The 144,179-nt window shown below is 42.8% G+C and overlaps 3 protein-coding genes across 4 annotated transcripts; all 3 read right to left on the bottom strand.

The window, feature by feature from the left end:
• Nucleotides 1-71,745: 71,745 nt before the first annotated feature.
• On the bottom strand, nucleotides 71,746-106,681 carry LOC120313891 (intermediate conductance calcium-activated potassium channel protein 4-like). Of its 2 annotated transcripts, XM_039356279.1 has the most exons (5): nucleotides 105,976-106,674; nucleotides 83,932-84,027; nucleotides 73,859-74,268; nucleotides 72,832-72,967; nucleotides 71,752-72,345 (listed from the first exon to the last, which is right to left on the bottom strand). In XM_039356279.1, exons 1-5 carry the CDS (start codon nucleotides 106,174-106,176, stop codon nucleotides 72,043-72,045), a joined length of 1,146 nt encoding a protein of 381 aa, XP_039212213.1. In that variant the 5' UTR covers nucleotides 106,177-106,674; the 3' UTR covers nucleotides 71,752-72,042. The 2 variants fall into 2 exon arrangements, with proteins under 2 accessions (XP_039212214.1, XP_039212213.1); XM_039356280.1 differs by lacking the exon at nucleotides 83,932-84,027 and having other exon boundaries at nucleotides 71,746-72,345; nucleotides 105,976-106,681.
• A 21,080-nt stretch (nucleotides 106,682-127,761) lies between these two features.
• Nucleotides 127,762-132,571, bottom strand: LOC120313890. The gene is made up of 2 exons (XM_039356278.1): nucleotides 131,754-132,571; nucleotides 127,762-129,194 (listed from the first exon to the last, which is right to left on the bottom strand). The coding sequence occupies exons 1-2, from the start codon at nucleotides 132,563-132,565 to the stop codon at nucleotides 127,808-127,810; spliced, it is 2,199 nt and encodes a 732-aa protein (XP_039212212.1). The 5' UTR covers nucleotides 132,566-132,571; the 3' UTR covers nucleotides 127,762-127,807.
• A 5,791-nt stretch (nucleotides 132,572-138,362) lies between these two features.
• Nucleotides 138,363-142,588, bottom strand: LOC120313892 (protein BTG3-like; the record flags this gene model as incomplete). The annotated part of the gene is made up of 3 exons (XM_039356281.1): nucleotides 138,363-140,005; nucleotides 140,998-141,193; nucleotides 142,425-142,588. Coding segments are annotated over 3 exons (546 nt in total), but the record flags the coding sequence as incomplete, so codon positions are not given.
• Nucleotides 142,589-144,179: the final 1,591 nt, after the last annotated feature.

Below are 144,179 nucleotides of genomic sequence, written 5' to 3'. Positions count from 1 at the left end.
TGACTTTTATATTACAGTTGTGTTCCACATACTATGCGCAGAAAATTTGATAGAATATCACATTAGATGTCACAGTGATATCAAGCCGAAAGGTCTGAATTATTCTGTCTCTTCTAGTGTTCTATTAGTCTTATCAATTTTTTATGATTTCTTCAAAGCTGTGCAGACAACATTTATATAATGAGGTTACTTATGTGATGTGGCAGATGGCTTATTGAATATGTGATTGAACCCATAAGCATCTTGACTTTTCCCTCAAACTGAAGGTATTACATTCTATAATATACTTTGATATAGTTCATTCATATAGTTCATGAACTACAGAAATTCAAATTCTGAACCTGGCAGAAATGCATTCAATGTCTATTTCTTTGTGTCAAACTTGATTTGACTCCCTAGTTGTCCACACCTGCTTTCTCTCGCTGTTTGGCAAACTGTGATGGGAGGAGGGTGGTGAACTCCTAAGGCAGGGGAGGCTATGGAATGCAAGAGAGCCTTCTGTTGCTGGAGAGATGTTTCTACTATGAAGAATGTTTGATTGGTGCAGACAGTTTTTCCCTAAACAAAGAACTGAACTCAGTTGGTGAAATATGAACTCTCTCCCATCACCATCAGCTAGAACAGACCATTTGGGATGATGTGAACCATTGGAGCACAGTACTGCTCACTTTTAACCACCACAACCAGTCCAGAATGATAATGTGATTAACAGTGTCAATAGCCATTAAGAGACCAAGGAGCACTAGCTTGGATATAATACCCTCAGTCCAGTTCTGCCAAAAGTCATCAGCAACCATAGAACCAGATTGAAACCGGTCTATATACATGCCTGACAGCATTGATATTCCCAGGGCTTTTTAACTCATAGAACACCCAGAACGGAGTTCTGGCACCTTTTTTGGATGGAACCTTGTAGGGTAGGCAAGGCGGGTTATATGAAGTGTGTGAGTTCCGGCACTTTTTTTTTTTTTTACAAAAAAAGTACTGGATATTCCTCACCACAGTCCTGCAGACGATCCTCTAGCACAGTTCCCCTAATAGGGAGCAGGTCACCCTAAACAGGGTTGGTGGATCACTATTGTCACATGCAATAAGAGCAGAAAAATAGCTCTGTTTTGTTGTCCTTATTGCCATGACATAGGCCCAAATATTGGCTCTTATTTGTGTTTAGTCAGATACATTTGTCTTTCTTCCTTTTCGCCGCTTTTTCAGAAGTGAGGGAAAATCCCTCCTCCCCTCTTGTGGGCATTCAAAATCTTCAAGTTTCTCTCAAAATCCTCCAGAGCATTCTTACACTGGATCCCTTCTGTCCAGCTGTCAGGATCATTGTTCAGATTACATTTGACTGAAGCTGTCACATCTCCATCGAGCTATGCCACCGCTACACTTTGGCCAGCTGGCAGCTGTCATTTCTTCATGGCTGCCATTGACAGCCGGCTTCTTCCTCTGCTCAATTTACCAAGGCTTCTCCTAAGTTTGTCAGTCCCAATTGACATCAGGGACCACTCCCCAGGACACCTTATTGTTCCTGGTCCCCCTCCAATGAACCAGGGACCTCAAAAGGTCTGTCAAGCAGTCGGAAACGAGGGCACACGCTCCAGAAAGTCATCCACCATACCCGTTCTTCTTGACAGTTGGCCCCCGCTTCCCATCTCAGTGAATCTTAAGGTAAGCAAAAAGTGATCTGTCAATGGCAATAGACTGATGGCAATATCCTCCAATGCCAGATTACAATTCAACTGCCCCAAATAAAAAAGACCTAACATACAACCTCCAAGGTCCCTTCAAACTTTATTATTATTATAATATTAGTTTTCACTCTCTAAAGCAGCATTTTTTAATCTCTACACAGAAGATTAGTGAATTTCAGAGAAGGGCATTCATGCAAGTCCTGAAGCACTTATTTGGGGTCATTTAGAAGAGTGCACAGTCCTATTTTCAACATTTGTAATGGTTCCTAAAAAAGAAACTTAAAAATGGAAGAACTTAAAGGTGATTTAAAAAAAGTTTCTCTCAAACACTATGAAGCTCTTATTATTATTTAATCTATATAGATTTAGTTTAGTTGAGAACTCTAGATAGAATGGATATATGACAATGTCTTCTCCCAAAAGTTAACTGCAGCATTAGAATTGGGCAAGAGTACAAGGTTTCTGTTGTTAAAAGGTAGATATTTATTTCCATTAAACAACTTTGTGATAATGAATTGCTCTAATAAAGGGGAACCAAGGAATTTACAAATAGTTTTCATCGCAATTCAGAATGGAACAATGATTTTTTTTTGCTCCAAAAAATAGTTGTTTGCATCAATGAATATCACCTGTTAATGGTAAATGAAAACCAAGCGAAGAAAAACAAAATGCAAAATAACTTCAAACCTACTCAAGTTTGTCTGTCTATCTGAATGGTGAGGAAATATATATTTGCACTAATAATTAGCTTCAAAAGGTGAGAGAGGGTGAAGAATGTTAAAGGTTGTAATCTGTAACATGCTTATTCAGGAGTAAGTTTTGATGGAAACCAGTGCCAGCTAACTTGCAAAGTAATAGTTACATTAATGCATTTTTGCTACTTCTTATACTGTAATACTTTATATAAATTATTTAAGAAAATCTTACATTATGCAGACTAAGAACACATTTTAATTTTTTTTCCTTTTGTTGCAATTTTTTCTTCCTAAAGCACATATCCTTTAAAAACAAATTGTTTTTCCATATTCAACAGTGGTGCAGAAACACAAGACTAGATGTCAAATATACAGCACTGTTTCCTTTATCTTTCTGCTTATCTCTTTTTATTATTTGCTAGATTTATGCCCCTTCGTTTCTTTAGAAGCAAGTTGCCAAGAGATGTCCCTACATTTTATCCAGTGGTTGTTCAATATGTGAACAACCGATTCTCTGTGTGGATGCTGCTTCCGGAAGTCCATTCTGGGCCTGGGCAATAAAAAGTTAGCTACTGATTCTGCTGAAGTGGTGCAAACTGGGTGAATCCCACTACTGATTTTATCTTATGAGGTTAGGCTAAATGATAGTTAGCAGCCCAAAGTCACCCACAGAATTTTCTTGGCAGATGATGGTTTTAAATGTGGAACTTCAATGTTGTAATCCAACATCTTAAACACCACATTGCCTTTATTTTAGTTTTCTAAAAAGGAGGAAAGTTATCAATTTTCCATGCAGATCACTCTTGACTGTACTGTTAATTTCCATTTTTATTTATATATGTATCATGATACATATTTATATATGTATCATGCTGGCAGAAACTAGCTAAATGACCCAAATTCTAAAATGTGAACATGATTATCTTTGCTAAAATGTACTTATTTTTTTCCTCCTTTGATTCATTCCTCTTTGGGCACAATAGAATATAGAATAGAATATTATTTGTTGACCAAGTGGGATTGGACACACAAGAAATATGTCTCCAGTGCTTAAGCATCTCAATGTATATACAAACAACAAAGTAATATAATCATACAATACCATTAATAGAAAGTAATAGGAAAAAATGAGAACAATAGTAATAGAGCCCTACTGCATGGTAGACATAAGACAATGCTGTGGGAATTAGCTGTTCAGCAGAATGATGGCATGGGGGGGAAATTGTTTCTGTGTCTAGATGTTTTGGCATACAATGCTCTGTAGCATCATCCTGAGGGGAGGAGTTGAAACAGTTTAGGTTAAGGTTGTAAGAGGTCTGTACTTATTTTCTCAGTACTCTTTCTGGCTCGTGCTGTATACAGGTCTTCAATGGAAGGCAGCCTTGTTGCAACTGTTTTTTTCTCTGTTTTACTACATACCTATCCTGTTTAGTTGCTGTACTCGGAAAATTGGAAATATTCTGCATGTTCACCATCCTGTTTTTTTTTTCTTTTTATGACCTGCAGTCTGTTAATTTGGGGTACAGACAGAGCAACTGGATGAAGCTGACCATTTACTGCCCAGATGCCATTCCTGACATCCATTTGGAGTTCTCAGCAGGTATTCTTTGTACCCTAAGAGAGAAACATCTGCCACTACCTAGAATTGAACTTTCAACCTTCCAAGTGGGAGGCAAGCATCTTCACAACTAGGCTATCATCTGCTGGTGACCCTGATATTTAGAAAGGTAGAAAAAGAGTGAAGTTTAATTAGGGTAAAACAAATAACAAATAAATAAAAATAAATACATATCCCCTGATTACATGCAAGAATGGTGAGAAAGTTAGAAATTTTGAAAAGAAAAAATATAATAACATTATGGCAGTCATCAGATTTAATTATATGAAAACACAGTCAACCAGTATTGGAAATAATGCTTTTTGGGGCTTAGTCATATGGATTACATCATATGCCATCTCAAAGCAAGATTGCTGATCAGATTGTGCAATAAAGCAATTTGCCAATAAATGCAAATTAACTAAAGTCAGAAGGCATTCTATTAGGTTTAAATAGCTAACATATTTTCTTTCAATGTAACATTTCTCACACCCAAAAATGATAGATGCATCAATACCTCTGAAGTTGTTCCTAGAAAGGTTTGTTTCCTTCATCCATTATTCTGGCTCAACTGCAAACTATTGTGACTATGTGTATTCACACACCTACACCCAGAATGTAACCCTGCCACTTAAAATAAATTGTTGAAGAAACAACATTTATTTTCTTTGTAGGTGAGATTAATAACACAAAAATGCTGACAGTTTCCAAAACATAATTTGCATCAAAAGAAATCATGTATGGATCCTTGCAATATTAGATTCATTTTACTAAGCAATTTTAGAAGATGCTTGTTCTATAAAATAATTATTTAATACATTTTATTATTTTTACACTATCATAATCATTTCTATAAGATCACAATTTTAATAACAATAATAATAATAATGATGTTGGAAGGAACCTTGGAGGTCATCGAATCCACCCTCCTTCTCAGGCAGGAAACTCTACACCATTTCGGACCAATGGCTGTCCAGTCTCTTCTTAAAAACTTCCAGTGTTGGAGCATTCACCGCTTCTGGAGGCAGGTTGTTCCACTGGTTAATTGTTCTCACTGTCAGGAAGTTTCTCCTTAGTTCTAGGTTGCTTCTCTCCTTGATTAGTTTCCACCCATTGCTTCTTCTCCTGCCTTCAGGTGCTTTGGAAAATAGCTTAATTCCCTCTTCTTTATGGCAGCCCCTGAGATATTGGAATACTGCTATCATGTCCCCCCTTGTCCTTCTCTTCGTTAAACTAGACATACCCAATTCTAGCAACCGTTCCTTATATGTTTTAGCCTCCAGTCCCCTAATCATCTTTGTTGCTCTTCTCTGTAACTCTTTTTAGAGTCTCAACATCTTTTTTTACATCGTGGTGACCAAAACTGGATGCAGTATTCCAAGTGTGGCCTTACCAAGGCATTGAAGAGTGGTATTAATACTTCAAGTGATCTTGATTCTATCTCTCTGTTAATGCAGCCCAGCACTGTGTTGACTTTTTTGGCAGCTGCAGCACACTGCTGGCTCATATTTAAGTGATTGTCCACTAGGACTCCGAGATCCCTCTCACAGTTACTACTATTGAGCAAGGTATCCCCTATACTATACCTGTATATTTGGTTTTTCTTGCCTAAATGTAGAACCTTACTTTTTCACCATTGAATTTCATTTTGTTAGATAGTGCCCAGTGTTCAGGTCTGTCCAGGTCCTCTGTATCTTAAGCCTGTCTTCTGGAGTGTTGGCTATTCCTGCCAGCTTGGTGTCATCCGCAAATTTGATGAGTTCCCCATCTATCCCCTCGTCCAAATAGTTGATGAAGATGTTGAAGAGGACTGGGCCCAGAACAGAGCCCTGCAGCACCCCACTACACACTTCATTTAAAAATGAAAGCATTACTTTTTGTGGAGAATATTTATCTTTTGTATAATATAAGTAATATATAACTTATATTACTTTTAAACAAAAACTTTAACTTTCCAACCTGAATGCCTTACTTCATGAGACTTTGATTAGTACTAATTGTTTCTTTTTGTTAGAATAAAAACTGAGTGTTATGAGGAGAATGTGAAATAATTTATTGCTGAACAATGAAAATGCCCTTGATTTGTGATAGCCACTGAGCTTTAAAGTTACTCTTCTATGCAAGTAAGAAAAGGTAGCTAGTCAGATAAGCAAAATGCAATACTTCTTGATTAGATGGGACATTTTTCTTGTTGACATCTGATGTTTGTTCTTTTCTGTTGTGTAACTATATAATAATATGTCTACTGTAAGCCAGTATTTGGCTTCGTAGTTTAAAAAAATAAAAAAAAATAAAGAGGACATATTGTCTAAGTTACTAATTCCCAATGCCTAAGGACACATAAAGTGCTAGTATAAAGCTTGTTCTCAAATCCTAGATAGTGGAATAAATCCAATAGAATGTTTGTAAATAGGAATATAACCTTAGATCAACAGAAACAGTAATGCTGAATGAAGGGCTTGCTGATGATAAAATATTACAGGATCTTGATCAAACTAATGAACTATGTGGCAATTAAATATTAATTCATTACAGATAAATTAGTCTCTGATCAAGAGATTTTTATAGTAATATAAAATAAATATGATCTAAAGCCTAGGTTAATAACAAATGAAAAACTTTCCTGCCACAAGGTATTTTTCAACATTTCCCCATATATTATTTCAATAGTTTTATTGCTATTTAAGTAACACTATTCTGTGGCCTAATTTTATGTCAATGACTTTGTTTTTAAGCACATATATTTGAATTGCTAGCAACCTATCTTTATTGCATTGATGAAGAGCTGCACAGCAAGTGCAAGGCAGGAAGATTTTATTATGTACATCTCCACGTTAGCAAAAGAAGCATCTGCTATTTTTTCCTGTCATGCAACCACTAAAACAGATCTGGCAATGAATATTTATTCCTAGTAACTTAAAACAGTTTACTGTAAATTATGTTTTATTCAAATATAAACTCTTTAAAAAAAACTATCTATAAACATCAGTTAATCCAAAATTACTCTTCCATGTTGCTGAAGGAAACAGAGTAAATGGAATAAAAAATTACAGCCTTATTTGATTGTCACTATTTTATCAATCCATTTCCAAGCTGATTTCCATGAATTGATTTATGAATCTTCTTCTTCTACTTCCTTCTATTTACCATCTCAGAAGCTGCTTTCAAGAGATCTGTTACTTATTTTTGAGATGGATTGGGGAATATCACATTGGTTATGTGGTCCTTATGTTACCCAGGGCTATACCATATAGGTCTTTATAAATAACACTATAATTTGAGCCTGGGAGCCTACTAGTACCTAGTGCAGTATCTCCAAAATAAGTCTTATTCTGTAGTAGTAGATTTCCCCTAGTAGCAATTTGTACTTCCAGTGCTAGACCTTTACAGGAAGTCTAAAAAGATGGTTAGTGGTACTAATTACTGCCAAGGCTAAGAGTAGCACATTCCCCCGAGTCAATAAAAGTTATTCATCACAGTAATAAATTTATTTGAGATGCAATCCTAATTGAAAAGAACCAGATATTTTAGGATCATATGTGGCTGACTCCCCATAATCTTCTCAACAATATTTCTCAGAAAGAAAAGATTGGAAACCTGACACAATTTCCCTAGTAGATTGAGAACTGTCATCTATGAGACATAAGCAAGTAGCTTTTCGCTGCTCTTCAGTGATGATTGAACTATCTGAACCCAGCTCCATACATCTGGCCAAAAGAACCAGCTAAGGCTCTTATCTAGAAGGATAAATTATCTTCAAGGATCCTATCTACTTTCTCAAGTCCCTTATGGACCATATCCATTTTCTCAAGCTCAAAACAATCTGAATTAACACTGCAAGATTGTGCATCATATCTCTACATCTAACCCACTTGGCGTTCAGAATTCTGTTACTCATGGTACCCGGAAGGCACAAGGCTTTCTTGCCCATGACAGTTTCTTTTCAAAAAACTGGGAAGATGGCTTCAAATGGCCAGAAGCTGTCTTGCAAAGGAACCGAGTAGGCATGTCTCATTATTGGCAGGAGTAAGAAAATGGCAAATGGCAAGTGAGATGGCAGGGAGCTCAGAGTGCAGGGTGCTGAGAGTGACCATGGCTGAGATTGATTAGGTTGCTATGGCTTCACAAAGCAGCTGTGGATTTGTGATATGCTGCTGGGGCTGAGTTTTACACTGTGAAGGGCTTTGCAATTTGTTATGACTCAGGGGTTTCTTGCAATCCCAGAGCTGCAGTGTGCCAAACAGTCCTAGACACCTGTGGTTCTGGTGCAGCTTGCTGCTCTGCAAGGCAGGATGCATGATATTCAAAAGAGCAGAGATGGGGGAGAAGGGAGCGATAGGCAAGGGGGAGTTGAGGAGGAGGCAGTACCTTTCCTTACAAAGAACGGCTTGGATTCGGGTGAATCTTTAGCTAATGAGGAGTGGAATTTGATTAATGATAGAGATTCTGTTGCTAAGTGATTCAGTCACATGACATCATGCTTTATGACAACATCACTTAGCAACAGAAATTCCGGTCGCAATTTTGGTCATGAGTTGAGGATTTTCATTAACTGTAGAGCCATGGCTGGAGTTTTACACTGACCTCTTCAGGTAGTTGGTAAAGACACTCTTATTTGTACATGCAATATTTTTTAATAATTTGTAATACACTCTGAGATATTATGAATAAAAATGCAACTAAAATATTGCAGTAAAAATGTCACATTCTTTCATGTTATTCTTGAATGAAAACTGGATTTCTGAAAGAATACTTTGGGGGGAGGGATTTTTGGCCATAAGGGTGACTGTTGTTCTCTTTTCAAAAAACTGCAGTGAAAAATTGGGTGTATTTGCCTGAGATTTTGGGGTAATTCTAATTCTACTGTTACTGGGTTTATGATTCTTTTAATTGGAAAAGGTCCTATATATTGTGGTCCAAGTTTTTTACAGGGTTGTAGGGATTTTAGGTATTTTGTAGATAAATATACCATTTCTCCTACAATGAATGGTGTTGGTTCAACTCTCTTTTTATTTGCTTGTGCTTTCTATGCTTGCCTAGCTTCATCTAAGGCTTTTCTAACTATTGGGCAGGTGTTTTGTAATTGTTCTATCCATTCTTTCAGTGATTGCTGGTTCATTTGGGATTAGTTCTGGCATAGGGTTGAAACTTTGACCGGAGGCTATTTGAAAAGAAGTATAGCCTGTGCTGGAGTGAACTGCATTATTGTAGGCAACTTCTGTGAAAAGGAGTAGGTCCATCCAATTTGTTTGCTGGAAATTATAAAGCATCTTAAGTATTGCTCAAGTACTGAGTTCGAGCATTCTGATTGACTGTTACACTGAGGATGATGACTAGATGACAGTCCCATGAGTTTCTTGGACGTATATGTGCACAGTTGCAATACCCCTTCATTGTTTTCTTGTAATAGTGCAATCTCCACTACCACATCACTTGCATCCACCTGTATTACAAAGGGCTTATCCATGTCTGGATGCCTCAGTATAGGTTCAGCAGAAAAGAATCTCTTTAATCTCTCAAATGCCGCTTGGCATTCCATTGTCCATTTTAGTGGCTGGCTAGGTTTCACTGAGGATTCTCCCTTCATTTTTAGTAAGTTCGTGAGGGGCAGGGCTATCTGAGCAAATGAGGGAATGAATTGGTGGTAAAAGTTTGCAAAACCAGGAAACTTTGCAGCTGCTTCCTTGTGTGAGGTGGTGCCCATTCTAATACTGCTCTGACCTTCTCTGGGTCCATTTCAATGCCCTGTGGGGATATGTGATAACCCAGATAATCTATTCTTCCCTGGTGAAATTCGCATTTTGATAATTTGGCATATAGGTGGGCAGCTTGCAGTTTCTTTAAAACCTCTCTGACTAGATTGACATGTTCCTCTTTGGATATGGTGAAGATAAGGATGTTGTCTAAATAAACCAGGACCCCCTTAAATAGGTGCTCCCTTAGTACCTCATTGATTAATTGCATAAATACTGTGGGGGGCCCTTGTAATCCAAATGGCAAAATTTTGAATTGGTAGCACCCCATTGGGCAATTAAATGCGGTTTTCCATTCATCACTTCCTTAATTCTAATGCGGCAATATGCTTCCCTTAGATCTAGGTACCTGGTCCCCTTATTGCGGAGGGGGAAACTCATTATGAAGTAAAACAAATCCTTGATTCAAGGTTGTCCAAGGGAAAGTTACAGTAACTGGTGCAGTAGTCACTCTCTATCAGAGCCCACTTGGGTAAAAAGTGTTGATGTAAAAGCTGATAGATTAATACAAAAAGTTTATGGTAAACATCTGAATAAGTCTAGGAGTGATTCCTGACTCTAACTCCTTTTTTGTCTTCTGTAGAGAATCCGACTGTCAACTTTAAAACGATCTTGGCTGCAGCCATCTTCACTTCATTTTCGATTGCCACAGCAATTGGAGGGAGGAGATGAATTCTTTTAGTTTAGACATAATAATAACTTTCCTGTGGGAACCAAGGTCAAGCTATCTAAGTTTTGGAGGGCTAGAGTTTCTGTTAGAAAGCCCACCAAAGTAGTTAATTTGGGATTGTGATTTATGACATATTGCAGGGGTGGGAAGTTTAACTTGTTATATTGTAACCTTGGGAGGGGGGAACATTCAGTCTTGGTTTCACCTTTGTTCATGCTGATACTATCTAGCCATTAAATGTGTTCTTTGAGGAAAGCAATTGCCTCGGAGTTCTTATTTCTACTGGTCTCATCTATTGGAACCATGACATTAAACCAAGACTCCAAAATTCAGTAACCAATGGGGTCCTGAGCCCGGGTCACCTACCTAGACTCTGGGAAGATGACAAAGACTGAGAGAAGATGGATAAATGGAAAAGAAAGGGGGATCAATCTTGACCCTCAGAGCGGCAGCAGCAGATGAGGCGCAGCCTGCTGCTCTGGTGGAGAGTGTGGTCCTTGCAGCCAGAGCAAGACCAAAGATCTGCAAAGTCCCATTGGAGAAGCTGAGTTAGAGGGAGGAAGTGATCATCCTCAGGGGGATCTGGTGGTCAGACACTGCCCTACTGATCAAGAGCATGTTGAAAACTGCAGATGTCAAGTTCCCTCTGATCTCACCACAGGGTTTCCATTCACCTGTGATAATGAAAGCAACACAACCAGCCACTTGAGATGAATCCAAAGAGTGGAAGTACCTGACTGTAATCCATAGCCACTCAATTGAACGTCTGAGGGAGAAGTTTGACAGGCTGGATACGGGCGAAGAAGGGTAGGCCATGCACTAAGTGATCTCAGGTGAGCAAGAAGACAGGTGGTCCCATGAGCTTCCACTGCCCCTGTGAAGTCCCAGCCCCATAGCAGTGGCACAGGCCACCTACCCACTGCTGAAGCCAGACCTAAACTGAGCCCAGTGCACTGGCAGAGCCCTGACTGCTACCGATGCCACGCCAGTCCAGATTGACCCCAATGACAGGTTAGTCCCGAATATTACCAGCATTCTACCAGCCCCGACTAATGCCAATGCCCTGCTAGCCCAGACCGGTGCTGTCATTCTTCTAGCCCTGACCACTAACAATGCCCAATAAGCCCTGACCACTATTGGTGTCCTGCTGGTCCAGGGACACTGCCAAGGTCTTCTATCGAGGGGGTTTTCAGCAGCCCTAACTCAATTGCCTGGCTTACTGCAGGCTGTCTGGGATCACTGTCCTGAAGATCCATATCTCCCCTCAAGCCCATTTTTGATGAAGACCTCAAGAAGGTGACTATTTTCCTGAACCAGACTTACAACCGGATTTATTGAAATGAAGTTGAAATGATTGATTCTGTAGCTACAAATTTGGAAGGGGAGGCTGTAGAGTGTATGGCTGCATGAGGAGCAGGCATCAGAGCTATTCAGTTTTGATCTATTCATGCATGGGCTGAGAACTGGGTTTGAAGTTGGTACAAGCAGAAAAGGACATCCACAATATGAAGCAGAGGGGTTAGCCTGCAAGAGAGTATGTAAGAGAATTTTGAACGGTGGCAGGATGGATCAGGCAGTGGCTTGAATAGTCATTGATCCACTACTTCAAAGCGGGGCTGGACCGCGATCTGTTTCAGACATGCATCTGCAGGGGGAATCCTGATCAACTCCATGATTGGTACCATTTGGCTATGAATTTGGATATCAAACTGAGCTGATACCACAAGCCTGCTGTTTCAGGGCCTCAAACAAGATGAGAGCTGGTATGATGCACTCTGTTGCAGCGCCCCCACCTGCCACTATGAGTGGATCCATTAGAGCTCTCACTGGATCTCATACCAAGTGCTTCAGGTATGGGCAACTTGGGCATCGAGCTGTAGACTGCCCAGTTCCTTTCCCTCCACCAAAAAGTGCAACCGCAGCTCCCACAAAGCCAAAGAAACAACCTCAGCCAGCATGAGAGAAGTTGAATTGGGTCAGTCAGGGACAAGTTGTACAAGTCATCTCTCCTCCCCAGGAGAAGCAAGAGGAATTGGCTGAACACCTGCCTGCACCTGATCCATACGACAGCGATGGCGCAGGGGAAAAACAACACGATTGTGATTCAGCCTATCCCACCTTTTGCCCTTTCTGCCAAACTATTGGAGCCAAAATCAGGAACTCAGATGGATTTGAATATTTTAGTTGGTTCAGGATGCACCCGATGCTTGATCAATCTCCCTATCATATTAAAATTGCATATTAAGGCAAAACTGAGCAGGCTGATGGATCTCTCATAGGAGAAGCCCTAACCACTCACTTAACTGAATTAGTGTGCCTAGAGATAGGGGAGCATTGAGAATAATTTTGTTTTGTGGTGATCCCAAAAATGACAGAAGCAGTGATTCTGAAGTTGGCTTAGCTTAATAAATGGTGCCCTATATTCTGGTGGGAGAACGAAGTGAGGACTTTAAGATTAGCAACTGGATCTTCACCTCCTCCCCCAATCAGTGGCTCATGTGAGAGTCAAGGGCAACCCATGGAGACCTTGAAATCTGCTGTGAGTTCCCTGCCGGGAGAGCCAATCATCCCAAGTGAATATAGAGACCTAGCAGAAGCATTCAGCAAGGCAGATTGTGATGTCCTGACCCCCCCCACCGAACCACTGACTGTGCTATTGAGATTTTACTAGGAGCCAAATTACCTAAGCAAACAATGTATTTGATGACCCCCCCCAAACTGAAAAAAACTGAGAGAATACATTGATAAAAACATAGCCAGAGGATGCAGCCAGCCAGCATAATCCCGGGTAGCCACCCCAGTGCTTTTCAAGGAAAAGAAAGATGAGTCCATGAGGCTGTGTACGGACTATAAGAGGTTAAACTGTGTCAGCGTGGAGAATATGTACCCCCTCCCCTTGATGAAGGACATGCTAGTCCATTTAGCAAAAGAAAAAGGTTTTACCAATTAGACCTAAGAGAGGTATATTACCGAGTAAGAATCAAGGTGTCATGGTTCCAATAGACGAAACCAATTAAAAAAACTTCAAGGCAAAGATTTCTTCCTTAAAGAACATTTTATTCATGAAACAAAGTATCTGTCAGAGGTTCCGACTAATGAAGCACTTCAAAGAACTTTCAGGCATGTTTCCTAAAGTCTTTATTACAGAGCTACAAATTGCCGGTCACCATCATGGATGTTGTGATGCCAGAATCTGACTTCCTCTCGCTGGCATCAATCTTTTCTTGTTAAACCCCTCCCTTATCTTGCAGTCACAAGTCACATTATCCAATTAGTGTGAAGGTCAAAAGTTTACTTCCTCTTTCTTTCCCGGGCTTTTTTCCGCCCCACTCTAAGCTATGTATTAACCCAGTAAATACCAGACAGTCTTGCATATTGTCAAAGCAAGAATATACAGTATTTGCAGCATTGACAGTATCAGCACTTACATAGTTGAACCCAAGACTAAATTTCCCTCTCCCTGATACAAAGTAACAAGTTGCAATTCCCATCCCAGAAAGGCCATCATAAATCACATTCACCAATTAATCTAAAATCCTCCCCACTTTATAGCCCACCAAAATTTTATCTAGAATTGACATTGAAGCTCACCCAGCTGCAATTGTTTAGGCTAACTTTAAAAGCTCAAGCATTCCTCCCTTCCCCCTTCTACATCTGAAAATCCCAAGCAACAGAAAAAGCACAAGTAAAGTAAAAGGTAAAATGGCTGCAATTTCTTAATTGTCACAGCGGTGACATCCCCCCCCTTAAGAGAAAGGAGAAGTCCTGCAAATCAAACAAAAGCATATGTCAGAGATTTCCCCTCGGTTTGTTCAGATGTTCATCATAAAATTTATGATTAAGCTTTTACATCAGTACACTTTACCCAAGTGGCCTCTGATAATGGGTAGCCTTTCCATTGCACCAAGTATTGCAATCTTCCATTGTACAATCTAGCATCAAGAATACATTTCACTTTGTAATGAGTCTCTCCAGCCACCACAAGAGGTCCAGTAGCTCTCTTGGGAGGGGGTCTTAGAGTTGATTTCCTGAAAGATTTTAACAAGCTGCAGTGAAACACAGGGTGAATTTTCCCTAAAAGCCAAGGAAGCTTCAATTCTACAGTAACTGGGTTTAGAACTTGCACTATGGGAAAAGGACCCAGGAATTTCAGTCCCATTTTTTTGCTAGGCAATTTGAGTCGTAAGTACTTCGTGGACAGATAAACCTTTTCCCCCACTCAAAATGACCACTGGGGAGCTCTTTTCTTATCAGCTTGTTTTTTATATGTTTCTGAAGCTTTTTTCAGTGCTTTATTGGCATTGTCCCACACTCCCTTCCAAGCTGACACCCATTGGTCTAATATCGGAAAGGCAGGTCTTGGAGGTATTCAGGCATAGAGATAAAATTCCTTCCAGTGGCAATCTTCAAAGGCGTGAAACCAGTACTACTGTAGACTGTGGTATTGTAGGCTACTTCAGTGAATGGGAGGAGGTCAGTCCAGTTCATCTGTCAGTAATCCACATAGTCAGAGATTATCCGCTTTGACACACCGTGTAGTTGGCGAGCCTGGGATAGGGGTCATTCCTCTATCCTGGTGCTTCTTGACCTCTCAGCGGCTTTTGATACCATCGACCATGGTATCCTTCTGCGTCGTCTCGGAGAGGTGGGGGTGGGCGGCACCATATTGCGGTGGTTCTCCTCCTACCTCTCTGACAGGTCACAGTCAGTGTTGGCGGGTGGACAGAGATCGACCCCTAGGCGCCTCGATCATGGGGTGCCTCAGGGCTTGGTCCTGTCCCCCCTCCTTTTTAACATCTACATGAAACCGCTGGGTGAGATCATTCGGCGACACGGGGTGAAGTATCATCAGTACGCGGATGATACCCAATTATATATCTCCACCCCGTGTCCTTTCAGTGAAGCAGTTGATGTGATGTGCCGGTGCCTGGAAGATGTGAGGGTCTGGATGGGGGTGAACAGGCTTAGACTCAATCCTGACAAGACCGAGTGGCTCTGGGTCTTGCCTCTCAAAGGCCAACTGGATGGTCCATCTTTAGTCCTGGGGGGGCAAATTTACCTCCCTCAGTGCAGGCACGCAACTTGGGTGTCCTCCTGGACTCACAGCTAAATCTGGAACAACATCTATCAGCTGTGGCCAGGGGGACCTTTGCACAGGTTCGCCTAGTGCACCAGTTGCGGCCTTATTTGGACCGGAAGGCTTTACTCACAGTCACTCATGCCCTTGTCACCTCAAGACTGGATTACTGTAACGCGCTCTACATGGGGCTACCCTTGAAGAGCGTTCGCAGGCTGCAGTTGGTTCAGAACGCAGCCGCGAGAGTGATTGTGGGTGCGCCAAGGTACGCCCACATGTCACCTATCCTCCGCGAGCTGCACTGGCTTCCTGTGGGTCTCCGGACGCAATTCAAGGTGTTGGTTATCACCTTTAAAGCCCTTCATGGCATAGGGCCAGGTTACTTACAGGACCGCATTCTGCCGCACAGCTCCCAGAGACCGGTGAGGTCCCATAGATTGGGCCTCCTTCAGGTCCCGTCGGCCAGACAATGTTGTCTGGCGGGCCCTCGGGGAAGGGTCTTTTCTGTGGTGGCTCCGACCTGGTGGAATCAACTTCCCCCCAAGGTCGAACTACTCCCACCCTGCCGGCCTTGAAGAAGGCCGTTAAAACCCTCCTGTTCCGGCAGGCCTGAGGCTGATGTCCCCGGGGGGCCGGGATATGATCGGACTCGTGGTATGACTGCTTTATTTTATTGTTTTATCATTGTTTTAACTTTGTACGCCGCCCTGAGTCCTTTGGGATTGGGCAGCATATAAACACTGAAAATAAATAAATAAAATAAATGTGTTTAAGGAACATCTTAGCCAATTTCTGGGCTGACACAAGGCTGGAGCAGGTGATGAAATGAGCCTGCTTTGAAAAAAGATCAATCACAGTCTGAGTGACTCAGGCAGATATAATTTTCCCCTCTTGTAAGCCAACCCATCCCTATGGGTCAAGATGCTTTGATTGTCCTTAAACCACTAATCATTAATTAAGTCTTGCTTTAACTTCTTTGTCATAGGATTGTCAGGGTCAGGAGTTTTTGCAGATTGAAAGTTCTGCGGGTAAATTTGAGAAATAACCTCTGGTGCAGACATAATAAGATAATGTAATAACATAACATAACATAACATAACATAACATAACATAACATAACATAACATAACATAACATAACATAACATAACATAAATATAATAGTACTGGCTCTTATACCAAGACAGTCTAGATAGGGCATCGGCCAAAAAATTCTTTCCACCTGTTATGTATCTTAGGGCGAAGTTAAAACAATTAAAATACTATGCCCAACATACCTGTTTGGGAGATAGTTTATGGGGAGTTTTCAATGCCTCTAAGTTTTTATGATCAGTCTATACTTCAAAAGGCACCTTGTTCCCCTCTAGGTAGTCATGCCACATTAACAAAGCCCATTGAATCGCAAAGGCTTCTTTCTCCCAAACAGCCCATCTTCGCTCAGCATTGGTGATCTTTTTTGAAGTATAAGCACAGGATTGTAAAATCCCATCATGATTTTTCTGCTAACATTTAGCTCCTACAGTCACATCACTGGCATCGGCTTGAATAACAAATGGCTCCTCTGGGTAGGGGTGCTTTAAGACTGGTTCAGCAACAAATAGTCTTTTTAAGTTCTTAAAGGCAGTTTGGCATTCCATAGTCTATTGTAGTGGCTGACCAGGTTGTGGTTTACCCCCATCTTTGCTTATTTTTAACAGTTCTGTCAGGGGTAAACCAATCTCAGCAAATGATGGGATGAACTGATGGTAGAAATTGGAAAACCCCAGGAAGCTTTGCAGCTGTTTTTCAGTTTTTGAAAGTTGCCATTTAATTACAGTCTTCACTTTGGCAGGATCCATCTCAATACTGTCATTGGAAATCTTATAGCCCAAATAGTCCAAACGTGTCTGATGAAATTCACACTTTGACAGTTTGACATGGAGTTAGTGCTTAGCAGTTTTTCAACATCTCTTGGTCTGCCATATTCTCGGTATAGATTAAGATGTCATCAAGATACACTAAAACACCCTTGTGTAAATGATCATGTAGCACCTGGTTAATCTACTGCATAAATACAGCAGGAGTTCCTTGTAATCCAAATGGCATAAGTTTAAAATGATAGCTGCCCAAAGGGCTGTTAAAAGCAATTTTCCATTTATCGCTTTCTCTTATTTTCACACGGTAATATGCCTCTCTCAGGTCCAATTTAGTAAAAAATCACCCCTTTGCTAGATGGGTTAATAAATCCTTCAGTAGAGGGAGGGGGTATATATTTTCCACCCCTCACACAGTTGAGCCCCTTATAATCAATGCAAAGGCAAAGTGACCCTTCTTTCTTTTCTTTGAATAATACTGGGGCTGCCACTTGGGATTTTGCCAGCTCAATGAATCCTGTGGCCAAATTCCTGTCAATGTATTGCTGCAAATCCTCCACCTCAGGGGGGGGGGGTGTGTGTCATTGCATTCAATTTTGGCTTTGGCAACTTTGCTCCCGGTAAAATCTCAATGGCACAGTCATTCGGTCTGTGGGGTGGCAGGACATTCCATTCCTTTTCACTAAACACTTCTGCCAAGTCTTGATATTCGCTGGGGATGAGTGGTTCTCCAGGCAGTAGGATGGTGGCAATTTTTATTGTGTTAGTCGGCGGCTCTGTCTCTCCGCTAACGTCAAAGGAGGAACTGACAGGGGATGGCCCTATGGGCAATCTCAGGGTTCTCATCCCCTTTTCCCACCAGATAAAGGGTTTCCACTTGTCTAGCCTTCAGTCATTTTTGGAGCCACCACAAAATGGATGAGCTCCCAATGTTCACCTATTTCTACCATACTGGCTCAGTTAGGTGAGTGACTAGGTTTCCTTCCATTAAACACCCATCTGCCTGTTCAAACATCATGGGTTTGGAGAGCAATCTTGCCCAAATTTTAATTTGAGAGCAATTGGCAAGCTGATAATGCATTGTGAGCATCCCAAGTCCACCAGTACCCATAAGACCATTTGAGCTCCTATCTTAGGAACTATAAGTTTGGCAGAAAGGGAAAAGGGTGGAATAGGTCGACTCACCATTAGGTCATTCTCTCTCTCGTCATCGCTGTCATAGGGAGCCAGTATGGTGCCTGAATCAGCTGGGATTTTGACTCTTGAATGGGCGAGGTGACTTGGGCAACCGGTTCCTGCGTGATCCAATTTGACTTCTCCTTGGCTGAGGGTTGGGTTACTTTTCTTTTCTCTGTTGGGGCTGAGCCACCTCTCTGCTGTGGAAACAGGACAATTTTATTTCTTTTTTGTAATTAAAACCAAAGTCTTCAGTAAAGATAAGAAATCTTTTGGTTCCCAAATTTTAGAAGCATATAAATCCAGTTAGATTAAGGTTTTTCTTTCAGTGTTTTAACTCCCCTGGATAGTCAATCGCCATTATTCTTAGAGGGTGGGATAGAAGTTCCCTTCCCTCTCACAGGGGGGGGAAATGCTTTGGGCAGCTTTTATAGAAAAAAAAAATACTTGGAATTGAAGAGGGGTTCAGATCTCATCCTCCTGTGACCAAACAGGGGTCCCCTCCTTGCTTGTTGACCCTACAGAGTGACTCTTGACCCTTCCCATGGTCCCCCAATGAGTGAAACCGAACGCGGAAGATGGAGCTTGCCTTCCAGTGTCCATGGTGGCTACAATGGCAAACTGGAAGTCAGCAAGGATTTCTTCTGTAAAGAACATTTTATTCAGGAAACAAAGTATCAGCACTTACATATTTGAACCCAAGACTAAAGTTCCCTCTCCCTGATATAAGTTGCAATTCCCAACCCAGAAAAGCCATCATAAATCACATTCACCAATTAATCTAAAACCTCCCCACTTTACAGCCCACCAAAATTTTATCTAGAATTGACCTTGAAGCTCACCCAGCTGCAATTGTTTAGGCTAACTTTAAAAGCTCAAGCTTTCCTCCCTTCCCCTCTTCTACATCTGAAAATCCCAAGCAACAGAAAAAGCACAAGTAAAGTAAAAGGTAGAATGGTTGCAATTTCTTGCAACACAAGGAAGAAGATGAGTGGAAACAGCTTTTAACAGCCCCTTGAGGAATTTCCAGTTCAATGTTATGCCTTTTGGCCTGCAGGGGGCTCCTGCTGTGTTCATGCAATTGATAAATCAAGTACTGCATAATTACCTGTATAAGGGGTATTTAGTTTATCTTGACAACATCCTCATCTACACAGAACCATGGCGGAGCATGTCAAATTAGTATGTGAAGTTCTCAGAAAACTGCTGAGCACTAAACTTTACACTAAGCTCTCAAAATGTGAGTTCCATCAGACACACCTGGATTACCTAGATATAGGATCTCCAGTGAAGGTGTTGAGATGGATCCAGCTAAAGTGAAAGCTGTACTAGAATGGCAGCCCCCATGGATCATAAGCAACCCCAGAGTTATTTGGGATTGGCAAACTTCTACCAGCAATTCATCCCCTTCTTTGCTAAGATTGCTTTGCCAATTACTGAACTGTTAAAAATTGGGGAAAATGGGGGGGAAACTGAAAGCCACTGCCATGGTCCATAGAATGCCAAACTGCTTTTCAGAACTTAAAGAGACTGTATGCAGCAGAACCCATTCTCAAATATCCCAGTCCTGAGAAACAATTCATCATCCAAGCCAATGCCAGTGATGTAGCTGTGAGGGTCATTCTTTTGCAAAGGAAGGAGAATGGAGATTTGCAGCCCTGTGCCTACAATTCCAAAAAGTTAATGGACACTGAATGGTGGCCAGTCTGGGAGAAAGAGATTTTCACAATGAGGTGGGCTCTGCTTACTTGGTGTCATTTCTATGAACTGATCACAAAAATCAATGGTGAAAAAATTAAGGTTCTACCTTTAGGCAAGAAAAACCAAATGTACAGGTATAGTATAGGGGGTACCTTGCTCAATAGTAGTAACTGTGAGAGGGACCTCAGAATCCTAGTGGACAATCACTTAAATATGAGCCAGCAGTGTGCTGCAGCTGCCAAAAAGACCAACACACTGCTGGGCTGCATTAACAGAGGGATAGAATCAAGATCACGTGAAATATTAATACCACTTTACAATGCCTTGGTAAGGCCACACTTGGAATACTGCATCCAATTTTGGTCACCACAATGTAAAAAAGATGTTGAGACTCTAGAACGAGTACAGAGAAGACCAACAAAGATGATTAGGGGACTGGAGGAAAGGAAGGAAAAGCTGCTGGAATTGGGTATGTCTAGTTTAATGAAGAGAAGGATGAAGGGGGACATGATAGCAGTATTCCAATATCTCAGGGGCTGCCACAAAGAAAAGGGAGTCAAGCTATTTTCCAAGGCACCTGAAGGCAGGACAAGAAGCAACAGATGGAAACTAATCAAGGAGAGAAGCAACCTAGAACTAAGGAGAAACTTCCTGACAGTTAGAAGAATTAATCAGTGGAACAACCTGCCTCCAGAAGCGGTGAATGCTCCAACACTGGAAGTTTTTAAGAAGAGACTGGACAGCCATTTGCCTGAAATGGTATAGGGTTTCCTACCTGAGCAGGGGGTTGGACTAGATGACCTCCAAGGTCCCTTCCAACTTTATTGTTATTATTACTATCTAGAGCAGTGGTTCTCAACCTTTCTAATGCCGTGACCCCATAATACAGTTCCCCATGTTGTGGTGACCCCAAAGTGGGTGTGGCCACCAATAAGAGGGAGTAGGACAGCTAGGGAAAAGGGAAAAAATGGTGGACAGCATGGTTTGGCGACCCCCGTGAAATGGTCATTCGACCCCAAATGGGGTCCCGACCCACAGCTTGAGAACCACTGATCTAGAGTCACTGAAATCCTCCTGTAAATTATCTCCTAAACAGGTCCAATGGATGCAGTATTTTAACCATTTCAATTCCACACTAAAATACATCCTGGGAGGAAAAAATTTCCTAGCTGACACCCTGTCCAGAATGCCCCAATACAAAAGCTGTTAGAGTAGATTGTGAACTCCATCATTCTGTAACCAGAGTCAATCTCTCAAGTAACAACAGGGGGGCCATCACAGGCAAAGTCAACTGAACCTGACAGCCCATTAATGAAGAGGCTACAGGAGGAGTTGAAAATCTGGCTAATAAAACCATACTGACTTGTTGGGATGGGTTGGCTTAGAAGGGGTCAAAATTGTATCTACCAGAAATCCTCAGAGTTCAGGCCCTCCAACGCAGCCACAATAGCAAACAAGCAGGCCACTTTGGATACCTAAAATCTTTACATTTAATTTGACGGCAGTTTGATGATCAGAGCTAAAGAAAGATATTGAGAATTATGTGAAAAGCTGTGCAACTTGTGAAAAAACATTCAGGTAATCCCCCTGGATTATTGCAGCAAATCGCAGACCCTTCCCAATGCTGGGAATAGATTGCCATGGATTTTATTGTGGAATTTCCTGAAAGTAGGGGAAATATGGTAATATGGACTGTGATTGACCTTTTTTCTAAGCAAACTCACTTCATTGCCTGCAATCTTCCCTCCACAAAGAAGCTGGCAAGGATGTTTCTAAAACATATCTACCATTCTATGGAGCTCCAAAGTGGATTATTTCAGATAGGGAAGTGCAATTCACTGCCAAGTTCTGGAGAGACTTTCTGAAACTTATTGGGTCCACGCAGGGACTGTTATCAGGTTTTCATCAGCCTATTAATAGGGCTGCTGAAAAAGCTAATTCTATGGTGGAACAATAATTAGGTGCTATGTTGACTACCAACAGACATGGGCTGATCACCTCCTCTTTCCTGAGGTGGCTTATAATAATACAGTGCATAGCAGCATTGGACTCACTCCTCTTAAAATAGTTACTTGTAGGGAATTAATTCCCATGCCTGAACTCCCTTAGGACTGCTTCTCAAACTTTAGATCAATGGGTAACTTCTTGGAAGACCGTTTGGGACAATGCAAAAGCGGCTCTAACAAAAGCCTCAAAAATTTACAAAGAGCAGGCAGACAAGAAAAGGCCCCCTCCGAGGCCATTTCATGTGGGTGAAAGGGTTTACCTCTCTACAAAGTATCTAAGACTCAAGCTGCCTAGTAAAAAAATTGGGACCAAAATTCCCTGGACCTCCCTGTAGTGTGAATTATAAACCCAGTCACTGTGGAATTAAAGCTCCCTGCTCTTTTTGGGAAAGTTCACCCTGTATTTCAGGGCAGTTTATTAAAGCCATACAAAGGGTCTTCATTGAGACCTCCTCCAAAGTAGGTACCTGGTCCCCTTAATGTGGAGGGGGAAACTCATTATGAAGTAAAACAAATCCTTGATTCAAGGTTGTCCAAGGGAAAGTTACAGTATCTGATGCAGTGGAAAGGTTACCCACTATCAGAAGCCACCTGGGTAAAAAGTGCTGATGTAAAAGCTGATAGATTAATACAAAAAAAATATGATAAACATCTGAATAAGTCTAGGAGTGATTCCTGACTCTAACTCCTTTTTTGCCTTCTGTAGAGAATCCAACTGTCAACTTTAAAACAATCTTGGCTGCAGCCACCTTCACTTCATTTTCGGTTGCCACAGCAATGGGAGGGAGGAGATATATTCTTTTAGTTTAGACATAATAATAACTTTCCAAGATCAAGCTATCTAAGTTTTGGAGGGCTGGAGTTTCCGTTAGAAAGCCCGCCAAAGTAGTTAATTTGGGATTGTGATTTATGACATATTGCAGGGATGGGAAGTTTAATGTTACATTGTAACCTTGGGAGGGGGGAACTTTCATTCTTGGTTTCACTTTAGTTTGTGCCGATACTTGTAACCATTAAATGTGTTCTTTGAGGAAAGCAATTTCCTCAGAGTCCTTATTTCTACTGGTCTCATCTATTTGAACCATGACATCATGCCAAACCAATCATTACATTCTTCAACAAAGTGACTATATTAATAGACCAATAAAATATTATGGACATGGTATTCTTAGACCTCAGTAAGGCATTTGATAAAGTAGACCACAACCTACTCCTTCGTAAGCTAGAAAAAGATGGAATAGACAACATCACTATCAGATGGATGTGTAGCTGTTGGCAAACTGTACTCAATGAGTAGTCCTCAATGGCACTACATCCACATGGAGAGAAGTAAGCAGTGGGGTACCATAAAGTTCTGTCTTAGGTCCAGTATTCTTCAACATCTTCATCAACAACTTATATGAAGGGGACTCATCAAATTCACCAATGACACCAAATTGGCAGGAGTAGCCAACAACCCAGAAGACAAACTCAGGATCCAAAAAGATTTTGACAAACTTAAACAATGGACCCTATCCAACAAAATGAGTTTCAGTGTAGAGAAAAGCAAAGTTTTATATTTAGGCAGGAAAAATCAAAGATACAAGTACAGATTGGGCAAGACCTGGCTTAAAAACAGTAACTGTGAGAAGGACTTTGGAGTCCTAGTGGACCATCACTTAATTGTGAACTAGCAGTGTGCAGCAGCAGTCAAAAAAGCTAATACAATCCTGGGTTGTATAAACAGAGGCATAGAATCAAGATCACATGAGGTATTAGTACTGCTTTATAAAACCCTAGTAAGACCACACCTAGAATACTGCAGACAATTTTGGTCACCATATCACAAAAAAGATGTTGAGAATTTGGAAAAAATTCAGAGAAGAGCAAGATGATCAAAGGCCTGGAGACTAAAGCATATGAAGAATGGCTGCAGGACTTGGGTTTGGCTAGTCTAAAGAAAAGAAGAAATAGGGGAGACATGATAGCAGTATTCCAGTATTTGAAGGCCTGCCACCAAGAAGAGGGTGTCATGTTATTCACCAAAGCACCAGAGGGCAGGACAAGAAACAATGTTTGGAAACTGATCAAAGAGAGAAGCAACATGGAATTAAGGAGAAACTTCCTAACAGTGAGGACAGTTAACCAGTGGAACAGCTTATCCCCAGAAATTGTGGGTGCTTGATCAGTGGAGATTTTTAAAAAGAGGCTAGAAAAGTCACTTGTCTGAGATGGTATAGGTTGTCCTGTTTGAGCAGGGGGCTGGGCTAGAAGACCTCAATGTCACTTCCAGCTCTATTCTATTTTAACTTAGAAATGTGCTGGCTGCATATTAAATTAGAAATTACAATGGTTTTCCATTACTTCTGACACTTCTATCTCATGCAAGATTAAAATGTCCAAAGAGATATTTTACTTAAGATAGAAAGATAGTTTATTATATTTCCAAATAATGTTGTGGAATAAAATATAAACTAAACTGGTAGTGATTCTCATCTAGAATAAAACAGTTTCTCAGTAATAGGAGCCAGGATGATCCAGTAGAACTGAATGTTAAAGAAAAAGTTAGTGTAATGCAATGCAATGCAATGCAGTGCAATACAATACAAATGCAAAACTGATTCCCTTAAGGTTCATGACACTTCTGACAGGTATCTATTGATCAAATCAGTAAATCTTCCCAAACATATGCCAAAAATTAGGTTGATCAGTATTTTCAGATTTAGCCTGAAACATACAGCTTTCAGAAGGCATATTAAAGTATTTCATATAAAGAAATCAAGCAAGCCTTGTATAATAAAGATTTTTAAAGCATCTACATAAAACATTAAACTATGTAAGTAGAAGGGACAGGGACCTATGTTATCCATCTGTAGTGTTGCATGTGTTCCTGAGACAAAATCAAAGTCAGGAACAAGCGGGATCAAAAAAGAAGAATATAAGATACTTCCTCATGTAGAATTTTGTAACCACTCTGTTACCTACTAAAAAGGCAAAGAAAATCAAGACCTATATGTTTTCTACTCTTGATTAAAGGTGCAGAAAAGAATTGTCTTTGTAAAACAATGGAGGAGGGAAGTAACTGGACAGCAATAGGCATGGAGAAGCCCTTTTTGGGTGCTAACCCATAATTGTGCATGGGCATTGTTAAGTTTGCTGTTCATTGCGGCATTGAAGAGGCAGCAGGTGAAACACAACTCTCTTTATTGCAAAGGCAAAAGCGAAACTGAAAAGCACATGCTCCACCCCTATTTATACATTCAGCTTAGATGCGGCAACCAATCAGATCACAATATTCTCCCACTTAAATGCATAACAAGTAGTCTCCAGACAGAAAGTCTGGCTTGTTAACTACGTGGTCTGCTAACCATTACTACACAGTTTAAACACCCAATTTCTTAATTTTAACTCAATACATTACAGGCATACAACTGCATCCTTCATTATATGTAATAGTGATATTATATGCAGGATTAAAAAGCCAACTGAAGACAAGATGGTCATGAAATAAGCATGATACAAAAATTCAAAGTAGTTACTGAAGGCAACTCTAAAAAAATTGTGGCCATTATGTTCTGTACTATATAGTTCTGTTTGTTAGAAGGACCATGTAGTTCTGTATTTTAGAAGGTTGGCATGTATTGGGTTAAGTGCTGTCTCCTTAAGAGATGGCTTATGGGAAATGTAGCTTAGCTAGTCAGTTATTTCATGCTATCAGGTAGTGGGAGAAGTTACTGAGTTCATCACAGGATTTTCTGGACACAAACCAGTTTGGAATGCTTTGTCTCAGAAAGCATGGTGTCATCAGCATGTCTCCGATGACTCCAATTCACAACATAGAAGTGGTATGGAGGAAGCATTAATTTCTCACCTATGGGAATGAACAGAGATGTATTGTCCAGAAGCAACCAACACAAATGCAAGTATTTCCTCTGAATAAATATATTTCTGTTTTAAAATAATTTCTATTGAGTTTATCTGTCTGACCCAGTTTTACAACGCAATTTAATTCTGGTTGTCAGAACACATTAGGTCAATGACTGAATGATTTAAGATCATCAGAAACTATTCACTGAGGCTCAACATACTTCCACAGAAATGCTTTTATCTCAAATCAAACATTGAGCAAACAGGAAGTGTTTGTGTGAAGTAACTAAGCAACTAGACAACATTATTTAAATGTCCATAGATAAGCTATCTGGTTAAACCAATGAGTTGCTGAGCAGGAATACTCTTTAGATCAGGGGTGTCACACTGCCAGCCTGTGGGCCAGTTTCATCATACTGAAGCCATGCCCACCCCATTGCTGGCAATGCAAAAAGAGTCTCGATACGTCATGACACGTCATGTGACAAGTTTGACACCCATGCTTTAGATACTTGCAAAGACATCTTTTATATTTTCCAACCATTATGGCCAATGTCCCCTCAGCCTTGAATTATGACCACAAGTAGCTGCAGCGTACAGACTAGAAGGCAACATGAATGAACTGGAATCAATGGTACAATGCATTGCATGAGAAAGCCCTCAAAATTCTGAGCCCCAAAACTTGTTGTACTGTATGTTAGATATGACTACCCTCTATTAACACTAAATCAGAATGGCAGTGGGTCCTTGCTAATGTAATCTTTGTCAGTTCCTGTGCTTTTCAGTCCAGATGGTTCATATGTTCCTCTAATAAAACTTCAGTAGAGAGATGCTTCCTCTGAAAACAACAATGATTCAGAGCCCTGTGCTCTATTGAGCACTACAATAGCTTATGTGAAGGAAAAAAAAAATAGTTCCTTTGTCTGTAATAAATGCTTCCTGATTCCTTGAATGCTGAATATGCACTGCATACCAATACATCTTACAGAAAACAATTGTAGGTTTTATAAATAAGTCTTACAATGATAAGCCCCAATATATAACTATTCCCTTAAAATAAAAGTTTAGCAGCTTATTCAAGAATATGTGGAATTTCTCTGGGTTATACTGACATTGTTCCATGTTGCTATTTTCTGTCTAGAGTGCCAAGTTGTGCCCCATTTTTAATGGAATAAAACATCCTGAATTAACAAATGTCTAAAACAGAAATTTTAAATTTCTTATCTTTGGATATTCTTTCCTATAACAAGTCATAGAAGTATAAGGAGCAAACTTATAACAAATTGACAATTTCATTCAGCATTGGTCATAATGAAATGGATTTTTCTGGGCTTTCAGAGAGGATTTTTGCCAACTATACCTGGTGATACCAGAGATCAAATATGAAATCTTCATATAAATATTAGCTGCCATGAAAGCCATGTTTTCTTTTAAGTACCAAGAAAAAAAAGAGCGGTAAAATTAAAACCAAATGTACTCTTTTAGCAAGTGTTTTTCCTCCTACTTATTTCACTTAATTTAATTATATCAGTGTAATATCTATATGTTTTAACTGCTTTTCCTCTCCAAGGATTGTCTAATATTGATTGGTATTTAATATTAATAGCATGCAAGCTTTTTCTGGGCTACAAAATAGAAAATGACATAAAATCTTTACTGCTTTCCAATGTTTGCTTATATTTTTGCAGTACAGATATTGAAAACTTAATTAATACCCTCTTAACTCATACTTACAGTATTGCCTATTCTAATTTTTTCAATAGTAAATAAATTCTACTTATGCATTTCTATTATTTGGGGAATAAGGGCTTAATTACTTTCAAGTAATGCATACAATAATTAATAAAACATTATGTAATGCATTGCTTAATACAGAATAACCCTAGCAAATTTTATATATACATTAATAAAAACAATCTAAATGAAATATATAAATTAATATTATAAGAACTCTTTAAGAAGACTAAATTTCTATCATGATTTTTTTTACTTAAGATGTAGTAACTATCATGAACTAGATTAGAAATAGCAACCCCTATAACTTCAGTAAATTAGTGATGATCATTCTATATTTTTCAGTGGTTAGGTCATAACATTAGAATGCTTCTCATAGCTTATTGCTTTTGTGGGTTAGGGCAATAGGTTTTCTGGAAGGAAAAAAAGCAGAAGCAATGACATGTTTATGGGAAGAAAAATGCTTTTACTTCCTATTCAATATGTGCTTAAGGCTGTAAATTATATGATGTGAGATAAGGAACACAAATCTATTAAAAAGAAAAAAATAAAAGAAATATGGCATGTTGATTTCTCTGTTGCAGCAGAATTTGGAAATCCAGCACGAGATGCTTGAGGCCAAATGGGACAATAAGCGTAATGTGTACTTCATGCCATTTTCTCCTTAAGACTAGAAAAGCAGATGTATTATATCAGAACTGGGACTGGAATGTGTAACAGATCGCTTCCTGGATGAATTTTTCCCAAGTTTCTTTTTGACATTTGTGTCCCTTGCTTTTTGGTATGTCTTTCTAACCCTCTTGGATTGCATATTGCTGCTGCAATATACAATCTGCTACGATGGAGCCAGGAGAATAAACAATAGCAGATTTCATGTTTTCTTTGCTTCTTGGGTAATTACCAGATATAATTCATTTTAGTGCACCCTTCAGGGCTGATTTTAAGTTTTTATTTTCAATGGATCATGCTGGTTATCTGGTCCATTTCCAAAGAAGAGAAAGAAGATAAGCTTTTTAAAGTATTTTATTAGGCAACAACAAACAAGTCAAAGAAGAAAGTAATCTCAAGTTCTGAAGCCCAGATCTGGTGACCTCATTTTAACACAAACACATATAAATATTGAATGTGAGATGTTTTTCTCAGATTGATTATTAAAATAAACTTATTTGATTAATTTTTAAATAATAAACACCTGCCTGGAAATTTTTCCCTGTATATTCAGGGGAAAGTAGCAGATAACTTTCTGGGGTATAGCTGTGCATTGGGACAAAGGAAGCTATCTGAATTTAATATGACTTCTTCAAAGTATTGGCCTTGATTGCTAACAGTATATCGAGATTATTAAAGATAGCATCCAAAGATTGATGTTCTCACAAATATTTTCTTTTTTAATTTTGAATGATATATTTTTAAGTTTATTCATTCATCTTTTTAAAAGTATTTCAGAAGTGCATCTACTGGAGCATTAGATTTTATAGATGGAAGTGTGGTGGAAGATGCAGTTTTCGTGGTCAATGTCTATATGCTGAACACTGTTATATGTCACAAATGAAGGCATTGTTATATGTCCATACACATTATTTGCCTTGACAGTGGAATATCTTGAGTTTGTTTTGGACAGATCTTAAATCAGACAATCATTTATGCACATAAATATGACCATGATAACTGTCCCTGTTTTTTCCCAAACCCCTGTATCTTTCCAATATTGATATTCAAATTCTGTAATAAAAGACTGATCTGTGAGTGTGAGATGCTGCAGGCAGTATTTGATTCAGCAATATGCTTTTATTTTAATTACTACTATCCTGTCTTGAATAGTTATTGCAATTCTTTCAGAGGGAGGAGGGATTTCTTATCCTTATTTCTGACAATTCATGTCATGTTATCAATAGAGATTAATGATAGAAAATATTCAGTGCATAATTATGTTTGTTCTACTGTTCTTGTGGCTTTAATCCCTTACTTTTTTCCCTTTCTTGCTTAGTTTTCTAAATACAAATATTACTACTGCATACTAGTTTTTATGGTAGACATGTCTTTTCCCAAGATCAGCTGGCAGCTGAATCCTAGCCCACTTATTTTTATATCTCGTTTGTTCTTCTCCCATCAGTAAAAATCATAACACTGAAATTTAAAGCTATCAAAGCTGACACCATCCAGAACATAGAAAAACTCAAAGAAAGAGTGCAAGATTGGAAGATTTGAAGAGACCCATACAATCACCAAGCATTGGGCTTGACTGAATGGATAATATTATCACAGAAAATCATCTATTTTACTTCTAAATTTCAGCTATGTGATCTCAAAGTTTTCTTGTGGCTGCAAATTGGCTGGAGATGTGGACATGGACAATTTATGCATTAATGCAATTTACTTCCAGTGCCATTCTATAGTTAGTGTGAATTTATTAAATTGTTGCTTGATTTGGCTATTTCTGGCTATGAAGTAAAATTTGAAAATAGCCTCCTGCAAGTTTGCCCAACCATAATTTCTCATGCCGCTGAAATTTTCAGCATCATAAATATGAACTATGGGTTGTACTGGTGATGACAGACTAAAACAAGAAATTTTCTAATGGAAAAATGACAAACTATAATGGAAAATTTACAAAAGGAAGAGTTGAATAAATCTGCTTACCCTTGTGATTAAGTATATCAATAGGTTCAGAAATCAGGGCTGGATTATAAAGTACAGTAGCTGCTAAATTACAGGTTTATGGTAAGGATCTTCTCACATAACTGATTTAGAAAGCCAATCTTATGAAAGCCAATCATAATCTTAAAATGTTTACATGTTTACTGGGTATTCTAAATTATAAATAAATTATCTATTCTACTTTGGAAAATAAAAGGCTTTTTTGTGACAAGTACATTATGCTTTCATACAGACTCTTCCCTATATTTATTTTCCTTATAATTATTCAATAGATTTATCCACATTATGCACTGTACATTGATATTCACTCTTCCTATAAAATGAAACCTTAGTATACATTATATTGGCAAAGTCTAACATATTCTTGTAAATACCTAACTTGTCTTTTCCTTGAACATTCAGACCTGGTGAGCTTAGCAAACAGTAAATCTTCTCAGATGATTTGTACGTTTGTCATAAAAAAGAAAACTATTTCTTGCTTTCAGTTTTTTCACCTATCAGGATTTTTTCCCCTTTCCTTATCTTTTCTTTTCTTACCTCTATTTTTCCTTCAAATAATTGGATTCCTGGTCAGTGATTTTGGATTCTTTGGAGTCCCCTGTTACAGAATGATTTATTATATTAAAGATTATGTATTTTATGGCTTCAAGTGGCCTATATTGTCACAATACCTTGTCATGAGCAAATGATTAATAACAAAATGTGCACATTGGTTTCCTTATTACCTATATTTCTTTAGCTATTGGAACGATAGACCATTATGAGCTCTTATTACTAACCAGAGGCAATAAAATAAAATAAAATATATATTCCTCTCTTAGAGATGTCACTATCCTAACATGTTAACCACTGAATGAATGAATAAACTTAAAAAATATATCATTCAAAATTAAAAAAGAAAATATTTGTGAGATACTGTATATGTTTTCCTAACTTCTTGATTTCAGTGTGTCAGAAAGAGGAAACAACTACTACTACAACAACCCTTCATTCTTTCTCATGCTTTTGTTGCTAACAGCTATAAATTGATGAATTTTATTCAGTATTCATAATTTATTCATATTCAGTATTCATAGTTTATTCAAAAGAAGACACATGAGGGTCTTCATTAACATCAATTAATCTTTCTTTGACTTCTAGTTGCTGATCAGAGGAAAATGAACTGTCTGGTTTATTTAATCAAATAAATCACACTTGAGTGCATTTGCTTATATTGTAAACCATGGTTTACAAATCATGATTGGCAAGTTCAGAATCTGGGAGAAATAGGAAAACCAGATTCTTCTCATTTACAAAGGAAACTACATTAACAGCATCAGACAAAATAGTGGTTGTACCACTGTCAGGTTTATTGAATTTAGGCTTCAGATTTAGTTAAATGAACTGTCCTAAATTAATGGTTTGCTAAATGTTTTCAGATATTCTTATTATCTAAAGCTGTATCAGCAGAAAACTCAGTTGCTAGTCAGATATGTTGAACATCTGATATCTGCTATTTCTATTGATGCATCATATGTAGTTATAGTGTAGCAGGTAACGGTAGCTGCTTTGTAAATTTCAAAATCTTTAAATACAACAATTTGATGCAAAAGGAATATTATCAAAATAATTTTGCAATACACATTGCAGTCTCTTTTTTGGCATTTGTCTACACCGTTTTATTTATATGGTGTTTTTACTAAGAATGTTGATTGAGCTTCACTACATGCCAAATTGTCTTCCATCAAAACACCACAGTATCAAAATTTACATATTCTAAAACTTTACCACCTAGTAACAATTAATCCAACTCTATTTAAATCCCAGCTCAATTTTTATTGTTAAGTTCTAATTATTGTGTAATAAACATGCACCACTGCATATTTCAACATGTTTATAAAAAGATCAGTCTCAACGTTATTTTTTTTTAAAAAATAATCTTCAAATTCATGCAGAAGAAACTTATTTGAACAAGTTTGATATGGAGTTAATAAATTTCTTTGTCTCCATTATCCTTTTAAATAAGGATCAATAGTACTTAATTAAGATTTTACTTAAAATCCAATCAAACAAAATGCCCATACAAATTAAGCTTCCTCATTTTGGATGTCAGTGTTATAGTGTTAATTAAGGAAACTTCAGAATAAATAAACTCTGCCAAACAACCGCCCATATATAGCAAAGTCCACAGAGTAGGAGCATGCTAACAGGGTAAGGTCCCAGGTTCTGAGTCTACCTGGCTAAATGAGTCCACAAGGCAAACTGTAGTCCATGACACAAAACTGTAGTCCATGACACAAAGCCAAGGCACAAAACAAAAGGCTGTCCTCAGAGCAAAGACAAGGTACAAGGCAAAAGACAGTTCTCAAGACAAGGCAAAGCAAAAGGCAAAAAGCAGTCCTCAAGGTAAGGATACAAGGTAAAAGGCATGAGTCAAAGCCAGGGGAGTGTAAACCAAAACAAACAATTGTTCCTGGTAAAGACTAACTTCCCACAGCTTCTCTTAAGTCAATTCACTCCAAGTGTTCCTTGTGAGGAGGGGTTGGGCAACCTTCTCCTGAATAGCCTCATAGCCCTTCTCTGAGCTTCCCTATGTTCCACTCTCTGTGCCCTTGGATTGATTGGGGGAGGTAGCTGTTCTTTGTCAGAAGGGATCTGTTGCCTCTCAGCATCACTGCTTGTCAGTAGCTGATCCTCCCCTGTGTCTGTGAAAGCAGGCAGCTCTCTGTCCAGTCAACCATCTCCCACAATGCCAGAGAGTCCTGAGACAGCTTTTTCCTCAGCCCCTGGCCTCTCCAAACATGCCAAGGAAGGCATGACCTCCCCATCGAATGGTTCTGGTTCCAACTTCTCCTCCTCTGAACTGGACTCTGATGGGGCCATGACATCATCCAATGGGAGAAATCAGCAGTGGAGATGTGTGCTGTGCTGCATTACCCATGAGTAAACAGCAGAGGAGCTGCAGGGGTTTATTGGTGGCAGTATATTACTCAGGTAGGGCCAGCCATGGACAAATGCCCATGGTTGGTGGCCTGGGATAGTGCCATGCTTATGTGACCATGGAGGGCTAGCCATGGAGGAAAAACCAGGGGCTGCACAGCTGTATCAGAGAGGCAGGGTTAAGTAAGTGCAGCATTATGGCAGCATCAAATAGTCCCATTCTGTCACAAAATTTATTTTCTTACACTATGAAACAATTGGGCTAAAAGAGAGTGTTTGGTTTTAATTAACTCAGTTACCACTATGGAAGCTCACAAGACTTAATCTGGTCTTTCTAATCCAAGTAATTCCCTTAATATACTATTCTACTTTCAAACTTCTCTTTTATGAAAAAAATGAAAACTTTGCGTGAATTGAAATTATTCAGAGAAGTAAATATTCATAACTTTAAAAGTGTAATTGATACCGAATTTATGAAACTACTCTGATAATTACAAACATAATGAACATTTCATGTACTTTCCTGCATGCCATCTGTTTACTAAACACTAGAGAGTAAATGTATTTTATTAAATATAGGGAGAATATCTTTGCAGTTTTCACTAACAAACTCATCATGAAGTTTACAACAGCCTAATATCAAAACCAATTTAAAGATTACTGAGCTCAGACATCCCGTTTAACATATTAATCAACACAGTGTTAATCAAATTGAATATGTTTCAGATTTAATATGACTAGTGGTAAAGGTTTTGACAAAAATAAATAGCATAGCTGGGACATGTTACAGTCATAAAAATATATTTTTATACATACTGTATTAATTAACTGGCTATTTGATTCCATTTTCTGAAGGCATATAGCCAAGAAAGTGATATCTCATGTAATTATTGCTTTACAGTAATAATACAACTCTCCTAGTTTGAAAAGACTATTAATCAATGGAGGAGGAATATTTGGCAATTTTCAGGGATGAAAATATTCTTTAATTAAAAGGTGGTAAAGGATTTTGCTGTTGTTTTTGGGCTTTGCTCCTATTTCAAGTATGGTCTGTTTGCTTGTAACAACCAATTGCAATTAACATTCTTGAAAATAATTAGCCAAAGGAACAATAATCTAGAAATCTCACACATGCATACTGTCAACACTGCTAATATTGAATATTCTTGCTTTGACAATATATGCAGAACTGTCTGGTATTTTTAGAGTTAAATCAGGTGACAGCGAAAGGGGAGGAGAATAAAAGGAAAGCCCAGGAAAAAGAAACAGAAGTGAATCTTTGCCCTCCAAGTTAATTGGAAGGTGTGAATATGACCCCAAAATAGGGGAGGGGAAATGCCTGGAATGTTATGTGCAAAGGAAGGGAAATTCAGATCTTAGCATCCACCATGCTGAACTGACACTCTGTAACACTAATAAAGGCTTTTAAGGTTAAAAAAATGCCTGAAAGTTCTTTGAAGTGTTTCGTTAAACAGACACATGACATCATTCTATGATCTCAATCCTTTTCAAATGACCTGGGGTCCTGAACTCCGTCCACTGCCTCTAAGCCTGAGAGGAGCTGGTAAAGATTCAGGGGAAAAAAAATATCATGAGAAAAGGGAGTTTACTTGAAGACAGCATGCTGTGGGAAGAAATAGCTATGGACTTTATAGTAGACCTATCTGAAAGTAGTGGAAATACTGTCATCTGGACTGTAATAGACCTGTTCTCAAAGCAGGCTCATTTCATCACCTGCAAAGGACTCCCATCTGCCCAACAACTTACCAAATTGTTCCTGAAACATATCTACCAGCTGCATGGTGCCCCTAAGCGAATAATTTTGGACAGTTCACAGCGAAGTTTTGGAGGAGTTTCCTTAAATTAATTGGATCATCACAAGGTTTATCATCTGCTTTTCATTCTGTCACAAATGGGGCTACAGAATCTGCTAACAAAATGGTGGAGCAATATCTTAGATGCTACATTTCTTACCACTAGATGAACTGGACTGACCTCCTCCCTTTTGCAGAGGTGGCGTACAATAATTCTGTGCACAGCAGCATTGACTACATGCCTTTCAGAGTGGCCACAGGAAAAGAGTTCAGCCCAATACCTGAATATCCTCAGGTGCCGTCTGATTCCCAGACACTTGACCAATGGGTGAGAGGGTGGGAAAAAGTTTGGAGAAACACAAAAACTGCTTTAAAAAAGACTTTTGAAACCTATAAAAAGCAAGCTGATAGAAAGAGGGTTCCCCAAAGAACATTCCAAGTTGGGGAAAAGGTTTATTTGTCAACTAAATATCTACGCCTCAAATTGCCCAGCAAGAAATTGGAACCAAAATTCTTGGGGCCTTTCCCCATAGTAAGGATCATCAACCCAGTCACATTAAAACTAAAACTCCCTAGACTTTTAGGGAAAATTCACCCAGTTTTCCATTGTAGCTTGTTGAAAACTTATTGGGGCTCCACTCTAAGACCTCCCCCAAAGAAGGCACCTGGGCCCCTTGTAGTTGCGGGACAGACCCACTATGAAGTGAAATGTATTCTTGACTCTAGAGTTTTTAAAGAGAAATTGCAGTACCTAGTACAATGGAAGGGATACCCGTTGTCTAAAGCCACCTGGGTGAAATCCAGTGAGGTGAAAGCTGATAGGCTCGTCAAAAGGTTTCATGCGAAATACCCCAACAAACCGAGAACTAGTCATTAACATATGCTTTGTCTACATTACAGGATCTGTCCTTTTTTGTAAGGGGGGCTGGATGTCAACGCTGCTAATATTGAATATTCCTGCTTTGACAATATATGCAGAACTGTCTGGTATTTTTAGAGTTAAATTAGGTGACAGCAAAAGGGGAGGAGAATATAAGGAAAACCCGGGAAAAAGAAACAGAAGTGAATCTTTGCCCTCCAAGTTAATTGGAAGATGTGAATCATGACCCCAAAATAGGGGAGGGGAAATGTTATGTGCAAAGGAAGGGAAATTCAGATCTTAGCATCCACCATGCTGTACTGACACTCTGTAACACTAATAAAGGCTTTTAAGGTTAAAAAAAATGCCTGAAAGTTCTTTGAAGTGGTTCGTTAAGCAAACACATGACATATACAAGTAAGCTGCCATTAAAGTTTGTTTGTGTTAGCCACTTGTTTAGCTATCTTAGAATGCTGACATCTAAAAATTTATTAAGAAGGAAGAGGGGTTCTTAAGAAATACTGAATACCATATTCTATGAAATATTGAAAAACCTAGGTTGTGTAATTTTACCTAGTAATACTATACATCCAATTTAAATTTGAGTCCATAAACAATCAGCAGTACATATTTAATAATTTCTTTCTGTGACTGTTCTTCAGAATAGATTTACTAGTTTCAAATGAAATATTTTGATTATTTTGCACTAAATAGCTAAAAAATGTGTGAGCACATTTTGAAGCCATAATCCCATATTTATTTATTTATTTTAATTTATTTATCAATTTTATGCCACTTACTTCCCCTATAAAGTGGCTCTGGACAGCTTAAATCATTTAGAAATGTCATTGCTGATTTAACTTAATACAAATGGTAGATATTTTTCATAATACATAATAATAATTTTGTAATGAATTAATATCATATCTGTTGTGTCCTGAGCCTGCAAAAGCAGGCTCGAGACGTTGCATTGGTCCCGGGCATTCCAAAAGCTGCTTGGGACAAGACTGAGTGGCACCAACCTTGTGCGCATGTGCAAGGCACAAAAATGCCCCGTTACTTTGTTTTGTTTTTGTCTGGGTCTCTGGTTGCTTAAAGAGGCCTGCGTGCCTGTTGCTGTCTGTTCGGTACTGAGTAAAGAGGAATAAAGAGCTGTTGAACTTCGCCATGTTTACTCATCATTCGCAAGTGAACGGAGTATTTAACACTGGCGACGAAGGAGGGATCCTTTGCAAACTAAAGAAAAAGGTTTAAGGACTTACCAAGAATGTCCTGAAGAGGGAAGAAGGCATCTGAATCAGTGTCCCAGCCTGCCAGTATAGCGTCGCTGGAGGGTGAGCTCAGCTAAAGGACCCTTCCCCCAAACAGAAGTTTGAAGAGGAGCGAGTGGTGAAAGTAGCAAAGGTATGATGGCGAAGATTGGTCGTTTGGCTGATTTTGATGTCTCACACACAGAGAGATGGAACTCCTATGTTGCAAGAGTGGAGAATTTCAGAGTAAACCAAATTAGAGAGGATGGCTTGAAAGCTGCAACTCTTTTGTGTGTTTGTGGACAGGAAGCTTTTGAAATTGCAGAGAATCTGGTGGCCCCTTCACCTCTGGAATCAGTAACGTATACTGATTTGAAGAAAATGCTAAAGGAACACTTCCAGCCAAAGTTATCTGTTATTGCTTGGAGGCACATGTTCGAGCAGAGAGACCAGAGGCCGGGTGAATCTGCTACAGATTTTATTTCGGCCTTAAGGCAAGCAGCCAGACCATGTGAGTTTAAGGATCTGGAAGAGAGGCTGCGAGATCACTTCGTATGTGGTTTAAGGAACAGAGATTTATAGCAGAAGATTTTTGCTAAAGAAGATGTCTCTTTCCAAGATGCTCTACAAGAGGTGACAGCTAAGGAAGCAGCAGGCAGGGCTGTGAAGACCATACGGCCCCCAAGAGCCCTCCAGAGTCAGCTACAGTCATCAAGAGGACTCTAAAGAAGAATTGGAAGTGGATCTTTAAGAAGAGGTGGATAGACTTCACCAGCCAGCTGGAAGGAGGCAGAAGGAATGTCCGGACAAGGCCCCAGCACCTCTTCAATGACTCGAGCTGATTGCAAATTCCACTCAGCTATTTGCAGAGCGTGTGGCAGGCAAGGCCACATCACATCCTTCTGTTTGGGTCGCCAGAAGGTACAAACTCATGAAGAATTGTGTCTGGAAAGGTACCAGGGTCCCCAGCCAACATAGGGTGGGTTTCTGCGCATTGCGCAGGAGTATTTTAAGCACAGGGACCCATAAGCCTCTTAACAAGAAGCTGTCCATCACCTTAAGGCTGCAAGGGGTTCCATTATCAATGGAGTTGGACACTGGGTCCGCTCTCTCCATTATTTCCATTAACACATTCAAAAGGATATGCAGCTGCAGTGGCCTTCAAGTTAAACTCAGGCCATCCAATCTAATCCTTACAGATTTCCAGAATTCTATGATGTGTGTTAAGGGGGAGGCCACCCTTAGAGTACAACATAAGGATTTTGAAGGTCCCCTAGATGTGGTGGTTTTGGGGGTGAATGTACGAATCTTATTAGACTTCATTGGTTCGAGGCCCTGGGAATCCAGGTCACTGGGCTGCACAATTTGCAAATGTTAAGCCTTGCAGAAGTCTGCAAGGAGTTTGCAGATGTGTTTAGTTCAGAGTTAGGATCCTACAAGGGGCCCCAATTTAACTATGGTTAGACCCAAACATCACACCCATAAGGGTTAAGCCTAGGAGGGTACCTTTTGCCCTCAAAGGCAGGGTTGATGCTGAGCTGGACAAACTGCTCCAGCAGGGCATTTTAGAACCTGTAGATTCTAGTCCATGGGAAACCCCCATAGTAATGCCTCTAAAGGCTAATGGGGATATACGTATATGTGCATACTACAAATGCACACTGAATAAGGTGCTACAACAGCACGCTTATCCAGTGCCTGTGGTAAGTCACATTCTGGCCTCCCTCAAGTGGGGGGGTGTATTTTTGTGAAGCTTGACCTGGCACAGGCCTATTAACAGCTACCTGTTGATGAGGCAGCTGCTGAGGCCCAGACTATTGTAACTCACAGAGGCGCCTTCAAGATCAAGAGACTGCAATTTGGGGTAAATGTAGCCCATGGCATATTCCAAAGTGTCATGGAAAGCACACTTCAAGGTATTCCTGAGGTCTGTCCCTACTTTGATGATGTCCTCATTTCTGGGGAATCATCTCAAAATTTAGCAGAGAGATTAAGGGCTGTATTGCTTTGTTTTTGAAGAGCAGGCCTTAAGTTAAAGAAGGACAAGTGTAAGATAGGAGTCACTTCTACTGACTTCTTAGGATTCAGGATAGATGCTCAAGGCATTCACCCTGCTGAATCTAAAATGCAAGCTATCCAGCAGGCCCCAAGTCCTAAGTCTACAAGTGAGCTACAAACCTTCTTGGAGCTATTAAACTTTTACCATGCATTTCTCCAGCATAAAGCTGTAGTAGCAGAGCCTTTACCCAGGCTCTTAGACAAACAGGCCTCTTGGCAGTGGACCAAAGTCCATGAAAAGAGTTTCAATGAAGTTAAAGCCTTGCTCACTTCTAATGCAGTTTTAGCGCATTTCAATGAGCAACTGCCTTTTTGCATCCCATGTGATGCATCTCCTTATGGGGTTGGAGCTGTACTCAGTGATCTGAACGCTGATGGGACGCAGGTCCCTGTGGCCTATTATTCAAGGACTCTGTCTTCTGCTGAGCGAAATTACGCTCAGATTGACAGAGAAGCCTTGGCCGTAGTGGCTGGCATTAAGAAATTTCATGATTTCTTATATGGCCGCCATTTCACAATCTTTACTGACCATAAGCTTCTGTTGGGGTTGTTTACCACTAACAAACAGACCCCACATATAATTTCTCCTCGTATGCTGAGATGGCCCATTTTCCTGTCAGCATATGACTATACATTGGTCCACAAACCAGGAAAAGAAATGGGTCATGCAGATGGCCTGAGCAGATTACCCCTGAACCAATTAGAGCCAGCTCCAGCTCCAGCCATTAATATTCTGTCCATTCAGGAGTTACCTGAGTTTCCCCTCAATGCTAGGGATGTGGCTGCAGAAACTGCCACTGATCACACGCTTACACGCATGCTGACATGGGTGTTGTCTGGATGGCCTGACAAGTGCCCAGATACTGAGTTCCAAAGCTTCTGGCTCAGGAAGCATGAGTTTTCCACTTTCAAGGGTTGCCTGTTATGGGGTAGCAGGGTAGTAATTCCGACCTCATTGAGGTCAGAATCTTGATCTCTCTGCATGAGGGACATCCTGGTGTAGTCAGGATGAAAGCGCTTGCATACAGCCATCTTTGGTGGCCTGGACTCAATAAAGCCATCGAGACCCAGATGCATGGGTGTCAAGTGTGCCAACAGTCCCGTCCTGAAATGCCTCAGGCACCAGTACATAGGTGGGAGGAAACTCAAACCTCATGGTCTAGGGTGCATATAGATTACACTGGGCCCTTTCAGGGGCAATTCTTCCTGGTTGTTGTTGATAGCCATTCCAAGTGGCTAGAGGTTGTTCCTGTTTCCTCCACTACTACTGCCAGGACCATCCAGGTGTTGAGAGGAATTTTTGCATCACACGGTCTTCCAGATGTTCTGGTTTCAGATAATGGCCCCCAATTTACCTTTTCTGAGTTCCATGCTTTTCTTCAGGCCAATCTGATCCAGCATACGACATCGGCTCCATTCCACCCATCCTCCAATGGACTGGCTGAGAGAATGGTGCGAACCACCAAAGATGCACTCAAGAAACTGACTTAACAATAACTAGCATCACAGGTTAGCAGACTTTCTTCTTGCACACTGCACCACACCATGCACTGCTACAGGGAAGAGCCCTGCTGAACTCCGCTGGGGTCACCATCTTATCACTAAACTGGACAGGTTGCACCCAAATCGGATGGCTTCACAGATGTCACAATCGCGGGAGACTCCAAGTGGGTGATCTGGTCTGGGTACGGAACTATGGGCCTGGTCATCTCTGGGTCACAGCTGTGGTCTGCAAGGTCTCTGGGCTGTTTTCATATGAAGTCACCTTGGGAGACGGCCGTGTTCTTTGCAGACACATTGACCAACTGCGTTGGAGACTGGACTCTCATCCTTCCACTCCTCGCTCTGCTCTGGTGGGGGGAGGAGGGCTATAATATGCATTCTGAGGTTCAGTTTCACAGGCCTAACAGGTCATCATTAGCCGCTGCTGAGGCTATTTGGGATTCATCCCAAGATTCTGCAAGTGCTCCTAACAGGACGCCACAGGATAGGGGGTCATTCCACACATTCATAAGTACTTCAGACAGGGAGACACACCAGGGGTATCCACATTATTCACACATGTCAGATAGTGCTCTAGACAGGGAGATTGACTGGGGGTATCCACACAAATTACAAACAGCCAGAGAACAAGAATTCCAGCAGGGGTGCTGGCCCAATTCCGCAATTGCTCCCAGAAGGAGGTCAACAGGGAAGGGGGTAGCCAGGGAGGCAACTCCTGACTCTGACACCTTGGGCACGTGCTTGGGGGCCACAGAGTACTGGGGCACTTCTGCTACTGAGCACTCTCCATCTGCTGGCCTTGGGTTTGAGGGACAGTGTTTCCAAGAAGGGTCCATTGTGGGCCCGGGGATTTCCATCCCTCCAAGGTATGCTGGCTTGGACTTAGAGGGTCCAGCCAGCCAGCAGACGGGTGGGTTAACCAGGTATTTGGGGCAGCAAAGTTCTGGTCTGCTTAGCCTGGTAGGCGAGCAGGTGGGCCAGGCAATCTCACCAAGGTCCCCAGAAAATTTAAGGCAGCCACACACCTGCCTGCCTTGCCTGGTAGGCGAGCAAAGGGGCCAGGCAATCTCTCCTGGCCCTAGGAGGTTGCAGCAGGCCAAGTGCCCACCCAAACATTTTAGAGAGTTTGTGAAATAGCTGTCAAGTTCCAAGGGTACTGCTCGTAAGGGCCCTAAATGGGGATAGATTATTTTATATTATTTTTTGATTTCGGATACATTTATTCCTTAACAAGTAGAAGGGGTATTGCCTGAGGGTAGCCTCAGGTATTCCACATTCCGTGCATTTGATTTGTGGAATCCCAAGGTGTGTGCGCACAGACATGTTCCATCTAGGGGGGAAGGGTGTTGTGTCCTGAGCCTGCAAAAATAGGCTCTAGACATTGCATTGGTCCCGGGCATTCCAAAAGCTGCCCGGGACCAGATTGAGTAGCACTGGCCTTGTGCACATGCGCAAGGTGTGAAAACGCCCTGTTATTTTGTTTTGTTTTTGTCCGGGTCTCTGGTCTCTTAAAGAGGCCTGCATGCCTGTTGCTGTCTGTTCGGTATTGAGTAAAGAGGAATAAAGAGCTGTTGAACTTCGCAATGTCTACTCATCATTCGCAAGTGAACGGAGTATTTAACAATATCTATGCTTTAGCACTTAATGTGTTATTTTATACCATGGGGAACTTATAGTGCATTATTTTAGGATAACCCACTAAAAGTCTTAAGGATAAAGATTCCGCCAAGAAAATATACCCCAACATAAATCCAAATCAGAAAAGTAAGAAAGACAGACTGAACTACATCTGTGTAGCAAATTGGTAAATATCCCCAGCCCTTTTGTATCATAAAAAACTTGTAGTTTTACAGATTAAAAGAAGAGTTTCTATATACTGTGTTTCCCTGAAAGTAAGGCCTACCCCAAAATAAGCCCTAGCTTAATTTTGGGGAGTGGGCCTAATATAAGCCCTACCCTGAAAATAAGCCCTAGTTTTGGGGTGATGCACACACCTAAAATTCAAGCTAGAGCGGATGCATGTCCATGCACCCTGTGCCCACTTACCTTGCAGCCAGGCAGGCCTCTCCCTGCAGCCCACTTCTTCTGTAACCAGGCCTGCATTTCTCAGTTACAGGCCTTTCCAGAAGGCTTATGCAACCAAGTGCTAAGCTATGGATTCAATCCATAGCTCAACACTTGGTTGCATAGGCCTTCTAGAAAGGCCAAAATGCAGCTAAGTGGAACTGTCAGTGCTGGAGGTAATTATAAAAATTATTTCCCCTGAAAATAAGACCTGATGCCTCTTTTGGAGGCAAAAAAATAAAAAAATAAAAATAAGATCCAATTTTATTTTTGGGGAAACACAGTAGTAATCAAGCACAATCCTAGCAGAGACAATCCTTTTGAGTTTTTTGTTTTAATTGTGTGGTGTCTTTAAGTTGAGATTGCTGGCAATTATATGACAAGACTATGGAGTTTTTTTTTTTTTTTTTTGGCAATATTTTTCAAAAATGGTTTGCCCTGTCTTCCTCCTAGGATTGAGAGATAGAGATTGATCCAAAGTCATCCAGCTGACTTTGTGCCTACAGTGGGACTGGAAGTCACAGTCTCTCAGTTTCCAGATTCATACTTTTAACTACTACAACAAAATAGCTCTCTTAGAAATAAGCAGTACAGGTTCATTAATTTTCATATAAGAAGAACTTGTAAATATGAACACTTTCCCCCATTATTCTGGTAACTGAAAAATTCATTATCCTGTTTCTGGTATTGACATATAGGAAAAAAAAAACAATATTGTAGATAAGTGGGCTGGGAGAGGGTTACCAGAGGTATGGAAAAAGGAGAACATTTTTTTGTTCTCTGTCTTAAAATCAAGTATTGTCAGGTGTTTGGAGTATCTTGTTTCATATATTGCTATCAGGTAATTTGTTTGCTTCCTTCTTTCTCTTGTCCATCGAGAGGCTAAAAAGCCTAAATTTACATTATTTAATTTATTTTCTGATACCAGCAATTGGCTTCAATGCAGCCTCTTTAAATCTATGATGACTATAATCTTAGATTGCACAACTTAACATATATTTCTATAGTTTAATTTGAAAAGCACATTACTAAGTTTACCTTATATGTTAGATGTCATCATCTTCAAGAAAAAGTCAACCTTAATATAAAGACTAATATAAACTAAAATATTTCAAATCTAGCAATAATTGTTTCAAAAAGGCTTAACAAAAAGTTTTTATTAGTAACACCACTAGCAGAAGAAGCAGGAATAATTTGCAATTAACTTTTAATTGAAGCTAGTCATATTAGAATTTGATGAATTTGGGCAAAACACTAATTCTAACTAAATGTGTGGGGTAAGGCAGAGTATAGATGATATGTCAGTTTTAGTGAAAGTGATAGTGATGGTGTAATATAGTATTGGCTTTCTGAAGTTTTGCTATAGTAAGATAAAATATGTACTTTCTTCAGTAAATCTTATTTTTCTGTAAGAGTTTTCTAATTCTCCAGTTTTATTTTACTTTTCTGATTGATGATTTCTTAAAAAGCAATATTCGTGGTTTATGTTTAATTAAAATGAATGAAGGCAAATATAAATATACCTAGGACAATGTTGCAGGATCCAATCTGGGTTGGTCAGCGGGCCCAGAGGTTATTGTCTCCTAAACTTTTGGACTTGATCCGGAGCCCATCTTCAGGAACTTCTGTCTAACTGAGTGTGTGCTGTTCTGTGTGTAGTATTTATATGATGCCTGTTATATATGGCTTTTTAGATGTTGATTGGGGTGTGTTGATGGCTGGCTTTTACGTCATTGGCTATCATTTTCATGTGCTGCCCAGCCGTTACCTTCTAAGTACTTGATATGTGATTGGTAAATCAGTGCTCCTATTGACTAATGAGAGGTCTGTTTCCCAGGCTTCAATCACTTCCTTGGCTGTTTTTGTGCCTGCTCGTCCAACAATCTTAGTACCTACAAATATGTGTCCTTATTCATTGCATTATGAAGCTACCAATGAGTTCAGGTCTCCTCATCTCATTGCTCCCGTGTTCTTGTAATCTGATGGTTAATTTCCTTTCTGTCTGTCTTACATAGTCACAGGGACAATCCATGCAGGGGATTTGGTAGATTACTTGGAAATACATAAAGGCACGATGTATGGAAATGCATGGTGTTCTAGTTCACTCAGGACTGTTTCTGCAATGACTCCTGATATTGAGGATCCTATGTGTGTCCCTTTTATTTGTTCATATATTTCATTTTTGAATATGAAAAACATGTGTTGACAGTATTGCAGTTGCTTTATGATTTGTATCCTGGTTAGGTTGTTCTGTTGTACTCTAGCTACGTGGGGAGGGATGAATGTATATAGGGAAACTACATCAAAGGAGACCATCATCTCATTGGAAGCCACATTTAAGCCTTGTAGTTTCTCAGCAATTGTGTGGAAACAGCAGTCACATCATCCACGTTTGTCATCATCAAGAGATATGAACTTAAAGACTTTCATACCACACTGACCTCCATCTTCCCAGACATACAGTTCACACTGAAGGAAGAAACAGCTAGGCAATTACCATTTTTAGATATATTTGTCAATAGACAATAGGATGGAAGCCTAGAAACCAAAGTTTATCGCAACGTCGCCATTCTGAATTTCAACAGCAACCATCCACTGTTACACAAACAAAGTTGCATCAGAACATTATAGGGCAGGGTAAGAGTCCATTGTAGTACCCAGCAAGCCAAACAGCTGGCGAGCAGGTACCTACATGAACAATTCAACCAACACCTACAGGCAAACCACATCATTACTAAATGGACATTTGTCCAAACAAGGGTTTGTCAAAAACAAATCATACCAGACAAATCTTATTGCATTCTTTGACCAAGTGACAAAATTAGTGGACCAGAGGAGTGCTGTGGATATAATTTACTTGGACTTCAGTAAGGCATTTGACAAAGTAGATCACAACCTACTTTGTCACAACCTAAATGCAGGTTAGACAGCATCATCACTAGATGGATCCAGAGCTGGCTGACCGGCCGTATTCAGTGTGTGGTCCTCAATGGAACCATATCTACATAGAGGGAAGTGTGTAGTGGGGTGCCCCAGGGCTCTGTTCTGGGCCCAGTGCTCTTCAACATCTTCATCAATGACTTGGATGAGGGGATAGATGGGGAACTCGTCAAGTTTGCAGACGACACCAAGCTGGCAGGAATAGCCAACACACCAGAAGACAGGCTTAAGATACGGGAGGATCTGGACAAACTTTAACACTTGGCACTATCTAACAAAATGAAATTCAATGGTGAAAAAAGTAAGGTTCTACATTTAGGCAAGAAAAACCAAATGTACAGGTATAGTATAGGGGGTACCTTGCTCAATAGTAGTAACTGTGAGAGGGACCTCGGAGTCCTAGTGGACAATCACTTAAATATGAGCCAGCAGTATGCTGCAGCTGCGAAAAAGGCCAACACAGTGCTGGCCTGCATTAACAGAGGGATAGAATCAAGATCACGTGAAGTATTAATACCACTTTACAATGCCTTGGTAAGGCCACACTTGGAGTACTGCATCCAGTTTTGGTCACTACGATGTAAAAAAGACGTTGAGACTCTAGAAAAGTACAGAGAAGAGCAACAAAATGATTAGGGGACTGGAGGCTAAAACATATAAGGAAAGGTTGCTGGAATTGGGTATGTCTAGTTTAATGAAGAGAAGGATGAGGGGGACATGATAGCAGTGTTCCAATATCTCAGGGGTTGCCACAAAGAAGAGGGAGTCAAACTATTTTCCAAGGCACCTGAAGACAGGACAAGAAGCAATGGGTGAAAACTATGCAAGGAGAGAAGCAACATAGAACTAAGGAGAAACTTCCTGACAGAACAATTAACCAATGGAACAACCTGCCTCCAGAAGCAATGAATGCTCCATCACTGTAAGTTTTTAAGAAGAAACTGGACAGCCATTTGTCCAAAATGGTATAGGGTTTCCTGCCTGAGCAGGGGGTTGGACTTGATGACCTCCAAGGTCCCTTCCAACTTTATTAGTATTATTATTGTTGTTATTATTGTTATTGTTATTATTATTATTATTACTATTATTATTATGTAAGTAAGTAAGTAAGTAAGTAAGTAAGTAAGGAAGGAAGGAAGGAAGGAAAGACATAGTATGGGTATCGCTTGTAAAAATGACTATTGCTTCTCCTATAATTGCTTAAATTGTCTAACTCAAATTAGACGTTTTAATATTTTAATTGTTTTAATGCTTTTTACTGTTTTTATTGTTTTTTAAATATTTTTAAGATTTTAATTGTAATACATGTTTATTTTATAAAATAGTTTTTTGAATTCTTAGCCGCCCAGAGTTGTTTCCTGAGATTGATGGTTATAGTAATCAATGAATCAAACAAACAGATAAATAATAAATATAATTGCCTAAGTATCTAATTCATAATGATTTTATTTGTATCTAAAAATGCTTATAAAATGAAATTATGAGGACAACTATATGCTGGGTATCAGCAATCAAAGTATGAAAGTACTCACATAGATGTATATGTAACTTGCGTATGTGAAATGTGCATATATTTACTGTATGTAATTTTGCAGGTTTGTCCTTATGCTGCTATCTTCCCATTTTCTTGCCACATTACTTTTGGGGAGGGCAAGAGAAGATAGTAGCTAAAATGGTGTTCATCACTGAGATTCTATTCAACTTTTAATATTGTTCAAGAAACTAACATTACTACTCCCAGACTATCTCTAGGAAAATCTTGGGACCCTGTGGAGTTTCTACTCTATAATTTTCCCCTAAGATAAATTTAGATCTAGCAAAAAAGGAACAGAATTAATGCCTTGCACTGTGATATGTATATAGGACATTGCTTCATTCCTGCTTGCAAGTATTTGAGCAAAGAAATTCACTTTTTTTAACAAATTTTATTAAATGTACATTTTAAAAACAAAAATGGACATGATTCAACTTCCCTGGCTTCAACAGTGCTATTCACTTTTGAAAGCACATCTTCTCAAATGCTCACCACCTATTTAAATACACCATTTGGCTCATGTGTTCTTAAGTGAACAGGATTCTTTTTGTCATTGTTTGTCATAAAGAGAAATTTAATTTTCAAATAGGAGTGAGCCAGTATTCAGAAAGATTTTAGTTATGTGGCATATGCATGTGTGAGACACTTGAGATTGGGTACTACAATTTTTATTCTCCCATGAAATTCTGTTTTCCAAGAGGCAGCTGACAAGGTGTATATCTAAGAGGCATGAAAGCTCTTTTAAAGTCTTTCTCATGTAGAATGTAGAAATATATACATAATGAGATATGCTGTCAGCTGAATATTGTTCTGAACTTTCTTATGATTGGAATCTCAGTCTCAAGAGATTTTTGCCACAGTAGAATTCACAACAGTGCTCTAGGCTTTTATATAAGAAACTTTTGACATAGTATAAAAATGTAGTGCCACTTTAATGCTTAAAATGACAGATAATTGAAGCCAAGGTAAAAGTTGTTTTTGGACAATTTCAGGCATTTCAAAAAAATAAAAAGTTGAAATTGAAATCTCTTTTGTATGCATCCATAAAAAACTTAAAAAGTTAAAACGATGATATGTTTGTGGGGATGTCATGAGAACTCCAATTCTTACATTCTTGCATCCTGACATTTAACCCAAAAATGTAAGTTATTGGTTTTGTGTCATTTGCTCTCCTTAGCCACTCCTTCCTCTCCCCTCTCTACATGTTCTGGATGCCTATGATCCCTTTTTACATTTCAAACTTGTATCCAACAATGTATATGCTAGATTAGCAAAAAAGTAAAATTATTTGCAAGTAAATTTTCTAATTTCTTTCAAAGAATAAGTGAATCCCATTTCTCAAAATATAACCTTGAGAGCTTACAGAAGCTATTTTCTCAAGTGCTTATCAATACTATTTGTCCTGCTCTTGATACCCTGATTTCTTTACTGTATTAGCTCTTGAGGATCTCCTCTTATGTAGTATTTTTGTCAGGGCCCACTTCAAATCCTCATCCCAAGAAAGCAGGACTCTTGAAAGGACTCATTCCAAAAGGAACTTTTATTAGGAAAAGCTAATAGCAGGCATAGAAGGCAGGATCTGAGGGTTTACTGCTCAGATCAATAGGTTAAAAGAGTTGCAAGCAAACCCCACCCCAACAGTTCATCCAGTCAGTTTGAATGGGCCAATCCCTAGGTGTTAAGTCCACTGTGGGAATGGAGCTGATAACAGGGTCTGTTCCCATGCTTGTGAAGATGTTGTTGGGTCTTTGCACCTTCCTTTCCTCAGCGAGTGATAAGCCAGATGGCTGGAAGCACATTCCTTTCTCACCCCAGGATGACGTCAAGGGAGAGACAATTCAAAGAGTAAGTATGTAGAAATAAAGGAAAGGATACATTGTAGCAAAGCAGAAAACATACCACAGAGCCTTCCCCCTCCCCCTCAAGAGAATGGCAGAATCCTCAGAAAGAAATTAAGAAGAAAGGAAATAAATCCCCCCCAGGAAAGAATGGGTTCTGACATCTTACCCCCCTTAGAAAAAAGAGAGATCCACCTATAGAAAATAAACCAGAAAAAGGGGAGACAAGGATTAGTCTGGTTTACCTGGGTATGCAGCGTGAAACTTACTAAGTAGTCGGGGGGTCCTAACATGATGTTTCTGAACCCACTCATTTTAAGAAGGTGGTAGGTGTTTCCACGCTACTAGATATTGGGTGGAACCATGATATTTTCTGGAATCTAGGATTTCTTTTATTTCAAAATGCTGTTCACCTTCTACCATTATTGGAGAGGGGAAGGAGCTGCAGCTGGCCTTAAGGGCAATTGCAGTTCATGTTTTAAAAGGCTGCAGTGGAAAATTGGGTGAACCTGTCAGAGTGTCATTGGGAGTCCAATTCTACTGTGACAGGATTGATTATTCTTTTAATGGGAAATGGTCCCACAGATTTTGGTCCTAGCTTTTTTGAGGGCTGCAGGGATTTTAGGTATTTTGTTGACAGGCAGACTTTCTCTCCTACTTGGAATGGTTTGGGTTCGCTTCACTTCTTATCTGCTTGGAATTCATATGCTTCCCTGGCTTCATCTAATGCCTTTCTCATACTGGCCAGGTATTTTGTAATTGTGCAATCCATTCCTTCAGGGAAGGGATGGTCGGATCACTTGATGGAAGTTCAGGCATCAGGTTAAAACTTTGTCCCATTGCCATCTGGAAAGAGTGTAGCCCATGCTGGAATGTACTGCATTGTTATAAGCGATTTCTGTGAATGGGAGTAGGTCGGTCCAATTATTCAGCTGGTAATTAATGAAACATCTTAGGTATTGTTCCAGTACTGAGTTCAGCCGTTCAGTCCTACCATTCATCTGTGGATGATGACTAGATGACAACCCCTGTGTAATCCCCAACAGTCCCAGGAATGCTTTCCAAAACTCTGATGTGAACTGTACCCCTCTATCTGATATGATTCATTCTGGGGCTCCATGAAATCAATAAATGGTAGCAAAGCAGAAAAACATACCACAGAGCCTTCCCCCTTGCCCTCAGGAGAATGGCAGAACTCTCAGAAAGAAATGAAAAAGAAATGAAATAGATCCCTCCCCCCAGAAAAAGAATGGGTTCTGACAATTTTAAATAAACTGATTCTTGAATTTGCAAGCTCTTTAAAGAAAATTTAAATTGTAGATCATAATGGGATGGGTTAAGGAATAATTCTACAATTATTATGGTGTTTCCATATTTTCTGTAAGCAATCAGGTAAGTAAATGTTACTTTATTGTAAAGCTAACTTAATTGTTTTTCAAATTTGAAAGTACAATTCTCTCCACCTAAAAAATTAGGGAGGATTCCCTCTGAGCATCTTACCCCAGCTGCAGGCTATGTGGTCTCTTATCTGACTATTCCCTAGGCAACAGTTCTTCACCTCATCTCCCAAGGTCTTTTCCACATACCATTACAACATTTTCCATTGTTTTGAGGGATTTTGATTGCAGTGGTTGTTTTTATTTTTTTCCCCTTGCTTCCGAAAGCAATGTTGTTGATCAGGAATCTGATGATTGCTCATATGTTGAGATGGCAAGGCTAATGTTCAGGCCATAGAAAGTTCCTAAGGAAACCACTACCTTGTGGTAGGCATGTAACCAGAACCGCAGAAGGTGTGTTTGACTATTTTTATAATTTCTATATTTTTATCTGTTGTGTGCCAGCTTCCTCTTATGTAACTAAGTGAAAGCAAAGAAATGTATAAATATCTGCCTTACACTGTGTTCAGAGTTCCTCCACCTTTCAGAGGACCCACCTTTGCTTAGCTCAGCGGTTCTCAACCTTTGTGTGATGGCGACCCCCGTCACACGGACGCGCCGCGCAGCGTTGCCCCCTGAGGGGGGAAAATGGTGGATAGCATTGTTTGGCGACCCCCGTAAAATGGTCGTTCGACCCCAAATGGGGTCGCGACCCATAGGTTGAGAACCGCTGGCTTAGCTGAATAAATGCTTTTTTGGCTTATCAAGACAAACCTGGACTCTGTTTTTTAGTTTACCGAGCCATACCTGTCAATCTGCATGACAATGTGACAAGGAAAGAAGAATGTGGAGGGAGTAATAAATAATAATTATTTTAAATATCTCTGATGGCTTGTTGGAAGATGTACCAGCCAATTCAGAATGGTGCATGTGGGGGCAGCTACAATGTGTAAGGTTCTGCTTCAGTTAGCACTCCCAAGAAAGCAGAACTCCTGAAACTGGCATCATTTCAAAAGGAACTTTCATTGAGAGATAGTGATAACAGAATAGCAATGTAAGATCTGAATAATTCCTGTGCAAAACATTACATTAAAACTCTCCTTTGAAATCCCTCTCCAGTGCCCAATTGTCCAATATGGTCAGCCAATCTACAGGTGTGAAGTTGTTATGGGAACTGGAGTGTTAAGCACAGTTCTCAGGCATTTTGTTTTCTTCCCAGTCTTTCACAGTGAAGTAGAGATGAGACAGATTGTCCCAGGCACATTCCTCCTCCCTTTCACATCCAAAGGATGCATCAAAGGGAAAAAGAATAAGGTAAAGGAAATACATCCCAAAGCCCACAGAGCTTCCCCCCTCCCCAAAAAGCAAAACCTCCTCCCTCCCAACAGAATGGCAGAACTCAAAAATAAAATGAAATGAATATATAGTTTGAGGGTCTGACATGTTTCCTCCCTTCAAAGAAGGAGAGGTCCACCTGGAGAAATAGAAAACAATAAAATGGGGAGAAAAAGAAATGACAATTTAATCAGGTTTGTCTGGATAATGTGTATGAAAGCTTTTGAGCAATCTCGGGGCTCTAACATGTTTTTTATGGACCCATTCATTTTGGAATGCTGGGAGGTTCTTCCAAGCCACTAGATACTCAGTGGCTCCATGGTGTACATGAGTCTAGGATTTCTTTGATTTCAAAATGTTGCTCACCCTCTACCATAATGGGTTGCAGTGTTGGGACTATAAATGGCTGTAAAGGTGAGGCTATATCAGGTTTTATCAAACTGCAATGAAATACAGGATGGATCTGCCTTAACACCTTGTGAAGTTCCAGTTCTATTGTGATTGGGTTTATGATGTGTTTGATGAGGAAGGGATCCACAAATTTTGGTCCTAGCTTTTCAGAGGGCTCTAATGACTGCAAGAACCTAATAGACAGGTATATCCTTTCCCCAATGTAGAAAGGTTTAGGTTCATTGTCTTTTTATCTGCCTGAGCCTTATAGGCTTCTCTGGCCTCATCTAGAGCTTTTCTGACAACCAGCCAGGTGTTTTGCAATTGATTAATCCATTCCTTAAGGGAAGGGATAGAGGGTTCATTGGCTGGAAGTTCAGGCATTGGGTTAAACACTTGTCCTGTGACCACCTGGAAAGGGGTGTATCCCATGCCAGAGTGTACAGCATTGTTATACACAACTTCAGCAAATGGTAAGTGGTCAGTCCAATTGTCTTGTTGGTAGTTGATGAAACATCGTAAGTACTGTTCCAGAACCAAGTTTGTTTTGTCCCCCCCCCCCCATTCGTTTGGGGATGATAACTAGAACTCAAGCCCTATTCTGTACTCTAGAGGAATAGGTCCAAGCCCTATTCTGTACTCTAGAGGTTCTGTACTCTAGAGGTGCCTTCCAGAACCATGCAATCGATAGATATGTTGGAGGAACAGTTTTGCTAGAGTCTTGGCAGTTAGAATCTTCTGGCACAGGATAAAGTGGACCTGCTTTGAAAACAGGTCAGTCACTACCCAAATGACAGTGTTTCTCATGCTTTCTGGCTGTTCTACAATAAAATCCATAGATATCTCTCTCCAGGGTGCTGAAGCGTTTGCTACCAACTGCAAAAGACCAGGTGTTTTTCCTTGTCTTTGTTTTGCTGCCGCACAAGTGGGGCAGCTGGCCACATAGCTTTCAATGTCCTTTTTAAAAGATGGCCACTGGAATTGCCTCCTGAATAAATGTAGGATTTTTACAAACCCAAAGTGTCCCGTAAGTTTTGAATCATGGGAGGCTTGCATTGTTTTCAGTCTTTGAGTCCAGCTTCCCCTCTACCCATACTAGTCCATCCCATATTGAGCAGAGATTTTTATGGCTTAGGAATCATTCGTCATTCTCTAGAGCTTGCTTAAATGCCATCGTAGAGGTGTTGTCTAGCAGCGGGGTGTCTTTCGCCTATGCCCTCATAATTACTGGGGCTGATAATTGTTGTGAAGAGTGTAGGGGTTTGACTACCTCTGATTTTATGCTGTTATATTATGGCATTCTTGATAAAGCATCATCTAGAAAGTTCTTTCTTTCTGGTAAGTAGTGGAGAGTAAAACTGAACCAATGAAAATGTTGTGCCTACTGTGCTTGTTTGGGAGACAATTTTCTGGGAATCTTAAGAACCTCTAAGTTTTTATGATCAGTCCATACTTGGAAAAGGATCTTGCTCCCTTCTGTTCTGACCCAGCCTTCATAAATGCTACTCAACAGCTTACTCATGAGGAAAAAAAATCCTTTTATTTTTACAGTAGCAGTCTCTGCTCCCACTTGGTGGAGATAAGTTCCCAGCAGGAAGGCTGAATTAGCAATTTAACCCAAACACAAAGAAAACTGACAAATCTGGCAAAGAATCCTGGCAAAAGACATCTGACAGAGGAACAACATACTGGAGCATGAACGGTTGCTTGCGGCAACCGGCACCTCCTACACCTCTCCTCTTTATAGTCCAGCCAGGGGATGGCTTCCTAGAGCCTCTTACTTTTCCTGGAAAGTCACCCCACCCCCTTGGTTGTCCTGCATGCCTCTCCTCTCCATGCATACGTGCATCTGTGACAAGCCCCAGCTGTTCCTCCTTTTCACTCAGTTCAGATCCCCAACACTGTCTCTCTGCCTGAGCAGAGAGTAGATGGGCCTGGCTCCATGTCTGTCCTGAATTTCTTGTTCCTCAAAGCCTTCTGCAAACTCCGATGTGAAGCCAGGCACCCCTTCCCCCTCATCCGATTTATCTGACTCATCTGCCAGATCCACTGGCAGTCAAGGAACCACAACACCTTCCAGAAAGTGCCTCCAGATGAGGAGAGCCCACTGTACAACATAAGCTTCCTTCTCCTAGACCACCCACCAGCATTGTTTGGTTTCTGATAGCTTTTTTGAAGTATAAGCACAGGGCTATAATTGGCCTTTTTCATTCTCTTGGAGCAGTACTGCACAGTACCGCTATATCATTAGCATCGGCTAGAATTATGAACGGTTTCTCTGGTCTGGGTGTCTTAGAACTGGCTCCACCAAGAAAAGTTTCTCTAGCTTTTTGAATGCAGCTTGGCATTCCATAGTCCATTTCAATGGCTTGCTGGGCTTTGGCTTATCCACTCCCTTTAATATATTTGTAATAGGGAGCACAATCTGTGTGAAGGAGGGGATGGATTGCTGATAGAAATCTGCAAAGCCCAAGAAACTCTGTAATTGCCTTTTGGTGCGGGGGGTCACCTATTCCAAGATGGCCTACACTTTTTCCAGATCCATCACTACCCCCTTGTGTGAGATCCAGTAACCTAGTTAGTTTATTTTTTTCCTTGTGGAACTCGCACTTGGACAATTTTGCATACAGCTTAGCTGCACGGAGTTTGCTCAGGACTGTCGTGACTAGTTTCACATGGAACTTTCATTTTGGTGTAAATTAATATATCATCCATGTGCTCATGAAGCACTTCATTAATCAGTTGCATGAATATGGTGGGGCCTCCTGTAGTCCAAATTGAAGCACCTTAAATTGGAAGCAACTAGGCCAGTTTAAAGCAGTTTTCCACTCATCCCCCTTCTTAATTTTGATCTAGTAGTATGCCTCTTGCAGATCTAACTTAGAAAATATTCTTCCCTTTGAGAGGTGGACCAGTATATCTTTCATGAGGCTCAAGGGGTATATAGTTTCCATGCATACCACATTTAAGCCCCTATAGTCAATGCAGAGATGAAGATACCCATTTTTCTTCTCTCAAAATAATACAGGTGCTGCCACCCAGGATCTGGTTGACTGGATGAAACCGCAGGCCAGATTTTTGTCTATGAACCAGCACAGTTCATCTAATTCCCTGGGAGCCATCGAATACAGCTTTGGTTTTGGAAGTTTAGCTCCCAGAATGATTTCGGTGGCACAGTCTGAGTCGGTGAGAGGGGAGATCATCCAAACTCCTCTTGCTGAAAACTTCAGCCAGGTGGTGACTCTCTAAGTATATTCTGCAAGGTCTCACCACTGAATGTGGCTGCTACTTCTTGAGCTAGTTCCTTCTTAGGGTGGTTATGCGCTTATTTGGTGAGGTTTTTTTTTTCCTTTAGGGAATTTCAAGCATCTGTCTTTCCAATTCCCTCCAATTCACCATTTCTTCAGCCAGGTCAACCCCAAGACAAGAGGCTATTCCATGCCAGATGCCACTATGAAGATTAGAGTCTCTGACTAGCCTGCCATGACTAGTCCCAGGGGTTCTGTGGCAAAACTGGTCAGGACGCCCTCTACAATGGACCAATCGAGTTGGCAGAATGCAATTGTATTCTTTAATCTTCTCAATCAGACTCCCAATTTCCCTACCACATTTGGGCTGATCAGACACCTGGTGCAGCCAGAGTCTAGTAGGGCTCTGATTTAGGACCATCCTTTCTTCCTTGCCCAGGATTAACAGTTCTATGGACATTGTTACTGATGTGATCAGCCCACTTATCAAAGGGTCATCTTCATAGTCATTTTCAGGCATCCCTGATTTGTCTTCTGGTGGGGTCGGAATTCCCCCTCCCCATTTTGGGATTGGATGGAACTCCACAATCTCCACACTCTTTGGGACTGTGTCCTTTGGGCATTGAGTAGGTTTCATTGGCTTCCCTCTAGACTGCCAGTCTCCCTTCTTGGCAGGGGTTTTCATGCAGCACTCCAGAGCATGATGACCTTTCTTGCCAACTTTGAAGCAAGCAGTTGAACATAATTGCCTCCCCTTTCTTTTCCAGTGGAGACTGCTTCCAAACCCTGCCTGACCAGTATTCTGGTTGATCTCCACTTTTTTGGCCAGGATGCACTGGTCATGCAGGTGGACTGGGGCTCTATGGGCAGTGCAAACATTATATAAATCGTTGTTGAGTCCATCTTTATTCTTTTTTTTAAAAAAAGTTTTTATTTTCAATTTTACAATACATAACATTCTTAAAAATACTTCAGATAAAAAATAAAACAAATTGATACACAGTACTTTCGGTATTGCTCACCCATTTCCCCCCAAACCGCGTCCTCCCTCTAATCAACTTGCCTTTTTCCCTCTTCTTCCTCTTCCTCACTCACCCCCTCTCCTTCTTCTCCTCCTCAACCTCCTATTTACTTCTCACCTTCTTCTATCTTCTCGCTCTGGATGCAGTCCAGGGGAAATGCCCGAGCAATTCCTCTCTCCAGAAACATCAATATTATATACAATAAAACTATTTCTACTTATCTGAGTTACTTAAACTTCAACCCATCCTCCCCCCACCCCTTCCCCCCACCCCTCCCCCCGACTTCCCAGAGCAAAGTACAGGGTTATACAAACATATTAAACATAATCTATTTAAGTTTACTAATTATACAATAACCAAAATCATACTAACCCTTAACTCTCTTCAAACTTTAAATCATAAGTTTATAAACAAATTCATTACTCATAAAATAAATGAAACTTTGTAGTTCCATACTTCTTCTGAACATATTCTATCCATCTTCTCCATACATTAAAATATCTCTCTTGTGAATGGTCCTTTAAATAAGCAGAAATTTTAGCCATTTCTGCTAAATTAGAAACCTTAAATACTCATTCTTCTAAAGAAGGCAGAGTATCCTTCTTCCAATATTGACCCACCAATAATCTTGCTGCTGTTATTAAATTCAACATTAAGATAGTTTTTTAGCATCAAAATTCACCAAAATACCCAAAAGAAACAACTGGGGAGTAAACTTAATCTTCCTTTTAAAAACCTTTTGAATGTTCCATCAAATCATAATCCAGAAGGCTTTAATATTTTTACAAGTCCACCAAACATGAAAATAGGTTGCATCCAAGCAACCACATCTCCAACATTTAGGTTGCAGGTTCGGGTACATACAAGACAAATTTTTAGGATGCAGCTCGGGGATCGCATAACTAGATGAGCCCATCTTTTTTTTTAATTTTTATTATTTTATTTTCATTACAATCATAAGAAAAAAAAATTCAGATACATAAGAAGTTAAAATACAACACACAAATTCCGACATTGCTCACCCATTTCCCCCCAGACCGTATCCCCCTCTCATCTCTTCACTTCCCCCTTCCTTCTACCTCCTCCTTTCCTCCCCTCCCTCTCTCCTCCATCTTTCTACTTACTTATCCCTCTCCTCTTCTTCTCAATCGGATGCGGTCTGAGGGAAATGCCCGAGCAATCCTCTATCACCAAAATCTGAACTATTAAACATACTACCCATACTTTCCCCCTTCCCCCTCCCCCCACCCCCTCCCCCCCGACTTCCCAGAGCTCAGTACAAGGTTACAAAAAGAAGAAGAAGAAAAGAAAAAAATGAAAACTAAACATAGTCAACTTAAATTTACTACTTATACAATAACTGGAATCCTAATAACCCTTAACTCTCTGCAAACTTGAATTCATAATTTAATAAAAATCCATTATTCATAAAATGAATAATGAGCCCATCTTTAAAGCAGATCACCAAGATGCCTTTGTCCAGTTGAGGTGGCATGCTAGGTCTCTGAACTCCTCTGTGTACTTGGCTAGAGGGTGGCATCCCTGCCTCACTGTCTTTATGCAGTCTTGCATCTTCTGATTACCCAGATGGTCTTTGAAATGCTACCTCAGGGACATCTTGAAGCAATTAAAGTTTCAGAGCGCCAGGGCATTGGAATTATACAGAGTTACCATCCATTGGGCTGCAGTGCCTTCTAGGGCCAGGGTAATGACCCTGACTCTAGTTTCCTTCCTAGGGAGAGTTCTTCTGTACACTTGCATGTATGTTAGAATGTGAGTGAGGAAGAATCCCAACTGTTGGGGTTCCCCATCGAATTTCAACCCAAGGGGAACCAACTTTGACTCAGGCTGTGGGGCTCTTTCCATGGCTGCTTGCAGGACATTCATCCCTATGGGAGTGACTCACTACCATCTTGGTAGAGCCAATCACCCCCACTTCAGTTTCAGTGGCTCCGGACTAGCTCTTAACACACATAGCTTCTTTGAGTTGCTCATCACGTTTCCCTCTGTACCGCCTGGATTTCACTTTTAGAAAAGCTTCCACCACAAAGTGTAGTGCTTGTTTCAGGATCTGTTCAGTTGGGTCCTGTTCTCCCTTAGCCTCCTCGTCATTGTAGAGCAGTTCCATTTTGCACCTCAAGCTCTGCTTCCAGCTGCCCTGGGTGAAAATTACCCATTGGGCCCTTCTGTCCCACTCTTCCCTTTTCCCCATACCAACCGATCATCTTGGCCCCATAGACTCCTCCATGGCAGCTGTCTCTTCCATCCATCCAGAGGGGCTCTCTTCAAGGTGAGTCTTGATGGCGGACTCTTCCCAGCATTCAGTCTCATCCTGCTCACTGCCCTGGAGTGACATGGTGTGCATGGTCCCCATGGTAGGGCCAATACCTCTCCGGATTGACTACTTTGCAGATCTTGCCTAATATAAGGTCCTGTCTCAGCTAGCAGTCCCAAGAAAGCAGAATTCCTGAAACTAGCATCATTTCAAAAGAAACTTTTATTGAGAGATAGTGATAGCAAGGCAAAATCTGAATAATTCCCATGCAAAATGTTACTTTAAAACTCTCCTTTTTAACCCCTCCCCAGTGGTCCAATATGATTTCAGCTAATTCACAGGTGTGAAGTTTTTATGGGAGCCGGTGTGAGAAGCTGCTGTTCTCAGGTGATTTCATTTTCTTCCTGGTCTCTTCCCAGCAAAGTAGAGATAAGATAGATAGCCCAAGGAACATTCCTCCTTCCTTTCACACCCAGAGAGATGCATTGAAGGGGGAAAAACAAAGTAAAGGAAATATACCCCAAAGCCCACAGAGTTTCCTCTTCCCCAAAGAGTGAAACCTTCCCCTCCCAACAGAAGGGCAGAACTCAAAAAATAAAATGAAATGAATAGATAGTTTGAGGGTCTGATAAGCAATAATACTTAGACTTATATACCACTTCACAGTGCTTTACAGTCCTCTTAAGTGGTTTACAGATTCAGCATATTGCCCCCAACAATCTCGATCCTCATTTTACTGACCTTGGAAGGATGGAAACTTGAGCCAGTGGGAATTGAACTGCTGAACTCCTGGCAACCAGAAGTCAGCAGAATTAGCCTGTATGTAAGGACCCACCCCACTTTGCATCTTAAGAAGACAGAACTCTTGGAATATTTCTTCCAACAGGCATCCTTTATTAAGAGAAAATGGTTGCAGGCATTCTAGATAGGACCTGGGGCCAAGCCCTATGGTTCAAGCTTTTAAGGGGTCCCCAGCAGCCCCACCCCACCCCACCATCTTTCCAGCAATAATCCCAGGCATTACATTTCACCCACTTTTTCCTCACTGCCGATGGAAAGGAGACTTCAGAGAGGAGTAGATGAAAGCTGATGGTCCCATTGTTATGATTTAGTCCTTTTGGTGGTATCCACATTCAATCCCTTTGAAATTGTACCGAAGGAAGTGAGGGTCATAAAACCCCTTTGTTCACCCCCCCTTCCCCTTCATCATATGACAGAATCCAGAGAGGGCAGAAATGGGGTTTTCCATAGTCAATAACTAGAGATGAAATATAATTGGATTCTGACACTGTAGTACACCATTCTAACCACTGCACTACCACAGCTCCTGTGATGACCCAGGGCACAGCACAAAGGCAATGCAGACAGCTGGCAATGTAAACAGTTCTTTAATGGTTGCAAATTTCCTCCAAATGCTCCCATATTTGCTGGCAAGCCTCCAGCCCAAATACACACACTCATCTTCCAGCCGACTATGGCTGAAGGCAGTTTCAATACAGCTTGATTATTATATGAATGTCCTCAAGGCCATAAAGATAACAAACAAAACAAAACATCAGCTTAATGAGTCTGCTTGAATCTCAACTTGCCTGCAGAGTTTGCAAAGAGAAAAGTCAAAATGCAGTCTGAGGTCGTAATTCAGGAAATCCACGTGGTCAGCCGGTCCAGGTTTTCCAAAGGCACAGAACAAAGGCACAGGTTTTCCAAAGACACTTCCTCAAGATTCAACGTTTGTTCCCGACAAAGTCCCACCCCACAGCTGCTCCTTATATCTCAATCCAGGTGTGCATTGTGGGGTGGGGTGGGGCGCTCTCCTCCTGAGCAAGTGAGCCTGCCTGATTGTTCCCTCCTCCTGTCCACTCTCCTAGCTCCAGGATCAGGTCTTGCTTCTTGCCTGAACTCTGTCTCCCCTGTTCCAAACCTGAAGGGACTTGGCCTGCCTCAGCCTGCTTCTACCCACAGTCCTCCGAAGCCACAAGCCTCGATAGGGTCCTATTCTGGCTCCATTTCCTCCTCTGATTCAGGCTCAGATAGAGGCATGACAACTCCTATATAAATAAAAACTGGCACAGAAATCATTGAGGGTTCATGCTTTCAATATTGCATGAGATCAGTAATACAATCTTCATTCATTTACTTTTCACTTATGAAGCAACTGCTGTCATTGCCCTAATGGTCTACCTAGTTTCTTACATATCAACAGTACACTGTATATTGAAAGATCTGAATCATTGAATCATTCTTCTTTTCCTTTTCCTCTTCATCCTTTGTGGATTGTTGCTGTTTTTACTAAACATTAACAACAACAACAATAATAATAACAACAATAACAACAACAATAATAATAACAAGGAAAAATAGTGAAAACTAAAGGAATCAAGATGCCCCACGAACATTAAGAGTCTGGATGAGGAAGATTGCTACAAATACTTGGATATCCTTCAAGCTGACAACATCAAGCACACTGAAGTCAAAAAAAGATTAGAAGTGAATATATCAAGAGAGTGAAGAAGATCTTAAAATCCAAACTCAATGGAGGAAATACCATAAAGGCAATCAACACCTGGGCAATTTCAGTCATTAGATACACAGCTGGAATAGTGGACTGGACTCATATAGAACTAAAAGCAATGGATAGGAGGACCAGAAAAATAATGACAATGAATCATGCCCTTCATCCACGCAGTGACATTGACAGACTCTATCTACCAAGGCAAATAGGTAGACGTGGAATGCTGCAAATACATCAGATGGTTGAAAAAGAAAAAATGGCTTTGGAAGAATATCTGAAGGACAGTGATGAAGATGCACTGCAATTAGAAGGGCGGAGTGTTTCTGTGATCGCCACCATCACCAGCTGATTGTCGGAGACAGAAGATAGCTGATTGAGAACAACTGCTCCGGGTGAGATAACTTCAATATTTATGGCAAACTGGACCTTTTGAAATAAATTGCCTGCCTTTGAGCTGAAGCTGGAAGCTGGAGGGAGGGAGAAGGGGTTTTTGGTTTCCCCCCCTCCCCCAAAGCAGTGGTTTAAGCTTTATTATAAAATTTTTGAAGTCTTTTTTAATGGAATTAGTAGAAATAGAAGATCTTATTATATTTTATTGTGGATGGAAAAGCAAGATTGCTATGATATATATTCTTTTTTTTCGGAAGAAGCCAGCTCAATTGCCTTGCTACAGAACTTTAGCTTGCTGTTTCACTTTTTAAACTTTTTTTCTCCCTATTCAAACAACAGGGAAAGAAACAGCATCCTCTGTTGGTTATATTTTATCTTCTTCTTTATTTTTTTTCTTTTTGACCTTGGATACACAGTTGCAAAGTTTGGCTCAATGCCCAGACATTCTTATCTTTTAGAGACCTTCAAGAGAGAGCTTTGGGGGTTTTCTTGTTTTTTGTTTTGCCTAGTGTCTGGCTTTTTGCTATCTGTGTCTGGTTGTATTTTCTGTAGTAAGGAAACCACACAAGAAGATCTTGTAAAGCTGCAATTGCATTAAAACTTGGTTACTGTTGCTTGTAGGCTTGGTTTTTTTTTCTTTTCTGGCTTATTTTTTCTTACTTTTTTTCTAGAGACTTGGGTTCTTCTTTGTCCATATCTTTTTTTCCCCATTTTCTAGGGCTCCTCGATAATTATTCTTTTTTTGGATAATTTTTACTTCTTCTTTTGATTTTGATTTTTCTCTCTTATTTTTTTTAAATTATTTTTGGCCTTGTCTCCTGATAATAGGAAGGCACTGGACTAGTATTTTTATCCTTCCTTCACCTTTTTGTGCATTTTGGTGGACTACAATCAGCCATGGGCCTCCATGTTGGATTACAAGTGGCCATTGGACCTGTTATTGGATTACAAATTACAACTATTTGAAGATGAGTACTCTAAATTTGGCAAAAGGGGTGAAAAAGGATTCTTCAGTCCCTGCCTCAACTTCGGTGAGTCCGGCTCCTCAAAAATATGTTACTACATTTCTACAGCAGGAAACCCAACAAGCTCAACAAAAAGATACACAGGCCATACTCCAGGCAATTGCAGATTGCAGAATGGATATGAAAAAGGACATAGAGAGAAACTATGAAGATTTGAAGAATGATATCTTTAAGATGGACCAAAGAATGGACCAAAGAATGGAAGCATTTCAACAGGCGATAATAGATACACAATAAAGAATGCAGAAAATAGAAGAAAAGTCAGCAGTGGTAGTAGCCCTACAAGAGGAAAACCAGAGATTGGCACAGAATTGGAAGAAAATATGGTGGTCATGGAGATGGAACAGACATCGTATTTCTTAAGATTTCAAAATGTGATAGAAGAGAAAGATGAGAACTTATTAGACTTAATGAGTGGACTACTGGCAGATTTACTTGGAATGGAAAAGGACCAAATGAATAGGGAATTGGACCAGGTTTTTAGAGTCAACTCCAACTACGCAAGAAGGAATAGAGTGCCCAGGGAAGTCCATGTCAGATTTCTTAAAAGAAATCGATGAGATGAAATTTTGAGAATTGTAAGGGACCAGCCTATGAAGTATAAAGATATAGAGCGTGTAGTTCTTAAACAGATTCCTAGAAAAATAAGGGAAGCATGAAGAGATTATCAGTTTTTAACAAGGAAACTGATTGATAGAGGAGTGAATTTTAGATGATTGATTCCAGAAGGGCTACTGGTTTTTTGGGGATTTAAAAAGATATAGACTGGACACCCCATTCCAAGCAGAGGAATTTTTCAATAAGTACAGAGCCTTTTTGGAGAAAGGTGATATGGAATTTAAGAGAGACTTCTAAGCCAACAGAGAAGGAGATACCAAAAAATATGCAATCAGAGGAAGATGTCAGACCTAATGATCAGAGACAGATAAGCTCACCTAGAAGATTGAGATCCTGAAATAATTAAAATTATGGAGGAAATTGGAATATACTCAATAAATATAAATGGTCTCAACTCCCCATCAAAAAGGAGTAAAATATTTCATAGGCTACAGAAACTTAAAATGGACATAATTTGTCTACAAGAGACTCATATTAAGAGACAACACTCTAGAATTTTAGAACAGTCAAAACTTGGCAAACTTTATTTCTCTTCGGCATTATAAAAGAAAAGAGGGATAGTCTCAGACTGCATCCGATTGAGAAGAAGAGGAGAGGGATAAGTAAGTTGAAAGATGGAGGAGAGAGGGAGGGGAGGAGAGGAGGAGGTAGAAGGAAGGGGGAAGTGAAGAGATGAGAGGGGGATGCAGTCTGGGGGGAAATGGGTGAGCAATGTCAGAATTTGTGTGTTGTATTTTAACTTCTTATGTATCTGAATTTTTTTTCTTATGATTGTAATGAAAATAAAATAATAAAAATTGAAAAAAAAAAAGAAAAAGAAAAGAGGGATAGTGATATATATAAAAGAAAAGTTGAATCCAAAACAAATTTATTCTGATGAGGAAGGAAGAATAGTAATGGTGGAGATTTCATGGAATCAAAAACAAATATTGTTGGTGGCAATATATGCCCCCAATGAGAAACAAGAGCAATTTTTTCAATGACTATACGACAAACTTGTGGATTTAAACTATCATAGTCTTTGTATACTGGGAGACTTTAATGCAATTGTGGATGCAGTTCAAGACTACAAAAGCCATAAACAAGGGAAGAAAGGAAGTAATATTTTACCTAAATCTTGTTTAAAAATGAAAGATAATGTCAGAATCCAATCATATTTCATCTTTAATTATCAAATATAGAAACTCCCAATTCTGCCTTCTTTGGATTCTGCCATAAGAGGGAGAGAAGGGGGAGAACAAAAGGGCTTTATGGCCCTCACTTCCTTCAGTAGACTTCAAAGAGCTGAATGCTGAATGTGTGTTTATTGTAACCTATTGTAACCTCAAAGCGTTAACACCAGAGAACATTAGCATTAACAAAGAAGAGTATTTGCCTTTCATGTAGTTATCTGAAGTCTCCATCCAGACGGAAGAAAGAAGAAACGGGGTGGAATTGTGATACTTGAAACTATCACTGGAAGGGGGGTTGATTGGGTGGGACTACTGGGGAACCCCTTAAAACCTTGAATGGGAGAGCTTGGACCCCAAGTCCTGTCTAGCATGCCTGCAACCATTTTCTCTTAATAAAGGATTCCTGTTGGAAGAACTATTCCAAGAGTTCTGTCTTCTTAAGATGCAAAGTGGGGTGGGTCCTTACATTAGACAGGACTTGCAAAATTAATCCACCTGGAAGGTAGACCCTTGCCGGGGGATTTTGCAAAAATTTACCATGTCAGACAACGAAGCAAGAGAGGGAGAAAACTCCCTGGAAAGAGAGCCGCTGACCCAGTTGGAACCTTGCCAGATGTTGGGATCCGAGAGGCCAGATTTCTCAGAAGAAGAAGTGGTGGAGACACAGGACCACAAGCCTCGCTGGTCGATGGGCGTTGGAAAGAAAAGCGAGTGGGGAAAGGAATCAAGAAAAGTGACCCTGAGACGGGGACCAAGCAACCAGAATGGAAGCAGGAGATGGAGAAATCCCTGCACGCAAGTGAAGAGGGAGGAAGCTGTATGCCGTACTCAGACTGGATCCTAGAGAGAGCTATTGACCTGATGAAGAGAACTCTCAGCTCCCTAGGAGAGGAGATTCCTGAGCCCTACGCCCGCCCCAGTTCCTGGAGCCACAAAGGGAGAGACACCGAGGGGGACGTGGAACCTGCAACCCCAGGGACATTTACTGATCCAGGAGCTCCCACCCCCTACCGGACCACAGATGGAAATCTGGACGGAAGACACTACCACCCACAATGGAGGCACCGATCCATTCCAAGACGTCCACCGTTGGAGGTGAAATTCAAAGGGGAGCCAACACGCTTGGGGTTTTTCCTAACCCAAGTCCTCAGCTACATGGAGGAATATGGGCAGGACATTCCCAGCGACAAAGCCCGCATCCGGATCGTGCAATCTGCCCTGGATGGACCAGCTGCGGATTGGGTAGTGAACTTGCATGACTCCAATGCCCCAGAACTCAGTAACTTCAACCGTTTCATGTCCTCTTTGAGAAGACGATTTGAAGACCCCCTGGCTGATCGCAAAGCCCGTGAAAGAATAACAACGATGAGGCAGGGCAAACGCCCAGTGGCTGAGTATACACAAGAATTCCGAGCCATTGCCAGCAAACTGAATTGGCCAGAAGACATCCTCCTTGGCCGTTTCAAAGACGGACTAAACTATGATCTATATGATGCTTGCCTGCCCCGAGGAGACCCACATCGACTTGAGGAATGGTACGTCTTGGCAGAGGAAGCAGAGATCGACATATTGAAGAGGCATCGCCGAGGAAAACAATGGAGCCGCCCCCCGCCTGAGCTGACACACCAACCGGTGAAATCATCGGATACAGCCAAGAAGCAGATGGGGTGTTTCAAGTGCGGAAGAGAAGGGCATCGAGCTGTAGAATGCCGCTCAAAGGCCCCCAGCACAACCCAGACAGATCCCCAATCAACAAACCCAGAGGGTATTCAGCTAAGCCAAAAGAAACAGCCATGAAAATGATGGAAATTGCAGAAACCCCCACCTCTGCTCACCAAGGGGAAAGAACTCCAGCCTACACCACAGGGACGGTGGATGCCTCAGATGACAGCTCGGAAGGCGAACCCCTGGTAAGTGGACGCATCACACCCATCTTCAAAACAGTGACTATATTAATCCCCCCCATGCCCGAAGCTGTGAAGGTGAAAGCCTTAATAGACTCTGGCTGCACCCGCTGCCTCATTAGCCCAACACTAGTGGGGAATCTGGGCATCCCATCCAGGAGACTGGAACAACCAATCTCATTTGGCCAGCTAGATGGATCCATAGCAGGGGGGGTGCCAGCTACCCTAGCCACTCTGCCAATACACCTCTCCCTGGGCAACATGAAGAGGACTTAACGTTTGTGGTGACCCCAGGTATGGAATGCCCAATGATTCTAGGGATGGAATGGTTGAAAAAATGGAACCCCTGGGTAAATTGGAGGACGACAGAAATCAAATTCCCGAAGGGGGACCCTATGGACTTAAAACCCCAAGGGAGGCTACCAGAATCAAGAATAGAAAAAGCATCCATAGGAGAGGAAAAAAGATTAACAGAAATACCAGAGGAATATAGAGACCTTGCTGAAGTCTTCAGTGAGGAGAGGGCGAATGAGCTTCCCCCCACCGACCCACAGACTGTACCATTGAATTCAAGCCTGGGGCAAAACTCCCAAAGCCCAGATTATACTCCATGAGCCCAAAGGAGAAGGAGGAAATGGAAAGATTTATAAAAAAAAACCTGGAGAGAGGTTTCATTGAACCAGCTAAGCCTAAAGTGGCTGCCCCGGTCCTTTTTAGAGAGAAGAAGGATGGCTCTTTACGTTTATGCGTGGATTCTAGGGCCCTGAACACAATCAGTGAAAGCAACCTATACCCGCTGCCCCTCATGAAAGACATGCTGTCACACCTATCGAAAGGGAAAATTTTTTCTAAACTAGACTTAAGGGAAGCTTACTATCGAGTGAGAATCAAGGAAGGGGACGAATGGAAGACTGCATTTAACTGCCCCATGGGGTGCTATCAATTCAAAGTCTTGCCATTTGGATTACAAGGGGGCCCTGCAGTCTTTATGCAATTTATCAATGACGTTCTAAGGGAGCACCTGTTTAAGGGGGTCCTTGTTTACTTGGACGACATTCTTATCTTTACCGAAACAAAAGAAGAACACGTCAAACTTGTCAGAGCGGTTTTAAAGAAGCTGCGGGCCGCTCACCTATATGCCAAACTCTCAAAATGCGAATTCCACCAGGAAAGGCTAGACTACCTAGGCTATCGCATATCCCCACAGGCAATTGAAAATGACCCAGAGAAGTCAGAAGCGTATTAGAATGGGCACCACCCCGCACAATAAACCAACTACAAAGTTTCCTGGCTTTGCAAATTTTTACCGCCAATTCATCCCCTCATTTGCCACAGATAGCTGCCCTCAACCACTTCTCTAAAACTAAGGGACCTCCCTCATTAAAACCTAGCCAGCCACTAACATGGACATGAGTGCCAAGCGCGTTTGAAGAGACTAAAGATACTTTTTCTGCCAACCATATACTAAGGCACCCAACATGACACCAGCCCTTCATAATACAGGCAGATGCAAGTGATGTGGCAGTGGGGGCTGTGCTATTACAAGAAAATGATGATGCAGTATTGCAACCCTGTGCATATACATCCAAGAAAATCACGGAAACAGAACAGCGCTGGCCCGTATGGGAGAAGGAGGCTTATGGGATACGTTGGGCATTACTCACATGGCGACAGTTCCTGGAAGGCAACAAAATCCCCTTCCAGGTGTGGACTGATCACAACAATTTGGAAGCCCTGAAAACTTCCAGGAAACTCAATCCCAAACAAGCCCGCTGGTCCCAGCATTTTCACCAATTCCAATTTAAGCTCAAACATTTACCAGGAAGAAAGAACTTCCTGGCAGATGCACTATCTCGCATGCCCCAATATAACAACGCACGAACCACAGACTCTAGACCAATAATGGCAGAGTCACAACTGGCAGCACCAGTAACCACAAGAACCCAAGCCAAATTAAAACCACAACTGGACAGCCAAACTGGACTTGAATTCAGAAAAAGTTTGGAAACAGATGATTGGTTCCAGAAAAATAAAAATGTGTGCACAATGAGAGACGGGTTGCCTTGGATAGGGGAAAAGTTATATATACCAACAACTCAAAGAGTAATTTTCATGCACCTTTGCCATGACACAAAATCAGCAGGGCATTTTGGATTTGTAAAAACTTTACATTTAATTAAACGGCAATTTTGGTGGCCATCCATGAAAAAGGACATTGAAAGTTATATAGCCAGTTGTCCAAAAAGTGCCACGGCAAAGAGGTTGCAAGGGAAAGTGCCAGGACTATTGCAAACAGTGGCAAGTCCCTCAGCCCCCTGGAGAGAAATAGCCATGGATTTTATAGTGGAATTGCCAGTAAGCAATGGGAATACTGTGGTCTGGACGGTCACGGACTTGTTTTCCAAACAGGTGCACTTTATCCCTTGCCAAAAGATTCCCACTGCAAAAGCCTTAGCAAAACTTTTCATCCAACACATTTACAGGTTGCATGGGGCACCCCAACGCATCATCTCTGACAGGGGGGTGCAGTTTACGTCTGCATTTTGGAAGGAATTTTTATCCCTCTTAGGAACCACTCAGGGACTGACATCTAGCCACCACCCTCAAGGAAATGGGGGGGCTGAAAAAATGAACTCAGTACTTAAGCAATATTTAAGATGTTTTCTTAAGTTTCCAGCAGACCGAGTGGGCGGACTTACTCCCCTTTGCAGAAGTTGCCTACAATAATGCAGTCCACTCCAGCACAGGTTACACTCCTTTTCAAATAGCCACCGGTCAAAGCTTCAACCCCATGCCAGAATTAACCCCAAACAAACCAACGATCCCCTCGCTGAAAGAATGGATGGAAAAATTACAAAACACCTGGCCAATAGTCAGAAAAGCACTAGATGAAGCTAGGCAGGCTTACAAAACACAAGCCGATAAAAAAAGGGTTGAGCCTACACCATTCATTATAGGAGAGATGGTGTACTTATCTACAAAATAACTAAAGTCCCTACAGCCCTGTAAAAAACTTGGACCAAAATACATAGGACCTTTTCCAATTAAAAGAATCATAAATCCAGTAACAGTAGAATTAGAGTTACCCAAAAATCTCATGCAAATACACCCAATTTTTCATTGCAGCTTGCTGAAAAGAGAGCATCAGTCACCTCTACGGCCAAAAATCCCCCCCCCACCACTTCCAATCATGGTGGAGGGGGAACAACACTTCGAAATAAAAGAGATCCTTGACTCTAGGAGATATCGTGGAACAACTCAGTACCTATTTGCCTGGAAACACCTCCCTGCCTCACAAAATGAGTGGGTCCATAAACGTCACGTCAGAGCCCCGAAGCTATTGAAGAAGTTTCACACAGAGTATCCTAACAAGCCTAACTAAATTTTTTACTTGTGTTTTCTTTCAGGTTGATCTCTCTTATTGTTAAGAGGGGCCGGATGTCAGAATCCAATCATATTTCATCTTTAATTATCAAATATAGAAACTCCCAATTCTGCCTTCTTTGGATTCTGCAATAAGAGGGAGAGAAGGGGGAGAACAAAAGGGCTTTATGGCCCTCACTTCCTTCAGTAGACTTCAAAGAGCTGAATGCTGAATGTGTGTTTATTGTAACCTATTGTAACCTCAAAGCGTTAACACCAGAGAACATTAGCATTAACAAAGAAGAGTATTTGCATTTCATGTAGTTATCTGAAGTCTCCATCCAGACGGAAGAAAGAAGAAACTGGGTGGAATTGTGATACTTGAAACTATCACTGGAAGGGGGGTTGATTGGGTGGGACTACTGGGGAACCCCTTAAAACCTTGAATGGGAGAGCTTGGACCCCAAGTCCTGTCTAGCATGCCTGCAACCATTTTCTCTTAATAAAGGATTCCTTTTGGAAGAACTATTCCAAGAGTTCTGTCTTCTTAAGATGCAAAGTGGGGTGGGTCCTTACAGTCGTCTTATATGCCGAGTCGTCTTATACGCCGGAAATACTGGTAGTTTCTGGCGTATAAGACGACGTTCTAGGAATACGGCCCGGCTATAAAGACGGGGGTCGTCTTATACACCGGATCGCCTTGTACGCCGGCATTAATGGTACAGTCATTTCAAAAATAACTTAGCTTGTGGGAGATTTAAAAATATCAGTAAACTGGGACTGCTAACATAATAAGATTGGCAGTCTTGCCCAGAAATCAAAACATAAGACCTTGCAGTGGAGGCATGACTGGTGAAGATGACATAACTAACAGAGATGGCGAAAGTAATTGGTTTGCTTAGAGAAAGATCAATGATTGCATTTATGAATGCCCGGAAACCCCTTATGGACTTTCTGCCGAAAAAAATAATAAAATGAACTTGTGGTTTATGGATTTGGTGATTAGAAAGGGTAGATTATAAGATGGAAACTATGACATCATTTTAAAGGGAATAGATAAAATAAAAATGCATTTATAACTACTGTGAAGATGATCAGAAGACATTTTATAATCTTTTTCTTTTTTTATTCTTTTTCTTGCTCTTCTGATTGGCCCAAAGTCACCCAGCCGGCTTTCATGCCTAAGGTGGGACTAGAACTCGCCGTCTCCTGGTGATTGGCTCAAAGTTATCCAGCCAGCTTTCATGCTTAAGACAGGCCTAGAATCAGTGGTGGGATTCAGCTGGTTCACACCACTTCGGCAGAACCGGTAGCTAATTTTTTGTTGCCCAGGCCCAGAATGGATCCAGAAGTGGCATCCACACAGAGAACCGGTTGTTCACATATTTGAATCCCACTACTGACTAGAATTCACTGTCTCCTGGTGATTGGCCCAAAGTCACCCAGCTGCCTTTCATGCCTAAGGCGGGACTAGAACTCCCATTCTCCTAGTGATTGGCTCTAATTCAGCAGTTCTCAATCTATGGGTCACGACCCCATTTGGGGTCGATCCACCATTTTTCCCCCTCAGGGGGCTGCGCCGTGCATGCGCGCCACGCATGGGGGCCGCGCCGCGCATGCGCAGAACGTTTGTGTGACGGGGGTCGCCATCACACAAACGTTGAGAACCACTGCTCTAATTCATCCAGCCAGCTTTCATGCTTAAGGCAGGACTAGAACTCCCCGTCTCCTGGTGATTGGCCCTAAGTCATTCAGCAAGATTTGATGCCTTAGGTGGAACTAGAACTCACAGTCTCCTGGTGATTGGCCCAAAGTCACCCAGCTGCCTTTCATGCCTAAGGCGGGACTAGAACTCCCATTCTCCTAGTGATTGGCTGTAATTCATCCAGCCAGCTTTCATGCTTAAGGCAGGACTAGAACTCCGCGTCTCCTGGTGATTGGCCCTAAGTCATCCAGCAAGATTTCATGCCTTAGGTGGAACTAGCACTCACAGTCTCCTGGTGATTGGCCCAAAGTCATCCAGGCAGGACTAGAACTCATGCTCTCCCACTTTCTAGCCTAGAGTAGACCAAACCAGCCAGAAAAAAAGAAAATTATGCATTCCTCATAAGGGCAGGGTGGGAAATGCATAGCCCTGCTCATTCCTTGGCCTTTTCAAAAAAGAAGCATCCAAAACTCTAACTAGAGTGTCCCATCTCTCTGAGTTCCTTTGCTGCCCAGCAAGAAGAGGAAGGGAGAGTGGGAGAAAAAGGCCTTAGACAAAAGGAAGGGTTACTGTAGTCTTTTTTGGCTCCAGTTGCTGAGACATGATTTCTAAAGCGGATTTCTCTGCCCCTCTGAAATTCCATCAAGCAAAGAGCTTCTCTTACCTCTTTGGTACACTGGATATCCATCATGAAATGATGGACATGTTTCTCTGCTCTGGTGAATTCCAGTTTATCTGCAGCCACGGCCACAAGGAGAGCAGTGCACCCCACTCCCTGGGAAGAAATACGAAAGTGGAGAATAAGAAAGGTTCTTTTAAATACAATTTTTTTTAAAAAAAAAATGCATGGGTTATTTACTGTTGTAAGTCGAAGAAGTATCTCTATCTACAAATATATATTGTTTTCTGAGGTTTTCGCGGGTGTTTGTATGTAGGTCTTTGGTTATTCGGGTTTTCTCCCACGTCAAATTGGAAATGTCTTGGCGACATTTCGACAAAGTCTCATTCATCATCTTCAGGCTGGTGTTTTCGGCTTCGTGCTTCCAGGAGGAGGAAATCCACCATATTGCTCCTAGAAGCACAAAGCCGAAAAAACCAGCCTGAAGATGACGAATGAGACTTCGTCGAAACGTCACCAAGACACTTCCAATTTGACGCGGGAGAAAACCCGAATAACCAAAAACCTAAATATATTTTGGTAAATATATTTTGCCACCTTGCACCACGTTTCTCATTGTAAGATGTTGTTTGTGTTCCTTACCATGACACCAGTGAACAAACACACGACTTTCCCGCAGACTGTTTCGGGCACCACGTCTCCGTAGCCGATGGTCAGAAAAGTGATGGGAATCAACCAGAATGTCCCACCCAGGTAATTGTTCTCATCCATATACTGCCTGGCAGATCAAATAAGAGAGAATCAACATGAGGATAGATCCGTGCTCATATTTATCTAGGAAAGTACAGGTAGTCCTCCACATACAACCACAATCAGGGCCAGAATAACTGTTGCTAAGCAAGGCAGTCGTTAAATGAGGCAGTTCGTAATTTATCACGATAGGGACCAGAATTTTTATGGCTAAGCAAAACAGTTGTTATCTGAGTCACGCCCTTTTTATCCCATGATTGTTATGCAAATCACCGCAGTTGTTAAATGAATCATGTTGTTCAGCAAATCTGGCTCTCCCCCCCCCCCCCAACTGACTTTGCTTTTTGGAAGCTGAGTGGGAAAATTGCAAATAGCGGTCACATGACCTTGGGACATTGCCAATAAATACATGTTGGTTGCCAAGTGCCCAATTTTTGATCATGTGACCCCAAGGATGCTGCAACGGTCATAAATTCAAGGAGCAATCATTAGTTCATTTTTTTCAGTCCTGAACAGATGCTAAATTAATGAATGTCAGCTGAAGACTACCTGTACTATATCCCAGTTAATTGTTTGACCTGAAGCAACTAAGGACGGTGTGAAAACTAAACTAAAATAAATAATAAAACACAACAAAACAATAAAATGAAACAAAATGATAAAATAAAATAATGGAAGGAAATACAAATATAATATAAAGTAATAAAATAAAGCATTCGAATGCATAAATCCAAATACATCGGTAAATGCAGGTTGGCTAAACCATAGCAGCTTGAGTTCAGTGGTTTTTTTTGTTTTTTTTAATCAAATCAACATTTTTAAAGAAAATAAAACAGTCTTTGTCTGATGACCAAACAGTTAATAATAACAATAACAAGCCTAACAGTGGATAATATTGGTGTTCCAACAGAATCCTCACCGTTCACAGACGGACAGTATCCAAAAAGCGATGATCCAGAGTCCCATTGTAAAGATCAGCAGCACACGGCCCGGCTGGCTGTTGACCATCACCCGTAACACAAAAGGGTACTGGAAGTGGATCTTGTTGAGGGACCCAATGCTGCGGTAGGAGGCATCTCCCAGCACACTACTCCACATTAGCACAGCTCGAGGGACCAAATAGAGGCGGAGGAACATCACCAGTGAGAGCAACATGTCAACATCGGAGAGGAAGACGAGGGTCTGTTCCGATTTGGGATCCAGGCAAACGAAATCTCCCACTGGAAAGGGGTGAAGGAAGCAGACTAAAAGCTCCAGCGTGATGAGAGCCAATTTCGGGGTGCTGACTGCAATTCGCCAATCGGTGAGGGAATTGTCCAGCATGAAGAGCTAAAAGGCAAAAGGAACATGAGAGCATGAATGAGCCGGAAGCAAAGCCAGGGGTTCTCTCTGCAAGGAATTGTCCCTCTGCTGGAATTCATTGATGGAATGTATTTCTATGCAACAACTACTGTAGTATTCAGCTGGTAAATGGCAGTATTTATACGTTTGGATCTATGCTATGTACTCTATGCTCTTTTGTTCTAAATAGAGTTTACTGTTTACTTTTACAGTTATATAGTTGAGCAGTAAAGCACATGGTGACTGTACTCTTTGTTGCTCTGTATGGTGCTTTATATAAACAGAATTTTTAACACCCTCTCAATCAGTTGGGCAAATGAGAAGGACGATGCCCACCTTTTCATGGAGGAAAGGTTGTTAACAGTCTCAAGAACCATTAGAAAAAAGCTTGTTACTAGTACAATACAGTCAGAGGACTCTGGTGCTGTTCAACCAGTCACACAGCATATTGGCACCAACATTTGCCTTCATTTCACCAATAGCAGGGCAGAATACCAAAAGCATCCATCCAAACCCTTCCTAATAGTTTTTCTCCAGGCCTCACAAGAAGAAATGGAGCAAAAATAAAAATTGGTGTTGGAAGGCATAGTTCTCTAACTTTGTAACTGGTAACCCAATCAAAAGGAAACCTGCTTATTCAAAATGAACCATTTCCCAAATTTTTCCACCTGGTCCGCCAGTTGTACACACCACCCACCTACGCACTGACCCACAATATCATTAGCATTATTATTATGATTATTATCAGTCGGAATCAATTCACGGTGGGATGAAGACCTTTCAACCATTCGGTTTGGTCAAGGCAGGTTAGTAGATGGCTATATTTGTTTACAGGTAATCGTCGACTTACGACCACAATTGAGCCCAAAATTTCTGTTGTTAAGTGAGATATTTGTTAAGTGACATTGGGACACGGCAGCAGTCATAAATATGAGCCAGTTGCCAAGCATCTGAATTTCGATCACAGGATCATGGGGAAGCTGCAAAGTAGTAACTGTGAAACATTGTCATAAGTCATATTTTTCAGTGCCCTTGTAACTTTGAAGGGTCATTAAAACGAACTGTTGAGCCCACTGTAGAAGAATGGATGATTAAAGTGTCAAATTTAGCAGAAATGGCTAAGATTTCTGCTTATTTGAAGGATCATTCACAAGAAAGATACATTTCGGTCTGGAGAAGATGGATAAATTATATTCAGAATAAATATGGGACTAAAAAGTTTCATTTAGTCTATGAGTGAATTTTAGAGTATTATTATGATATTATTTTTAGTATTAGTGTTGTTTAACTATTTAGGGACTGTATTGTTTAATAATTAGGATATTAATTTGTTTATGTTCTCATTATTATTATGTTCACTTTTAATTTGCTTATATTTATGTTAAAGGGGAGTTAAAATGCATTATGGATTTGGTTACTTATATAGTTGGTAATGTTAGTTAGATTATGATTATCATATTTGTAACCCTGTATTCAGCTCTGGGAAGTAGGGGAGGGAGGGGGGTTTTGGGTGGGTTAATATTGTAATTTTTATAAAACAAACAAACTATTGTAAGTCGAGGACTACCTGTATTTGCCAGTCTATGGTTGAAAGAGTGGGAGTAAGCCTGAGTCACACAGGGAGCTTCTGTGGCTGAGGGGGTCTAAAACCTGGGCCACCCTACTCCTAATCTAGCACCTCCCCCTCCACCCCAAACTGACTCTTGGGCTGAGAGAGAGGGACTGGCTCAGAGTCACCCAAGGAACTTCAACGTTGAGAATAGTCTTGGATCTTCCTACTCCTAGCTGAACACCTCTATTACTACACGGTGTTGGCGGTTGGGCTGAGAGAAAAAGATTGGCCCAGAGTCACCCATTCAACTCCCATGGCTGAGAATGACTATGAACTTGAGTCTCCCTGCTCCTAGTCCAGGGGTAGGCCACCTTGGCTCTTTTATGACTGGTGGACTTCAACTCCCAGAATTCCTGAGCCAGCGTGAGGGAACTATGACCCTTTTATGACTGGTGGACTTCAACTCCCAGAATTCCTGAGCCAGCCATGCTGAGGGGAAAGGGAGAGGTTGCCATGCTGAGCCATGCTGGGTCAGGAATTCTGGGAGTTGAAGTCCACGAGTCATAAAAGAGCCAAGGCTGCCTACCCCTGAGCTAGTCCATTAGTCTATTGCTCTCACCATTAGGAAATTTCTCCTTCATTCTAGAAGCAACCTAGCACTGAGGAGAAATTTCCTGACACAACAGTTAAGCAGTGGGACAACTTGCCTCCAAACGTTGTGGGTGCTCCATCACTGGAGGCTTTTAAGAAGAGACTGGACAGCCACTTGTCTGGAACGGTATAGGGTAGGGGTAGGCAACCTTGGCTCTTTTACGACTCATGGACTTCAACTCCCAGAATTCCTGAGCCAGCATGGCTCAGCTTGGAAACCTCTCCCCTTCCCCTCAGCATGGCTGGCTCAGGAATTCTGGGAGTTGAAGTCCACCAGTCATAAAAGAGCCAAGATGGCCTACCCCTGAGCTAGTCCAACCCATCACCCCTATTCCATGTTGGTTCAAAAGATGGGAAACATGTCAGGCTCTGAGTCCCGCAGGAAGCTACAATCTCGGTCTCCCTACTCCTCATCCAGGGCCTTCACCACACCTCCTCACTGACTCCCTGGCTCAATATCACCCAAGGAGTGTCTATGCTGGGTCTCCCCATTCCTAGTCCAGCACCTTCACCATCCCCACCCCACACTGGCTGTTGAGCAGAGAGGGAAGAACTGTCCCAACGTCACTCAGGGAGCTCCTGTGGCTGAGAACGGATGGGAACCTGTTTCTAGGTCTGTGTCAGAGAGCTTTGTAGTAGTCCACAAACGTTTGGCAGCTCCCTGCCTCTGGAATCGAGCTTCTGTGATTCAAGACAGCTAACAGTTGAGCAATTTCCCCCTCGAGATCCGTATAAATAAACCCTCTATTGTCAAAAGGTGTCATTGCGGTATCGCAACATAAGGGATGGAACTGAATGCCAAGTGGTTTTACAAAGCAGATGTACGCTGTTGTTGGATTGCTTTCTGGGAGTGCAAAAGCTTTCTTTATTATTAGTAAAATCAGTTTGTATGCTGCTGATGGTTAAGTCTTGACTTCCGCCTCATGGATGGCTTCCAAGAGAGGAAGACAAAACTGCCCATCTAGCCAAAGACAGGTAGTCCTCGACCTTATGACCACGATCCCAAAATTTATGTCGCTAGGTGAGACAGTTGTTAAGGGAGTGTGGCCCCCATTTTACAACCTTTCTTGCCACAATTGTTAAGTGAATCCCTGCAGTTGTTAAGCTAGTCACACGGTTGTTAAGTGAATCTGGCTCCCCCCTTTGCTTGTCAGAAGGTCGCAAAAGGGGATCACGTAACCCTGGGAGACTGTAACCGTCATAAATATGAGTCAATTACCAAGCATCCAAATTTTGCTCTGATAATCTAGTGCAGGGGTAGGCAACCTTGGCTCTTTTATGTCTCATGGACTTCAACTCCCAGAATTCCTGAACCAGCATGGCTCAGCATGGAAACCTCTGCCTTTCCCCTCAGCATGGCTGGCTCAGGAATTCTGGGAGTTGAAGTCCACGAGTCATAAAAGAGCCAAGATTGCCTACCTCTGGTCTAGGAGGCTCACCGCTTAGAACAGGAGGACTTAGGACAGGGCTAGGCAACCTTGGCCCTTTTATGACTGGTGGACTTCAACTCCCAGAATTCCTGAGCCAGCCATGCTGAGGGGACAGGGAGAGGTTGCAAGCTGACATGCTGGCTCAGGAATTCTGGGAGTTGAAGTCCACGAGTCATAAAAGAGCCAAGGGCCTACCCCTGGCTAGGAGGCTCACCGCTTAGAACAGGAGGACTTAGGACAGGGCTAGGCAACCTGGCCCTTATGACTGGTGGACTTCAACTCCCAAATTCCTGAGCCAGCCATGCTGAGGGACAGGGAGAGGTTTGCAAGCTGAAACCACTGGCTCAGGAATTCTGGGAGAATTCCACGAGTCATAAAGAGCCAAGATGCCTACCCTGGTCTAGGAGGCTCACCGCTAGAACAGGAGGACTTAGGACAGGGGTAGGTAACCTTGGCTCTTTTATGACTTGTGGACTTCAACTCCCAGAATTCCTGAGCCAGCCATGCTGAGGGGAAAGGGAGAGGTCTCCAAGCTGAGCCATGCTGGCTCAGGAATTCTGGGAGTTGAAGTCCACGAGTCAGAAAAGAGCCAAGGTTGCCTAACCCTGACCTAGTGGATGCTGCAACCGTTGCAAGTGTGAAAAACGTTCATAAGTCACTTTGTTCAGTGATGTTGTAACTTCAAATGGTCACTAAATGTACTGTTGTAAATTGAGGACTAGCCGTGAAGTCTAGCTGTGGATGCAGGCTTCGCTTTACATTTAGACCAATTTCAGCTGCATGGGTCAACTGGGGCTCAATATTCCTCCAGCAGCCCAGTGTTTATTGCAATAGCTTTTCTGCTTTTATTACGTGATTTGTGAACGTGTGGGTTTTTTTAACCCTTTTATTGCCAACAATAAATAGGGAGCTGTTCCATTTCTTAAGAAATAGATAAAACAATGAAAAGAAAAAGAAAGGAGAGCAAAAGTACAGAAACATAAGAAATAACATACTACTTAAAATATATATCCCTAGGTTAATACGTATTTATTTCCTGAATTTCTTATTCTTTTTAACTATAATTAAGAATATATTTAATCTTTAATCTTTAAACATTCCATTCAACACCTCTAGTCATCTAGTCTCCTTTGACTCTTATTCAAAACATTTTCTTTTCATCATTGTCTTAAATTCAGTCACGTTTAAGTTTCTAAAACATTTCCTTTATTTAAATCATTTCAACTTTTTTGAAGTAGCAGAGAAGCCCTATTCAGGGGTCTGCAACCTTGACAGCTTTAAGACTTGTGGACTTCAGCTCCCAGAATTCCTCAGCCAGTTGTCAAAGTTGCAGACCCCTGCCCTAGTTAGCAAACTTATCAGCCAATGAAATACCCCCTGATTTAAGGGCCTAAAGTGCACGTTGGGGAAATGCACATCAAATGAACTGTGCATAAATGCACTTTAATCCTTAGCCGGCCAAAGTCACTGCCACCAGCCACAGCTTGGCAGTCACTGGGTGGACCCGCTGGGTGACTCAGCCAGGAAATATTGCTCTCCAATCAACAAACGAGATCAAACAGTCCACAGGAAAGAAAGAAAAAATTCTTCTGAAGTATATTTTCCGAATGTCGCTGGCTCGCCCGCCGCAAACCAAGACAAGTTGAGCCCTGCAGATGGGGAAGATGAAATGTCTGGGCTGGCCAGTCAGCCCTGAAGGAATAAGTCTCAACTTCAGCCTGATCAGTTGAGCATTTCCCAGCCCTGCACGCTATTTATAAATGAATTTATTAAGAAGAACTGTCTGTATGTGGTCAATGCAGACACTTCTCCTTACTTTTGGCTGCTAAAACTAGAGGACGGTGACGGGTGCAGAGTTAATATTACTGTTTGTTTGTTTTTTAATAGTGTTTGTTAACAAGGGTGCTGAGCACTCCCCAAAGGGGTTTTATGATGCTGAAATTTTGGGGAGAACTATTACTGTCCCTCAAATAGAGAATGCCCCATCTATATCTCAATTGCTTAGATGGGCGGTTGTGGAAATCAAACAAACACATAAATTTCTTGTGCCACACACACTGTCCCTTGCCCCAAACTCTGGCTGATTATCTTTCTGTCTGTCTGTCTGTCTGTCTGTCTGTCTGTCTGTCTGTCTATCTATCTATCTATCTATCTATCTATCTATCCATTACATTTCTACATTGCCCAGCTCAACTTAAATTATCTTAGTTAAGATAACTAAAATAAGTAAGTTATCTTAATCATCTCAGTTCTCTAATATTTTACAAATGTTGGAACAGAGAAGTAATTTTTAACATGAACAGACAGGGAAAATGATTCAACACAAGGACAGAGTTAGATTATTGGGTTGTGGGTTTTTTTTGGTTTTTTTTTAAACTTTTTAACTTGTTGTTTGGTTGCATTGGATTTATATCTTTCTGTGGACCTGTGTCCACAGTTTCTAAAGTGCAGCTTATGGGCCATCATTTAAAGGATAAATCCAGCCTTAATTTGTTCTTGATGAAGCTACTTATCTACTTAAATGTGGGGGGGGACTTTATAAATTTATAAAATCCAATTTTGGGGGATTGGAGTAAATTATCTAGTTGTTCCTCCCCTTTAATCATTCTGGTTGCACCTGGTGCATATAAAAGACCTATTACTTCCAGCTCCTTGCAGTTCAGATAAATATTTTCCAGGGAGATTTCTTATTAAAGGTATGGCATCTGCAAAGTATGTCAAAGTTTGCCCATAACAATCTTTTTGTTATGACAGAATTAAAATGAAGATTGTTGATCCTGGCAGACATAGGCTAAGTAAACGCGCCCTTCCCCAGGTCAAAGTTTGTTGTTTTTCAGGTCTCCTTCTGGAGTAGCTCCCAGATTTATGGGATAATTATCCTACACTGCCCTCCACCTACCTTTGTAAGTCCTTGACTTACAACAGTTCAGTTAGTGACTGTTTGAAGTTACAACAGCGCTGAAAAAAGTGACTTATGACCATTTCTCCACAGTTACGACGCCACTGTGGAGGGTCACGTGATCAAAATTCAGATGCTTGGCAACTGGCATGTACTTACGACGGTTATAATAATAATAATAATAAAGTTGGAAGGGACCTTGGAGGTCATCTAGTCCAACCCCCTGCTCAGGCAGGAAACCCTATACCATTTCGGACAAATGGCTGTCCAGTCTCTTCTTAAAGTTGCAGTATCCCAAGGTCATGTGATCCCCTTTGGTGACCTTTTGACAAGCAAAGTCCATGGGGAAGCCAGATTCACTTAAAAGCAGGTTACTAACTGATCAACTGCAGTGATTCACTTAACAGCTGTGGCAAGAAAGGTCGTAAAACGGGGCAAAGCTCACTTAAGAAATGCCTCACTTAACAACAGAAAGATTAGGCTGAGTTGTGGTTGTAAGTCGAGGGCTATCTGTAGTTGCAGCAGCAGTAACGTTGCACTGTTATGACTACGATTGTTATTATTATTAAGGCACAGATTGGGAGGAAGATGGCCGTGGAAAGATCAGCATGCAGGGGGGGGGAAATTGTTCTCTTTTGCTTCCTAGTCAAAAATAAAATACGCCATTGGATAAGGACGCCCGGTCAGATCCCTGAAGGGCAGGAATTAGCTAATAAATAAATAAACCGATCCCATGTTAGTTTAATATTTACCTTGCTATTGCCAGTTCTTATATTTTAAGCAGTTGCAATCCTCTTTTACGACCTTCTGACAAGCAAAGTGAAGAGAGAAGGCAGATTCATTTAACAACCGGGTAACTAACATCAACTGCAGTGATTTACTCAACAACTATGGCAGTGATGGCGAACCTTTTAGAGACCGAGTGTCCAAACTGCAACCCAAAACCCACTTATTTATCGCCGGGTGCCAGGTGGGCGTGGCCCACTGGATGGGCGTGGCCGTGGTGGTCATGGCAGATTGGGTGGGTGTGGCCAAGGTAGGCGTGATCACCTCAATGTTGCTCGTGGGGAGGGACGCCTGTGGGGGCTGGGCAGGGTTGGGGGAGATCCAGAGGATCTCTGGCAGGTGGGGCAGTGGGCAGGAGGTTCGTCCTGCAGGAAGACGTGAGGCAAGGCGAGGCAGGGCAGGGGTGCCATTGTCACAGGGCAAGGTGAGGCAGGGATCGGGGCAGCTGCTGCCTGACACCATCGGCCCCTGCACACAGAGGCCAGCGAGCACATGGGTGCTGGGATGCATCCAGCCACATGAGACCTCGGCGAGTTAGCGGGCGGCTGGTTGAAGAGGGACGGTTGCCATCTCCGGGGCATGGCCCGCTTGCCCACAGAGAGGGCTCTGAGTGCCGCCTCTGGCACGCATGCCATAGGTCTGCCACCACTGAACTATGGCAAGAAACGTGGCAAAATGGGGCAAAACACACTTAAGAAATGTCTCACTTAATAACCAAAATGTGTGGCTCAGCTGTGGTTGTAAGTCAAGAACTATCTGTATTCCTAATTTTGCTTCTTCCACGCATTAGCATCTGGGGCATAATAAAAGCCAAAGCCAAAATTGGGAGGTGGGTGAGATTTGCATCCAGGTGTAAAATTATATTGGCAAATGTACAGAATCTTACAGAATAACAGAGTCAGAAGGGACCTTGGAGGTCATCTAGTCCAACCCCCTGCTCAGGCAGGAAACCCTATACCAGTGATGGCGAACCTTTTAGAGACTGAGTGCCCAAACTGCAACCCAAAACCCACTTATGCATCTTCAGAGGCCAGGTGGGTGTGGCGCATTGGCTGGGTGTGACCAATTGGGTGGGTGTGGCCCATTGGGTGGGCACGGCTGCGGTGGTAATAGCAGACTGGGTGGGACTAAAAAGTTCAATCAATCAATTCCAACTTTACAAAATCTTTTTTTTCCCATGAGAAGTTGAAATTGACTGATTGAACCTTTTTTTTTTTTTTTGCACACGCGGCGGAGGCCTAAAGCAAAAAGGTTTTATAAAACCCAGCTGATGGCCTAGGGCTGGGGCGACGGCACGAGTGCCCACAGAGAGGGCTCTGAGTGCCACCTTTGGCACTCGTGCCATAGGTTCGCCACCACTGCCCTATACCATTTCAGACAAATGGCTGTCCAGTCTCTTCTTAAAAACTTCCAGTGTTGGAGCATTTACTGCTTCTGGAGGCAGGTTGTTCCACTGAGTTAATTGTTCTAACTGTCAGGAAGTTTCTCCTTAGTTCTAGGTTGCTTCTCGCCTTGATTAGTTTCCATCCGTTTCTTGTCCTGCCCTCAGGTGCTATGGAGAATAGGTTGACCCCCCTCTTCTTTGTGGCAGCCCCTCAAATATTGGAAGATTGCTATCATGTCACCCCTAATTGTTGTTTTTTCTCCTTGAAACCAACCTGGTTGATAACCATTCCTTTTTGCACACTGTCTCCACAGCAGAGATGGGAGGTTTTCTGGGTTCATAAAAGGCAACAGATGGTATTCAAACCCATAAAAGGGATGAGCCCATCTAACTACAGTAGCTGTTGGGATGGAAAACCCTTGTTGGGTAAATCTCCCCAGTTCACTGCTCCTTATTTTATTTTGTGCTGCTTGATAGAAACCTTTAGATTTTTACAGGGGTTCTCAACCTTGGCAACTTTAAGACTTGTGGACTTCAACTCCCAAGTCTTAAAGTTGCCAAGGTTGAGAACCCCTGCTTTAGAAGCTGCCCTGGGTCAGTAGCTCATACTGGATTCCAAGCTTTGAGATGAGACTCAGAGACGCAATGGAAAACACTCAACAAATAGCAATAACACTTGGGCTTATATACTGCTTCACAGGGATTTACAGCCCTCTCTAAGAGGATTACAGGGCCAGTCTATTGACCCCAACAATCTGGGTCCTCATTTTACTGGAAGGATGGAAGGCTGAGTCAACTTTGAGCCAGTGAGAATCGAACTGCTGGCAGCCAGCAGTCAGCAGAAGTAGCCTGCAGAACTGCATTCTAACCACCATGCCACCAAAGCTCAATTAAAAAGTCACTAAACCTCCCAATAGATGCCACCGGTATCACCCCCCCTTATAGTTACCTGGATCTCTTTGATGTGAAACGCCAGGATCAGGATCACTAATCCCACCGTAGAGAGGGTGATGAGGCACTTGGTCATGAAGGCATAAGCAAACCACTGAAAGGAGAGCAAGAGAGAAGAGATGGGTTAAGGAAACTCCTCAAGGATGTGGGCCTGAAACCAGCAAAGGTTTGAGACGTCTGCCTTTGGTTTGAGGGCCATACAGAATGGATGGAACGGATGGAAACTAATCAAGGAGAGAAGCAACCTAGAACTAAGGAGAAACTTCCTGACAGTTAAAACAATTAACCAGTGGAACAACCTGCCTCCAGAAGCGGTGAATGCTCCAACACTGGAAGTTTTTAAGAAGAGACTGGACAGCCATTTGTCCGAAATGGTATAGGGTTTCCTGCCTGAGCAGGGGGTTGGACTAGACGACCTCCAAGGTCCCTTCTAATATTATTATTATTATTATTATTATTATTGATCATCGCACAGTCAGCCAGATGTTCAGACTGGATTTGGCATTTTGTCTACCTATCGAGTCCTTACCCAGGACCTGGGATAGGCAGATGTGGATGTTTGATGGTATTACAGATATCGTCGCAGGATGGAAGCAGTTCCTAGTAAGGCCGCCTTTTGCAATAGGTCCCTTCTAATATTATTATTATTATTATTATTATTATTATTAAGATAAGATAAGATAAGATATAAGATATAAGATATAAGATATAAGATATAAGATATAAGATCAGATAAGATCAGATAAGATAAGATAAGATAAGATAAGATAACCTTTATTGTCATTTTTTTACTGTGGGCACAACGGCACACATCAAAAATGAAATTTAGTTGCCCGCTCTCAGAGTGAAACACATACATGACACACCCTAAAAATATACTATATACAACATATATATAGACCCACACCCCTACATATACATAACAAATAAATATTAAATACTGTCCATCTTGAATATATAACGGAAGGAGGACGCTTGAGAGTTCACAAGGTTAATGCTGTATGGAATGAAACTATGGCTGAATCTGGATGTTCTGCTGTGGATACCATGAAGCTCCTCCCAGAAGGTAACAAGGAAAACAGGTCGTGAAGAGGATCTGTGGTGTCCCAGATAATCATACAGACCCTGCTCAAGCAGCGCTTCTGTGCTATGTCCTTGAAAACACGGTTTTTGTAGTACTGTTGCACTGGCTAACTAACATGGGGGGGGGGTTGTATTTATTTGTTTATTTTCAATGGTATTGCAATTAATTTCCCATAAGCCTTAACCTTCAAGAAAAAGCTTCTCTTTCAGAAACCAGGACTGGCAGGAGAGCATTCAATACATTGTAGGTAATTGTTTCATGTTTAGTTCTTCTCAAGCCCCCATAAACAGAGGAGCCGAGCTGGCGCAGCAGTTAGAGTGCAGTACTGCAGGCCACTTTAGCTGACTGTGTTCAGCAGGTCAGCGGTTCAAATCTCACCGGCTCAAGGTTGATTCAGCCTTCCATCCTTCCGGGGTAGGTAAAATGAGGACCCAGATTGTTGGGGGCAATGTAAATATATATATATATACATTGCTTACTGGTGTACACCGCTTAGAGAGTGCTTGCACTTAAAGCGGTATATAAGTCTCATAAATAAATAAATAAATTAGTCCAGCCAACCTTGGGAAGCACTGAGAATGTTATCTTACCCATTTTGATGTTTTTACTTTGCAAATGTTTCTTTTACTTTTCGTCAGAATACAATGCTCTTTTCTAGGGCTATGCTCATATATTATTGCTGTAATGTAACTGAACAGGTGTCATGTCTCTTTCTAAAAAAAAAACACAATCCAGGTTTGCTTTGAAGTTCTTGGTTCTGCTAACTATAAAAGTAAATGTAATCCATTTCTTGAGATTTCCCCTTTCTCATAGAGAGACTGTACTTTATCAGAGTACTCTAATAAATTGCTTTTAAATGATCTTGGTTGCTTATTGGAAAAACAGGTAAACTGAGGCAGAACCTAGGGCCAGATTTGGCCATCATGGTTAGAGAAGAACCATGCCTTCAAGTCTCCCCATGGCTATTTTGACTTCCATTCCATTTGAACAGGGGACTGAGACCACCATGTTCCTTCTGGCCATTAAATAAGGGCTGCAGAAATGTGTAGGAATGTGCATAAAGCATCTTTTCCTGAAAAAACAATCATAATTTTTCCCCCAGGTGACACAGCAGTTTTAGAAGCTCTTCCTGCCCACGTGGGGATATAAGCAATGGAGGAAACCATATTTTTTTCCTTGAAGGTAAGCAGAGGCATGTCCAGCAAAAACAGCCAGAAGACCCTCAAAGCTGTTGCCATGGCTTGGAAAAAGATGTTCCTGTTTTAGCAATCTTTTTTTTAAAAAAAAAAAAGTTGTGCATTGCATATACATTCCTGCAAATTCTGCAGGGTTTCATTCAAAGGTTTCCATAATAGCTGTTTTCTTCTACAACATACGATTCTGCTAGGTCAGTCTTTTTTGAATAGCAGTTTTGGGGGATGTGGACCTTTGGAAGTTGATGTGTGGAGCCCAGCTTTCCCCAACCTCACACTATGCCAGGGGTGTCAAACTGCCGGCCTGCAGGCTGATTTCATCATACCAAAACTGCACCCACCCCATTGCCGGCAATGCAAAAAGAGTTGTGATACGTCGCAACACGTCACGTTGAGGAAGGTTTATATAAACCCATTGTTTGCCATTTTTGTAATGACATTTGTAGGCCCTTTTCATGGTCGAGTTCTGGAGAAATTAGAATGTTTAAGGGGATTATATTGAGGGAGGAGGAGGAGGAGGAGGAGGAGGAGGAGGAGGAGGAGGAGGAGGAGGAGGAGGAGAGGGAGGAGGGGGAGGAGATGAGAGGAAGAGGATGATAAAAAGAAAGAGCAGGAAGAGAGGAGGAGGGAAAGGGAAGGAGAAGGAGAAGAAAGAGGAACAGAAGGAAGAGGAGGGAGAGAGAAAGAAGGATAAGACAAAAGAACAGAATGAAAAGGAAGAGAGAAGGAAGAGGAGGAAGAGAGAAGGAGAAAGAGATGGTAAAGACCAGGAGAAAGAAGGAGATGGAGAAGGATTGTTGTGATCTTTTAGTGCACGCAAAAATTGAGGTGCACCTTGAAAATCCACTTGTAAAAACTATAACTAAATGCACAGCTGCAGCCATCTGCCAATGGAAGAAACCCCACCAGTGGAATGTGTTCCCACTAGAATTAGCCTCGCACAATACCCTTGCACTCTGGCACCTTGCTGGAGGGAATACGGTAGGTGAATTCACCAATCACATTCAATACCTGGCTATCAGCCGCGGAAGTTGTCTGGAACTCAAGAAAAACGCTATGGCGATAAGTTCAAGGCTAACAGAAGGAAGTCATTGTTCACACAGTTTAAACAAAAGATTATTAACAAGGGATTCACTGCAGGGATCACACCTTGTCCGTGCTGAAAGATCTATGTTTGGTTCCCATTTATTTTTTTTGGATCTGGGACAAGATCAGATATCCTGCAGCAGCTGTTAGGATCTCCGCGGGCCGTTCATGAGACTTTCGGTGTTCCCCTTTTTTAAAAAAACAAAAACAAAAAAATACCCAAACAAAACACCTGGCCTGGTGCCCTGACTGGAAATAGCCAAATTAAATAGGCATTTAATTTCCCACAATTCTCCTAAAGTGGTCTTGAGCTAGGCACCGGTTATAAGTCGCTCTTTGCATTGTAATTTCAAACGGTCACTAAAAGCATGGTTGTAAATCAAAGACTGCTCTTATATGCAGCTCCCAACACATTCCATGCAACGTAAATGTAGTCTTTTATCCCTAAAGATCAGTGGTGGGATTCAGCCAGTTTGCACCAGTTCAGCAGAACCGGTAGCTAATTTTTTGTTGCCCAGGCCCAGAATGGACTTCCAGAAGCGGCATCCACATAGAGAACTGGTTGTTCACATATTTGAATCCCACCACTGCTAAAGACTGTGTGTCCAAGCTGAGTATGTTCAAATTTGAGTCAACAGTGTAGTTCAAAATGCAGCAGCCGCATTTTATGGCCAAAAATCAGGAATCTGGACGCATCTTTCCTGAGTAGCCAAGTTTATTTGAAGGCAGAAGCTTTTGTGAGGTACCGTTCATGTCATCAGATGCACGAGCAGTTAGATTTTATGTAGCTGCTGAGGGAGGCTGCAGCACATGAAAACTTTTGCCTTGAAAACAAAGCTCCTTCTGATTTTTGACCACCATAAAGTAACCAGGTTTTTCTCTTACAATGTCTAATGTTGTAGCTTCTTTGACCTGCCTCTCTTATTCTTTCAATGCAGTGTTTCTCAACCATGCCAACTTTAAGACTTATGGACTTCAACTCCCAGAATTCTCCAGCCAGCCATGCTGGGGTTGAGAAATACTGTCTTTAAGGACCAGGCTTTTTTTTTTTAACGTCCTTGCTGCATGGAAGGAGTTAAATTTTGCTACCTCAAACACAGATGAGGTGAGGGAGTAAGGCTGTGCCAATAGACCCAATCTATGATTGTGTTTTCCTGTTGCCGTGACATTCACCTAGATAAACCACCTTGACACCTGAGCCAAGTGTTCTTTAGAAAAAGCGGCCTGTTTCAAGTGAAGCCTGTCCACCCTGGCCCTCAAGCCATAACTCTGAACATAGTACATAATACATAGAGCTATATTGCTGTAGGATAGCACCATAAAACCTTCCTTGGAAAAGTTTTACAATCTGCCTCTTTGTGGTTTCCAGGGAAGGAGGTACCACTTTGATTCCGGGATCCCTGTAATTCCCCTTTGAGGATGATAAGGAGCTAATAAAAAAAAAAACGCACAAGTACGTCCTTGAGGACAAGGTTTGTTCAGCCTTAAAGAAGTGGCATTGCTCAGGTTTGATTTGGAAAAGAAAATAAAAAACAATGGACTTTGAATCTGGATATTGAAGGACGGCCATGGCAGCAGGGGAGAAACATCCTTAATAAATATTATTGCAATATGTTTACCTTCAGAGATAAACAATCAAGATAATTAACTGTGTTCACCATATAAACACATAAATGCACATGGTTACGGGATCACCATTTCTGATCTTCCCAGCCAGCTTCCAGGAAGGGAAGTTAATGCGGGAAGCTGGATCCACTTAAGGACCATTTGTTTTGCTTAATGACTGCAGTGCTTCGCTTAAGAACTGTGACATGGCATTTGTGTCAGAAACGCTGAGGTACTTCCGGATTGAAAGGATTAGCTGGTGACATCACCGTTGCCTGGGGGATGGCTCATGTCTCCAGCAGGAGCTGAAGCGAAGGACGAGAGCTCACCCCATCCTACTGCAACAGGGTCTCGAACGCTGGCTTGCTAAACTCCAACCCAGCGTCCAAACCACACAAGCCACCATGCTCTATAACTGTGGCAAAAAAGATTGTACAACACACACTCACAAACACACATACATCATACAGACATATGCACATGCTTATGTACATACACAGCAGGTTTTGTCAAAGCACACCTAAGTGAGACTGTGTGGTTTATTGGATCTATTTCCATTTCCGGTTTCCCTACAACATTAGCCTGGGTTAGGCTAAGACAGGGGTCCCCAACCTTGGCAACGTTAAGACCTGTGGACTTCAACTCCCAGAATTCCCCAGCCAGCATGGCTGGCTGGGGAATTCTGGGAGTTGAAGTCCACAAGTCTTAAAGTTGGCAAAGTTGGGGACCCCTGTGCTAAGAGACTGGCCCACAGTCACCCAGGGAATTTCCACCACCTTCTCAGAGAGAGGGGCCGGCTGAAAGTCACATAGTTGCTTCATACCTAAGGCGGAATTAGAATTCGGGGCCTCCCATTTCCTGGTCTGGCATCTTTTACTCTACACCAAACTGGTTTCTTAATCACAGTACTACTAATTATCAGGCTCTGCCTTCTTGCCATTTCTCTCCAAGCACAGCAACATCTGTGGCTTGGTGTCCCCAATGATTCTGGGGGCAGCATATGGGTCTTGTGTAAAGAGAGGCTAGCAGCAGTGAAGCTTTTAGGTCAGCAGAAACCCCACTCTAGCATCAAAGGGCTTCCCTATTCGTTGCTAGCAATCCTGCCACGGACAATTTATAAGGCTCTAAATTTGCCTGTTTTGTAGTTTTAATTTGTATCGGTGTTTTATGCAGATATGCAGGAACAACCTGCTTTTTCTTCAACAACTGTTTTTCTGAAAATAAGACCTAGCTGGAAAAAAAAGCCCTAGCATGATTTTTCAGGATGCTCGTAATATAAGCCCTATCCCCAAAATAAGCCCCCGTTAAGATCCTCATCCAGACGGATGCATTTAGTACCGTATTTCCCCGAAATTAAGATCTAATTGGGAAAAAAAAGCCCTAATGCGTCTTTTGGAGCAAAAATTAATATCCAACCCAGTTTTATTTTCAGGGAAATATGGGTAGGTCAGGGGTCCCCAACCTCCGGCCCGCATTCAGAACCGGAGCAGGGAAGCAGTGCGTAAGCATGTGTGTGTGTGTGCGTCCCCATTTGCACAAGCAGTGGGCAAGCATGCATGTTCCATTTGTGCAAGCAGGCAGCGAGTGCAGCAGGCGAGTGTGTGCCCGCCTCTCACGCAAATGGAGCTGCGTGGTTGCACACTTGCCAGCCACTTGCATGGAATCACCTCCTTCCCACCCACCCCTGCCGGTCCGCAAAACCGGAAAGTTTGAGGAACTTTGATATAGGTAGTGTCTATGAATAAGATAAAGGTAAAAAAATGTTTTTGAGCGATGTTGTTGTTTAGTGGGGAGTGTTTTAGCCTGAGGGGAAGGAGACCTTTTCAGTGAGCTCAGGGGCTGCCATAAAGAAGAGGGAATTAAGCTATTTTCCAAAGCACCTGAAGGCAGGACAAGAAGCAACGGGTGGAAACTCATCAAGGAGAGAAGCAACCTAGAACTAAGGAGAAACTTCCTGACAGTGAGAACAATTAATCAGTGGAACAGCTTGCCTCCAGAAGCAGTAAATGCTCCAACACTGGAAGTTTTTAAGAAGAGACTGGACAGCCATTTGTCCGAAATGGTGTAGGGTTTCCTGCCCGAGCAGGGGGTTGGACTAGATGACCTCCAAGGTCCCTTCCAACTTTACTACTATTACTATTACTAACTGTTCCAGCATCCCCAGGGTCACACGATCAAAATCCAGAAGTGTTTACGACAGTTGTGGTGGCCCACAATGATGTGATCACGGTTTGTAACTTCCAAGCTGGCTTTCCACAAAAAGGAAAGTCAGTGGAGGAAGCCAGCTACAAATTTATTTAACAACTACAATGATGTGCTTAGCCGAGCAAGACACCTGCCTGCCCGCCCGGCGGCGCTCTTCCTCCTGTCTGAGATTTTCATTGTTGTGAGCATTTCTGTTGAGGATTGGCAGTGGGGGTGGGGTGGGGGGGTGTTTGGTTTTTATTCCCCCCGTCTGCTGGGTGGTTGCAGCAGGTTTTGGTCACTTCACATGATCCTGGGACACTGTGACCGTCATAAATATGAATCAGTTGCCAAGCATCTGGATGTATATCACAAAACCCTGGAGATGCTGCAACATTCCAGCTGATCGGCGCTTCTTCTGGGCTCAGCAGAAGTGCCAGGATCAGCACCAAGCTCCAGCTGGAGACTGGCACTGATCCTGGCGCTTCCGCTGAGCTCTGACAGCCCTGCAACTCCAGCCGTCTCTCGCTCAGGCTTGTGCGGTGCTGCCACCGGTTCAGCTTATTCCCCTCCCCCACTACTTTTCTAGGATGGTCACGTACCACCTGCTAGGTGCCAATGTACCACAAGTGGTACCTGTACCACTGGTTGAAAAGCCCTGGACTAGATGACCTCCAAGGTCCCTTCCAACTTTACTATTATTATTATTATCCCTTTTAGCCAGCCCCAGGATCCTCTTCGCTCCTACCGTTGCCAGAAGAGGGAAGTTCCCACCACTGAGGATTGTTGCCTTGTTAGCACCTGTCACCAGACTATCCACATTCGTATTTATCCTGACTTCAGTCCAGCTGCACTATTTTTTTTTCTCCAGTCCTAGCCATGAAGGGAGCAATTGTGCCTAAACAAGAAGAACATACTTGTTCCTTCAACCCAAATTATGTGCCAGAACTGGTTGGAGAAGAAAATAAAAAAGGGGGGGAGGAGAAAAAGGTGTTTCCTGATAGAGAGCTCTTAGCAATATCAAGCACAGCTTTTCCCATTTGTCTTTCCCCTCTGTGCTAAGAAACAAGGGAATAATCGGAGGGGGAAATACCGTAGCTTCCCAAGATAAGATCTGGAACCCTGCAAAGTTCCATCTATAAATCCATTCATTAGGAGCACGGAGCCCAGAATGTTTACCCTTCCTGTTTTATTTTCGCAACCCCAATCTTGCAAGGGATTTCAACTTAGCTCTTCCAATCCCGGCCCAAGGACTTAACCACTAGAGTGTATGGAAGAGAATAAGACATCTAGATTCAGATCTGAGGGTCTCTGGCAGAAGGGTGTAGGACCGGGGCAAGCACCAAGGCATGGTCCATTCATTCATTCCTCACAAAGGGTGACACCTCCTCACCATGCACTCAGGGGGTGGGGCTGACGCGGCAGGGGCTGGTTCCTCGCTGGTTCCAGACGGCCTTGTGGAGCTAAGACTGAATGCATTTCAGCATAGATGGCCACCACAAAATTGTACATTGGCTCCTGGCCGGCCTGGGCCAGGCCCAAGGCAGTGGGGGCCGTTCCCTCACTGTTTCCAGGATGGCTTCGTGGGCCGCCTCTGGCCCCCGGGCCTTGTGTTTGACATGTCTGGATTACAGAATTTCTGAGTAATGCTTTCCTTCACGTCTCCGGCAATTTCTCCACCGTGTTCCCAAACAAGGAGGAGAGAAGACCAAAGCAGACCCAGAAGGGATCCAAGGTCAGGAAAAAAATCAAGGGAAGCTGACCGGCGCCCTTTGCCAATGGTTAGGCAGAGGCAAGGAGCTGGCAGTCCGGAATAAGGAAGAGCCAGTTGGGCAGAGAGCAGACCTCTGAGCTGATATGGCCCCTGGTTCTGTGCCAGATGTTGAGAAATTGTGCAATCCGCCAACTCCCAAACAAAATATTGCTTTTTATTCCACAGGTAGCCCGAAACAAGGAAGTTCCTTCAAGATGCTTCCTCAAAGCTTTTGGGGGCTGTCAATCCAAAGCAAGGACAGCATTTAGCAATTGTGCATGGCCCCCGCAGGAAATCTTCTTCCTCCTCTCTCTGGCACACAGCTTGGACAAACCAGACCGGGTTTGTCACACGCTGATCACTGCAAGATTTAAGGGGATTTAAGGCTAAGATGAATGCAGGATCTGTCCCTGCAATGTCCTGAAACGCAGGAACATCGTCTGGGCCGCTCTTATTACAGGTCCTGCAAGATATGGCTGCAGGTTTTGCTTACTGGCCAGGAGGAAACACACACACAAACACACACACACACACACACACACATATCCTGGTTCTTGCTTTTGTTGCTTCCTTGATCTCTGGGCCAGCAGCCAAATATTTTGTGGGAATTAAAGTCCCAAACTGCCTCCCCTCGGCACCCTTTTCACGATGGGTTGTTTTGAATGTGAAGCTGGCACACTCGGAACGGAAAGTTACACAGCAGCTGGTTCCCAAGAAATTGGGATAGTGAAGCCCGGCGTTTGCACGCTTCAGCGTTCCTTTGCTTGCCATTTCACACCTAAGGCACCAGAGTGGATGAAGTGGCTGCTGGTAATCAGCACCCCATCATGGGGGCACTCTGCCAAAACAAGCCGGATATCGGGGTTGGTGAGGATCAAAACGCACAACCACTTTGCATAATTCTTTCACTTCAAGCCAACTTGCTCAATACTGGCCACAGAGCAACCGGAAAAGTTTTAATATTTGTTCCTCTCACGCTGTGGCCCTCCAGGCTACAGCTTTGGGGCCAAACGGTTTTAAATGAAATCTTATTTATCCTACAGAAATAATAACGTTATAGATAGTCCTCGATTTACAATCATTCATTTAGTGACCGTTCAAAGTTACAACAGCACTGAAAAAAGTGATGTTCTACCAGTCCGAATAAGGACAGAATGACAAGAGTTGGAAGGGACCTTGGAGGTCTTCTAGTCCAACCCCCTGCTCAAGTAGGAAACCCTATCCCAGTAGTTCTCAACCTGTTGTCCGCAGACCCCTGGGGGGCTGTCAAGCGTAGGCTTGAAGAAATGTTGCGCTTTAAATCTTGAGTTAAGTCTTGGTGGTTCGGGGCCACAAAAATTATTTAAAGGAGGGGTCTGTGGTGAAGAAAGGGTTCAGAACCCTTGCCCTATACCAGGGGTAGGCAACCTTGGCTCTTTTATGACTCGTGGACTTCAACTCCCAGAATTCCTGAGCCAGCCATGCTGAGGGAAAAGGGAGAGGTTTCCATGCTGAGCCAGGCTGGCTCAGGAATTCTGGGAGTTGAAGTCCACGAGTCATAAAAGAGCCAAGGTTGCCTACCCCTGGGCTAGACCATTTCAGACAGATGGTTGTCCAATCTCTTCTTCAAAAGTCCTTGCACTTATGACCACTGCATCAACCCCAAGATCACATGATCAACCAGATCACCAGATACCTACCTCCAGAAGCTGTGAATGCTCCAACACTAGAAGTTTTCAAGAAAAGACTGGACAGCCATCTGTCTGAAATGGTATAGGGGTTTCCTTCCTGAACAGGGGATTGAAGTAGATGACCTCCAAGGTCCCTTTATTTATTATTATTGTTGTTGTTGTTGATCATTGCACAGTCAGCCAGATGTTCAGACTGGATTTGGCATTTCATCTACCTATCGAGTCCTTACCCAGGACCTGGGATAAGCAGATGTGGATGTTTGATGGTATTACAAATATTGTCGAAGAATGGAATCAGTTCCTAGTAAGGCAGCCTTTTGCAATTGACTAATGGCAAATTTGTCAATGCCAACGATGGCGTTCAAGTGGTGCTCCAGTAGTTTTGGGATTGCACCCAAGGCGTCTATTACTATTGGTACTACCCTTGCTTGCCTTTGCCACCGTCTTGTAAGCCAATAGGAGAAGTTAGATTTGCTTAATGATCGCATGTTTCACTTAAGAGCCGCAATGATTTGCCTAACCACTGTGACAAAAGAAATTCGTAAAATGAGGCGTGACTCTCTTAACAATCTGCCTTGCTTAGCAATGAAAACCCCGGGGCCCAGCTTTTGCTGTAAGCCGAGGACCACCGGTTGAAGTAGCGGTTGTCGTCGTTATCGTTTTAAATCTTGTTCATCCTATTGCACAGATAGTCCTCGACTTAACAACAGTTCATTTAGTGACCGCCAAAGTTACAACAACACTGAAAAATGTGACTTATGACCGTTTTTTTTACAATTATGATCTTTGCAGCTTCCCCATGGTCCCATGATATAAAATTTAGATGTTTGGCAACTGGCATGTACTTGCGACGATTGCAGTGTCCCAAGGGCACGTGATCCCTTTGGTGACCTATACCAGGGGAATGGGGAAGCCAGATTCACTTAACAAGCGGATTACTAACTGCAGTGATTCACTTAACAGCTGTGGCAACGGGGCAAAGTTCACTTAAGAAATGTCTCACTTAACAACAGAAATGTTAGGCTGAATTGTGGTCGTAAGTCGAGGGCTATCTGTAGTTGCAGCAGCGGTAACGTTGCATTGTTATGACTACGATTGTTATTATTAAGGCACAGATTGGGAGGAAGATGGCCGTGGAAAGATCAGCATGCAGAAAAAAAAATTGTTCTCTTTTGCTTCCTAGTTGAAAATAAAATACGCCATTGGATAAGGACGCCCGGTCAGATCCCTGAAGGGCAGGAATTAGCTAATAAATAAATAAACCAATCCCATGTTAGTTTTATCTCATATTTACTCTGCTATTCTCAGTTCTTATATTTTGAGCGGTTGCAACAACTTGCGATAACTTGCTTGGAACCACCCATGTTAAGCTGAGTTTTGCTGGGAATTACTCAACGGGTCGGAGTTTTCTCTAATTCCTTTTTGACCCTCCTTGCAAAGACAAAATGCAAATTGCAACAGACTTCTAGACTGAAAAGGTCAACTGAGTGTGACCCAGCAGTGACACTTGAACTGCAGAGGGACTCTCGGCCCCATGGTGCACACCCAAAGGCTCACCATCTCTCAAGGTCTTCAACTTCTGCAAGCAGATCTTGCTGCTGGAGAATTAGGGACCCAGCCAGAGAGCCAGGCTGGTGTAGTGGTTAAGATATTGGCCTAAGGACCAGGAGGCCATTGGTTCTAATCCTGCCTTTGACACGAAGCCAGCTGGGTGACCTTGGATCAGTCACTCTTTCTCAGCTCTAGGAAGGAGGCAACACCAAACCATTATTGAGATCTGCAGAGATTTGTCTAGGCAGTAGCTAGAAGTCAACACTGACTTGATGGCACCCTAGAATTAAAAAAAAAGGGATATATTTACATAGTGGTGTCCATGGGGCATGGGATAAAAAGGTAGGATGGTAGCCACAAGAGTGCAAATCAAGCCCTGCCTGAGATTTTGGGGTGTGTGGGAATGCCTTTCTATTTTGAGGAGAAGAAGGAGGATCCACATGTTCCCCTTTCATCTGCCAATCTCCCTTCGGATGTCCTCACCCCAAAAAGAAGAGAAATGGGGACAGATTCATGCAAAATCCAGATGAACACGGGCTCAGTCCTAGTTCAGATTTAAGGGGTTCAAAGGCAGCTTATGTCACAGCATATTGCATGAACCAGGCATGAAGGCATAGTTGCTTTTGTAAATATCGCCGCCAGGTGACGTTGTTGTTGTTAGTTGCAAAGTCATGTCCAACCCATCGCAACCCCAAGGACAACGTTCCTCCAAGCCTTCCTGTCCTCTACCATCTTCTGGAGTCCATTTAAGTTCTCACCTACTGCTTCAGTGACTCCATCCAGCCATCTCATTCTCTGTCGTCCCCTTCTTCTATTGCCCTCAATGTTTCCCAGCATTAGGCTTTTCTCCAGTGAATCCTTCCTTCTCATTAGGTGGCCAAAATACTTGAGTTTCAACTTCAGGATCTGGCCTTCCTTCTAAAGAGCAGTCGGGATTGATCTCCTCTTGGACTGACCGGTTTGATCGCCTTGCAGTCCAAGGGACTCGCAGGAGTCTTCTCCAGCACCAGAGTTCAAAGGCCTCCATTCTTTGGCACTCAGCCTTTCTTTTTTTTTTTTTTTTTATATTGCACTCAGCCTTTCTTATGGTCCAACTTTCACAGCAATACATTGCAACTGGGAAAACCATGGCCTGGACTATGCGTACTTTTGTTGGCAGGTGATGTCTCTGCTTTTTAGTATGCTGTCTAGATTTGCCATAGCTTTCCTCCCCAGGAGCAACCAGGTGACATTACAGCTTCAGAATCTCTCATCTTGCCAGAAGCCAGTCAGACAATAGATTTCCAACACTGTTAAAAGTTTCCCATAGAATTCAGGGATCAATGAATCCCTAAATGTGAGTTTCTAAATGCTGCCAAACTATAGTTCCCAGAAATCTCAGCCAACCTGGCCAATGATGAAGGATGCTGGTCATTGTATTCTTTGCAATGTCTGCAGAATTAGCAAGTTAAGTTCTCCTTGGCTGTTCTGTAGAGCTTTCAGCTAGATCTAACTTGACATCTCATCTGGCTCTCCAAATGTTTGTGAAAATTTGGGGAAAAAGAAGTGTGGGCACCCTACCCTTCCCCCAGTTTGAAGGAAAAATCTGAGATCTGCTTCAAATCAGCAGCAGCCCACAAAGTCCCATTTGCTGTATTTATTTTACGAAATAGTCTTCATTTCAGGATTTCCTCATTACGTGCAAGTTCAGGCTAAGAAAGGATCAAGTTCTGGTTTTTTTTTTACTGCATCTAAACTAATAAATTCCATTCCCCAGATTATGCACAAGCATATACACTAAATGCACACGCATCTATTCACACACATCTATTCACACAGATCTGGACAGACTTGGGCGCTATCTAGCAAAATGAAATTCAGTGGTGAAAAAAGTAAGGTTTTATCTTTAGGCAAGAAAAACCAAATGTAGAGATATAGTATAGGGGGTACCTTGCTCAATAGTAGCAACTGTGAGAGGGATCACGGAATCCTAGTGGACAATCCCTTAAATAGGAGCCAGCCGTGTGCTGTAACTGCCAAAAAGGCCAACACAGTGCTAGGCTGCATTAACAGAGGGATAGAATCCAGAGCACGTGAAGTATTAATACCACTTTACAGTGTCTTGGTAAGGCCACACTTGGAATACTGCATCCAGTTCTGGTCACCACGATGTAAAAAAGACGTTGAGACTCTAGAAAGAGTATAGAGAAGAGCAACAAAGATGATCAGGGGACTGGAGGCTAAAACATATGAGGAACTGGAATTTGGGTATGTCTAGTTTAACGAAGAGAAGGATGAGGGGGGACATGATAGCAGTCTTCCAATATCTCAGGGGCTGCCACAAAGAAGAGGGAGTCAAGCTATTTTCCAAAGTGCCTGAACGCAGGACAAGAAGCAACAGATGGAAACTGATCAAGGAGAGAAGCAACCTAGAACTAAGGAGAAACTTCCTGACAGAACAATTAACCAGTGGAACAACCTGCCTCCAGAAGTGGTGAATGTGCAACACTGGAAGTTTTTAAGAAGAAACTGGGCAGCCATTTGTCCGAAATGGTATAGGGTTTCCTGCCTGAGCAGGGGGTTGGACTCAATGAACTCCAAGGTCCCTTCCAACTTTATCATTATCATTATCATCACAAGAAAAACTTGGGAGAAAGAAAAAGATCGGGAAAAAGAGATTCCCACTGATGCTTCCTCCCTGTTGCCTGTTTTCCCGTTTCTCAGGACGACTCTGCCTTTGAGACACAAGTAGGATTTAGTAGGAAATTCTAGACAGGTTACACTTCAGTTGGATATTCAGTTCTTAACTTGAAAGGAAATAAATTCTCTTCCCCATCAAATTTATGTTTCATGCAGATTAAACAAAAGGAAGGTTCAAGACTCAGTTTCCTGTCCAGATCCAGATCCAGATTCAGATTCAAGAAATCTGGATCCAGGGGGGGAAAAATGCCTCCAGTCCTGGAAGATTCAGCTTGCATCTTGGTTCTTTTCCATGTTGTACTTAGTCTAGTTAATTGATCATTTTAACAGAATAACATCATTGGAAGGGACCATGGAGGTCTTCTAGTCCAACTCACTGCTCAGGCAGGAAACCCTATATACCATTTCATTTTCTACATCCCTATAACCATAAAACCATAAAATTACATTAATGCTTAATGCCACTAGGCTAAACAGCACGTTGAGCCAGTTTCAAAACTAATCCATCTTGGTGCATTGTGTGAGTGTAGCAACTGAGAATGCTTTTTTTTTTTTTTTTTACAAACACTGTTTTCTGAATACTTTTTAATAAGTCCATCAACCAGGATTTTTGTCCTGGTTGAGCAGAGTGGCGTTATGGAATGTTCATTAACATTCCAACTTCTGAGAGAGGAAGGTCATTTATGGGGTGTTTAAGCCAACTACATCTTTTCCCCCATGTTAACAGAATCCCTAAGCTGGCTCCTGTACACTTCCTGCAGGCAAACAGCAAAGCAACAAATGTGACAGCACTTTTTCTGGGATGCAAGGCAAAATCACCTTTGAAGCAAAGGCATGTTATTTGCAAATGTCACCTCTGAAGAACTGAAGAAGCTTCTTGGGCGAGAAGTGAAATATATTCGAGGAAAAACAAAGTCCAGTTGCCTTAAAAACACACACACACACACACACACCTTTGAATCACCCGTGAAGATCATTTGGATTCATCCACTGAGCACTGCACCCCATCCCATATGTATAATATCTGGACCACATTGGAGGATCCTTTGCCACGTTGGCTAAGCAGAGACTCCATATTCTAAGGCAGTCTACCTCTAGATGTCAGAGATGTGTAAGAGAGCCTGCACACAAAGGTACGAGAGCATCGTTTTGGTGTCCTCTCTATGCAACGCTGCAAAGCAGGCTATGATTTGATTCCTGGGGCAACAAATTGCTCATGGAGAGAGGAGAGAAAACACAGCATGCTTGCTGCGAAGCAAACACACATCCCTTCTATTATGTGCAGAATAACAGAACAGAATAACTTCCCTGGGGAGTTTGGTGCCCCAGGAATAAAACCGCAGCCTGCTTTGCAGCATTGAATAGAGAGTCATCAAAACAATGCTCCTCTGCCTTGGTGCCAGGGCTCTCTAGTCCAACAACCCTCCCCCCCATTTGAGCAGGAGACCCGCTACTGTTTCAGATAAGCAATCTCTCCAGTGAGGGAGTGCTGACATGATAGCAGCGTTCCAGTATCTCAGGGGCTGGCCCAAAAAAGAGGGAGTCAAGTTATTCTCCAAAGCGCCTGAAGGCAGGACAAGAAGCAACAGATGGAAACTAATCAAGGAGAGAAGCAACCTAGAACTAAGGAGAAACTTCCTGACAGTTAGAACAATTAACCAGTGGAACAGCCTGCCTCCAGAAGCGGTGAATGCTCCAACACTGGAAGTTTTTAAGAAGTTTTTTGTCTGAAATGGTATAGGGTTTCCTGCCTGAGCAGGGGGTTGGTCTAGAAGACCTCCGAGGTCTCTTCCATTATCATCATCATCATCATTATCATCATTATATTATTATTATCATCAACAACAACAACAACTTTGAAGGCGAGTTGTCCCACTGATTAATTGTTCTCACTATCAGGAAATTTCTCCTTATTTCTAGATTGGTTCTCTCCTTGATTAGCGGATACAGCAGAGTCTCTATCCCATTGCCAGCTGCCTGCTGAGACAGACCAAGGCCAAACCAACCTTTAGTGACTGTTCCAAGTTACAACGGCACTAAAAAAAAAGTGACCTGTGCACATTTTTCACACCTGGGACTATTGCAGCATCACCTGGTCATCATGAGTATCACGTGATCAAAATCTGAACTCTTGTAAAGGAGGGGAGAAGGAAGTAGGAAGGTTGGAGGAGAAGAGGAGAAGTGGGGAGAAAGGGGAGGAGAGCGGTGAAGGAAAGAGAAGAGGAGAGGAAGAAGAGGGAAGTAGGGAAGAGAAGAAAGGGAGAAAGAAGGTAGAGAAGGAGGAGTGTGGATACAGTGAAAGGGGAAATGGGCGAGCAACACTAAAAGTCATGTATTTATTTCATTTTATCAAAAGTATCTTATATATGAATGTTAAAAGAATGTATGTTAACATCTGATAAATATCACGGTATATGTATGGGGGAGAGTTTGGAAAAATAAAAAATTACTTAAAAAAAAATCCAGACTCTTGGCCACTGGCATGTACTTAGGACAGTTGCAGTGTCCCTGGGGATCACATGATCCCCTTTTGCGACCTTCCGACATGCAAAATAAAGTGGGGAAGTCAGATTTCCTTAACCACCATTTTACTAACTTAACAACTGCAGCGATCACTTAACAACTGTGGCAACAAATGTCGTAAAATGGGGCAAAACGTCTGCTTAGCAAAGACATTTTGGACTCAGTTGTGGTCAAGGATCACCTGTATATGAATGAAATGGATTTTCATCTTTGTCCTAACCTCATCTATTGTTTTTGTTTCCTCCCTGAAAACATAACTCCAACGCCTGCTGTAACTCTTGGCTCAAAAAAGTTGTCCACTTTTTATCACGTGAAACACCAATCTTCTTCATCCATCAGAGGAAAAGGAGTTTGATTCTCAGGGTTGAGCATGGGGACATGTGTGTTGCAAGTGGAGGAAAACGCACACACATGTCACACCAAAATGAAGTAAACTAACTCTCCACTGGTCATTTTTCATTTGCTAATAGAGACGAATGTTTATTTGCCCTTTTGTGTATGAGATCAAACAAACTCAAAGCAACATATGTTGCATTCCTCCACTCTTCTGCACAACAACCCTGTAAGGTAAGGGTTAGGGTTTGTTTATTGTTGGTTTGTGTCCGAAGCAGCATAATTAAAATAAAGCATACCGTATGATATAAAATATAAGATTAATGCATGTACAAATTAATCAGATTTTGCCCTGAAACTAGCAACATTCATTGCATTCTGTCGCACTGCCATGAGCTCAAGTATATACAGACAGAAAGGGCAGGTGTACAGATGTGTTGTTGCCTGCGTCTCTGGATGTTGTTGTATTCCTGTGTTGGGATTAGGGTTAATGAAAGAGAATGGCTGAGGGTAGATTTAAGCCTTAGATCTCCCCATTCCTAATTCACTTTAACTATGCACAAACTGACCAAATGAGTAAATCGCACATCTTTTAATCATTACAGCCGGGATCGTCCAATTTAATCACAACAGATAAATGTTTAAAAAGAAGTGATGTTTTCTATCCATTTAATCAGAAATGCCTAAATACTTCAGCGCTGCCAACTTTAGGCAGAAAGTTTACAAAACCGCATGCAGGCTTCAAGTTTTTTCTCCTGGCCAAAAATTCGTTACAAAGCCAGAAGAGAGAAAAATCAAAGGCAGATTCTCTTAGCAACCGGATTACTGACTTATCAATTGCAATGACTCAGTTAACGACAGAGGCAAGAAATGTGGTAAAAATGGGGCAAAACCCACTTAACGAATGTTTCACTTAGCAACATAAATTTTGGGCTCAGTGGTGGTCCTAAGTTGAGGACCACCTGAAATTTTCCTGGCTTTTTCAGTCTATCGAACAGTAATCCAGCAACAATCGTTATCTACCTTCTGCTACAGATAGTCCTCGACTTATGACAATTGTAACCAGACTTTCCACTGCTAAGCAAAGCAGTTGTTAAATGAGTCAAGCCTGATTTTCACAATCTTTTTTGCCACAGTTGTGATGCGAATCCCTGCAGTCATTTTTTTAATACGTTTTATTGATTTTTAAAACATAAATCACATAATAGCTGGTTAACTGTGTTTGCTGGGTTTACATTTGTAAAGAAAAATCACTGACAACTGATTTCTATCATTCATAATCCACATATTCAAACAGATATTTCTTTTTTTTAAAATATTCTCTCTGATAGATCCCATCATCTATATTCTTAATTTTTACCTTAATATTTTAATATTTTTCCTTTGATCAGTATCTTTCTTGATCAATGTGTCTTTTGCTGAATCGGAGAGTTTTTCTATCTATTTTTCCCCAACCAATTATACAATTTTTTCCAGATTTCATAATAATCTATTTCACTCTTATCCTTGAGTTCTAACGTCAACCTATCCATTTCAGCACAGGATAAAATCTTATTTATTACCTCTTCTTCTGAGGGTGCCTCATTATCTTTCCATCTCTGTGCAAAGGCTAATCTTGCTGCTGTTTAGCATGTGTAATAATAGGTATAGAGATCCTTTATTATATTTATCCTTAGTAATACCCTGCAGTCATTAAGTGGATCACAGAGAATCTGGCTTCCTCCACGGATTTTGCTCGTGGGAAGCGTGCAGGGAAAGTTGCAAATGGTGATCACATTGCCCTGGGGAATCTGCAGTGGCTGCAGCTGTGAGCACCAGTTGTAAATCACCTTTTTTTTCAGTGCTGTTGTGACTTGGAATGGTCACGGAATGAACAATTTTAAACTGAGGACACGTTCTACCTTTTCCGAAGCCCCGTAAAAGCTTACGGCCACTGAATTCACAGACAGGTTTTACAGGATGATGGCTCAGCTTATTATATAGCAGGTTCCTCAGAAATTAGTTTAAGCACACAAAGAGGGGAGGACATTTGGTTTTCTTCTTTGAAGGCTGTCATTTTGTCACAATATCCAAAGCAGCCTTCCCTCCCAGCCACACGCTGTAGTCAAGTTGATTTAGGAACCTGTAAATGGTTTCATGTTTCCTTCCACTTTGGGGCCATAGAATTTGTTTGGAAGGTTGGGTGCAAATAAAAGAAGGACACGTGCAGGAGAAATGTTGTGTGTTTTTATTTTTATTCTGTCCTGGCTTGCTTGGCGGAGGCTGGATCACTTCCTCTCCTTCTGACTAACTTGTTCTCACCCCTCCTGTGAGGCGAACAGTGTTAAGATCCCTGAGCAAATCTTGTAAAGAGGATTAAAATCCATTTCTCGTGCCCAATTCCAGCTTGGTAACCACAACATTGCAAGGGACTTTCTGCTAGATCTTGACAGATTCTGCTTAAAATAAGGCACTATATTAGGTAGACAGATGGCATTCTCACTAATAAAGATGCTAGACCGTTGGGGGACTCCACAAAATTTGTGGGCAGAACATCTTTAGAATTATTGAGTAATTAGGCTAATATTTCTCAACCTCAGCAATGAATAGCTGGCTGGGGAATTTCTCAACCTCAGCAACTCTGCTGGCTGGGGAATTCTGGGAGTGGAAGTCCTCCCAGCTTAAAGTTGTTGCAGTGGAACAACTAATCAAGGAGAGAAGCAACCTAGAACTAAGGAGAAACTTCCTGACAGTAAGAACAATTAATCAGTGGAACAGCCTGCCTCCAGAAGCAGTGAACGCTCCAACACTGGAAGTTTTTAAGAAGAGACTGGACAGCCATTTGTCCGAAATGGTGTAGGATTTCCTGCCTGAGCAGGGGGTTGGACTAGATGACCTCCAAGGTCCCTTCCAACTTTACTACTATTACTATTACAGTTGAGAATCCCAATCTTTCAAAAGGCAAATGGACTTTGTTTTTCCTTGGTTTCGCTTCTCATCCAAGAAGCTTCTTCAGTTCTTCAGTCTTCAAGGAAAAACAGTTGCCTTTTGATAAAGCACTTTTGGGACCACCATGACCTGGATGCCTGAGAATCTCCGTAGACCTTGAGGTGGAGAAACCTTGAGTTAGCCTTACCTCCTGCTTCTCTTTCTGGACCAAAGAGGTGACACAGGGCTGCCTTCTCCTATTTTTCCCCCACAATCACCTCGTGAGGAAGTTTGGACTGAGAGTGTCACTGGCCCAAGGGAGCTTCCACAACTGAGCAAGGACTAAAATCTGGGGTTCCTAGTTTCTAATCCAACCCCTTCCCCACTTCCCCACACAGGATGATCCCAACCTTGGGAGAAGCAGATAGAAAAAAGCAGTAACTGGTCAACATCTGTCTGCCTCTTTCACACAACTTTGGATCAGCAATTCATTTGCCTGTTAGAGAAAACTCCTTGCAAACTGTGCCCAAATCTGGCACCGTCAACCTTCCAAATAAGCCAAATGTTTAAAAACATATTTCCTGTAAAGTGATTTGGGATGGAAGCCCGAAGCAAAAATAGACAAACCTGGTTTCCAGGCTGAAGTGAGGCTTAAGAAGGAAGAGAAGGACAGGTGAGAAATAATAATAATAAAGTTGGAAAGGACCTTGGAGGTCATCAAGTCCAACCCCCTGCTCAGGCAGGTTATACCATTTCAGACAAATGGCTGTCCAGTCTCTTCTTACAAACTTCCAGTGTTGGAAGGAAGGAAGGAAGGAAGGGAGGGAGGGAGGGAGGGAGGGAGGGAGGGAGGGAGGGAGGTTGGGAGGAAGGGAGGGAGGGAGGGAGGAAAAAAGAAAAACAGAATAATAGATGGAAGGGACCTTGGAGGTCATCTAGTCCAACCCCCTGCTCAGGCAGGCACCCTACACCATTTCGGACAAATGGCTGTCCAGTTTCTTCTTAAAAACTTCCAGTGTTGGAGAAGGAAGGAAGGGAGGGAGGGAGGGAGGGAGGGAGGGAGGAAGGAAGGAAGGAAGGAAGGAAGGAAGGAAGGAGGAAAGAATAACAGAATAACAGATGGAAGGGACCTTGGAGGTCATCTAGTCCAACCCCCTGCTCAGGCAGGAACCCTACACCATTTCGGATAAATAGCTGTCCAGTTTCTTCTTAAAAACCTCCAGTGTTGGAGCGTTCATCGCTTCTGGAGGCAGGTTGTTGCACTGGCTAATTGTTCTAACTGTCAGGAAGTTTCTCCTTAGTTCTAGGTTGCTTCTCTCCTTCCATTCTTGTCCTGCCTTCAGGCACTTTGGAGAATAGCGTGACTCCCTCTTCTTTGGGGCAGCCCCTGAGATACTGGAAGACTGCCATCATGTCCCCCCTCGTCCTTCTCTTCATCAAACTAGAAATCAGGAGCTGGCAGTGAGCAACTTACCTCGCAGTGTCCGAACCAGGCCAGCTCCGTGTGCAGCACCATCAGGAAGATGCCCAGCACGGCCGTCAGCAACGACCACCCGGCCAGGTTCTTCTCTTCTCCCAGCAGGAGTTTCCGTCCCCGAAGGCGACGCAAATTCTCGCCAGGCTCCGTGGGAATGTGTAGAGCCCTGGTCTCCGCCGGTTCCTGCTTGATCTGCATCTCTTGGGCATGGCTGGGGGCAGGAGAGCGCTTGGCCCCCGGAGCTGGGAGGCAGGGGCTGAAGACCCCTTGGGCAGCCCCCCATCCCTGCCGCTTGAGCAACCAGCAGGCAGCCAGGACGAGGGTGGGGAGGAGGGAGAAAGAGAAAGAAAGAAAAAGAGAGAGAAAGAAAGAAAGAAAGAAAGAAAGAAAGAAAGAAAGAAAGAAAGAAAGAAAGAAAGAAAGAAAGAAAGAAAGAAAGAAAGAAAGGAAACTGATCAGAGAGAAAAAGTGGAAAGCAATGGGACAAGACAGCAGCTCAAAAGAAAGTTCGCGTCCCGCCGAAGTGCTGAAGAAGTCGAGGCGCTCGCGGAGTCCCGGACCCAGCTGCTGCCCAGCCAGCCCCCCAGAGCGCCGGAGGAACTTGCGGCCCGCTGGTGCGTCGGACTGGGGCACTTCGTCAGCGGGCGGGGCAAGGCAGGGCGGGGGCTGCCCAAGGAGGGCCGGGCGAAGCGTGAAAAGGCGAGGGGGGCCGGAGCCGAGTGCCTGGCGGCGTCTCAAGGGACTCGGGCTTTATAGGGGCAGGAAGGGGGGGGCTAGGAACAACGGGGGGGAGGGAATCAATTTTCCCCTCCCCATATCTCTTTCCCCCCCCCTCCAACACGCCCGGAGTCCCCATCTGGCTGCCCAATGCCCAGTCTAGGAACGGGCTGAAAACTGAAACGGAGATCCGTAACTGTGCGTCCCCACAACGCGCTTAAACCGTGTTAAAAAAAAAAAAAACTGCCGTCTGCCAGCACCGAGCAGGCGAAGCTTCGTGTCGAGTCTTCGGGGGCTTCGTGTGTTGTACAGCTGGGTGAATTCACCAAGCATGTTGTCACCTCTGAAGGCACTCTACCCATGCTCAGAAGTGGGATCTTCGAGAACGATGCTGTTCGGTCAAGAAGAATAGAAGGACAGAGTTGGGAGGGTCCTTAGAGGTCTTCTAGTCCAACCCTATACCGTTTCAGACAAATGGCTGTCCAGACTCTTCTTAAAAACTTCCAGTGTGGGAGCATTCAATGCTTCTGGAGGCAGATTGTTCCACTGGTTAATTGTTCTCACTGTCAGGAAGTTTCTCCTTAGTTCTAGGTTGCTTCTCTCCTTGATTAGTTTCCATCCGTTGCTTCTTGTCCTGCCTTCGGGGGCTTTGGAGAATAGCTTGACTCCCTCTTCTTTGGGGCATGTTGGAAGAATGCTATCATGTCACCCCTAGTCTTCTTTTCATAAAACTAGACTTACCTACAAGCCATGCGTCTTTTCACTGCTCTGCTGAGCCACACATTCAGGTTCTGGTTTAAAAAAAGTCAAAATGGCTGAAATTGTGTGTGATCAAAGCCCTGTCCTTTTTCGTGTGTGCAACACTATTTTGACTTTTGTTTTTTTAACTACCCAGTTAAAAAACCCCAGGGGTTATGCCTGTTCAAATGGAGTCTCTATTTTCCACCCAGCCTAGAGATGTCAATTCAATTTTCAATTTAGAATAGAACTGACAATGGCTGTCCAGTTTCTTTTTTAAAAAAACTCCAGTGGTGGAACTTCTGAAGGCAAGTAGTTCCACAACTTCTGAAGGCAAGTAGTTCCACTGATTAATTGTTCTCACTGGCAAGAAATTTCTTCTTATTTCTACCGTAGGTTGGTTGTCTCCTTAATTAGTTTCCATCCAATGTTTTTTGTCCTGCCTTTGGGTGCTTTGGAAAATAACTTGACCCCCCCCTCTTCTTTGTGGCAGCCCCTCAGATATTAGATACTGCTGTCATGTCACCCCTACTCATTCTCAAGATACTGACGTGCCCAAGGAACATTGGATTTTTGACTTGGGAAGCAGCAAGAAAGAAGACAGCGCCTCTGAGCCATCCAGAGTCACTAGATAACAAGATAGGCAGCATATAAATTTAATAAATATATATATATATATAAATAATATAGAATGCTTTCCCTTGGATACTGCGTAGCTGTTGGGGGAGGTAGAACATAAACCAATATTTCCAGCTTAAAGAATTTGAGGTTGTGAATCACTTACACACCTTGGAAAAATGTGTTGTGGCTGACTGCAGCCCCTCCCCAGATTTATCTGTGATTTCTAAATAGATCCAGGTAGATTTCGGTAAGCATCATCCTTATCCAGCCACAGAGAAGCTTTCTGCTTTGTAAGATTAAAAGACTATAATATGACACAAAGACTTCTACTTTTTGGCCTGCCGTGCTTGACAAAATGTCGTGTCCCAAGTGTTTGTTTGCCAAAGAAAGATTACTGTCTGGGGACCTAAATTGGCAAGGGGAACAGTCAACCATCGACGGACAGACCTGACCCTAATTCATTTGCGAGATGGGAGGGGGGCAATGGGAGACAGCCAAAACAAGTGGACGTGATTGCTTGAGACATAAAATTCATTGGCGGCCAAAAACATTGTCTGGTCTGGTGTAAAAAAAAAAAAAAAGAGTCCAACACCTCATGAGATTTCGCTGTGTGAATCTGAGGAGTTTCCATTTCTCTGGCTTGAATCAAAAAATTTCTGCCTTGGGGCAAGAAGATGCTGAAAAAGAACCAGTTTGGTTAAGGTGCTAGCCTAGAAACCAGGAGATGGTGAATTCTAGTCCCACTTTAGACATGGAAGCCGTCTGGGTGACTATGGGCCAGTCATTTTGTTTCAGCCCAACCTACCTCACAGGATTGTTGTTGCTGTGGGGGAAAAAAAGGAGGAGAAAGGAGTATCGTGTATGTTTGCCACCTGGACTTTACTTACAAAAAGTAATAAAGGTGGAATATAAATCTAATAAATAAATAAAACAATGCCCCCCTCCCAAGCCAAGCCAACTATATGATGCAGGATGAGAAATAAAAGCTAACCTCCCATTTTAGGCCTTCTAAAACCAGAAATTTAGCCAAGGGGGTGGGGGGAGTGTTGCTTTTTCCATGGAGGAGCTGGACCAATGTAGGTAAGTCTCTGCCTTCAAGGAGCAGCTTAGTTTCAAAGAGGAATCCCCAATATGTTTAGCACTACAATTCCTCTAAGCCAGGGTAGGCAACCTGGGCTTTTTTATGACTGGTGGACTTCAACTCCCAGAATTCCTGAGCCAGCCATGCTGAGGGGAAAGGGAGTTTCTAAACTGAGCCATGCTGGCTCAGGAATTCTGGGAGTTGAAGTCCACGAGTCATGAAGGGGCCATAGTTCCCCCATGCTGGCTCAGGAATTCTGGGAGTTGAAGTCCATGAGTCATGAAGGGGCCATAGTTTCCCCCATGCTGGCTCAGGAATTCTGAGAGTTGAAGTCCATGAGTCATGAAGGGGCCATAGTTTCCCCCATGCTGGCTCAGGAATTCTGGGAGTTGAAGTCCACCTGCCCTAAGCCCAGGCAGCAAAGCAGATGTTTGTAGGTTCTGAGGACTGTACCCCACAACATCTAGTGGACAATGGCCTCGGTTGGGATTTGGAAAGAAAATTTAGAGCAGGGGAATTAATGAAATAGCAGTCAAGCAGATTGTATGGTAATCTAGAACCTCTTTGCTGGGCAAATGCTCCATTGTAATCCCCCAGGGATTTTGCAATCGTAACACCAAAATCAAGAGTTGTTTTTTTTGGGGGGGGGGGGTTGTTGTTTTTTTTTTAAAAAGAAGTAATAATGATAGCAAAACAATCCAGATCAGCACCTCTGAAGACCTTAGTACTCAGAATTTCCCTGAAATGGATTCCTTCCTGCAACCAGTACCCTTGTCTCCAGACTTTCAAGGAAAATTAAAGAAAGCATTTTTTTTTCATCCTCCTTCCCCTCTCCCCCTCCCCCTGCGTTCTTCAGAGCACAAGAAGCATCTGTGTCGCTGGCGAATAGGCTCTTGTAGGGAGAGTGTTTCTGGCTGCACCTGTTGGATTTCTGCCCCACCGCTGTTGAGGTCTTCCCTACACTGGGTGTGTTCAAGCTAGTGCTAGAAAGACACCTTTTCACAGAAGTTTCAATTTGGATCCCTTTAATTTCTACAGAGTAGGGGGGTGGACTTGATGATCTCAAAAAGACCTTCTGATTTATGGGAGGTATATGGAAGGCCTATATTTATAGGCTGGGATAAAGGAGAGATGAAGGAATTAGGCTTCTGCTTGCAGTGGCTTTAGCCCCGTTTTCAGGATCTCTGAAGCAAGGGAGAAACATCTGCGTTCCGATGAATCTCTGTTAGCAGGTAAAAATGGGCGGAGCATTGACTGCATTTTCCCAGGTTCCCTCTTGACTTTTTTGACCATGCCCTGCAGACATTCTTTTCCTTTAGTCAGGAAAGGAGTGGAAAGGCCGGCATTCAGAAGGGTAGCCAGAAAGGAACCGGCTATTGCCATAAAGTACTACCAACAAATGAGTCAACAAATCCTGTTTAGCTGTGAGCTATTTATTAATGAAGAGTAATGACTAAGAAGACTTGGGAAGTGTGTCCAAGGCTTTGGCTCCAATGTTAATCATCTCTGTGATGACAGCTCTCCGCAATGAATCATGGTTGCTTGAAAGAAGTGGAACTGAGGCCCAAAGGAAGAAGAGATGGCAATTTGAATGACAGCTCTTCGGAGGTTTCGCACACGTCTCGTTTACTGCTGGTTCAGGTTTTCTCCACACCCCTTGAGGAGCCTCATGTGGTGCCTGAGAAGAGGAAAAAGGTGTGAATTCTCAGAGGATGGATGGACAGACATATTGATAGAGAGATATTAATAGAGAGAGAGATGATTGGATAGATAGAAAGATAGAGATAGATGATTAGATAGAAAGATAGAGGTAGATGATTAGATAGATAGAGACATGATTAGATAGAAAGATAGAGATAGATGATTAGATAGATAGATAGATATGATGATGATGAGAGAGAGGGAGAGAGAGAGAGAGAGAGAGAGAGAGAGAGAGAGAGAGAGAGAGAGAGAGAGAGAGAATGTGAGTGACCTTCTTGCTTAGGGATCATCATATGGTTATAGAAGGCTGGCGTGACAATACTGAAGATCAGGTAAATAGTCTGAAGAAAAATTACACATATTTCTGCATGTAATTCTGCTAAGCATATATTTAGAGAAGCCACAGGTTGCTCCCAATACAGCTTCACACTGAGATCATACATCACACAATTGACACATTCGCTGAATAACTGACAATGGTTGGGATCATGCAACATGCAAAATCAAAACCAAACAAATCCCTGGCTGGCTTAACACAGTGAGTGAACCCAATCATAACAAACCCACCCCCCCAGTTTGGAGAGCCATGTATTCTTCCTATAAAAAAAGGAAGCCTGCATTTGAAAATTGGAATGGAATGGAAGAGGTATTGAGAGTGAAGTCTGCTTAGAATCACACGGAGGTGTTGTAGCTGTGAAATTAGACCTCTTGATAGCAGACAGAATGGGGACAATCCTTAATGTTGTCGACCTGTTGTTGTTTTTGTCCTGAAAGGATGGACATTTTTTTCTGTCAAACTAATTTCCCAAGTAGGACACACCCTGCTTGATTCAGCGGCTCCGGGCCTGTTTCTGAGACACAACTAAGAAGCTTCAACTATATATACCTACCTCCCCCACAAAAATAGTGAAAAGCATGAAACAAGTTAAATACATATTTCAGTGTATCATCCCCTCCATATGCAGGAGGGGAGAGAGGAACTTTCCTTCCTTGTTTGGTACACATTTAGAGACCAATTCAGTTTGACTGCTGAGGGATTATGAAACCTAAGCCTTTTTCTCAGAAAAACTGGAGCCTTTTAGATGATTCTGCATTGTGTAAGGGGTTGGACTATACCAGTGTTTGTCAGTCTTGGCTGCCTGAAGATGTGTGGACTTCAACTCCCAGAATTCCCCAGCCAGCAAAGCTGCTTGATGATGTGAGAAGAAGCTTTGCTGGCTGAGGAATTTTGGGAGTTGAAGTCCGCACATCTTCAGGCAGCCAAGATTGACAAACACTGGCCTCAATGATCTGAAAGATTCCTTCCAGCCCTCGTATTCTATTATTTTATGGTATGATACAAGTAATCCTCGACGTACAACTTTCATTTAGTGACCATTCAAAATTATCTGAAGCAGAACATCCAGATTCAGCCACAGTTTTCAGATTCAGACACATTATTTATTTATAAAATTTATTGACCACCCATTTTACCTCAGGATAACTCTGGGTGGCTAATAAACCTACAACCATCATAGGATCCCCATGTCACGTGATCCAAATTCAGGTACTTGGCAATTGACATGTCATTGTGACATTTGCAGTGTGATTGTCATTTCCCAGTTGGCTTCTGACAAGCAAACTCAATGAGGGTAGGTGAATTCACTTAATAGCTGCATGGTTCACTTAATAACTGGGTTGATTTGCTTAACAACCGTGGCAAACAAGGTCATAAAATTGGGCACAATTAATTTAACAACCACCTTGCTTAGCAACAGAAATTGTGATCCTAATTGTGGTCGTAAACCGAGGACTACCCGTAATAATTACTACCACCATCGCCATCATTTTAAGAGAGCGAGAATACAATTTGCTCAGCTGAAAATCTACTTCCTCAATGAAACTGGAGTGTCTGCTCACTGATTATTGCATAATTGTTTCATGTGTTTCCCCTTAAGGGATGAACATTTTATATATCTATCAGTGTCTGGCAACAACCAAAAAAACCCAACAGCAAGCCAGTCCTAGGCTGCATTAACAGAGTGATAGAATCAAGATCATGTGATGTATTAGTACGGCTTTATAAAGCCTTAGCAAGACCTTACCTAGAATACTGCATCCAGTTTTGCTCACCAAATTATAAAAAAAGATGTTAAGACTTTGGAAAGAGTGCAGAGAACAGCAACAAAGATGATTAGAGGCCTGGAGACTAAAAAAAATATGAAAGGAATGCAGGAATTGGGTATGCCTAGCTTAATAAAAAGAAGGACCAGGGGTGACATGATAGCAGTGTTCCAACATTTGAAGGACTGCCACAAAGAAGAGGGGTTCACATATTCTCCAAGGCACCTAAAGGCAGGACAAGAAGCAAAGGATGGAAACTAACCAAGGAGAGAAACAACCTAGAACTAAGAAGAAATTTCCTAACAGTGAGAACAATTAACCAGGGGACCAGCTTGCCTTCAGAAGTTGTTGATGCTCCAATACTGGAGGTTTTTATGAAGAGACTAGATAGCCACTTGTCTAGGGCAGGGTAGGCAACCTTGGCTCTTTTATGACTCGTGGACTTCAACTCCCAGAATTCCTGAGCCAGCCATGCTGAGAGGAAAGAGAGAGGTTTCCATGCTGAGCCAAGCTGGCTCAGGAATTCTGGGAGTTGAAGTCCACGAGTCATAAAAGAGCCAAAGTTGCCCACCCCTGGTTTAGGGTCTCCTGCTTAAGCAGGGGGTTGGACTATAGGACATTGAAGATTTCTTCCAACTCTGTTATTCTATTAAGAATACAGTATATACCCGTGTTGTTCATTAGCATTATGGGGGGGATTTCAATGAGTTTCTGATATCCTGCAGTGACAAAGCATCATCCAGTATTATAGCCAAGATTACTAAGTAACTGCATTATGAATTTAAGATACTCTTACCCATTCTTTTGCTCCACCCAAACCAAGTCAGTGCTGGGCGTTGGTTTGGATCTGACTCAGTGGGTTTAGGGCCATACCAGTGACTCAGCAGTCAAATATTCAGGAGGATGGGATATTTCTCTTCCATCCACCCTTTGGAGGTATCCCAGAGAGATCCTGGATGTGTACCCAAGATCACCTCCTGCTGACGTTCAGTGAACTTAAGTGGTTTAAAAATGACAGGGGAGAGAATGTAAGGGTGTGGGAATTTGGCTGAAGCATGCCGGGGTTTCCATTAGATTCAGCAGTTGCTTATGGGATCAAGTGGCTGCACTCCAGAAGGAAACTACATTTTGGCCTGTAATGACTGGTAACATACAACATCAAAGGCCAATGGGATCAATATTCTCCTAGCTGTGGGGAGAATTCAGCTTTGTGGATGATATAATTCACATTTATGAGCCCTCTCTGTCCACCCGTGGGCTCTTTGAAGAAACATCCTTGATAGGATCACCATTTTGGTGACGGTTCTAACTTGGCTAGAAGTTGAGTTCTAACATACATTTTGGTTACTCTCTACTGGGAGTGGAGCCCTCACATCTGTTCCCAGTGGGAGCTGGGCCAGTCTTCTCCCCTAACCTATGATCATGCACAAACACACTCAAGACAAGATACAATTCTTAGCTTCTAACCACCAACCAGATCTTTTGATAGCGTGATGCAACTAATCTTCAATACTGTACCGGAATTAAGCATTGGAAGTTCCAGAAGAAGTAGAAAAAAAAAAAACATGCACTATATAAACCTGCCATAAACTAGCACAAAAAAAAATAACACTAATGAGGGGGTCCTTGGTGCTCTCTGAGCTTGCTTGTTTTCGTTACCCAAACTAGGTAACATCATTAGTGCTAGTAAGGAATACAGTTTGCTGACAGTTTAATGGTCTGCCCTGTCAGTGTTGGTGGGGGTGGTCTTAGAGTTTTTCGATTGGTTGGTTTATTCTTGGCTTCTTTGGCAGTTTCTTGATTGGGGTATTATTTACTTGATTGTCGGTCTGATGTTAATAATAATAATAATAATAATAATGTTGGAAGGGACCTTGGAGGTCATCTAGTCCAACCCCCTGCTCAGGCAGGAAACCCTATATTATTTCAGACAAATGGCTGTCCAGTCTCTTCTTAAAAACTTCCAGTGTTGGAGCATTCACCTCTTCTGGAGGCAGGTTGTTCCACTGATTAATTGTTCTAACTCAGGGCTTTTCAACCAGTGGTACGGGTACCACTATGGTACATTGGCACCTGGCAGGTGGTACGTGACCATCCTAGAAAAGTAGTGGGGGAGGGGAATGAGCTGAACCGGTGGCAGCACCACACAAGCCTGAGTGAGAGACGGCTGGAGCTGCAGGGCTGTCAGGGCTCAGCAGAAGCGCCAGGATCAGTACTGCTTTCCAGATGATTGGCGCTTCTTTGGGGCTGTCAGGGCTCAGTGGAAGCACCAGGATCAGTGCCAGGCTCCAGCTGGAGCTTGGCACTGATCCTGGCACTTCTGCTGAACCCAGAAGAAGCGCCAATCAGCTGGAATGTTGCAGCATCTCCAGGGTCTTGTGATTTACATTCAGATGCTTGGCAACTGATTCATATTTATGACGGTCACAGTGTCCCAGGGTCATGTGAAGTGACCAAAACCTGCTGTAACCACCCAGCAGACGGAGGGAATAAAAACCAAACACCCCCCACCCCACCATCACTGCCAATCCTCAACAGAAATGCTCATAACAATGAAAACCTCGGACAGGAGGAAGAGCGCCACCGGGCGGGCAGGCAGATGTCTTGCTCGGCTGTGGCTTGGGGGGCACTTTTTCAGTGCCATTGTAACTTCAAAGAGTCACTAAGCGAACTGTTGTAAGTCGAGGATTACCTGTATTTTATCACTTTTTTCCTTTTTTGGGGGGTCATCAAGTTTTTGACACCTTGCTAGGCGACTGGTGGTACTCGGATATTGCCATATCCTAAAAGTGGTACAATGGGTGAAAAGGTTGAAAAGCTCTGTTCTATAAGGAACTGTCAGGAAATTTTTCCTTAGTTCTAGGTTGCTTCTCTCCTTGAGTTTCCATCCATTGCTTTTTGTCCTGCCTTCAGGTGCTTTGGAGAATAGCTTGACTCCCTGTTCTTTGGGGCAGCCCCTGAGATATTGGAATGCTGCTATCATGTCCCCCCTCGTCCTTCTCTTCATTAGACTAGACATACCCAATTCCAGCAACTGTTCCTTATATGTTTTAGCCTCCAGTCCCCTAATCATCTTTGTTGCTCTTCTCTGTACTCTTTCTAGAGTCTCAGCATCTTTTTTAATCCTTGAGTTAATCTATGTTGATCTGGTTGCTGATTACTGGTGTAGAGGTGCGTGGGTCTTTTGCATTGGCTATAGATGTTGTTAATGTCTATGCGTCTATTGATGGCTAATTTGTCAGAGTGCCAGGCATCTAGAAATTCCCTGGCATTTTTGAACTTGGCTTGATCTAGGATGGTCTAAGATCAGCACACTGCACTCCTTATTAACACTGAGGAAGTGAGCTAGTTGGGTAATCAAACGTCTGCAAAAAAAGCAAGCAAGCTCAGAGAGCACCAAGGAGCTCTCATTTCAGCTCTGAGCTACAAATATTCTCCTTTATAAGAATACTAATGGTTCAATCCAATGTTTTCTGGATATAATAATAATAATAATAATAGTTGGAAGGGACCTTGGAGGTCATCTAGTCCAACCCCCTGTTCAGGCAGGAAACCCTATACCATTTCGGACAAATGGCTGTCCAGTCTCTTCTTAAAAACTTCCAGGGTTGGAGCATTCACTACTTCTGGAGGCAGGTTGTTCCACTGGTTAATTGTTCTGTCAGGAAGTTTCTCCTTAGTTCTAGTTCTTCTCTCCTTGGTTAGTTTCCATCCGTTGCTTCTTGTCCTGCCTTCTGGCACTTTGGAAAGTAGCTTGACTCCTTCTTCTTTGGGGCAGCCCCTGAGATATTGGAACACTGCTATCATGTCTCCCCTTGTCCTTCTCTTCATCAGACTAGACATACCCAATTCCAGCCGCCGTTCCTTATATGCTTTAGCCTCCAGTCCCCTGATCATCTTTGTTGCTCTTCTCTGTACTCTTTCTAGAGTCTCAACGAGTCAAGTGCAGCATGCTTAACTCAGCCAGCTATGAAATACTGAGCATCGGTTGCATAAGTACCTCCCACGATTCCTTCCAGCTATGAATAACAGTGCAGTGTCCCCTGGCAGCTAGAGAAACTATGATTCAGGCCACGAAATGACACAGGCGCTACTATTTTGGTGAAGAGTGGGAAGCCATAGGAAGTCAGAGTCTTTTTTTCTCTCTCTCTTAGCTTGGAAAGACTGAGCCTTCACCTCTACGGAGAGAGAAGATCTTGAAAAAAAAAGCAGAGTTGCAAGAAGGAACTCCTGGTTAGATAAAATTCAGCTTTGATTTATCTATATACCACCATTTAAAGCCTGGAGCTATTGTAGTTTTGATGGGATGTCGTAGATTTGAGGATGCGCTTTCAGGGAAGATGGTAAGTAGTTCAGGAAAATTCAGAAAATCAAGAAGTGGAATCTGAGTCTTAGAACCAGGCTGGGGAAGAAAAAAGAGAGAGAGAGAGAGAGAGAGATACACCAGCAGACAAATGTGAGCATCGCTGAAGACCATCTGTTGATTGATGTGTGATTATTGTTCACTTAAAAGCTGATCTTGTGTCCATTCCATATCATGTAATTAGAAATCTGAGTTTTGATGGTAAGCTGAAGGCAAATGTTTCCAGAGAGACTTCGATGTTCTCTTTTTGTCAGTTATGCAAAATAATGCACAGATGGAGGGTCTTCTGTGGTTTAGTTCGTTAGTTAGTTAGTTAGTTAGTTAGTTAGTTAGTTAGTTAGTTAGTTAGTTGTTATCACAAGGCTAGCTTTAAATTCTGCTTTGTACCTCAGGATTCAAGGTGGGCCTTAGGCAGCCTGTTCCCCTCCCTTTAGTCTTAAAAACAATGAGCTTGTAAGATCATTTGGACCTTTCTACAGTCATTGAAGACGTTCAGCGTTGAATTGTACCATGGAAATTATTAGAAGTCACTGCAGCCCTCCCATGGCAAATATAAGCAACTCTATTCAGCACCAACCGCTGTTTCTGAGTAGTTTACAAAGCAGTCCCATGTTAAAATAATTGCAGTAATCTAACTTGGAGGTGGTGAGCCAATGAACGATCATTACCTAAGCCTCCCGCTTCAGGTAGTGACATATCTGGTGTACCAGAAACCATAGCTGGGTGAAGAACCCTAACTAGCATCTCCATCTGCACATTCAACAATAGCTGTGAGTCTAAGAGGGCAATTGAATCCAGGCCTTTCTCCCTCAGAGGTTGCACAACAACTGGTAGAAATATTTCTAGATCACTTGCTTGGGATTCAGCTTCAGCTTATTTTGTCCCATCCAGATCCCCACAGCTTCCAAATATCCTGCTGGGATTTCCAGGATACTTTCCCAAGGTCTAAGGTAGCAGTGTATAACAGAGTGGAGTGGAGTTGAAGAGGAAGAGGAAGAAGAAGAAGAAGAGGAGAGAGGGGAGAGAAGAGAAGAGAAACAGAGTTGGAAGGGACCTTGGAGGTCATCTAGTCCAACCCCCTGCTCAAGCAGGAAACCCTATACCATTTCAGACAAATGGTTGTCCAGTCTCTTCTTAAAAACTTCCAGTGTTGGAGCATTCACAACTTCTACAGGCAAGTTGTTCCACTGATTACTTGTTCTAACTGTCAAGAAATTTCCCCTTAAAATTAATAAAGTTTAAAACAGGATCTTTGGGATAGATAAGGAGCTTTTGTAAAAGATTATTGACTAATGAAATTTATATCAGGTAATATACTTAATGAAAATCTGTGTTAGAAATGTACTAATGAGATTCCAATAATTTACATAGATAGAGAGCGTTGGTTTGGATTTAAGCATTTAATTTATATATAGCGACATATTAAAGAATGAATTGGCTATAGGATTGTATTAATTTGATTATATTGATATTGAGCGGTTGAAAGCTTTTATTGATTAAGGAAATTTATATTTAGATATATTAATGAATGAATTTATTTGAATTTAATTGATTATAATTTCTACATAGATAGAAAGGGAAGTTTTAAGATATATTATGTGAATTGTATACGTATAATGTTATTGTTTTCTTTTTGTAATTGACCACCATATCTCCATGCTGGTTCTTAAGCTTCTGTTGGTGTAAAATGGAAAAATAAATAAAAATTGTTTATAAAAAAAAAAAAAGAAATTTCTCCTTAGTTCTAGGTTGCTTCTCTCATTGATTAGTTTCTATCCGTTGCTTCTTGTCCTGACTTCAGGTGTTTTGGAGAATAGCTTGACTCCCTCTTCTTTGGGGCAATCCCTGTATCATCAGGCTATGGATGATACATCACCCAACTGATGTATACTCATTCTTAGGAGTCTCAAATAAATCCTAAACAGGATGGAAAAAAGGATCAGTTCCTCTAGGAACCTCACAAGGAAGCAACTGGACCAAGATTGTTTCTCTCATTAACACTCACTGCTATCTTCCACCTAGGAAGAGGAGAACCATTGTAAGCCCCTCAAACCCTTCAACCTTCAAAGATGGTCCAAAAGGAGACCATTATCAATAGTACTGACCTCCACGGAGAAGTCAAGGAGAAGCAGGAGGATTCTACTCTCTTTGTCCAGGTCCTGACAAAGGCCATTCACCAAAGCAACCAATGTCATTTCCATCGCAGGTCTGAGACAGAATGATAAGATAAAGGCAACAACCTTCTCAACAAGCTTCCCTAAAAGGGGAAATTGAGAGTTATCCTGCAAAGGTGGGTCCAGGAAAGCCTTGTTTAGGAGTGGTGATATCCACACCTCCTTGAAAGCATCTGGAACAAAACTTCCTCTATAGAAAGAAGTCCAGAGCCCTAAAACCCAAACTTCCAACCACCTACAAGAGCCAAGAAAAAGCAGGAAACTAAGCCACACATGGCCTAACTCATGTTAGGCAACAATTGCATGAGTCCACACACCAAAATGGATCCTAGATTGGAGATTTATTTCAACGCAATCTACATTCACCTTTGGGGCAAATTTAATCTTAGGGAGTTACACTCTGCCATTAAATCAGTTCAGATATCAATAGTATAATATTTCGGTATTGGATCAACAGTCTAAAGCACGGGTGTCAAATTCGCCATGTCACATGACGTGTCATGACATAGCGTGACTTTTTTCGCTGCAGTGGTGGGTGCAGCCTCCACATGATGCAACCAGCTCCTCGGGCCAGCAATTTGCTATCCCTGGTCTAAAGCTATAATGAGACAGTTTATGTAAAAAGGGGAAATAACAAAGAGAACATATTTACAGAAGAGGTGCAAATTACTCAAGACATGTTCTTCGGGAGAACTTCCAGGCTTATTAAAAATAGCCAACATTTCTCTGTAATATCTGAATTTGGTTCTTCTATTTGCACTAGGGCAGTGGTTCTCAACCTGTGGGTCGGGACCCCATTTGGGGTTGAACGACCATTTCACGGGGGTCGCCAAACAACGCAGTCCGCCATTCCCCCCCCCCTTTTCCTTAGCTGTGCTACTCCCTTTTATTCTATTGGCTTTTGAAAGCCAATAGAATAGACTCTCTTGAATAGAGTTTAATTCTATTGGCTTTCAAAAGCCAATAGGAATTGTCCAGGCTGTCTCTGCCCTGCTGAGCCCGCCAAAAGTCCCATTCTGCCAACGGTGCTGCACCAGTTGAGTAGTCCTCGACTTACGACCGGTTGAGTAGTCCTCGACTTATGACGGTTGGGGGGTTGCGACATTAAAAAGGTTGAGAACCACTGCACTAGGGACTTTTGAGATGAATCAGAAAGTGGACTTCAGACTTGGTTGTTTTCACACAGAATTTGCAAGTATCCGTCTGCTCCACCCCTTCCCTCTCTAAAAATAAAAGTCCACATTTTCTCTCTCTCTTCAAGCTTCATTTGCAGAAAACTTGTGATTTGAAAGTATTTCCTATACTTGAAAATAGTGCAAAAGGTGGAGATTCATGAGGTGTGCAGCTTGAAATAGCGAAGAACATTTAGAACACAAGGATGAAAATCTGGATCTGTTATTTACATATTTATTTGTTGTCGTTACAAATCATATCATTTTTCATGACCTAATGGACAATGTGGAGCCAGTTTGGTCTTGTCGTGGATAAGGCACCAGTCTAGGAACTGTGAGATGGTGAGTTCTAGTGCTGCCTTGGGCATGAAAGACATCTGGGTGACTTTGGGTCAATCACCAGGAGATGGGTGAGTTCAAGTCTTACCTTGGGCATGAAAGACATCTGGGTGACTTTGGGCCAATCACCAGGAGACAGTGAGTTCCAATCCCGCCTTAGGCATGAAAGATGTCTGGGTGACTCTAGAGCAGGGGTAGGCAACCTTGGCTCTTTTATGACTCGTGGACTTCAACTCCCAGAATTCCTGACTGGCTCAGGAATTCTGGGAATTGAAGTCCACAAGTCATAAAAGAGCCAAGGTTGCCTACCCCTGCTCTAGACCAATCACCAGGAGATGGTGAGTTCTAGTCCCGCCTTAGGCATGAAAGACAGCTGGGTAATCTTGAGCCAGTCACTCTCTCTTATCCCAACCCACCTCACAGGCTTGTTGTTGTGGGAAAATTAGGAAGAAGGAGTATTAGGTATGTTTGCTGCCTTGACTTACTTTATAAAACAAGAAAGGCGGGATAACAATCAGCTAATCAAAATCAATCAATCAAAACAAACAAACAAACAAATAGCATCTTGTTATGCCATGGTTAAATTCTCCATTCCTGGGAATTTTAGAATTTAAGAAAATATAAAATGTATTTCGGCTTGAATTCCATATTAACAGAGGAATTCAAAAAGTTCATTTTTTTTTACAAGGATCTACCACTTGTCCCTTTTCTCTCTGTTGCATTTTCATTTCTTCATCTTGGAAGGTAGAAAGAAAGCTGATCTTTTTATGACCAATCAGAGGGTGAGAGACACGCTCACCATAAATATCTATCAAGAACCACCATCATCCTGTCCAAGGGTTGCCTTTAATTCTGCAAGTGGCCTGCTGGTAAAACTGCAGAAATGAAACAAAAAAGCTGGGAAACAAGCTGGTGATCCATGTCCCGGGGGAAGCCTTCTCCAAGGCTGATCTTAAACCTGCCAACATTTGCAGAGCCCAGAGAAACCCAAAGAAAAACAAGATTGAGGCCAGCCTTGCAAATAATTCTTTGAAAAATGGCTAACCTACCAATGCATGTTGTTATATTTGGCCCCAAAGGAAACAAAAAGTTAAAAAGAAGAACTAATGTCTGTCCAGATTTCCGGTCTATTGCCTAAAACCTGAGTTTTTCCTTGCCCCACAAGTGCAAGTCAAATCATGCCAGTTTAATTTTGGCTCCACTTTCCTGATGCTGTTCCAGTAAAAAGGAAGCCAGTCTTTGGATCCATGCACCTTTGAAGCGTGTTTGCTCTCTGCTAAAAAGCCCCCCAAACATTTAGTAAAGCACGTTAGAGATACACATCTTTTACTTACAGTTTGCAAATTTTGTGCTTGACATGCAGAGTTTGGCTGTTGACTTGCAGCAAGATTAGATCAGAATTTCCATCCTGGTTTTATGACCTTGATCTGCAAGTAAACTCTGAGAGATTGCAAGCATTTGTGATTTGCAGGCAGTCGCCGACTTATTTTTGTTTAACAACCAAAGCTACGACAGTGTTGAAAAAAATGACTTATGACCAGTCTTTACACTTACGAGCCTTGCAGCATCCCACACGGTCTTCTTCTTCTTCTTGTGCCATATCCGTTATCGGATGTTGGCGATCATATTGGCGATCCTGTTTGTATCAGCAGCCGCACGAAAAAGTGCTGCTGAGTTTTGTCCAAACCAGCCCCTTAGATTTTTGAAGCCACGATGTTCTTCTTCTGCCTGGACCTCGTTTGCCTTCCATCTTTCCCTGGAGGATTAAATGGAGCATGCCGTATTTTTCTGGGCGTCGCATCACATGTCCGAAATATTCTAATTTTCATTTTTTAATTGTTTTGATGATTTCCCTTGGCTTTCCCAGGCGGCTTATCACCTCCTCATTTCTGATCTTGTCAACCCAGCTTCTACGTAACAGCCACCTATAAATCCACATTTCAAATGCTTCTAGTCTCTTCAGGTGGCCTTCTGCATGACCCACACGGTCATGCAATCAAAATTTGGGCTCTTAGTAACCGGCATGTATTTATGATGGTTGCAATGTCCCGAGTGTCATGTGATCACAAATTGTGACCTTACCCCTGAACTTCCAACAAGCAAACTCAATGGGGAAGCCAGCAGGGAAGATCATAAGCCACGAACATGTGATATCTCACTTAACAACCACAGTAAAGTAGGTGAAAATTTGGGTGCAGTCACTCAATGCCTCTCTTAACAACTACAATGCTTAACGATGAATTTTCCAATCCCAACTGTGGCCGTAAGTTGAGGACTGCCACGTTAATAGAACAACAGAGAGAGAAGTCATCCCATCAGCAGCAAAGGTAACCATTCCGATGCCCCCCCCCCCAAAGCTCACCCTGTGATTAAAACCCATTATCCAGTTTCTGCACGCAGGCAGAATGAATTGTGGTTTAATAATTTCACTGCTGCACTTTGAGCTTCTCCCATTTCGGAATAAACGCTTTGGGATCAGGGTGTCCTTCTTTCTAACTCACAGGAAAACCGGCATTAAGTCAATGTCATTTTGCACATTGCATGTGTCGTAGAAGGTTTTTATCTTTTTTATGTAGCAGCGTTGATCTCATCTTTAAATTATTTTCCAGGGGAAATGAGCCTTTTGTCCTACCTGAAGCAAATCTGGAAAACTGCAAAGCTGCTTTCTGTTGGCTTAGTTCCTCTGCTTCATCAAGCCACAGTTTGCTTTAATCACGGGTTAGAGAAGCCAGCATTACTGAGTTTACATAAAACAGTAAACTATAATCCACCCTCTACATGTCACAGTGGCTGGATTCCCATAACACACTAACCCTGAATGAATCCAACCCCATTTTTACTGACCACAATGTGTGAATCTACCTGGCTAGATTTTAGATGAGAGCATTTCTAATCTTACCCCTGTGCATTGCAGCCATATAGAAAGATGAGCAAAAGAAAATATGAATATTTGATGTTTGGACTGACGGCAGTACCTCTTAACCTTCTGGGCATGGATCTGGTTTGCACTATAATAAAAATCTTTTAGGACAATTTCTTCGGTCTTTAGATTTGTAGCAGAGGAGAGAAAAAGTGCTCCTGAATTTTGTAAAAGCAAGAATGATTTCAGGATGCAGTTGAGAGCAAAGAATCCAATTAGGAATCTTTTATGTCTTGGGGTTCGTGGCATTGAAGCGTCACACACACACTCACGTTGTAACCAAGTTCTTCTTTATTTGATCCACGTTACCACTCAGTAACCAATAGGCTCGCAGGCCTGTTATAGTTTCCCAAACAGCCTATCATAAATCTCCTTTGTTCGCGCCTTGCGCCTGCGCGCAAGGCCGGTGCCAACCAGTCTGGTCCTAGGCAGCTTTTGGTTTGCCCGGGACCATTTGCAACATTTCTGGGCCTGCTAAACTGCCTCATCCGGCCCAGGACACAACAGAATCATTAACCTTTTCCAGAGCTATTGTTCTGCTCAAAATTTAAGCCATAGGACTCGTGGATGATACAGTTAGAAGAGTGCAGCGACAAAGCTCACAAATCTATTTTTTTTTTACCTTGAACTTTCCAAAGAACAGGATAAGCTCTTTTCACTCTGCAAATTACACCTGAGCATGCAAACTGTCCTCTAAGGATGACTTTCCAGATAACATAATTCCAAATTGTGGCAAAACAGAAGGGCTTCTAATGCAGTAATTTGATGAGTTCAAACTGGTACATCTCTGCAATTAAGTGGTGATTGTCCCCTTGATCTGGTTAAACCTAAAGGAGAACGAACGTCCTGGCCTTGTATCCATTCCCACCTTGTTGTTTTGTCCTAATGTCAAAACTGAAGATCATATCTTGAGCATTGTAGAGTTGCTTTGCTTTGTTAGATGGGCCACAATATTTATTCTCTGGGGGGGAGGAATAAACTTGATAAGCAATCAGACCAGGGCAATCCCAAGAGAAAGTGCATGAAACGTTAATCCAGGATTCTTTGCTGCAAGCTAACCTCCCTAATTGTGGTAATGATGAAAACAAAGTTTAAAAAGATTTTTGGGAGGCTCCAGTGATTAGCCAAACACATCCCCCATGCTGAGAAGCTAAAGAATACTCTTGGATTTCAATTGCTGGGAAGAAACAAAAAAGACAATATAAAGTTAATGCTTTACAAAAGAAAGGGAAAGTTTTAACCTATTAGATGGCATATTATACTATTAAACAGATGTTTGAATATGGTTAAGAAAATGGATAACTGTTAGAAATAAAAGTATTATTATAATTAGAAGGATAGGATTTGTAACTAGAATATTATACTTCATTATGAGATAGGAAATATGAAATATGAAAATTCTAAAAGATTAAGGGAAGCTTTTGGTTACCCAAATATAATTTATTATGAGAAAATTATAAGCAATAGAGAGATTTTGAACCTTGATGGGAAATTAAAAATTTTAAAAAGTGGGAAAAACAGGATATGGATTGAATTTTAAGTGCAAATGCAATTGAGATATGTTCTGGCTAGAAATTATAAACTGACACTATCGATATTATGTATAATACCAGAAAAATGTGATGAAGATGTCTATATTTAATTGTATATGTATTCACAGTAACAAGAATTATATTTGCCCAGTGTGGAAAAATGCACACCACCGGAAGACGAGAGGATCAAGGAAACACTGGATGGTGTAGTATTGAGAAAGTTAATACGTATCACTGAATTACCAATGGATATGTTGTTTATTAAGTACTCACGATTGTAAAATTAGAAAATTAATAAAATATTTATAAAAAGAAAAAAGAAAGGGAAAGTAAAGTTCCTATTGCTTCTCTGTTAAGATCCCAGTATTTCTGACGCTCCGTCTTAGGGCCTTTGACTGTGGAATACACTGCGGAAAAACAGGTAATCTTCAAATTATAACCTTCCATTTAATGACCATTTGACAAGCAAAGTCAACGGGGGAAGCCAGGCTTGTTTCAATGCTGCATGATTCATTAAACAACTGTGGCTGAAAAGGCTGTAAAATTAGGCTTGATTCAAGAGGGAGTCAAGAGATTAGATTAGATTTGATTAGATAAACTTTATTGTCATTTGTTTTCGTACTGTGGGCACAACGGCACACATTAAAAATGAAATTTAGTTGTTGTCTCTCAAAGTGTACACATACATAACACACATTTAAACATGCTATATACAACATATGTATAGACCTACAGCCATATGTAACATATAAATATTAATCACTGTCCATCTTGAATACATAACGGAAGGAGAAAGCTTTAGAGCTCATAAGGTTAATATTATATGGAACAAAATGGTGATTGAATCTGGATGTTCTGCTTCGGATACCATGGAACCAGTAGTGGGATTCAACCAGTTCGCATCACTTCGGCAGAACCAGTAGCTAATTTTTGGTTGCCCAGGCCCAGAATGGATTTCCGGAAGTGGCATCCACAGAGAGAACCAGTTGTTCACCTATCTGAATCTCACTACTGCACAAAGCTCTTTCCTCCCAGAAGGTAACAAAGAAAACAGGTTGTGAAGAGGATCTGTAATGTCCTAGACCAGTGGTTCTCCACCTGTGGGTTGGGACCCCATTTGGGGTCGAACGACCATTTCACGGGGGTCGCCAAACAACGCAGTCCGCCATTTTTTTCCCCCTTTTCCTTAGCTGTGCTACTCCCTCTTATTCTATTGGCTTTTGAAAGCCAATAGAATAGACTCTCTTGAATAGAGTCTAATTCTATTGGCTTTCAAAAGCCAATAGGAATTGTCCAGGCTGTCTCTGCCCTGCGGAGCCCGCCAAAAGTCCCATTCTGCAAATGGTGCTGCACCAATTGAGTAATCCTCGACTTACGACCGGTTGAGTAGTCCTCGACTTATGACCGGTTGGGGGTCGTGGCATTAAAAAGGTTGAGAACCACTGTCCTAGACAATACTGCGGAACCTGCTCAAGCAACGCTTCTGTGCTATGTCCTGGGTGGAAGGGAGGGAAACTGCCAATCATCTTTTCTGCCATCCTTGCCACTCTCTGCACCGCCTTCCTATCTGAAGCAGGGATGTTTTTAAACCAGACTGTGATGCTGTATGACTGTTCTCCAAAGCACCAGAAGGCAGGACAAGAAGCAACGGATGGAAATTAACCAAGGAGAGAAGCAACCTAGAAATAAGAAGAAACTTCGTGACAGTGAGAACAAATAACTAGTGGAACACCCTGCCTCCAGAAGTGGTGAATGCTCCAACACTGGAAGTTTTTAAGAAAAGACTGGACAGCCATTTGTCTGAAATGGTGTAGGGTTCCTGCCTGAGCAGGGGGATGGACTAGATGACCTCCAAGTCCCTCCAAACCTTTTATTATTATTATTATTATTATTATTATTATTATTATTATTATTATTATTATTGATCATTGCACAGTCAGCCAGATGTTCAGACTGGATTTGGCATTTTTGTCTACCTATCAATTCCTTCCCAAGGACCTGGGATAGGCAGATATGGATGTTTGATGGTATTACAGATATCGTCGAAGGATGGAAGCAGTTCCTAGTAAGGCCGCCTTTTGCAATTGACTAATGGCGAATTTGTCAATGCCGACGGTGTTCAAGCGGTGCTCCAGTTGTTTTGGGATTGCACCCAAGGCACCTATTACTATTGGTACTACCCTTGCTTCCCTTTGCCACAGTCTTTCTATTTCTATTTGTAGGTCTTTATTTAGTATTATTATCATTATTATCATTATTATCATTATTATTATTATTATATTACACCTTGCTTGTCCAACGTATCCAAAGTCGTCCGCAGCGCAAGGCAAAGAAGACCGGCACACGCTGACATCCACCAAGCTCTTTATTAAGCATGTGAGACAAAGTCAGCACTGGGGCCGATTTCCCTCCACCGCAATATATCGGCGTGCTCCACCCTGCAGCTCCGCCCCCCATCCCAAACCAGCATCCGTTCGAGATGGATAAATGCTACGCCCGTTCCCTGTGCTGTCCCTTTGCCCGACGAAGCTCCGCCCCCACGCCCCGCTGTCCGTGCGTCCGACCTGCGCCCCTGTTGCCCGCCGCCAATCTCGCCCTGCCGGATATCCTGGTGGCTAGGAGACAACCCCCCGCTCTCCCGCCGAGGTACATTCCCATTAGCCCGCAAGTGGCTCTTAGGAGCTCCCGCTGTTCCATCAGGTGGCGTTGGCGTCTGTCGTGCTTCTCGTGGAGACGTCCGCCCAGAGGGAGTTCGCCCGGTGCGGCGGTGGGGCGTGGCGGTGCACGGCTCAGCTGTTTCTCGCCCCGGTGAGTTGACGTTCGTGCTCCCCCTGTCCCTGTCCTTATGGCAAGCCGTCGGGGCTTGACATGCGGCCCCCTGTACCACGCGTCCCCCTGGGGAGGAAAGGAAAGGGGTTGAGTACACAACGTTACACTTGTTCCGCCCCAGCTTATCCGGGTGCTTCCGATGGAACGTCCGAATCAGGTTGGGTGCCTTTATGTCCCCCTCTCCCACCCAGGTCGCATCTGATAACGGGTAGCCCTTCCACCGAAGGAGGTATTGGGTTTTACCATATCGCTTCCGTGAGTCTAGGACCTCCTGCACCTCGTAATGGGACCCGGATATCGGTCCTGGTGCCCCGTCAGCATAGGGACTTCTATGTGTTGGTTTGAGTAGACTACTATGGAACACGGGGTGAACCTTGCCTAGAGAGGCGGGTAGCCGTAGCTGAACTGTAACTGGGTTAACCACTTTGAGGATCTGGAAAGGCCCTACATATTTCGGGCCTAGCTTCTTACATGGCACCTGCAGACGTAGATATTTGGTGGCTAAATACACCCAGTCTCCCACTTTGAACGGTTTATGCTCGGCCCGTTTTTTGTCGGCTTGGACTTTGGCAGCAGCTTCGGCCTTCCTTCGGGCTACCCGCACCCGGTCCCACAACCCTGAAATTTTGGACTGCCATGTTTGAGGGGTCTGGCCGCTGGCCACCTCTGGTGACAATTCGGGCATGGGGTTAAACTCCATACCATACACTATTTTAAACGGGGTATACCCCGTACTGCTGTGGACGGTATTATTATATGCCACTTCAGCAAACGGCAATAAATCCACCCAATCCGTTTGCTGGAATGACACATAACTTCGGAGGTACCTTTCCACCATAGCGTTTGCCCTTTCCGCCGCCCCGTTGGTGCTCGGGTGATATGCTGAACTCAACGCCTGTGAGGACCCTAGCGAACGAACGAACATCCTCCAGAATTTCGCAGTGAATTGCACCCCTCTATCTGACACTATTCTCCTAGGTACACCGTGAAGCCGATAGATGTGTTGAACAAACAACCGAGACAATCGTCGCGCTGATGGCAAGCCTCTGCAGGGGATGAAATGTGCCTGCTTGGAAAAGAGATCTATCACGGTCCATATCACACTGTAGCCCCGATGGCCGGGTAGTTCTACGATAAAATCCATGGCGATCTCTTCCCACGGCCGGGATGGATCGGCCACCGGTTGTAATAACCCCATGGGCCTCCCTACTCGGGGCTTCGCGCTAGCGCACACATGGCACCCTTTTACATATTGTTCCACATCCGTTTTCTGTTTGGGCCACCAGAATTGCCGCCGCACTAGGTGCAGGGTCTTTAAAAACCCAAAGTGGCCCGCTTGTTTAGCGTCGTGACACCTTCGAAGAACGGAGGGGCGTAGGCTCTCGGGCACGTATATCCTCTCCCCTTTCCATGCCACACCGTCTCGAGTAGTCAACCATTCAGAATGCTCATTCGCCCACGTATCAGACAGTAAGGCAGCCCTACTGGCCTCTAACCCGCTTACCTGGGACCTGTGGGTTACGGTCTCAGCGGTCTCACGCCGATAAGGCGGCACCAGGGCCTGTATCACCTCCTCCCGTTTGCTACGGTACTGCGGCATCCGCGATAATGCGTCGGCCAAAAAGTTCTTTCCCCCCGGCACATACCTCAGTGTGAAGTTAAACCGGTTGAAGTATTGTGCCCATCGAACATGTTTGGGGGCCAGGCGTCTCGGGGTTTGTAGCGCCTCCAAGTTTTTATGGTCTGTCCACACCTCAAAGGGCAGTTTGGCCCCTTCCAACAAATGCCGCCACGTTGCCAGGGCCCAGCGTATCGCGAAGGCCTCCTTTTCCCAGACAGTCCAGCTACGTTCGGCCGTCGTGAATTTACGCGACGTATAGGCACATGGCTGCAGCGCTCCCCCACTATCCTTCTGCAACAGCACTGCCCCCACCGCTACATCGCTAGCGTCCACCTGGACCACAAAAGGGGCACTCTGGTCCGGGTGGCGTAACACGGGCTCCTTAGCAAATAACGTTTTCAGTGACTCAAACGCTTTTTGACAACTCACAGACCACTCTAGCCGTTGGCTCGGGCGGGGCCTCGCTGTGAGGTGTTTCGTCCGCAGTAGTTCCGGAAGAGGATGCACCACGGTTGCAAATGATGGAATGAACGGACGGTAAAAATTCGCGAATCCGAGAAAACTTTGCAGTTGGCGTCTAGTCTGGGGCACTTGCCATTCCTGTACGGCTCGCACCTTGCCCGGATCCATTTCCACCCCGCTCCCCGAGATGCGGTAGCCCAGGTAATCTAGTCGTTCCCGGTGAAATTCGCACTTCGATAATTTCACATAAAGCTGGGCCTCCAGCAACTTCTGCAAGACTTGCCGTACTAGGCTGACATGCTCCTCCCGTGTTTCGGTATATATTAGAATGTCATCTAGGTACACGAGTACCCCGCGGTATAGGTGCTCATGCAACACCTGATTGATTAACTGCATGAATACCGCGGGGGCCCCTCGTAACCCGAACGGCATGACGCGAAACTGGAAACTGCCCAACGGACAGTTAAACGCCGTTTTCCATTCGTCGCCAGCCTTAATTCGTACTCTATAGTACGCCTCCCGTAGATCTAATTTGGTCAATATGCGGCCCGTCCCCAAATGCGCCAATAGATCCTTCATTAGGGGCAGGGGGTATACATGCTCAACACATACTGCGTTCAACCCCCGGAAGTCGACACATAAGCGTAATGAACCATCCTTCTTTTCTTTGAAGAGGACGGGAGCCGCTATCCGGGACCTAGCAGGCTGAATAAACCCTCGCGCTAGGTTCTGGTCGATGTATCTACGGAGTTCCTGCACCTCCGGTGGTGTCATCGCGTACATCCGGGGTTTCGGGAGCTTAACCCCCGGCAATAGCTCTATGGCGCAATCCGTCGGTCGGTGAGGGGGCAGGTGATTACACTCCTCCTCGCTGAAGACCGCCGCTAAATCCCTGTATTCCTCGGGATATGTTACCTCTCTCTCCATTTCCTGGAGTTGCGCCGCTACCCCCGGGTACTTGGGAACCTGGCCCTCGTCACCACCGATCCCTGGTGTTGGTCCTACCCCGAGACGCACTTTACGGTACCCCCCTTCCCACCATATGGTTGGGGTCCATTTGTCTAACCAGGACAACCCCAAGATGACCGTCTTCGTCATAATGGGCACCACAATGAATCGTAATACCTCCCAATGGTCTCCTAGGTCCATGCGTACCCGTTCCATCACATGGGTCGCGGGGACCCCCCCCAACAATGACCCGTCCACTTGCTCGAACCGTATGGGTTGTGATAATGGATATATCCGGAACCCACTGTCCACCGCTACCTTCCTACTCATCAGACATCGTGTACATCCGGTGTCGATCAAGGCCTGACACGCCTTCTGTACACCCGTCACCGGACTCGTAAGGACTATAGGGAGGAGGAATGGGTTAATGGGATCACTCACCATTGGATCGGCCATTCCCTCGTCAGGGCTGTCCTCCTCGTCCCCCGGCTGGTAGCGTACCCCGGCTATGGGCATTGGCGTAGTCGGGGATCCTGGCTTCACCCCTGGAGTCGGCTGCTGGCCAACCGCCCTTGAACTCTCCGTGGCCTTCTTCAGTGGTGTGGCTCTACCAACTGCTGCGGCCTTACGGGGGCTGGGTGCTGGACAGTCGGCTGCGCGGTGACCCGGCTGGTCACAACGAAAGCACCGGAAACCGGCTGCTCCTGACGGTCCTGGTGGCTTTGGTGTTGGCCGCTGTTGGTCCTGGCTGCCCTCGCGAGGCCTATCCCCGGGACGCCGCAGCCGCGAAACATCCCCGTACCCTCGATATACCTCTTTCAGGCCTGCTTCAAGTTCGATCACTACCCTGAACCAGTCTCTCAGTCTGTTGGGCACACCCCGATATACGCAGGCTTGCCGTAGGTCGTGGTCTAGGCCTGCTCTGAATTGATGTACCAACATCCGCTCCGGCCAAGAAGACTGCAACCGGCCGGCTAATTTCCGAAACTCCCGCACGTACTCAATGGCCGGGCGTTTCCCCTGTTGGAGCGCCAGCAGGTCTGCCTCGGCCCTCTGTGCCCGAGTGGGGTCATCAAACCGCCCATGTAGAGCGTCCAAAAACAGCCCCGCACTCCCCAACTCCCGGGCATGGTCACTGTATAAGTCGGCCGCCCACGCGGCCGCCTCCCCGCGCAAGGCGGCAGTAATGGCGCCGACCATAGCCCATTGGGAGACATATAGCTGTGCAAACTGGTCCAGGTGGCTTATGGCCTGTCCCAGGAACATCGCCAATTGATCGGGGTTACCATCAAAGGTAACCGGAATAGGGGGAACCCCCCATAGAGATCCTGGCCCCCACGGCCCCTGGGGCTGGCCTGGTACCACGTTTGGATGTCCGGCCGCGAAGCTCTGCCGTTCCCTCCCCCCTGTTGCAGTCAGGCCTCCTGCCACGTTCCTGGCCCCGCCCGGCTGGGCTGGGCGTGGCTGACCCGGCAGCCCGCTCGAAGGGAGTCCCATAACGGCCGGCCCACCTGCGGGATTAGGCAACCGCAGCCGCGGACTGCTCAGGCGGAACCTAGACGAGGGGGTGCGACCCGTAGCCTCCCCTTCCGATTGCCACATATCGGCGGCGCCCTTGTAACTTGCTTCACCAAACCGATGGCGCAAGATATCCATGGTTTCCTGGCCCGGAGCCGTGGAGTAGCTCCAGTCTTCATCGTCCTCCATCGTGGCGCGTCTCTCCCTCCACCCCGAATGCCCGAGCTTCGGCTTTGGTGTTAGGAGCTGCTCGGGCTGTAGTCCAGTCACCGCCGGGCTTTGCCACCACTCCTCCTGTGGCTTAGCGGCTCCTGTCTCCCCCACATCGAGCTCCGATATTGCAGACTGTAACAGTTTCGGCCGTACTACCGGCTGGGCCACTACCGGCTCCGCCGCCGGGATAGCATCCACAACCCCGCCGGCCGCCACCTCCCCCTCGACCAGGGCGGCCCCCTGAGTCCCCTCCGCCATACCGTAGCCGTACACGGGAACCGTAGACTGGAGGGTTGGAGATGAGTGCTGACTTTATGTCCAACGTATCCAAAGTCGTCCGCAGCGCAAGGCAAAGAAGACCGGCACACGCTGACATCCACCAAGCTCTTTATTAAGCATGTGAGACAAAGTCAGCACTGGGGCCGATTTCCCTCCACCGCAATATATCGGCGTGCTCCACCCTGCAGCTCCGCCCCCCATCCCAAACCAGCATCCGTTCGAGATGGATAAATGCTACGCCCGTTCCCTGTGCTGTCCCTTTGCCCGACGAAGCTCCGCCCCCACGCCCCGCTGTCCGTGCGTCCAACCTGCGCCCCTGTTGCCCGCCGCCAATCTCACCCTGCCGGATTCCCTGGTGGCTAAGAGACAACCCCCCGCTCTCCCGCCGAGGTACATTCCCATTAGCCCGCAAGTGGCTCTTAGGAGCTCCCGCTGTTCCATCAGGTGGCGTTGGCGTCTGTCGTGCTTCTCGTGGAGACGTCCGCCCAGAGGGAGTTCGCCCGGTGCGGCGGTGGGGCGTGGCGGTGCACGGCTCAGCTGTTTCTCGCCCCGGTGAGTTGACGTTCGTGCTCCCCCTGTCCCTGTCCTTATGGCAAGCCGTCGGGGCTTGACATTGCTTAGCAACTGAAATTCTGGCCCTGATTGTGGTGTAACTTGAGAACTATGTACACTACCTTGGGTCTAAATAATTTCCCCAGAGCCACCTTGAGAATTCCTGCTGATTTTGAAGAGGAAGAGCACTCTTACTTATTTCCACTTGAATTCTCCCTTATGCATAAACTAAGGCAGGGGTCCCCAACCGCCGGTCCATGGTCCGGCACCGGTCCACAGCATGATAGAAACCGGGCCACACAAACAAACAAATGAAGGCCCATCTGCAGGATGCAGGCACCATGCGAAACCACGCTCCATCCTGTCCACGGAAAAACCTCTCTCTATGGAACCGGTCCCTGCTCCCGAAAGGTTGGAGATCTCTTAACTAAGGTGCTTCAGGATTATTTGTTTAAAAAATAAATAAATACGTATTCATGCTAGGCATTCAAGGCCCACGTCTGCCAAGCTGGGATCCAAAATCTTAACCACTAGAGTGCACTGTTTCTTAACTCTTAAGAAGCAAAAGGAGAGAGGCAGTTTAATGTTATGGCTAAGAGATCAGGGTGTGAAGCTGAGAAACCTTGTGTTCTACTCCCACATTAGGCATGGATCCATCTGGGTGACCTTGGACAGGTTCCTTCCTCTCCGCTCTAGCACGGCTGCAGCAGCAAACCACTTCTGAAAAACCTTACCAAAACAACTTTGTTGTTGTTAGTTGCGAAGTTATGACCGACCCATCGCGATCCCCATGGACAATGTTCCTCCAGGCCTTCCTGTCCTCTACCATCTTCTGGAGTCCATTTAAACTCACGCCTACTGCTTCAGGGACTCCATCCAGCCACCTCATTCTCTATCATCCCATTCTTCTATTGCCCTCAATCTTTCCCAGCATTAGGCTCTTCTCCAGTGAATCCTTCCTTCTTATTAGGTGGCCAAAGTACTTGAGTTTCAACTTCAGGATCTGGCCTTCTAAAGAGCAGTCAGGGTTGATCTCCTCTAGGACTGACTGGTTTGATCACCTTGCAGTCCAGGGGACTCGCAGGAGTCTTCTCCAGCACCATAGTTCAAAGGCCTCCATTCTTTGGCGCTCAGCCTTTCTTATGGTCCAACTTTCACAGCCCTACATTGCAACTGGGAAGACCATGGCCTTGACTATGCGTACTTTTGTTGGCAGGTGATGTCTCTGCTTTTTAGTATGCTGTCTAGATTTGCCATAGCTTTCCTCCCCAGGAGCAAGCGTCTTTTAATTTCTTGGCTGCAGTCCCCATCTGTGGTGATCTTGGAGCCCAGAAAAATAAAATCTGTAACTACCTCCATTTCTTCCCCATCTATTTGCCAGGAATTGAGAGGGCCGGATGCCATGATTTTGGTTTTCTTAATGTTGAGTTTCAAGCCAACTTTTGCACTCTCCTTCTTCGGGGATATAATAATAATAATGATGATGATGATGATGATGATGGCTGGGGAATTGTGGGAGTTGAAGTCCACAAGTCTTAACGCTGCTAAAGTTTGGATGCCCTTGTTTTAGAGGCTTTATTCATTTGGTTCGGCCAGAAAAAACGAACCACTCGTGTTATGGGTGCAACATTGGGACCAATTTTACAAATCCTTCCTCCTCCTCCTCTTCCTCCTCCTCCTCCTCCTCTTCTTTGGCAGTCCACACTTTCCATCCAGACCCTCAAATTCTGTGATCTGACCCCATTTCAGAACCTGGATACCTTGACACAAGTCTCACATATGGTAGTTGTGTAACAAAGGTCCAAACATACACCTATATACATATATAAAATAAGTACAGTATCTTATCTAGTTTGTTTAGGTTTTTTTGACGTATCACTTTTGGTCTGCCAGGATGCAATTCCCCAAATTTATCTTGGCCTTGAGAAATGGGATTTTGGAAAAAGGAGGGGCAACCCAAACCATTTGAGGAGCTTCGGGATGGTGATGGGGTGCACATCAGCTCTCATGAGCCCTAACTCAGGAGGCTGAGGATTATGGAAGCAGAAGTCCCCAAAGATTTAATGCTGACTTGAATGGATCTTAAATCAGCCTTGCGATAACATCTTACCCGTGCTAGAAGTAAGCAGCCTCCCCTGGTGGTTTTTTGGTGGAATTGCAGGTAGGGTATCTCCAGCTTTCAGACTGTATTTGAAATGCATTGGCATTATTTTATTTTTTTTAACAGTCTTAGCTGTCTTTATTTCCTTCTTTAGCTCAGTATACAGAGAGCCACAATGGAACCAGACTTTTTATTGTTAAGCAAGGTGATTAAAAAAACCCTGCCCAATTTTATGGGTTTTTTTTTTTTGGCCAGTTGCTAAGCGAAACAATGCAATCCTTAAGGTGTCCCAAAGGTGCTTTTTCAGGAGACAACTGGACTTCAATGACTCTCTGAAACAGAGGTCCCCAACCTTTTGGGCACCAGGGACCGGTTATGTGACAAGAGGTTTTTTCTGCGGACCAGAGGGGGTGTGGTTTTGTGTGCTGCCTGCACCCCGCGGATGGGGCTTTGCTTGTTTGTGCAGTCTGGCTGTTGGCATGCCGCGGCCTAGTACCGGTCCACAGAACAGGGATTGGGGACCCCTGCTCTAAAAGAATGTAAATGGCCAGCTGTCTGCCAGGAATACCACAATCCAGTCAGAGCTGAAGAAGCTTCTTGAATGAGAAGTGAAATGTCTGCCAAAGAAAAACAAGAAAGTCCAGTTGCCTCCTGAAAAAACACCTGGATGACTGAGAATCTCCAGATACAGTCCTTAACGTGAATTTGGCTTCCCCCATTGACTTGGCTTGTTGGAAGCCAGCTGGGCAGGTTGCAAATGGTGATCAGATGACCCTGGGATACTGCTGCAACTATCAAAAATATGTGTCAGTTGCTAACTCACCTGAAGGAGGATTGGACAACTGTGGAAATGCTTTAATGGTCATAATTAAGAGGTCTGGTCACATAAGTTGCTTTTTCCAGGGCCTTTTTAACTATGGACAGTCACTAAAGCAATAGTTGTAACTCAAGGACCACTTGTATATCTACTTAATGAAAGAGCTAAAACTTTCTCCCTTTTTTAAAGCAGTGTTTCTCAACCTTGACAATTTTAAGGCATGTGGACTTCAACTCCCAGAATTCCACAGCCAGCAATGCTGGCTGTGGAATTCTGGGAGTTGAAGTCCACATGCCTTAAAATTGTCAAGGTTGAGAAACACAGTTTTAAAGCAATATTTTTTGTTTACATCTACACTAGAAGCAGAAATCCAATACAACAATACAGCTTTTTCCAAGGCGGAACCAGATAAAGGTGTTTTTTTTTTTTTTTTAAAGCAGCCACCTCTTTGCTAAATGTACAGATAGTCCAAGCCTTACGACAATTGAGACCCAAATTTATGGCGCTAAGCAAAAAGACAGGTGAGCTTTAAAATCGTTCTTGCCACAGTTGTTAAGTGAATTGTTGCATTTGTTAAGTTAGTAACAACGGTTGTTAAGTGAATCTGGCTTCCCCATTGACTTGGCTTGTCAGAAGTTCGCAAAAGGGGATCACATGACTCCGGGACACTGCGACCGTCATAAATATGAGTCAGTTGCCAGGCACCTGAATTTTGATCACGTGACCATGAGGATGCAATAATGGTCATGAGTGTGAAAAATGGCCATAACTCACTGTTCTGAGTCCCATGGGATTCAAACGGTCACTAAATGAACAGTTGTAAGCCGAGGACCGCTTGTAATCTTATCTCCGACTTTCAGCACCAAAATGTGGTTGAAAAGGGAGCTTCCTTTTCATTTCAGCGGTTTGCCTAAATCAGGGGTAGGCAACCTTGGCTCTTTTATGACTGGTGGACTTCAACTCCCAGAATTCCTGAGCCAGCATGAGGAACTATGGCCCTCTCTCAACACTGGTGGACTTCAACTCCCAGAATTCCTGAGCCAGCGTGGGGGAACTATGGCCCCCTCATGACTGGTGGACTTCAACTCCCAGAATTCCTGAGCCAGCATGGCTCAGCTTGGAAACCTCTCCCTTCCCCTCAGCATGGCTGGCTCAGGAATTCTGGGAGTTGAAGTCCACAAGTCATAAAAGAGCCAAGGTGGCCGACCCCTGGCCTAAATTGACTCCACAAAACTGGCAGTCCAATCCATTGTTTATTATTCATCCTTTCTTGTTTTTAATATTTCATTTAAAAAGTTTTATAGAAAAAGCATTTTTTAAAAAAGCAAAAAAAAAATACATTGTATCAATGGTGCATAAAAACAAGCTGCAGGTATAATATATATTATTTACACAATTTCATTGCTTCTATAAATTAAAAAAAATGTCCCTGATTGTTATTTACAAGACATATATTAATTATCATTAATAATACTTTGCCCATCAACAAGTCCTTCCAGAGAAGCTACAAATATTTAAAATAATAATAATAACAATAAGTAATCTGTTCCCATTCATCCCTCTTTATAACAGCATCCCTTGAGGTAGGTTAAGTATTATTTCTGCAGCCTTGTATATAACTTGCTCACTCTTTGCAATGACAGAAATTGCTTTCGGGTATAAAAATTATTTTCAAAATATCAGCTCTCCCCCCCCCTTTAGTTTCAAGCCCTTAAGTTGCAAACATAATATCTGGAAATGTAGAAATAAAGAGTTCAAAAGCCAAAGGCATGGATAGCTGAGCAATATATAACAAGAGTTCACAATACAATCTTTTTAGTCTCATCATTAACAGAAACTGGATTAGCTAGGGATTCTCAAATTCGACAGTACCAGGAACCCAAAAATGGATAAATTAATTTCTGCAAGCCACTATAAATAAAACAAATGATTTTATTGGGGGTTAGAATGGATTGTAAAAATCATTACTAATCTTTTTTTCCCCCTCTTTTTCCAAAGAGTCTGGTCCAATTCTCCGAGACTGCCAGAGAAATCTCTGCAGCTTTTTTTTTGGCAGTGGCTTTGCCAATGCCTCTTTCCTAGGGCTGAGAGAAAGTGCCTGGCTCAAGGTCATCCAGCTGGTGTTCATCACCACTTCACCCAAACTGCCTCTCAAAATTATTCATCATGGTTTTCGAATTGTAATCTCAACTTTTGCTGGCCCATTGCTTGCTGAATGTTCCACAGACAAAGAGGAGACAGGCGTCAATGTATCAGAACTCAACTTTGTTTGAGCAAAGTCCATCAAGCTAAAACAAACTAACAAACAAAAAAAAACCCCACAGATTTTGACCCTCCCTACAAAAGAAGGTTGTCTATCCTACCCCCCAGGTTCCTGATCTGCAGTTTTGAGAATCCCTGATTCAACAACTGGAAGGGGGCAACATATGAAACAAACATCAACAGTGAATCCCCTTGCCTGCTGATAACAGCAAATAGTTGGTTATGCTTTTTCAAATCACAGGACACACCCACGTAATTGAGTCACGATTAGCCAGGTTTTGCAGAAGCCGTAAAATACCTTAAGCAAAGTTGGCTGGGCACAGAAGCTTGTTGACCTGGTTTTTCTTTCCCCTCTTGTTTTTTCAGTTTCCACAACCAAACCTTTTCCCATCCTCGTTCCCGCCGCATTCTGCTCTAACTCTTAGATCCCACTCCCCTGCTGAGTGCAACATAGAAGAAACCCAGGTCTCCAGTTTTATCCCTACTATGCTGAAGTGCTAAATAATATACAATGCTAATGCTACACTTGTTTGGCACCATAGAAACAAGGCAGTGCCACCCCTCCCCCCACACTCTTTTGGCTTGGGGGGGGGTCTGAAGGTGAAGAGGGTAACTCTTGGTGATTCCCCACCTGAGGAGAATAGCCAAGAGTTAGCAACCACCTGAAAGAGAATAAAACAATTGTTTTCTTCCCACGTCCCAATGTCAGTGTAAACAAGGCCATATTCTAGGCAGGATTTGAGATGTCGAGGGACCAAGATGTCCACCCAACACGTCTTCATGCTTTGGAGGCCCGCTTGGTAAGGCGTTTCACGAGATTTGGGTTGGGTTTTCTGGGCACAGGTGATTTTGAGGGAACGTCAACATAGTAGAACGCTAATGGCTGGTAGGTTGGAATGTAGCTGACCACATTTTGAGGGCACGGGACCCACAGAGGAGCTGGAACGTAGAAATACTGGGTAGGCTGGAAGGAGAGAGAGAGAGAGAGAGGAAGTTAAGAGGAGGAGAATGCAAGACCCTGAAGCTAGATCTGGAAACTCACAACCCATCAGATCTCCTCACAAAGAAGCAAGTGGGCCCTGCCCAGCACACTGAGACAACCTGAATCAAATCAAGCCTAGCATTATAATTAAGATAACATGCTTCAAGGTGAGGAGTTCAGCTCCCAGCGTTTCTGTGGAAGTGCCATCAACTCCCACCAAAACTTGTTTCTTCCAGTTCAGTGTAAAAGCTCTGGAATTTCCCAGTCATTTATTATCAAAATACTAGCTAGCTAGGTAAACATGGGGTAAGCCAAAGTCAAATCCACGTTCCTGCTAAACCAGTGGTCCCTAAACTTGGCAACTTTAAGACCTGTAGACTTCAACACCCAGGATTCCCCAACTAACATGTCCACAAAAGTCTTAAAGTTACCAAGCGTGGAGACTCTTGAACTAAAACAATATTCCCCTTTTAATCTCAATTTGGAGCATGGCTTCATTTATTTATTTTATGAGTAAATTTTATAGTAACTGTTGTAGAGATTTGTTTATATGGCTTAATTTAAGGGGAGTTAAAGGTTAAGTATGATGTTTTTTTTTTTTGCAGGCCCGTGATCTTGACAACTGTCCAGAATGCTTTCCCCAGGTTTTCCCCAAGATTGCCTACATGCCAACTTTGAGGCACAAATCCAGTCACCTCCCTCCGACTCAGTTCTCTCCAAGGAATTTGCATTTTATCAACAAGAGGTTGTAACAGCAGCATGAGGTGGACTTTGCTTTTTAGCTGGATTACAACCAAACTGCCCTGAGCTCCTTTGAACATTCAACCAAGGGTGGAGAAAATGTCTTGTTACTGGGAGATAAAAAAAGACTTTCAAGGCCTCCCATTTTTAGATTGCAGAAGCAAATCAAAGGAGCCACTTTTTAACACAACAACAAACTCCCACCTCCCTGCATTGTCCTTGAGGTCTCTCACCTGTTTGGGACTGTTTTTCCCAGCCGGCCGAGTTTTGCCCAGATTTGTTGTCTTAGAAAACTTGGCCAGACTTTCATCCTCTGAATTCTCGGAGGGGGATTCTGAGTGATAATCCGACGTCTCCGGCTCTGGAGTTGATTTCCCGCTGGTGTTCTCCTCTTCCTTCACCGTGAAGTACTGGTTATTCTCACCAAGCCTGGAGGAGCAGAACCAATGAAAAAGTTCAGCCTATTGTCCTATTATCAACAGGCTTAAATTCAGCAGGTGCTCAGATTTGGGGATGGGCTGGTTGACTTGTGAAGGAAGAAATCCTAGCCAGCCACCTCTTTTCTGAGGCCTCCAGGAGGGGAACACAAGGGCCTGCCGCAAAGAAGAGGGGGGTCAAAGCTATTCTGCAAAGCACCTGAAGGCAGGACAAGAAGCAACGGATGGAAACTCATCAAGGAAAGAAGCAACCTAGAACTAACGAGAAACTTCCTGACAATGAGAACAATTAACCAGGGGAACAGCTTGCCTCCAGAAGTTGTGGATGCTCCAACACTGGAGGCTCTTAAGAAGAAACTGGACAGCCACTTGTCTGGAATGGTATAGGGCAGGGGCAGGCAACCTTGGCTCTTTTATGACTGATGGACTTCAACTCCCAGAATTCCTGAGCCAGCATGGCTCAGCTTGGAAACCTCTCCCTTTCCCCTCAGCGTGGCTGGCTCAGGAATTCTGGGAGTTGAGGTCCACGACTCAGAAAGCGGCCTAGGCCTAGGCCAGAGGTAGGCAACCTTGCCTCTTTTATGACTCATGGACTTCAACTCCCAGAATTCCTGAGCCAGCCATACTAAGGGGAAAGGGAGAGGTTTCCATGCTGAGCCATGCTGGCTCAGGAATTCTGGGAGTTGAAGTCCACGAGTCATAAAAGAGCCAAGGTTGACTACCCCTGGGTTAAGCAGTTAAAAGCGACCCCAAGGAAATGCATACATTTCAGCATGGCTGTACAATTCCAGCATGGCTCAGCATGGAAATCTCTCCCTTTCCCCTCAGTGTGGCTGGCTCAGGAATTCTGGGAGTTGAAGTCCCCCAGTCATAAAAGAGCCAAGGTTACCTACCCCTGGTATAGGGTCTCCTGCTTAAGGCAGGACAAGAAGCAACGGATGGAAAATCATCAAGGAGAGAAGCAACCTGGAACTAAGGAGAAATTTCCAGACAGAACAATCAGTGAAATGGCTTGCCTTCAGAAATTGTGGGTACTCCATCACTGGAGATTGTCAAGAGATGAAAAAGAGTTAAAATGACCAATGGTCATTTGTCTGAAATGGTAGAGGGTTTCCTGCTTATGCAGGGGGCTGGACTAGAAGACCTCCAAGGTCCCTTCCAACTCTGCTATTCTGTTCGTTTGGCTATCATTGAAATGACAGGATGCAGCCCAACATGCTGACCTGCAGCAGACTTCCCCAGGATCAATCCAGATGGAAATTTCCCTGGGCAACGCTAATTCTGAATAATCCAGACCGCAGGCCGTGCACGCCTTTAGGAGGGAATCATCAATGTGGTGCTTCCTATTGATCCGGATGCATCTGGGAAGAAGGAAAGCAAAGAACAATTAACCAGTGGAACAACCTGCCTCCAGAAGTTGTGAATGCTCCAACACTGGAAGTTTTTTAAGAAGGGATAGGACAACCATTTGTCTGAAATGGTAATAAGGCAGGGGTCTGCAACCTTGACAACTTTAAGACTTGTGGATTGCAGCTCCCAAGTCCACAAGTCTTAAAGTTGTCAAAGTTGCAGACCCCTGGTATAGGGTTTCCTGCCTGAGCAGGGGATTGGACTAGAAGATCTCAAAGGTCCCTTCCAATCCTGTTGTTGTTGTTGTTGTTGTTCAAAAAAGGTTTTGTTTCAAGGTGGATTTGCGACAGAACCGTAGATTGAAAGGAAAGAACCTATCACAAAACAATTTGATTTTTAAAAACATTCTTTACATTGTTCATTTTTATTCAGTTGTTTTTTGTTTTTTTTTAAGAATTCACCCTTCCAGAAGAGAATGGCGCCAATAAAGCCACAATCATACCACAGGTGCCATGACACCACTGTGCAAATTTGTGTAATCCTGATGCAGATGGTGTCAAATGCCCATGCTAAGCGTCTGTGGAGATGCTCAGTCATCCAGTCATGCTTGTCCCAAAGATGGATTTTTTTCAGTATTATTGTAACTTTGAACAATCACTAAACAAACAGTTGTAAATCAACGGCTATCTGTAGGAACAGGTGCTTCCCCCCCCCTAATTTTTCATCCCCCTGCTGGACATTTGGTCATCACCATGTAAAAAAGATGTTGAGACTCTAGAAAGAGTGCAGAGAAGAGCAACAATGATGATTAGGCTAAAACATATAAGGAACGGTTGCTGGAATTGGGTATGTCTAGTTTAAGGAAGAAAAGGATGAGGGGGGACATGATAGCAGTGTTCCAATATCTCAGGGGCTGCCACAAAGAAGAGGGACTCAAGCTATTCTCCAAAGGGCCTGAAGGCAGGACAAGAAGCACCGGATGGAAAGTAATCAAGGAGAGAAACAACCTAGAACTAAGGAGGAATTTCCTGACAGTGAGAACAATTAACCAGTGGAACAACCTGCCTCCAGAAGCAGTGAATGCTGCAATACTGGAAATTTTTAAAAAGAGACTGGACAGCCATTTGTCTGAAAGGGTATAGGGTTTCCTGTCTGAGCAGGGGATTGGACTAGATGACCTCCAAGGTCCCTTCCAACAACTAGTGCTACTACTGCTACTACTACTAATTATTGTTGTTGTTGTTGTTACTGTTATCATGGCGTATCTGGCTGTCCACTTTTGTTCTTGTTGAGCCGTGAACTTTTGCTGCCTTTTAAGACTTGCTCCTAAAGTGTGTAGCTGGGATTTCAAAATAAGGGTCACGTCAATGAAGAGAGGAGGTGCTGATTCACACTGTTCATTTTGGAATCAAAACACTGCAACCCCCCCCCCCCATTGCTTGGAAGCTCAAGGGCGGCACTGACACCACAAAATCATGTGGATGAAAGCCGAGCCTATCTACTCTGTGCAACACTCTGCTGCAACAAGTTCCAGGCGGGGCACAGCAAACACAAATTGTGGTGTGACCTGCGTGCTAATAATCGTCCGAGTAGTCAAACTAGTATGCAAACTATGCCTATCAGTTACA

This window comes from Crotalus tigris, unplaced genomic scaffold, assembly GCF_016545835.1.
Source record: "Crotalus tigris isolate CLP2741 ecotype Arizona unplaced genomic scaffold, ASM1654583v1 scf7180000018816.262180, whole genome shotgun sequence".
In the NCBI taxonomy this organism is placed as follows: Eukaryota; Metazoa; Chordata; class Lepidosauria; order Squamata; family Viperidae; genus Crotalus; species Crotalus tigris.
This window is presented reverse-complemented; position numbering and strand designations above follow the sequence as displayed.

Coding starts and splice junctions, on each gene's coding strand:
- LOC120313891 (XM_039356279.1), bottom strand. CDS start 106,176: ATGCAGATCAAGCAGGAACCGGCGGAGACCAGGGCTCTACACATTCCC. Junction 84,028..105,975: donor CCTGGTTCGGACACTGCGAG/GTAAGTTGCTCA, acceptor CTCTCCTTTCAG/TGGTTTGCTTATGCCTTCAT. Junction 72,968..73,858: donor ATACTGTCCGTCTGTGAACG/GTGAGGATTCTG, acceptor TTGATCTGCCAG/GCAGTATATGGATGAGAACA.
- LOC120313890 (XM_039356278.1), bottom strand. CDS start 132,565: ATGTTCCTGGGACAGGCCATAAGCCACCTGGACCAGTTTGCACAGCTA. Junction 129,195..131,753: donor GACAGCCCTGACGAGGGAAT/GGCCGATCCAAT, acceptor GAAATTCTGGAG/GATGTTCGTTCGTTCGCTAG.